Raw genomic sequence first — 144179 nt, forward strand, 5'->3', positions numbered from 1 at the left:
CCAGTTATTTCTATTTTCATTATGTTGATTACAATATGATCCAGTTTAAAAAGAACATTTTACATTTCTTTTCTCCCTGAAGAAAATGCATGTCTAATCAATCTTTCAACTGCTCACAAAGTTCTTTCAAACCAGAGAGCTCAGTAAACTTCTAACAGGGATGCAATATGATAAACTCCAGCCATTTTATGCTGATAATTCACGTATGCAACAAAGTTGAGTGTCTATCTGGTAAGAATCAATACTTTCCTTATTGCAGTTTCCACACTGCTGCATTTGTTAGCATTCTTTCATTACCAGCAATAGAAACCAATTATAGCTATTATTGATAAGGAAATAAAATATTAAAAGAAAATCAGAGTCTCTGTGAATCAGCATGACTCTGGGGAATGGGGCTTGGGGTCGGACCCTTCCCTGAACTCCAGATCTTAACACATCCAAGTGGACTGAAGCTGCCGTGTCAGGATCTATCTTCTCTTTCCCAGACATCTGTCCTGCTTAAAACCCTTCCTTGGCTCCCCGTTGCCTTCAGTCTAGTCCAGGACCCTCAGCAAATCCTGTCTGATCTTTGATGATCTCAAATATGCTGTCTGTGCTTTCCCACCACTTGCTCACCACCCAGCTCTTTTCAATCTACCCTTCTCAGCATCCTCTCAGTATTGCTCTCTCAATACTGTTAGGGCTTCCTAACTGGTTTGCCAAAGCCCAAAGTACTTCTGCAAATTAACTTCAAACATGCCAAGATACTGAGGCCCTTGGGATTACTGGAGGCACTGCTGGTCCATTGACTTTCATGTGCAATGAAATGAAAATTACCAGGAAGCACTGCTCTAGTCCAGTCATCTGATCTCCTTCCAATTCCTTAAGAGTACCAGCATCTCCCGAACTTTTAGCCATGACATTCCTGATGACCAGAATGCTGTTCTTCAACTTTTCACCCACTTTATCCTTTGATAAACTTCTGCACCAATTCTTCTAGGAGGACTTCCTTGACTTCTGCATTTGGTTAGCACACCCTATGAGTCACTCCTGCAGAGAGAGCTCTTTACTCTGCCTTTTGAAATATTTATGGCATTTAAGATCATTTTCATTGATACCTGACTCTCCCACTCCAGACCCAGTGGAGCATTTTGTCCAGTTCTCTATTAAATCCCCAGCAACGAGAATAATACTGGCCTATGATGGACATCCAATAAATGTTTGTGGCTGAGTGATTCTTGGCAATTGTGCTTCTTCAGAATTAAATAAAAATAATAGTAATTATTACATATGTGTGCTCTTTGAAACTTGTTCTGATAGTTCAAATTCTTTCGTATTTGGAAATAAAAGAAATCAGAAGCACTGAAAACAGAAACCAGCCACATGCCCAATGTGGCACAACACCCTGGTAGGAGACTGGTAATGAGAACTCTGGCTTCCTGCCTCTTCTCCCCCTTAATGAGAAGAGTTTGGGAAAACTTTGGGCACATGCATGACTTTTTCAGGCTGAAATCCTGTAGGGAAACTAGAATTGTATTTCAGAAACCTTGCATGACTGCCACAAAAACAGACTTAGGTAGTGTGATGTATCGGTTTGGCCCTTTACAGCACCTGCTCACGTGACTTCCCGCTGGTCTGTCTGAAATTTCAAGCACTAAGAGAGCTTGGTTATGAAAATTTTTGATTGTCTGTCATCTATTCATTTTGTGTTTTGATTTTTAAAATTTGCATCTAGAAAGATAAATGGAAGAGTTTGGAATGTGATGTTTAGCCAAAGGGTCCCCCCCCCACTTTTTTAACAAGTCTGTGAAATAACTAGCACTCTACCTGGAATTTTTTTTTTTTTTTAATGATTCCACACAAAGATTCACTAAAGAGAAGGAAAAAGCTTCTGGTAAGAAATATAAGGAGGAAAATGTAACCACCATGTGTAATTCTGATTTCTTCTCAATATATCATGTGACATTTCTGATTGTAAATTGATGGCAGACGAGCCTTGGTATGAAAAATTTACTATTATGTAATGCAGAACATGTTATTCATAACGACGTGCCAGATGGAAAATGTGAGCACTTTAACTGGAAAGTGAGTTATTTGTCTTTCTATTTTGTGTAAATCTTCAAGGCATAAATTAAAAGCAGAAGATGTATTGTATGGTTTCAAGATCTAGAAACCTCTACCAAACTCTACAAATCTTTCTGCAGAGTGAAGGACAGCATATTCAGCTGGCCAGACGAACACTCTTATCTTTTATCAAGTGCTGTTGTTCTACTCTGGGATGACTGGGTTAAAGAAAAATTTACCCTGAAATGAGTATTTCCAACACTAAATATTCGACATGAACCCCGAGGCCAGACAGGGTTTATTTTAGTTTCTATTTGCAATGCCCCGTGTGTCGCATCATGTTGAAAGTTTTCTCATTCAGAAAATATTTCAATCTTCCATGGTTTTGCAGTGGATATGTGAAAAAGAACTCACAGAGAAATGATCTCTATCTTAGATAGCCACTTGAAATAGATTTATTTTCTTTTTACATTGCCTGAATAATTTATGTGGTATATTTTGCTACTTACAGAGATGAAGAACTTAGAAGTCAATTTTTTAGTGCTAAGGAAGCTTTTTTCTCCCCATAAACATCAAGCAAGTACTCAGAATGTCCTTAGGAGCAATATAATAAAATAAAAGAGGAATATTTAACATATAAATAAAAATAAAAATTCACACTTACATTATTGCCATGCATCTCAATGAATAAAACACAAAGCATGAAACTGAAATATAAAGATGACAAAACCTTTAAAACATAAATATATCTATGGACCAAAAAATGTATAAATTATTTCTGCCCTCAAATAGCAGCATGGGAAACCATACAGCATATTTTAGATTTAGAAACTAGGAAACAATTTTAACACAGCTCATGTGACAATGGTATTATGGAATATTAAGTGCTTACCCTGCTTCTTCCTGCTTCAATCCATCCCACTTGTAATTGCCAGAATACCCTCAACAGTTCTGAACATGATGTCCCCCAGGTTAAAAATACTCCAAGGCTGGTTTCCTCTTATCTAGGACATAGTTTAAAACCCTCCAGGATCTTATCTTTTAGAGATATACACTAAGTTATTTGTAGATGAAATGATATTATAACCAAGACTTGCTCCAAAATAATTGGGGCTGGAATGGAGGGAGGAAGGGAGAGAGAAGACCGAGAGGGATGGAGAGAGGAAGGCATAGATGGGATATGGTACATTCATCAATGGGTGAGATGAGTGACGACAACATAGGATTGGTTATTGGATTTACTCTACTTCTGTGTGGTTTATAAAGCTATAAAACAACCCTTTAACATTTAAAGCCTCCTGTAATTTGGACCTATTAATTTTCCTTTTATGTTCACAAATTTGAAGTACCAAAGTCCAGATTTTGTCTGGGCTTTTCTATTCTCACATCAGTGCCTTTATTCTAGCTATTTTCCTTCCTGGAATGTTCTCTTAGCTTTGTGGACTCCACTGGATGCCATTTTCTGAGACAGTCTCCTCGTCTGTCAAACAATTGTTTGAACTAGATAACTTCCAAGATCTCTTTCAACCTATATTTACTGAGTAGACAAATGTCTCCTTAGGAGTAAAGTCTATGAAACAGAGGACTCAACTATCTATATTTGAGCTAGATCTAAAAGTACATTTAAAATCAAGTTGTTTGAGGAATTTTAATAAAATTAGGTCCCCCAACTTTTAAAAAAAATTTCACTATTCTCAACTTTGTGGAAATGTATCATTCCAAATGAAAGCTGGTATAAATAATGTGTAAGGTCCACTTAGCAGTACATTACTGTTTCCGTGAAACAAGTGTCCTGTAAGGAGAGAGAGATGTTAGAGACTGAGAACAAATCACAGGAGCTGGTTGTAGGAATTTGGCTAAAGAGTGTTAGACCATGAAGCACGTAAAGGAAAAATGTCTAAATGGGTTTTGGCTCTCCACATCTATCTGAGCACTATTTTTTTTTTTTTCAAATGACTTAGAGTAAACATTTTTGTTTCTTGGATTTCCAGAATTAAATGTTAACTGAAATTATATGAGGTACAAAAAACTCTTGGCAGTCACTGAATTTAATAAAACAGTAACACTTCTCTCTTTTTTAAATAAGTATTCTTATTCTCTGATTATGAAATCACACACATTTGAATCGAGTGACTTTTAGGAGGTACATCTGTCCCTCTTTGATGGCAACTCCACCTCCTCACCTACCCACCAAGGTAGGCCCCAACAACAGGCCTGTTTGTACTCCTTGAGCCTCTTTGATGATAAACACAATTGCTTGGACCAGGGGCAGACCGTCTCTCTATCAGTGTTCTACAGCTTGGTTAAAGTGGGGATATTAAGTCTGAGGCTCTGGGGACTGACTTTGTTAGAACTCTCTTTGTTAATAATGACAGTAATGCAAACTCAGTTGTGCTTAAACAAAATATTCCTTGGCTCTTCAGCTTGGAACCTTAGATGTTTCCAAAATGGCTGGGTCTAGTGCTCAAATTACATCTTCAGGACTGAGTGCCTCCATGTCTCAGTTCGTCTTTTGGGGGTTGTCTTCATTTTCAGGCAGGCTCTTCTCCTACACAGGAAAGTTACCCACCAGCAGCTTCCTACCTATATCACTTTATCAACCTGTCATGGTTTAGATATGAGGTATCCCCCAAAAGCTCATGTGTGAGACAATGCAAGAGAGTTTAGAGGTAAAATATTTGGGTTATGAGAGCCTTAACCTTAATCTGCTGATACATCTGAAACTGTGAGTCCCAAATAAACTTTTCCTCCTCCAAAACTGTTCTTGTCAGGTCTTTTGGTCACCGTGACTAAAACACAACCCCAAGTGGAAACTCAACTATTATTAATTCCAGAAAAGTCTCTGACAAGTTGTCCATTGACTTATTTGGACTGGGAACCCATCCACGATCCAATGACAAAGCCTATGGAACTGCCATGCTCTGCCTACCCCATCCAGGTCCCATCCCTGACATCAGCTCACCTAAAGATCATGTGTTGACGTGAAGATCATGAGTGAAGAATGAATGATTAATTGGGGTGTTCTAGTTAATCGCTAAGTCATTACATTAGGAAAAAAAATGGTGATAACTGATTGACTAACTATTTTTTAATTGATCTGATGATTGACTATCTAGAACCAGCCTTGGAGTATTCCTCCTTGAAGAGAAAATATATAAGCAGTGACTTGCTAGCAGAATGACTAGGGTGACAGACTCGGGCTTCTCTGCCTAAAGGATAGTGAATCTTGTCCCTTCACTGAACTGGAGGTGGAATTTTAATCATTAGTCTCAGTTCACTACAACTTGCATTATGCTGGGAGAGACTGATCAAGGCATTTGAGCCGATCACATAATGATAAAAAGCATATATAGGTCTCCTCCCTAGTCTACATGAATATTCAAAAAAACAACATTCTATCAAATTCCTGGGGTAAGTTCTCATGCATCAGGACAAACTGTTTATCTGCTTATCTAACACAGGACAGTGGCTTAATGCAGTGAGTCCTGTTTTACTTATTGTTGAAGAAAATAAAACTGTACAGGCCTGGTGTTTGTCAAAAGGCAGAATGCATGGATTGCCACTAGTCTCGTTCCCTGTCCAAATAAGCAGATAAAATCAATTTCTCATTTCTACCAAGTAAAAAACTTTCATTGGTAAATCTGATATAATTTAGAATGAAGACAGTCTTCTCTAACTCTAAAAAAATTCATTTCAAGCCCCAGCTCCTTCTGTCTTCACTCGGTCAATTTCCTTCTGTTGCCTTCTGGACACATCTTTCCTTTTCTCCAACAACCATGTGTGACTTACTGAACAATTACTATGAGCAGCCACTGTGCTAAATGTTTTTCATGAATTATCTTATTGAATCCACCTAGCAAGGTATCAATAAGGTATTAAAGATGATATTTGTTTTGCAGAATTACAGAGAGGCTAAGATACTTTGTCCAATGTCACATAATTAGTGATCAAGCATTATGTTGAAGCCAGACATATGATTCTAATCTTTTGGGGTGTGAGTGTGTTATTGGGGAGTAAAGCCAGTGGTACTTGATTACTGAGCTATATCTCCAGCCCTTCTTATCTTTTCTTTTGAGACAGGGTCTAAGTTGCCCAAGCTGGTCTCCATCTTGTGATCCTCCATGCCTGGCCCAGACAGTATAATCCCTGAGCCCAAGCCCTTAGCCACTTTAAATCACTGCCTCCTACAGTACTTTTGATTTAAATACATTACACAGCAAAAGGGATAGTGTGGATGCAAATAAGGTCACTAATCAATTGGCTTTGAGTTAATCAGAAAGCAACTAGATAGGTAGGGCTAATGTTATCATACAAATTCTTGAAAGGCAAAGTGCTTTCTAAGGCTAGGGACAAAGGAGAAGTCAGAGAGATTCAAAGCTCAAGGAATCAACAACATACCATTGCTGGCTTTTGGACAGAGGGGAACACATGTAAGGGCCAGAGAGTAGCTTCTGTTTTCTGAGAAAAACCCCTGGCAACAGCCGCAAGGAACTGAATTCTGCCAGCATTCTGAGTCTTGCAGCAGATTCTTCTTCAGATCTCTAGATAAGAGCCAGCCCTGCCTACATTTCAGTCTTGTGAGACCCTAAACCGGTCTCTGGGAACTGGTGGAGTCCACCCCAGACTTCTGACCTACTGAACTGTGAGATAAAAAAATGAGTGTTGTTTTAAGCTGCTAAAACTGTAGTAATTAATTACACGGCAACAGAAAACTAATGCAGCACAGAGTTTTGCTTGTTTTTTTTTTTTAATTAGGTTAAGCCATATTCAATTGCCAATATTAACTATTGTGACCTACAGAAATAATTAGATCATTTGGTTCAATCTAACATTATTTAAGGGGTGTTCAGGCTCATGTTATTTGGTTAATTGGTTTTTATAGACTTGACCTCTGAGGAAGACACCAAAAATTAATTGTTTAGGGTTTTGAGTGTTTTTCAGTGATAGAGCACTTACCCAGCATGCCTGAGTTCCTGGGTTCCATCCCGAGCACTGCAAAAAAAATAAAATAAAAATTAATTAATGTTTGTAGACTTTACTCACTCTCCTGTCCTTTAACTCTCCAAACTGTGCACACCAAAAAATATATTGACAGTCCATCAGTCCTACCACAAAAAATGTCCTCCACCTCATATCCTATTATTTCTAAGTGCTGTTGCTACCAATTGTGAATATATTGGTTTGAGGTCAGAAACCATATACTAGTTTTCAGTATAATGTTTTTATATTAATTAATAAATGAGCATTCAGTTTTATAATATTGGCCCTGTGAAATGAAAATATGTAATGATTCTGTTGTGCAGAAAGATATAGGGGATTTTCTATTAGCACACCACAAGAAAAGATGTTTTTCAGTTTAGACCAGAGATTGAGATTTTGAAACTCTTTATCTTCAAACTAAAAGATCAGTTGAAAATCTCCAAAAGTTCTCATGCACACAAACAGGACCCAAGGCTGATGACCGAGCTGAGAATTCAACAAGTCATCCTTTCAAAAGGGCCCACAAAATCCTCCGGAGAACAAAGAACAATGGCCGTTGTCATAAACTGTTCATTTTCCAAGCATCCAGCAACTGTATTTTCTTTACAGAACTAAAAAGACATATATTTTTCTTTAACCTTTACCTATGTAGACCAAAAGACACAAAAGATAACTCAATATAAGTAGGAGTGATGCTTTGATCCCTCCGAGATGGTTTTGAGGCAGAGTTGAGACCAAACAGCTCCTCCTGGTTGTCACTGAGGGTATGACATTTATTATCAAATCAGTGAACTGATTTCTGCTGGATCCCAACTTTGAGATGGAATAAACTAGTCGTGTACATATACCACATTTTCTTTGTCCATTCATCTGCTAACCTGAAACAGGGGAGGTTGGGGAGGAGAATAATAGAAATAGGTTGGACTGGATATAGGGTAATGGAGGGAGGGGAGGGGGAAGAGGAATAGGAAGGAGAGTCGAATTAATTGGTTATAACTTTCCTAGCCTAGTATTTATATACACAACCAGGGTAACTCCACAATATGTACAACAATAAGAGTGGGAACCTGATAGGGTAAGTTATACTTTATGCATAAATATATTCTGCCAAAATACATTCTACTGCATGTATAACTAAAAATAAAAATATTTATAATAAAAAATTTAAAAATGAAAGAAGCTAGTTGTGCCCTCTAATCTTTGTTGCTTCAAGGACTGTATATCAAGGCTGATCTTTCCTGCATGACAAGAGCCTGTGGTTAATTTGTAAACCATGGAGAGTTCACTACAATCCGTCTACTTAGCAAACCCTCAGGACCAGACTTCCAAACTAATACTGTCCATTCTTTGGGCAACATTTGTTCATGGATTTCCTCCCATAAGCTTTAGTGTCAGCCAAATAATTTTACCAATAGAATTTCAATTACGTACAATATTATTTAAGGAATAACACAGAAATCTTTTCATTCCTAGCAAAGGAGTACTAACAATATATTTAAAAGGATCTTTCTTTTCATATGTAGATAAAATAGGTATGTTTGTCAACACCTTCATTTTAAAAAAATTTCAAATGGATCTCTTCTTTCTTAACATTTTAAATGTTCTTGGGGTTATTTTATTTTCTGATATTATAAGCAGGCACATGTTGGGTAGTTTTAATCTATTTAAATAACTAATAAAAGATTGAGCTGGGCATGGTGGTATGCCTATAATCCCAGCTACTAGAGAAGCTAAGGTAGGAGGATCCCAAGTTTGAGGCCACCCTTAGCAACTTAGTAAGACCTTGTCTCAAAATAAAAATGAAAAATGGGTTGTGGATTTAGCTCAGTGGTAGAGTGCTCTTGGATTCAATCCCCAGTACTGTGAAAAAAAAAATAGAAAAGGTTCATAACATTACTTGAGTCAGTTGCTATTAAAGAATATTAGAATTGGAAGAGAACTTGGAAGTCATCCAGTATGAGACAAACATGAGTGAGTTCCTTTCAAGTACCATCACTGAATGATTTTATAGCCTTTGTTTAACCAAGCCCATTTCAGTCTGAATAGCTCTTACCATTAGGAAGTTCTTCCTCACATTAAAATAAAATATACCTTTCTGTAATTTCTATCTATTGTCATGAATGTCAAACTGTGCTTAGGATTGTGGCTGTTTTGTTCTTATCTTGCTAGTTATTATTTAATTATAGGTCTTTATCTAGTCACTGTGAAAATTCTAACGTTCTCATTCTGTCAAACGACATTCTGTGTTGTACATTGGTTTGTATTTCTTTAGAAGCAATTCCTACAAGTAGGATTTCACTTCCCAAATGGCATAATCTTAAACATGGTCTCAGAAGACTTCAAAGCCATTTCTGAAATTTCTCCTAAAACACAGGCACGGACTCAGATTGTGGAAATGAATTACAGTTCCTTTGAAGTGTTTCTTCTTAATTCCTCCAAATATAAATGCTACAACTAAAATGTCAAAGTAAGCAACAGTAATGTTAACACAGTTAATACCAAAGGTAAATGTTAAACACATGCATACAATTCTTTGCAAAGAGCATCTGCAAATGTAAAACCAGGAATGGTTTCATTATAGACAAATCCACTTGAATAGTTGCATTAAATTGCTTTATGTGACATATCTTGGCATTTTCTAATTATTTTTTTAATTTGCAAAAGTTCATTTCTAGAGAACATGGACAGTCGGGATTATGATTGCAGATTTAGAGGCAACACCTTTTCCTTGTTCCTGGTGATTTTCTGTAAGCACAGCCTTGGTGCTCTTTGCTCATTTTCTGATTTTGTGTCTCCTCTAGGAAAGTGAAGCAACTTACTAAATTTGTAGATTTGTAAAGAATAACTTGAAAAGCTTGCTCAATGCTGTCCTCCTTCTCCCTTGCTCAATGCTCCCTCCTTCTCTTTAGGTAGGGAGCCTGTTCACTGAGGTTTACATTGATTTTCTGCTTGTTCATACAGCCGGCCTGGCTGGAGCAATCACATGCATGTCCAGCAAAGATCACTCCTGCCGGGCAGATGAGCCGAAGTGACTCCCTAGGTCTGGGCACACCTCGCTGTCCTATTTCACTCTCCACTGAGTCATTTTTTCCACCTTGGTTCCCACCAGTTATTAGTTTAGAACTCAGCCTGGAAGGAGGTGCTGTTTTATGTGTTGCGCCAATACCTCTAGGGACTCCCAAAGTGGGAAATCATGGAGAGTCATAGTTTGGATATGAGGTCCTCTCCTCCCCCTGCAAAGCTCCTGGGTTAATGCAAGAGGTGAAATGATTAGATTATGAGAGCTGTAACCTGATTGGTCCATCCTAGTTTGAATGAACTAACTGGGTGGTAACTGCAGGCAGGTAGAAGGAAGGCTGGAGGGTGCAGATCATTCACAAGTGCTCTGGAAAGGTGAATCCTCCCTACACAGACCCTTCCTCCCCCTCTCTGCATCCTGGTTGCCAAGAATGGAGCAGCGCTCCTCCTTCATGTTCTCCTGACACAGCGGATTTTCGTTTTGGTTTTGTTTTTAGTACAGGTGGTTGAACTAAGGGAGCTTTACCACTGAATTACATCCCCAGTACTTTGTCTTATTTATTTATTTATTTTAATTTTGAGACAGGGTTTTGCTAAGTTGCTGACGCTGGCTTCGCACTTGAGATTCTCCTGCCTTAGCCTCCTGAGTTGCTGGGGTTATAGGCTTGTGCCACCTTGCTCTACCTGCCATGATATTCTGCATCAACTCAAACCAAGAGCAACGGAGTTTGCCCACCATTGACTGAACCTTTGAAACTGTGAGCCCAAAGTAAACTTTTCCTGCTTTAAATCAATCTTGTCAGATATTTTGGTCACAACAAAGAAAAGCTGACTAACACAAAAGAGTAAGAGATCTTTTACTTACACAAAGTCTTTTTTCTTACTAGAGGTAAAGTTTCAGTTCTTTACCTTTACTTAGAAACAAAAGTAAATTTAGGATAGAAACCATATTCCTTGCTAAGATGTATGTTCCAAAATTCTGAGTATATACAAAACATATATCTGAATGCTTAGCAAGTATAAAATATCATTACTATATATTTTAGCATGTTTTAAACTGAACTAAAAATTACAATGGACATTAACCTTTTAAAAAATCATGTAATTTTTTGAGTCCAAGGAATAAGAGATAATCTAGTTCAACACATTTGTGTTATAAAAACAGAATCTAAGTCACAAAGACTTAAACATAACCAATTAAACACAGACATATACCATTAGAGCAAGGACCAGAGTGCCGATTATATGAAAATATTAATTGACAAATATTATGAAACCCAAAGCCACAAGTGCCACTTTGCAGACTGTTCCTGTGCATCTTGGCAATATATTATTAATGTGGGTGGAGCAGATATATTTTATCCAGCTTTTACAAAAAGGGTGATTAAGTTATTTAAAAGTATGTTAACTATATTCATAAGGTAAATAAAAAATAAGGTTAATAAATGAGTTAATTGCTAAAGTACTTCCTACACCAGATCGCATACATTTAGTATTTGATTGTAATCATAAACCAAGATGTTACAAAATGTTGGGTGAATTTCCATCAAAAGTAATTTGCTCTTAGAAAAATATGGCAAATTACACTGAATTGCACTACTACACATCCTTCATCACACTTCTGGGTAGCTAAAAGGTTAAAGCAAGAACCACATAACATATATGTAATAATTGGCCTTAGGACAGTTCTTTTTTTTTCTGTTAATTTTAATGATGCAACTCAATTTTTAGGCAATCTGCAGCAAGCACTTCCATCCCACCCAACATTGAGCAAGCTTTTCACACTGTCTTCATTTTTGTCTCTAACAATAAATATTATCCCATTTTCATTCTCATTGTTTTATGCATTGTGAGTTCATGTGAACCTTACCATCTTCTTTTACATCAGCAATTCTGACAGGAAAGATTTCTTTGAATTTTGCTGCTTAGGCAAAAGTCTGATACTGAAGCTGATAGGCAAGGAAACATAAAAATGAATCATGAAAGCCAATGCATCCTTTGGGAGAATGGCAAAAATTATACAGTGTCTCAAACCAAAACAGACTGAGTCTGAAATCAGTGGTTGAGCATACCCTTCTATGTGTGTATTTTAGTCAACTTTGCATCTCAGTGACCAAAAGACCTGAAAAGAACAGTGTAGAGGAGGAAAAGTTAATTTTGGCTCATGGTTTCAGAGGTTCAGTCCATGGTTGGCCAACACCAAAGCTCTGGGTCTAAGCTGAGGCAGAACATCATGGTGGAAGGGTGTGGCAGAAGGAAGCAGCTCAGGACATGGCAGCCAGGAAGCAGGGAGCATTACACTCACCAGCAACAAAATATAAACCCCAAAGGCATGCCCCCAGTGACCTACTTCCTTGGTCACATCCTACATTCCTAAAGATATCACCCAGTTAATCGGTATCAGTCGATTAATACAGTGATTTGATTACAGCTCTCATAAGCTAATTATTTCACCTCTGAACCTTCTTGCATTGTCTCACACATGAGATTCTGGGGGAATAGCACACATCTAAAGGCTGGGAGCTGGCTCACCTCAGGAATTGTCATCTCTGGCTCATCAAAACTTCATCATCTAACCTCTCAAGAGATACCTACTGGATATTTATAATGTACTCCACACTTAGAAGAAGAATAAAAAAATAGAAGAATAATAGTTGGAGAGACACAATCAAACACTTAAAACAGCCAGACTATAATTGTAACATAAAATCTCTCAAACCCACCTAACACATTAACCCATGCTCTGCTTTCCCCCATTAAAACATATTGGAGGTGCCCATAGTATGCCCTAAGCATGCATGCCAATGCTCTTCTGCTCCTGGAGGTTGAGTTATATGTTTACTAGCATCAGTTACTGGGTACCAAAATGTTTATACCAGTTGTACTTATTTTTATAATCATATAATTTAGTTCAGAGTTTCTTGAGCCTTTGATATAAAAGTGTGAAAGGATCATTTTCATGAAAAACAATTTCAATTTCTTTGGAAAGACTCAATGAAACTAAGACATTTAAAATATTGCTGTTGAATAAAGTCTTGGCAAGACAACTATGAAAGATTGGGTAAAATATTAGAAGAATCTAGAAAGATATTCACCTTGATGTTCTGCCTTAGGGGTCAGCAAACTTTTCCTAAATGGATGTACATCAGATATTTTCAGTTTTGTGGGTAATATATCAATATGATCTTCTCAACTGGGCCACTGAAGCAGGAAAGCAGCCATAAGCAAGGCATTAAAAATGATCATGGCTATATTTTAAAAAACTTCATTGATGAATATTGAAATTGAATTTCATATAATATTCTCATCATAGGATATATTTTAATATTTTTTTTAATGATTTAAAATCTTAAAACCATTCTTAGCTCATAGGCTGCATAAAAGCAAAGGATAGACTAGATCTGGCTTCTATATTTGTCAGCCAATTAAGTTACGTGTCTTTAAGAATAGACAGAGAAATGGGGCATTACCATAATGAAAAGCAACTGCATGTTCTGTTAGCATTCATTTAATTTAACATATTAGTTTTCTTGTACTGTCTGTTAAAAATACCACTTGGTGGCTTAAACAATGGAAATTTATTTTCCCACAATTCTAGAGACTGGAAGTTCAAGACCAAATGGAGATGGAAGAGGAGGAGGGGCAGGAGGAGAAGGAAGAAGAGGAGGAGGAGGAAGAGGAATATACCTCTACCACCCTCCCCAACATTGAGTTTGGGGGTTTTCTGTAAAACTCCTGAATCCTACTTGAGCAATATTGGAGAGGGTGAAGTCAGTCCTGGACTGGGTGGACTAGGGGAAGGGCATGCATTTTTTGGCCTTTATTATTACTTTTCCATCTGCTTTCCTTATTCTAAAAGTTTATCAATATCTTATCCGCCTACATTCTTTATTCTTGTGGGTTTAGATAGTTTTCATCACCTGAACTATCATATCCATGTGGTTTCAGGAGAGTATAGAGGAAATGCATGTGTTCGGTCTACAATCTTTTAGGTGTATGCATTTTAATTACTGTCAAAATGTCAACATTGTGAAAAGATCTCACCAATTTACATTCCAAAACTTTGTATAACTTCTTCCAACTGGCGCACTTGCTAATATTGTATAAGTCAAACTTCTTCCCTACTAAGTTGTACTTTCTGTAAGTTTAGGACTTAACTCTTGACTCTCTTCATCTCTTATTTACAATGCTTGGCACAGAAACATCTGTAGGAAAGAGCATGTACCAAAAAACTCAGCCATCCCAGCCCTTCTGCTAGAAGTTCGCCTTTGGGCATATCATGCCCTGACTCCAGAGATCTGTTGGTCAGAATTCATTGCTAACACTCTTCTTGTCATAAATACTCTAAGCGTTGGATTGATTTGCTAGGCCTGCCATAACAATGTAACTGGGTGCCTTTAACAACAGAAATGCATTGTCCTACAGTTCTAAAGACTAGAGATCCAAGTTCAAGATGTCTGAGAGTCCTGAGACAGAATCGGTGCCTTGCTTCTCCTCTGGTGTCTGCTGGTTAGCTGGCAATCTTTGGTGTTCCATGGCTTGTAGATGCATCATCCTGATCTCTGTCTTCATCCTAACATAGCCTCCTCCCTTTATAAATGTCTGTCTTAAAATTTCCCCTTTTGGTAAGGACAGGAGTCATACTGAGTCAGAGCTTACCCTAATGAACTTGTTTCAACCTAATGTCTTCTTTAAAGGCCTTGTCTCCAAAACAGGCCAAATTGTGAGGTACTGAGGGTTAGGGCTTCAACATTTGAATGTGGGAGAAGAACTCTTCAACCCAAAACAGCACTCTTAGCAGATGCTCAAAGCTGCTGACTGGATGACCAGGATTTATAAATAAAATATCAGGGAATTTTAGCATAGAAGCTAAAATTCTGCATGCACATGCAAAGAGTCAAGAAAAAAGAGAAAACCCTGGTACAAAATTGCAAACTTCAGGGCCAAGCTAGTAAGCAAACCACATGCCTTCCCCAGGAGGGTATCTTGAACACTGGGCATCGAAGGAAGGGAGTGACAGGCAACTGTAAAAGTTGGGCTGCTGTAACAAAGGTGCCCAGCAGCCCAGACGCTCAGTGAAGAAAGGTGTTTTTCCATCCCATGCAACAATCCCAACGTGGATAGCCCAGGTCAGTGGTCAAGTTCCACATTTCATGGTGTTTAAGGTCTCAAGCTTTTCCAAGACACTTTCGTCATCTGCATGGTTAACAGCTAGGCGTCTTCATGGCTGCATTTTAGCTGGTGGGAATAAACAAAAGGAACTGGAGGAGGCACAGGGAAGAATTAGGTCTCCAATTATCAAGAATACAAGCAACATAAATGTTGACAATGATGTGGGGGAAAGGTACACTCATACATTGCTGATGGGACTGCAAATTGACACAGCCATTAGGGAAAACAGTATGGAGATTCCTCAGAACACTTGGAATGAAATCACCATTTGACCCATCTATCCCACTCCTTGGTTTATATACCCAAAGGACTTTAAATCAGCATACTATAAATTATCACTATTTGCAGATGATATGATCCTATACCTAGCAGACCCAAAAGGCTCTACAAAGAAACTATTAGAGCTAATAAATGAATTCAGCAAAGTGGCAGGATATAAAATCAACACGCATAAATCAAAGGCATTCCTGTATATCAGCGACAAATCCTCTGAAATGGAAATGAGGACAACCACTCCATTCAAAATATCTTCAAAAAAAATAAAATACTTGGGAATCAACCTAACAAAAGAGGTGAAAGACTTATACAATGAAAACTACAGAACCCTAAAGAGAGAAATAGAAGAAGATCTTAGAAGATGGAAAAATATACCCTGTTCATGGATAGGCAGAACTAACATCATCAAAATGGCGATATTACCAAAAGTTCTCTATAGGTTTAATGCAATGCCAATCAAAATCCCAACGGCATTTCTTGTAGAAATAGAGAAAGCAATCATGAAATTCATATGGAAAAATAAAAGACCCAGAATAGCAAAAACAATGCTAAGCAGGAAGTGTGAATCAGGCGGTATAGCGATACCAGACTTCAAACTATACTACAGAGCAATAGTAACAAAAACAGCATGGTACTGGTACCAAAACAGGCGGGTGGACCAATGGTACAGAATAGAGGACACAGAAACCAATCCACAAAACTACAACTATCTTATATTTGATAAAGGGGCTAAAAGCATGCAATGGAGGAAGGATAGCATCTTCAACAAATGGTGCTGGGAAAACTGGAAATCCATATGCAACAAAATGAAACTGAATCCCTTTCTCTAGCCATGCACAAAAGTGAATTCAAAATGGATCAAGGAGCTTGATATCAAATCAGAGACACGCCGTCTGATAGAAGAAAAAGTTGGCTACGATCTACATACTGTGGGGTCGGGCTCCAAATTCCTCAATAGGACACCCATAGCACAAAAGTTAATAACTAGAATCAACAAATGGGACTTACTCAAACTAAAAAGTTTTTTTCTCAGCAAAAGAAACAATAAGAGAGGTAAATAGGGAGCCTACACCCTGGGAACAAATCTTTACTCCTCACACTTCAGATAGAGCCCTAATATCCAGAGTATACAAAGAACTCAAAAAATTAGACAATAAGAGAACAAACAACCCAATCAACAAATGGGCCAAGGACCTGAACAGACACTTCTCAGAGGAGGACATACAGTCAATCAACAAGTACATGAAAAAATGCTCACCATCTCTAGCTGTCAGAGAAATGCAAATCAAAACCACCCTAAGATACCATCTCACTCCAGTAAGATTGGCAGCCATTATGAAGTCAAACAACAAGTGCTGGCGAGGATGTGGGGAAAAGGGTACACTTGTACATTGCTGGTGGGACTGCAGATTGGTGCAGCCAATTTGGAAAGCAGTATGGAGATTTCTTGGAAAGCTGGGAATGGAGCCACCATTTGACCCAGCTATTCCCCTTCTCGGTCTATTCCCTAAAGACCTAAAAAGAGCATGCTACAGGGACACTGCTACAACGATGTTCATAGCAGCACAATTCACAATAGCAAGACTGTGGAACCAACCTAGATGCCCTTCAATAGACGAATGGATAAAAAAAAAATGTGGCATTTATACACAATGGAGTATTACTCTGCATTAAAAAATGACAAAATCATAGAATTTGCAGGGAAATGGATGGCATTAGAGCAGACTATGCTAAGTGAAGCTAGCCAATCCCTAAAAAACAAATGCCAAATGTCTTCTTTGATATAAGGAGAGTAACTAAGAACAGAGTAGGGACGAAGAGCATGAGAAGAAGATTAACATTTAACAGGGATGAGAGATGGGAGGGAAAGGGAGAGAGAAGGGAAATTGCTTGGAAATGGAAGGAGACCCTCAGGGTTATACAGTGGAGGGGGTAGAGAGAGAGGAGGGGAGGGGAGGGAAGAGGTGGGGAGGGGGATGGTGGAGGATGGGAAAGGCAGCGGAGCACAACAGACACTAGTATGGCAATATGTAAATCAATGGATGTGTAACTGATGTGATTCTGCAATCTGTGTATGGGGTGAAGGTGGGAGTTCATAACCCACTTGAATCAAAGTGTGGAATATGATATGTCAAGAAATTTGTAATGTTTTGAACAACCAACAATAAAAAATTTAAAAAAAAGTAAAATAAATAAATCAGCATACTACAGTGATGCAGCCACGTCAATGTTTATAGCAGCTCAATCATAACAGCTAAACTATGAAACCAACCTAGGTGTCCTTCAACAGATGAATAGATAAAGAAAATTTGGTATATATAAACAATGGAATACTATTCAGCCTTAAAGAAGAATGAAATGATGCATTTGTTGGTAAATGGATGGAGCTGGAGAATATAATGCTAAGTGAAATAAGCCAGTCCCCCAAAAACCAAAGGCCGAATGTTCTTTCTGACATGCAGATGCAATTCACAATAATGGGGAGGGGCTAGGGAAGAACAGTTGTTTTGGATTAGGCAAAGGGAAATGAAGGGAAGGTAGGGGAAATGGGGGTAGGAAGGATAACAGAATGAATTGGACATTATTACCCTATATGCATATATAACTACATGACCAGTGTGATCCTACACCATGTACAACCAGAAGAATGAGAAGTTTTACTCCATTTATGTATGATGTGTCAAAGTGTATGCTACTGTCATGTATAATTAATTAGAACAAAATTTTTTGAAGATTTGATTTTTTAAAAAAAGAATTAGGTCTCCATTCATTTTTGAAACAATATGTCCCATAGTCCACTAATAAGAACTGTTTCTATGGCCTTACTTAACCCCAGTGGAGGCTGCAGAATGATCTAGTGGTTTACAATGGGACTAACCACAGAAGGAGAGAATGATTTGGGCAGAAAACTAGGTGTTTTCACTGTACTCCTTAAATAACCTCAGTGGAAGAGGGGGGGGGGCGCTCCTAGTAGGAATGAAGTCAGTGCCCTCCATCAGAATTCATACCACTGCTGGGGAGAAAAGAATTCACACAAAAATTTTAAAGAGCTATAATAACCTACTAGTGTACATGGAGAAAAGTGTAAGTATAATCAAAATGAGAAGAAAAATGACAGTCACCATCAGCAGCAACTTCACACAGAACATAATTTATATCACCTTATTTACATACTAATTGTATTAAATGATAATATATCCTGTAATTATCCACCAATTAGGTTAATAGCCATTTAATGCACCACCTCAGGAAGCCATGGTGCTAGCATAATTTTCTGTGCTCTTTTCCCCTATAGACTTTTTTTTTTTTTGCTTATTTTCTTTTTTTTTATAGTTCTATTTTAAATTTTACTTTTAGTTTTAGATGTACAGTGTTATTAGGCAGAGTGTTCTTGTGCATGCCATATCTAAGTTTCCACTGTTTTTAACATCTCACATTAGAATGCTACATTTGTCACAATTACTGAATTGGCAGTATATTACCCAATGAATTTTAACTAATGAGTCAATACTTTATATTTGTTCATTGTTATGGCTTGGATGTGAGGTGTCCCCCAAAAGCTCATGGGTGAGACAATGCAAGAAGGTTCAAAGGAGAAATGATTGAGTTATAAGAGTCTTAACCCAATCAGTGAATTAATCCCCTGACAAGGATTAACAGGTGGTAATGAAGTGGTGGGGTGGGGCTGGAGGAGGTGGGTCACTAAGGGTATGTATTTGGGGTATATATTTGTATCTAGCCACTAGAGTCTTTCTCTGCTTCCCAATCACCATGGGAGTGCTTCCCTCTGTCACACTCTTCCGCCATGATGTTCTGCTTCACCTCGAGCCCTGGGGAATGGAACCATTTGTCACAACACATGACTAAACCAGTCAGGGTCACTCCAAGTGAATTTTGGCAGACTAAATAAGACACAAACACAGAAAGTAACTTTTCTTTGAATTCAGTGACCGCTCCTCAGCTGCAGCACCCATAATGGGGGCAAGGCAGACAAGAAAGAGAAGCACACCTTGAACCTGGGTTTTATTGGGGAGAAGCCATTCAAATGTGGCAAGGGGTAGGGTTACAACAAACAAGTGGGTGTAATCCAACCCCATCGGGTGACACCCACTCCTGGAACTGCACCTCTTTATCCAAGCAGAGGTAAAGTCCAAATTGTATTGCAGTGTACAGTATCTATCCAGTACTTCTTTACTCAGGACTTAAAGATGTGTACATAGCTCCTCTCCAGAGTGGCTCCTGACAACCATCCTTCTTTGGACTAAGACCTTTGAAATTGTGAGCCCTCAAATAAACCTATCCTTCTCTACAATTGTGCTGGTCAGGTCCTTTAGTCACAGCAGCAAAAACAATGATTAAAATATTCATTTTTACCTTATGTTCATCTTCTTATTAGAATCCTATTAAGCCTTCCACATTCATAGAACAATCCTATTCTTTAGGCTCTTACTCACTGTTGCTTCTCAGATGAGACTTATTTTTGATAACCTTGACCATCTTAAGGAGTAATATATTTTGAGTGTATTTTGAACTTTTTTTTAGTGATTAAGCCAAAGTAAAATGTTTGGAGGAAGAAGACCCTAAAATAAAAATATTTTTTTTAAGAGTAAAGCAATATGGTGCCATTTCATTGATGATGTAATGGATCATTATTTTGGATATGACTATTCATTACTTATGTTCACATTGGTCTCTTGAATTGAGGTAGTGTTTCTCAGGTTTTGCAACTTCAAATTCACCATGGGATTTCATTTAAACTTTCCTTCAATTTCAGTCTTTGACATTTAGTTTTCATGTGAAACAATCATATTGTGTTGATAAGGATGTTGGTGAACCAGAATGCCATATATTCTTAGGGGGGTACAAAATGGTATAACAAAGTTAGAAAAAAAGGTGTTGCCTTAAAATGCTTAAAATTCTCCCACCATATGATTTGGTCTTCTCAGTCCTGGATGCTGACATAAGAAAAAAAGAATGTGTCTGTCCAAAGAATGATCTATTGATACAAGAATCAGAGATGAATCTCAAAATAGTAATACTGAGTGAAAGAGCCAGATACAAATGAGTATACAAAATTCTAGAAAATGCAAATCAATCCATAGTGAAAGAAAGAGGATTAGGGGCTGTCTGGGGATAAAAAAGGTAGGAGGGAAGGGTTACCAAGGAGCACAAGAAAACGTTTGGGGTAATGGACATGTCTACAATCTTAATTGTGGTGATCAATTCCCAAGTGTATTCATATGTCAAAACCTATCAAATTGCATGCCTTAAGTAGTGCATCTTTTGATATGCACTTATATCTGAAAAAGGCTGTTATAATATCAGGGGAGCATTTTAGAAAAAACAACATAGCCATTTTAAAAAAATCTTCTAATGCTCTAATCATGTTGCCTCTGAATGCATTACCCTGATTTGAGAATACCCAGAATAACAATCTGCTGAAATATTTGAGTTGGTTTATAAGTTGTAACTTTAGGCAATTTTAATTTGTCCATAAATAAAAACTGAATTTGAAAAAGAACAGATAACTTAAGAAAATTTTCCTTATTAGAAGATATATATATATATATATATATATATATATATATATATATATATATATATATATAAATTAGAATATGTATATTCTAATTAATCTTTAGTGTGCCTAAGTGAAAACTTCAGTTCATCAGAGAGAAAAAAATTCAGAACATAGTTGATATTCTAATTATAGCTCCATACTATATTTACTTTCTATTAATTTTCTAAACTGAAATTTTCTTTCTTTTCTTTTTTGGTACCAGGGATTGAACTCAGGGACACTCAACCACTGAGCCACATCCCCATCCCTAGTTTGTATTTTATTTAGTCTCACTTACTTAGTACCTCATTTTTGCTGAGGCTGGCTTTGAACTTGCAATCCTCTTGCCTCTGCCTCTAGAGCTGCTGGGATTGTAGGCATATACCATCATCCCCAGCCTGAAATGCGTTTATAACTTGGGTCCAAAGACATTTGTTTTATTTTGCTTCAAAACTTACTAGATACAGAAAATGGAATGATTAATTTAATGTGTAAGTTGGTAAATATTAGGCATCTTCCAGACTGTTATATAAACTGACCAAAATATGAATACTCTGTAATAGACAATAAACTATCAAATACTTTCAAATGACTGTAGAGAAATTACTGCTCCCACATAAATAACAAAGACATTACTTTTAAATTCCAATGCAACACCAAAATAAATGGGTTCTCTAGTTTTCAAAGGATGAGTAATGTAAGTTGAAATATCTCCAGAACACTCTCAGGAGTTTCAAAGTATTGCAAAAGTGATATTTGTGTTCTTGAATACCATATTGTGTTATAAGATTAAAGATATGACAGATGTTTGCTTTTGATGGAGAGTCTCTAAAAGGAATAAAATGGTGTTTGTCTATTGAATCTGCCCAAGAAGTATTTATATTTACATAAGGAATTCTCTACACTAAATATTGGCAATTCCTGGGAATTTGCAGCTTGCTGAAGTACAGTAGTTCTGAGTAAGCCTTCCCTGAGTTTACAAGCCCTCAGCTAAATTATTTCACTATCTCAAGTTAACTCAGAAGTAAACTTGCCTTTTTGTACATGCAAAAAGATACATAGAAATATTTTGTTTTTACATACATGGCATTGGTAGATTTATGAGGCACTCTTAAAGATAAACTCTGTTTCTGATGTAGTTGGGCTGCTGATCCCAACTTCTTTGCATGAACCAAATTACTTGGTAGACAAATCAAATCATTTTCAAGGGAGTTAAGAAGTTAAGACAAACACCATATACTTAAAAATAAAATACTGGTTTCTTTTCTGTAATTTTATGATCACCGGGTCATCATAGCATTTTACTCTGGGAAAGATGCAGTGTTGGAAAGGCACACTCAGCAGAGAGCAAAGAATCAGACCATTCAAGACTTGGGGAATGCATGGAGAAACCACTGCATAATACTAGTTGCTAACTTTGGAAAAAAAAAAATTCATGGATCTTAAATCTATTGTGCTAACATTGAAGACTTAAAACCATAGCGTCTGTAAGCTGCTCATGTCATGATCTGTTAGACTTTGGATCTTCAGGATTTCAGCAATAAACAAAATTCAAGTGATTTCCATGGGAAGACTTTGGGGAATGCACTGTTCGATAGGCCTCTGCCCAAAGAGAGGAAGGATGTTGAGGTTCCCAAAGACCAGCAAGGTAGGGAGTTTTGTCACTCCCATGGCTGCCATCAATGAGAGAGATTAACAACCAAAGAATAAGATTTTTATCCAGTAGGATAAAGATATTTTTAATCACTCCTCCATCTCCACCAAGAACCAACTTTCACCCACTTGGGGCAATATTGCCCCCACTGAGAATGCATGTTCTAGAGAGAGCAGCTGCCATCAGAACTGCATGTCGAAGCCCAGAGCAGGAAAGGAGTAGGAAAGAAGTTTCCTGGCCTCTTGTCTACCTGCCCTCCAGCAAGACAGAAGCCAGCTGAATAGTCCAAAGGATCAGGCCCTTGGCTCATGATCTGGATGAAGATAAAAGGTAACTACCAGAGAGTTTTCCTACACTTCTTATAACTTTTGTGCTGCAAAATTACTTTGGGGAAAATCGGGTGTGTCTTGGTTAAGAACATGAATTTTGTGTCAAGGACCTTGATTTAAATACCAGCTCTGTCCCTCTTTTACTGGATAAGCTGAAGGATCATCTTTAAACTCAGCTTCAAAGAGTAAAATGAAGCTATTAATATCCATTTCTGGAAGTTGCTATGAGGATAAAGTAAAATACCATATGCAAAGCATTTACTATGGTGCCTGGGCGGATTGTCACTACATGTGCATAGAGGATTTATCATCTGCCCTCTTTCCTTTCACTCACTCATTGACATCTGCCAAGCACTTACCCAGATGCACTGTGCCCAGTGCTGGGCATACAAAGGAAACAAGAGAAACTCTGCCTCCATCACACTTGCAGTCTAGTGGAGAGTCCCTGACACACATCTTCCACTTTTTTTTTTTTTTTTTTTTTGATACTGGGGATTGAACCACCCAGGGGAACTCTACTGTTGAGTTACATCCCAGCCTTTTTAAATTTTTTTTTACTTTGAGATGCAAATTGCCCAAGCTGGCCTCAAACTTGTGATCCTCCTGCCTCAGCCTCTCCATTAGCTGAGAACTATCTTCTACATAATGAGATGGCTCAGTTATAGAACATGTGCTTAGCATTGCAAGGCCCTGGCATCAATTCCAGCACCAAAAACATAAATTAAAAAGGAGTCAGGCTGCCTGAATAAAATTGGTCCACAAAAGAACAGTCCTAATACAACAGGTAGAAACTGACAAGGTACCAGTTAACAGGGTTATGTGTCTTTTAAATGAATTTAATCTCCTGTTTCAGAACCCATCCCCAAAACCCATACAAGGCCGGTGACTTGGCAAACTTCATTCTTGCAATTTTTCTAAGCCACGTGTCTTCATCTGTAAGGATGAGAAGATGATAATACTTAAGTGCAAAAGCTGTTGATGAGGCTGGAGATGTAGTTCAACAGTAGAGCACTTGCTCAGCATGTACACAGCCTCAGGTTTGATTCCCAGCTCTGCAGATAAGGAATTGTTATTGATTGAATTTAAAAAATTGCATCTAAAGTACTTAGTGTACTCCATCTGATTCAGATCAGTGCTTCATAAAATCTAGCGATTTAATTATTTCTCTTCCAGAACTGTAATTGTTGTGATTCTGCAATTTATGATTCTTGTGTTTGTGAACTGTGCCTTTGTTTTCCATGTTTAAGATAGTAATGACTGTCAATGTCCATTCCACCTCAGTAAAACTTTCATAGCTAATAAAAGAATATGCCAAATTTATCTAGACAATGATTCAGTATATAATTTAGGGTTAACTCTATATCTATGCTTTCATTTTTGTAATTAAATTCAGCATTCCTTAATTTATTATAATTAATTAGAAAAAGGGATTATTAATCACCTATATCACAAGTTAATTTTTAGCATAAAAGTTTATTTTAAACATTATGTTTTGTTTTAAGCATTTACTTCAACTTGCATGACTAGCTGTATGTGAATGTTTAACATATGTGAATGTAAAAAGGATAGAAAATAATTAAAATATTGAAAAATGCAGCCTTTCAAGACAAAGTACCACAAAAACAGTGCAAAACTGGAAAAATGAACAATAAAACACAAAAAATTAAAACTCCCCAAGAAAGCGCCACCTATCTTGGGGAGTAGAAATGTCCTATAACACAATCTTGGTGGTGTGTTCCAGCTACACAGTAGTTTATTTCTATTTTACTGGATGAATTAGATTCCTTTACAAAGCCTTTTGGGAGTTACATCACTCTAATGAGAAAAAAGTACTCCTGTTAAGAAGCAAAAGATGTAGATTAAGGATTTTAAAAGTGCTGATTAAAAAAAATAAAGTCACTTAAAATATAAACAAAATGCTTGCTAAGTGAAAACAAGGTAGCTTTCATGGCACAGTTTAAAGCACTTATCAGGTATTTTCTGCCTGGTTGCAGGTGCCCTGTCAGTTCTAGACAAACTACTCAGACATTCTACTCATGTGGGCCACCCATGGGGCACTTTCTTTTCTTTCTCACCACCTGTGCTTAATGAGTAGCATTTTTGCAAACTTGGCCCATTTCAAGGGAAGAAGGGAAGAATTTCATGCCAAAATAATTAAATCAAGATAAGAAATAAACACTACTGTAATTTACCTCCATCCAACTTACCTAGAAAAAAAAAAAACAAAAACCATGAAATGTATAAGTACACCACAGGATTTTAAGACTGAAAGTTCCAGAGATCACCTACTCAATGGCCTGTCCCTTGCAGTTCAGGGATTAAGAGCAGAGCAAATGCCAAAGGTTTTCAGGAAAAATGGTCCATTGTCATCTAATTGTAACCCTTGGGGTCAAGAAGTATTGCTTATCAGGGAAAAAGTTTTTCTCCCAATAGGGAAGGGATTTAATAGGAAAAATATTGTCCTAATTGTGCTTATCAGTCTTAAAGAAAAGCTGATTTTTTTGGCTTGGAAAAAAAATTACCTTTTAAAATTCATCCCTGAATTTTTCAATTTTTCTAAGTTGGTGGATCTGATAAATTATTTTGTTGCTTAACCAAATGTCTCCGTTGCCAATCTTCCACTTGAATGAAGCCAGTTCAACTCAGATTTCCATAACTGCTCATGCTCCTCATTAACCCTTTCCAATAACAAATCATTCAAATAATACCCCTTCCACCCCACCCACACACACATATATGTGTCCCTTCTTGTTACAGAAGTTGTTTGTAGTGCTGGGAAAAATTCTATCAACTGAGGCAATTCCAAGAAGAAACAAGACACAGTCCTCAATCACAATCTGTTCTGTCTCTGCCACGATGAACCAACCATCACTCAAAGACTAGGTTTTATAAGATACCACTGGTGCATAAGAAAATCTCCTGTAGTCAAGGCAAACTTTCTCTTAGAAAAATGAGAAATAAAGGCACCTTGGGTATGTTGTTATCGCTCGGGAGCAAGTCTTGAAAACAAAATCAGGAGATGTCAAAAATACAACAGAATTTTTTAAAATGCAGTTTTAAAATCAAAATTTTTAAAAAAACTCTATTAACGTATAATTTACATTAGAACATCCATTTTAAGTGCACAACTCTTGTGATTTTTAGGAACTACCTAACAGGGCAGTTACCCCCACAATCTAGTTTTAGAACACTTATTTCCATCACCCCAGTAAAATTCTTTTGTGGGTATTAAAATAGTTAATTCCCATTCCCAGCTCCAGATACTCACCAATGCACTTTCTGTTGCTATGGATTATTCGTTTTTTTTGTTTGTTTGTTTTTGTTTTTTGTTTTTTTGTTTTTTTGTAATGGCTGCTTCTCCATTACAAAAAATGGAGTTTTTGTTTGTTTGCTTGTTTATTTATTATTTAATGAGAGAAACCCAAGGGTGTTTCCTACAAGTAAAAGGCCACTATTCACTGAAGAAGAACCTACCCTGTCAAACTATTCAGAGTTCTTAAGGAAATCTTGGGCACTAGAGACTTCAGTTGCCTTAGTGTGGTCTTTAAGATTTAATTATCTCCCAGTTAGAGATAACAGACTTACAGAGCTACAAGGGATTTGGGTAATGAAAGAATGCTGTAGAGCCCTGTTATCTTAACCAAGAAAATGTTTCAATCTCCAAAGTTAGAAAACAAAACAACAATAAAAAACAACTTTAAAATAAAGAAAAAACAACTTTTAAGTAAAAGGGTAAACTCCCAAGATTTCTTTAAAATTCAGACAAATATTATGCTTTTGCTTGTGAGACATTAGAAATTTTAAAGATTCTTAAATTATATTTCTATGAGATTGAAATATAAAAAATTTCTGCAAAGTACAGTGGGCTTTTCTCCACTCCCAAGCCCTCATAGGTATATTATTCTAATGTATTTTGAGTAGAATAAATATAACAAACCCTCATGTTTTTGGTTGACAAAATACTTTTCAGACCACTTATTTCCTTCCTCCAGAATCTGTGTATTTTAAAACCACTTTAGCTTCAGGTTTATCTTGCTTACATCCTGATTTCCAGGTATCCTTTCCTCTGGAAGGAACACTGGGCTTCCCAGAAATTTACTAAGTGTTTTACAAGGAGCCCTTTTATATTTGAAAGAGAAAACTTTTTGTCTAGTGGTGATGAGAAAAAGAAAAAAAAAACCTCTAACCCAGACGATTCTAAATTTGGGGAAATCTATGGCGCTCTTTCAACTTGGAGTATTGGTCACAAAGATTCCTCAAGAATTATTTTACACCACTTGCAGGAAACTGATGTTTGCTGTGGTTTTTTGTTTTTAATTCCTTACATCAACAAAAACAAATGTTAGTTTTGTGTCTTTAAGTGTGTTAGGGATTTTTCAGACGGTGGAGTTCAAATTACCCCTATGGAAGTTCTGAAGGAGGAACTTTTGGAGAGAACACGTACCTTGCAGAAAAAAACATATTTTGCTAGTAACTTTAATATGTTCTCAAAGCAAAGGGGACCTCTGCACTTCTATCCTAAGGAGAAAACAGAGCTTTGAGTGTAGATCTCTCAGGGGCTACTGTGAAAACTGTGGGCTTCTCCTTTTGAAAACCTTTAAAAATCAAGTAAACTTGTGTTTGCCTAGAGGAAAGGAAAAAAAAAAAAGGACCAATGTCATGAGTTGCTAAATGCTGGAGACTTCTCAGGTTCCCTTTCCACCACCCGAGTTTAGAAGGAAAGACAAAGGAAGTCTTAAATGGGAACTTTCCACATTCTTGGAGAAAATAACAATTGAAACATAAAAATCTGGCGGCGGGGACTCGAGTGGGTGGGGTGGGGAATTATTTGATGAAACTGATTTCTGCAAAAAAAGAAAATGCCAGGCAAACTCAAGCTGGGGGCTGTAGGAAGGCAAGACTGTAGAAGTTCACCACCACTACCACCCCAGCTTTTAGTGATTCTAGCAAAATCTCTGCTGTGTGAGTAAAGGGCAATGAACTTGGCAAGGACAGGGATCTTTTTGTCCGTCCACAACCGGTCAGACTTTTCAGTTCTCAGCTTGTTCACTACTGATGATTCTTCCAGTAGAAACGGGCCTCCCATTCCCAGGGAAGAAAGATCTATATTCTTTTTACATTTTATATTCTTGCAATATATAAAAAGGAAACTGTTGTTTTGTCTTTTCAAACAAAACCCCTCTTCGTTCTCTCAATTTTTTCCCAAATCTGCAAAGCACCCCCAAGAACTCCTGGAACTTAATAGAAACTCATTAAAGGCTTACTTTCCCCTTCGCCAACCATTCCCCGGCTGGCCCTTTCTCCTATCCAGGTAGGTACAGCGTAGAGGAAAGAAGTCTGAACAGGACGCCCGTGAAGTCAAAGAAAGGATGTCCCAACCCAGGACACATTAGACCAAAGAAAGGCAACAGAAAAAAAAGCCAGCCCCGCCCTGGGACTGCAAAGTCTGGATTCCTACAGCTGGAAGGTGGTGGCTACTTTATGGTTTTTCCTCCCCCACAAAATGCACTCCTGTGAATACAGACTTTTTCCCCCTAGAGGTGACGCAATGTCCTCAAACACCACCACCACCCCCAATTTAAAAAGAAAGAAAAGGGAAGAGGGGGCAGCCTTGCAAGCCGGTCGCTTCCCCCAACTCCAGCCCCTCCCTCTCCTCCCAGTCTACTCCTTTACAGTCGCTTCCCATCCCTCCCCCCGATCGCCCAAAAAGTTTGACGACCGCAAAGGAAACCAAAAATAAAAAGTTCTCTTGCCCCAATCCTGGCGGGCGATCAGCATCTCTTTTGTTCGGGGCGAACCCACAGTCCCCCGTGACGTCACCAGGAGCCCGGGCCAATCGTTGCGCGGTCGGCCGCCGCGGCGGCGGCAGAGGCGGCGGTGGGAGGGCGTGGGGAGAGCCGCAGAGCCCTCCTCTCCTGCGCCCCGGGCCTCGCAGGGGGCGGAGGGGACCGTCCCATATAAGCCGGGGCGTCCCGGGCTCTGTCGCTCGCGCTGTACAGGGGGAGGAGGAGGAACCCCTGGCGCGAGCGGTGGAGAAGGGACCTGCAGCTACAACTTCTCCCGCCCTGTCCACCTCTTCTGTCCTTCCACGGGTTCCCTTCCCCATCCTCTGGCCCCCACCGTCTTAAAAGCGTTGGGAAGGAATTTTCCCGCAGGTTGCGAAGGGAACCCAACTTGTTGCCCACTTGCCTTCTGGTGAGGACGGCTTCCCCCCCCCACCCACTCAAGATGCTCAGGGGTCCTGGGCCCCGGCTGCTGCTGCTGGCGGTCCTGTGCCTGGGGACAGCGGTGCCCTCCACTGGGGCCTCGAAGAGCAAGAGGCAGGCTCAGCAAATCGTGCAACCCCAATCCCCCGTGACTGTCGCTCAAAGTAAGCGTAAGTACTGACCGCGGACTGAAAACAGGCGGTCGCCGGGATGGCACCTTAACGCTAAGTAAAGTTGTGGCTGAAGTTTTGCGCGCGTGCGTGTGTGTGTGTGTGTGTGTGTGTGTGAGTGCGCGCTTTTTTGAGAGAAACCAGCTGTGGACACAAAAGGCTCTTGGTTTGAGCAAGAGGATTCTGGGGGCCTTAAGAGGAGATAATGCATTGGAGGACAGGGGCTCTGCAGTGTCCTCCACTGTTGTAATCAATTCTACACGTCCAGAGTGACCTTCTATGAATTAATCAAAACTTGCTTTTAAAGAGAAAGATCATGTGTGCCTATCAATTTTCCATCTGCTCCTTATTTTCTTTGTTACTAAATAACTTGTTAAATATTTTCCAAGTGGAGGTGAGAAGATAATAACTTGTTTCTTACTAACTTGAAAGATCCGTAATTGGTTCAGATTGCTCTGAGGCCCCTTGGGATTCTTCACCAAGAAGAGATTGGAATTCCTCTTCCAGTTTTTCAAAGACACACCCTCCCTTTGCCTTAGGGAAAGGAAACTTTAAAGTTGCCTTTCTTGACTTCTTTTTCCAAAAGGATATTGAAGTTCCTTGCATATTTCAAAATGTTAATTTCAATTATCCACCTTTTAGAATTGTTCCATTTCTTTGATGTAGACCCTTGGCCAGATGGAAATGACATTGCATAACATTTTAGCTAAGTTAAAAGAAAAATAAATTCAAATATCCACCTATACAAATTGTGGTTAACTCCTTGAATAACTAGTTTCTACGTCTATATTTTAGTAGAATATTATTTTTAATTATCCTGGCATTCTGGTGATTAAGTTCTTTTTCTGTTTGGTGCCCAGACTTATTAATTTGATTGTGTGTAAAGAAAAAAAAATCCATAATTTGAACAAAAGGAGGAATGGAAGTTTAATGACTTTTTCCTTCAATTATTTACAGCTGGTTGTTTTGACAATGGAAAACACTATCAGATAAACCAACAGTGGGAGCGCACCTACCTAGGCAATGCCTTGGTCTGTACCTGTTATGGAGGGAGTCGAGGTTTCAACTGCGAGAGCAAACCTGAGCGTAAGTGTTGTGTGGGGAGCAGGGATGTCACTAGAGTCTTTTAATAAATGAGTGAGTCTTGTTACTCAAATTTAGCACTAAATAAAAATACACGCACCATTTTTCTAATAGAATTGCCTATTATTTCTTCTTTCTAAGCTGGTTATGTGGGCTTTTCATATTCCACTTTTACCTTTAAACAATATATTCCAAATTTGTTTCCAGAGTCGTCTTTTTCTTTTACTCTCCCAAAGTTTTTAATGAGAAAAATGAAAGATTCTGTGAGTCCTCCTTCAAAACAAAACTTATAAAAGTTTATTAGAAAGTAATCTCAGATCTTGAACTATAAGATTATGGGCCAGAAAACACTTTAGGGTACTATATTGTAAAGTGATTTGTCAGCTGTGGTTCAATGCAAAACCACTAACCACTTCAAAGTGTTCATACCTTCAGAGCATTGATGTATTTCTTGTAAATTATAGCAATGCCTTCAGAGAAGCACCAGTGAGGCTTAAATGGAAATACTTAGTAGAATTAACAAGGGTCGATGCCTAGAGGGAGGTGGGGGTCTTCAAACTGCTTTTTATATGGCCCTGATTCAGAGATTGGAATCTGAATCCCTTTCTTCAGTCTAGCCTGTTGTAAGCTACTACTCTGTATGAATTTTTTTTCCCCTGAGAATTCTTTCTGATAGAAATATTTACAGAAAATTTGAGAACTTGTCAGTGGTCAAAAACTGTGACCTTTTTTGTGCCAAGGGTAGAATCTGTAACTCTGCACTTCATTTTAAAACTTGCAGTAGCTGTTCAAACAGAAAAGCGCATTTTCCTCTGGATGGATTAGTGGGGCAGAAAGGCTTGCACATATGTGAGGCTCACACGGGCTTCTTCTCTCCTCAGCTGAAGAGACTTGTTTTGACAAGTATACTGGGAACACTTACCGAGTGGGTGACACTTATGAGCGCCCTAAAGATTCCATGATCTGGGATTGTACCTGCATCGGGGCCGGGAGAGGGAGAATAAGCTGCACGATTGCAAGTAAGGAAGACGTTCTATAAAATGATGATAGACTGTCATAAATGTGAATTTCTCTATTAATGCCACTGTTATTCTCTGTTACCCATGATGGACTATTCTTCCCTTTGGGATTTGCCCCTGGTGACCAGGTGCTTTTGTATGGCCACCCAACTGGTTCTGTGCTTCTAGAAGATGGTTCTAAGCACTGGTGGAAAGAGTATTTAATGTGTATGAATTTATAAGTGTGTGTTTATGTCCCTGTGTGCGTGCGTGTATATACATGGTTAATCAAATTGCTCTCTTGAGTTCCATTTCAGTAGGATGTGCTTAGGGGAGTCAGTATTTTAAATTACCTGGGCATCTTCAAGCCCAGTGATTGGAAAGATGTTCATGAAGAGTGAGTCAGTCATAGCTTATCTGCTTTTCTTGTTTGCAATGCAGAGACCTCTTGCATATCAGAAATGGTCTGTTTATTTGTGACCGATAGGTTAATCCAGGAAGCAGATCTCTGAGATAGTAATTCCCAGAGATAATACGAAATGATTAACCCAGTAGCACGCCCAAGGAATACTGGGGACTGGGCTGATTCTCATCAGCTCTAGCGAAGCTAAGGCAATCATTCTAGTATGATTCATTGAGTTACCAGTATTTTCTATTAATAGGATTTTTAAATCATTTATATTAAAGTTTCCATCCAAAAGAACAAATTAGCTTCTTGTGAATAAACAAAATCAACTTTCCCCACACTTAAGCTAGAGTTTATGAAACTTCATAGGCAGATCTCAAGATCAGTGGTCTACAGTGTTTACTATCTAGTGAACAATTTAGCCTTTGGATTTGCTATTGGATTTAATATCCTAGAGAAGCATCAGGATTCCCACACTTTATATGCATGTATCCATTTGCTTTCCACCAAAATTACATACCTATCCTAGGGTAAATTATAGGCTTTCTATACACCTGCAAATGGGAATGCTCTACCAAATGTGGCCTTTGCATTGAGTGGTCTCAGGCTCAACCAGTTGTGCATGGGTGGAGGCCAAGCCTCCCCACCTTTCTTTTCTGTTAGGACCCAATTTTCGGTGATCTCTCTGGGGAATCAGGATTTATCGCCTTTTCTTTGATATTCAGATTTCTCTGTGGTTTCCTTTGAACTTTAGGCACAAAGACATTTAATTGAATTGACCCAGAGTGACCAGCTCTGTTAACTTTTCTGTGTCTCTAGTAGGACACAGAAACTGTTCTCTGTGTCTCACTTTAGATTATATAAGTGCCTGTTCTAGGTAGAACACAAGACTTTTTTCCTCCTTAATTCTCTGTCCCACTCTATCAACCCTTGCCTTCTTTCTTAAACAGACCGCTGCCACGAAGGGGGTCAGTCCTACAAGATCGGTGACACCTGGAGGAGACCTCATGAGACTGGTGGTTACATGTTGGAGTGTGTGTGTCTTGGCAATGGGAAAGGAGAGTGGACCTGCAAGCCTATAGGTGTGTGGCTTTTGCGGATTAATAGGGGCACCAAGCAGAGCTATAATGTTGAGTTGAACCCAAATCACATGTACATGAACTGGAAATCTGAATTCCAATTTCAAAAATAGTGAAATGGGAATTTTATTTTAACTAATGAAATGTTACATGATCTGCAATCTTCTTAAGGAAATCAGATTATAAAGTACTAACCATATACAGAAGTCTTCATTTTGTTTCAAAATCACAAGGTAGAGTTGAAAGATTTAGGATGAAGGCCCTTCTTTTGTTAATAAAGGACTATAGCTCTATGGGGCTTAGTGGTGCAGTGCTTGCCTAGCATGTATGAGGCCCTGGATTCGGTCCCCAGCACTGCAAAATCAAATCAAAACAAAAACAAAAACAAAATATACATTTGATCTCAGATCCACCTTGGTTAAGATATAAATTATTCAAAAGAAAAAAAATGACACTTTTGTCACATTTCATTGAAATGCACTGGACTGGAACGTACAATGGCATGTGCTGTTTGTTGCACATTGGCAATTTATTTTCACAATAAAAATTTGTGAGCTTTTCTTAGTCTCAATCCTCACCTGAACTCATATATATATAAGTCCAAAAGTTTTTTGGTTCCCTTTGCTTATTGTTCTCTAATTTGGGGGTTTTTATGTTGTTTTTACAGAAATCCAAATTTGAAAGAGGTCTTTTGTTGTCTTATTCAGGCCATTCATAATTCATAATTAAGTTTGGAATTTTCCCACAGACTAGATACATACATACTTTTCACACCAAGCGCTGGTGGGAAGCTTGAGACTGGCTGAAAACGTGCAGTCCATGTGCTAATCATTAGTAGAAGAGAAGCTCTTCCTGCCAGTTTGACTGGAGCTTCTTTTGCTTTGGCTGCTTACTCTGTGCTTAGGTTCAGGGCGTGCCTTTCTTTCCGAAGAGAGTGCCACTTAAAAAAATGTGGCTGGATTTTTTTTGCTAACACACTACACTTTAAATTACAGGGAGACTGTACAATTCAAAATAACCTTCTCTCTCTCTCTCTCTCTCTCTCTCTCTCTCTCTCTCTCTCTCTCTCTCTCTCTTCCAAATTGTTCTACAGCTGAGAAATGTTTTGATAATGCTGCTGGGACTTCCTATGTTGTTGGGGAAACCTGGGAAAAGCCCTATCAAGGCTGGATGATGGTGGATTGTACTTGCCTGGGAGAAGGCAGCGGACGCATCACTTGCACCTCTAGAAGTATGTGTTAGGTCTTTGTGTTGACGATGAGGCCAGCTACTGTTTTCTGGAATTCCTAGAGAGAATTATAATATGATGTCTCTTAGAACACATCCAATACAATAACAACCCTGCAGAGTTTAGGATGTCAGGAAAAGTTCTATAGCCACTGTGTTCTGTATCTGAGAAGACTAAATAAGTAGAAAACAACAATCTTTGTTCAAGAGGTCTTATGCTATGGCTACTAAGAAAAAAAATCTTCATATTTATTCAGATGCTAAATGTGTCATAGATTTAAAGATTAGTTCTATGCATGATCTAAATTGTCACTGAGATTTTTTCAAGTATCTCAAAAAGAGCAAAGATTATTAAAAATAGCACACCAATATATCTTGTGGCATGGGATGCATTTGACATGGAAATGAACCAAGCTCCAAAGGTTTAGGTTTCCTTTTAGGTTTAAAAGATTTATGAGCAAAATTGATGAAAATAAAAAGTATTTATCCCATAGGTTAAAGTTGTCAACTCTGGCATCAAAGATAGTGTCTCTTACCCAACTTCTTAGTGCTATTGAAAATTTGGCCTTGGGAATCTTTAATGATCCTTTTTAAATTGTTTGAAATATAAATTGTTGCCATTGTTTTCAGGGCCCCTTTTGTAGAATTTCAAACTAACAGCAGCTATATAATATGTTGATGCAAAACAGCCATTAACTATTGATGATATAGATTATAACTGAATTTAAAATCAAATCTAAATATCTTGCACCTATTTTACTAATTTAGCTTAAAACACTTAATTATCTTAAAAGACTCCTTCAAATTCAAATTCTTTGCTAACAACAACAACAACAACAAAAAATAAGTCTCATATAAAATGACAATGATTCTGACCAAATATTTCTCAGAAACTTACTAGTTCATTAGATTTTTTGTACTTAAAATGTTCTGATTCTCAGTCTTTAAGGCCATTGTGGCAATATTTTAGCTTAAGACAAATTCAAAATCTAACTCGAATTCTTATCTATTATTTAAAACTTTTCTAATAGGAAGTTGGCAAAAGTTTCTTAAAGATTATTTATTCCATGAGATTTCATAAGTACATACTTTGTAAAAGGTGGTAGAAGAAGGAGGTAAATATAAATTGAACATTAGCCAAGCTTTCTGAGAGCACTTAGTAGGTCAGGGAGATGAGAAAGGATTATATGTACTTACCACCTACATAACCCAATGTTAGGAGTTTGACCCCAAGATACTGAAAACAGAATTGTGGGGGTCAGGGAATGACTTTTGATTGGGGTTTGGAGGAAAGTTCTAACCAGCAATACCTTTGTTCAACCTCCATTCTCTTGGCAGATCCCATGGTGGATTTGTGTGTGCCTACACCAGCTATCTAATTATTATTTTTTCCAACCCAACAGTTGTAGTAGTATCTGATTCACAAACAGATCCTCTATATTCACATTGTAGCATATGGATGAAGCTGGATTATAATTTAAAAGATCTATCTGCCAGATAACTAAGCACATAGACTAATGGTAATTTAGTTACCAATTACTATTTTACATGAATAATCCCACTTTTCCTTTAGAGTGGTAATAGTGAACAATTCAAAAGAGGTTATTTAGTTAGTGAATTTTAAATAGGTATTTGGGGGGAGAGTAAGAGAACATTTTAGTCATAGATTGTTCCTCTGCTGAATATTTTTACATAACAAATGGATAAAGTGATCCTACTGTCTTTTTATAGCTTCCTTGGGGCAATTGGTAGAGACCCAGGAGACCCTCAGGGCTTCCTGTCTGGTGTTCTAAAGAAAGTTCTATTGAAAGGCAGCCCATATTTATTACTAAGAGAAGGCCCAGGAGAGCCTGAGAAGGAAAAATACAGAATAGTACAATACCTGAGAATGATATAATACAATATCTGAGAATGATTTTGGTTAAAAGAACAGCGTGAAAGCTATTTTAAAAGATTAATGCTGCCAGGGGGTGGTGGCACACGTCTGTAATCCCAGCGTCTCAGGAGGCTGAGGCAGAAGGATCTTCAGTTCAAAGCCTGCCTCAGCAAAAGTGAGGTGCTAAGCAACTCAGTGAGACCCTGTCTCTAAATAAAGTACAAAATAGGGCTGGGATGTGGCTAAGTGGCAGAGTGTTCCTGAGTTCAATCCTGGATACTCCCCATGCCCCCCCCCCAAAAAAAAAATTAATAGAATATGATGAACAAGTTTTGGCAAACAGAAAGGTGGAATTAGGTGGAACAACATAGCTCTACTTATCCACTTAGCAAATGCAGTCTTATCTTGTAGAAATTTAATATCTACAGCACCAGAGCTGAATATAAACCTTACAGAAATGTGGGCTACCAAACGTTAAACTGTATTCCTTTGTTAGGTTCGAATTGATCCCTTGCCAATCTCGATCTGATTTATGTACTTACATGCTTCTTTTCTGAAACAGACAGATGCAACGATCAGGACACAAGGTCATCCTATAAAATTGGAGATACCTGGAGCAAGAAGGATAATCGAGGAAACCTGCTGCAGTGCATCTGCACAGGCAATGGCAGAGGGGAGTGGAAGTGCGAAAGGCACACATCTCTGCAGGCCACGTCCTCTGGTGAGACACAGGATGACTAGGGCCAAGAATGGGGAAGTGGCTCAAGAAATATTTCTGCAAACCCACCTTTCCCTTGACATGCCATTTGAGGATTTGCAGAGTTTCAACTAATAAGCTGAGATCATTTACAGATTATTAGTTGTTAAAAACTTTTTTTACTAACAGGCTTTAAATTTTGGAGGAAAATTAAGAGGAAGTGAAAACAGACCTTAGTGGGGGGAAATATCATATTTAAAAACATGATAGGAGGTAGGGTGTAGCTCAGGAGCAGAGTGCATGTTTTAGCCTTGTAGAGGCCCCGGGTGCAATTCCCAGCAGGAAAACAACTAACAATAACTTTAATATTTTTAAAAAGAAATTTCAGTAACTTCTGGTATGAGAAAAGATTTTTTTGCATCACAGATGTTTTGTAAGAGTCTGAAGAAAGAAATATAGTTATCAAGGGTGTACCCTTGCTCTGCTATTATTCTCAGTACATTTTTGTTAATGTGCCAGCATTGTTACTTAGCTTCTTAGCTATCAGTCTTTTAGCTAAAAATATTAATGGATTGGATTTTTTTCCTTTTGATGAGGTTTTATTTTGATCTAACACTTATAAAAATGAGCAAAACAAGACTTGATGGTATCTTTGAGTTATTTGGTTACCGTCAATAAAGTTGTTGCTGAACAAAAAAGAAAAAAAAAAAAATAATCACAGTTGCCTACTAAAATAGAGTAAAGGAGTCATTGGAAATTAACTGGGGGTAAAGACTCGTTGAATATTAACTATTTTTATTAATTACTAATTCTATGCTAAAAAGGTTTCCCTGTTCAAAACAGTTTGAGGAATACTGAGCTGAACAAAATGAAACCTGCTGCACAGATCCTTTATGTCCCTTTGCCTCCTGATTCTCAGTGTGGGGTGTACGAGACAGGGCCATCTTCCCAGTCTTTGACCTAGGCTCCTTTCTCTGTGAAGTATCTCTGGGCTCTAGTGTACGGAGTTCAGTCTACCAGTCATTCTAGCCTCGGTTCTGACTCTGCTATGAACCCTGGCCTTCAGGAGAACATATTTCCCAAAGTTGCAAGAAAAAATAAGCACATTCTGTTGTGTTAATCCAGAAGGAAACTCGTCTAAGGAGGATTAATTAATTTTAGAAAAACAAATAACAAAAGCACAAGTAATCCTGTGGAAGAGCAAGATGCAGAAAGTAAGGGCAGCTTGTAAGGAATCCAGTACGGCTGCCCAGGGTACCCACCAGTGAGTGCAGTTACAGGATGGCAAGAGGTCTGCTGTACAGTGGCAGAGGCCCCTAAAATCAGTGTCAGAAGAAACAATGCCCAAGTGCATGGACTTATGGTGGCTGCTAAGAGAGGAAGGGTGAGGCAGATCATGTAAGGTGAGGGGAATGCATGAGGAAAAGGTCAGCACGTGATTCTAGGTATACTGGGGATGAACAGCTCAGTGGTCTAAGGCATAGAGCAGAGAAGAAAGTGACCAGAAGTGAGGCTGGCAGGAAGTTAGCCAAATGCAGGATTGTGAAACTCATGGACTATGAGTTTCCTGGCCTGAGTGAGTATTTGTTTAAAGTATCTGCTCGGTGAAATGGCAGAATGATGTCTGTCATTTAAAAATATAATCCCAGTAGCACAGATGAACTGGAAGATGGAGACCATTTGGTAAAGTTTTGTGGATAATTTCTTGGACTGAATGCAAAAGCTACAATGCAGAATGGAAGGGACATTTCTTTTCCAGACCAGTGACACGTGGAAGTCAGAGTGATCTCTGTGAGATCCTAAGGATTCTGACTCCAAGAATTCGTTCACTGTCTTCTCTTATCCAGTTTTGTGACTTTCATTTCTTGTGCCCTTAGGCTCTGGCTCCATCACAGATGTCCGGAAAGCCATTTACCAGCCCCCGACTCACCCCCAGCCTGTTCCCTATGGTCACTGTGTCACAGACAGTGGTGTGATCTACTCTGTGGGGATGCAATGGCTGAAGACACAAGGAAACAAGCAAATGCTTTGCACTTGCTTGGGCAATGGCATCAGCTGTCAGGAGACAGGTATGCATTATCATTTCAGAAAAACAGTTCAGGGGGCTGGGGTTGTGGCTCAGCAGTAGAGCACTCGCCTAGCATGTGTGAGGCCCTGGGTTCAATCCTCAGCACCACATAGAAATAAATAAAAGTATTGTGTCCAATTACAACTAAAAATTAAATATTAAAAAAAACAGTACAGATGACTTTGTTACTTATTTTTTGCAATACCTTCATTTACAAAATATGTAATGCAATAAAATGAGAAAAATCTTATAATCTTACTCCTCTGTGAAGACAATTGGGGTAACATTTCATGTGTTTTCTTCCAATGTTTTTTTTTAATTTATGTATTTCCTTCCTATTGTGGGGCTCAAACTGCTATGCATTATCTTTATTTGCCCAAAATATTGTTACAAGAGGGTTGCTTTCAGAATAACTAAGCATCCAAATTTTATACTCTGCGTCTCAAATTTCATCAGCTTTGTGATGTAAACATTGTTCAGTAACCTAATGCATCTCTTCTGGGCTACAAATATGGCAACAACTATAGTAATAATAAATTGGTGCCCTTTTCAAAAGAAATTGCCTTAAAATAGCCTCAAGTGTTATTTCTTATGGCAAAGACATAGTCATACATATTCCCTCAGCATCTTTGAGCCACATCTTTAATTAACTTGTATAAATATAGCTTTATAAATAGAGAAACCAAGGCATGGTCGCAGAAGAGGTAACAAAGGATATGAGCAGAGAACTCAGATCCTTGGTTCTATCCATAGCAGGCATGGTTTTCTTAATAATGCATTTTAACTGAAATTAACCAGATGATCATCCGTCCTCCCAGCTTTTTTCTTTGTGGGCAGAAGCTCAATCTCTCATTTAAGCTATAAATAAGCTGCCATTGGTGAGAGAGCTCTATTAACTGAAATTCTTTCTGTTATGCTAATAGCGGTAACCCAGACTTTTGGTGGCAATTCAAACGGGGAGCCGTGCGTCTTACCATTCGTCTACAATGGCAGGACTTTCTACTCCTGCACCACAGAAGGGCGACAGGATGGGCATCTTTGGTGCAGCACGACTTGGAATTATGAACAGGATCAGAAATACTCTTTCTGTACAGACCATACTGGTGAGTGTTCCAGGAGAAACCACAGAAGTGAGAAAAACCCATCTTATTTGCCAACAGTCTAACCATGAATTGTGAGGTTGCACCAGAACCATTGCTTTTGATCTTCTTCGACCAAAAGATATGGTGACTTAGCATCTGGGTATCTCCCCATGTTTCCCAGTGCTGCTTAGAGAAAAGCCCTCTAGGTCATTTATACTGATACATAGAGATTATGATGTGATTAAAGATACATCTTGAAATCAGTAGATGATCCCACTGAGCTGAAAAATACTCTGGATGGCTATCTGAATGCCTTTCCTTATCTTCTGGTTAAAAATATGTTTTATTCAAAGCTATTATTTATATTTTTTTCCGGGAAAATGAGTGACAATGGGATTTAACTCTGATTTGAAGGTGAAGGTGAATACACTAAGAAATTGAGTGTATTTAAATTATCAGACTTTTTTATTCTGAGAGACTGTTTGGGAATTAATGCAGAAACCTGGATCTCTCAGAACGACCCCGTAGTGATTCCCCTGTGTACCTGGGAAAGCTCAGTTGTAATCTCCTTTCTATTTGTGTGTTGGGCAGTTTTGGTTCAAACTCGAGGTGGAAATTCCAATGGTGCCTTGTGCCACTTCCCCTTCCTGTACAACAACCGCAATTACACCGATTGTACTTCTGAGGGCAGGAGAGACAACATGAAATGGTGCGGAACCACACAGAACTATGATGCTGACCAGAAGTTTGGATTCTGCCCCATGGCTGGTAAGAGGAAGCCCTCTGGGCTGCCCTTGTGGACAGCCATTCAGAGAGTAGAGACAGATGGGTGTCCTGTTTACTCCTACTTCACCCAATAAGACAATTTGGAGAAGAAAAATCTATGTGATATATGTGTATACATGTTACATCATATACATTCGAATTGAAAAAAATATGATTTATATAATTATCTGAATCCTTTTAAAATCTCATTGACGTGTTTTAATGTCCAAAATACACAAAGACAATTAAAAATGTTTTTTTTTAGAAATCTGAAAATATAAAGTTGCAAAGGTTTGACGTTTGTCAAGATCACACTTTGCTATGCTTGAGTCACTTAAAACAACTTGACTGCTGTAGTCACAGAGCTATAGTATTGACACGTGACTGTTTGGCTGGCATTAGCTCTAACGCTTATTAAATACCAAAGTGATAGAGACAAATCTGAAAATTTGTTTTCTGACAATAGGGAATTTTTTTTTAAATCTCCAGTTTATATGGAGAAAGGGGAACCAGTATCTTTTATTTGTTTTCAAATTTCAAGAGTTCCAAACTGTACATTTGATTTTTCTGGTTGTAGAACCAAGAACTTGTATACTCTGCAGCGTCAACCCATGAACAAGACTCAAGGAAACCACCCATGCATTTATTGCTTTCTTTGCAACAAAAGATCATATTGAGTTTAAAAGGAAAACTCACTTTTGCTTACAATTCAACACCCAAACACAGTTTTCCTTTGAACTAGAATAAACTGGAAATAGGAAAATTAAAAGCAGTACTCAATCCAGGCTTCTACCTAAAGCCTGGTAGATGAGTGAACGTTCAGGTATCACCTTAATTTAACAACCCCCACCAAGAGACCAAATTGTATTCCGTGCATGTATGAATATGGTATCATGAATCCCACTATTATATATATTTTAATACACCAACAATAATAAATTAAAAATTAAAAAAACAAGCGAACAAAAAACCACACTTTCCCTTTGGATGATGCTTCCTCTCTCCAGAGCTCAGAACACTCTGCCTCTGCCTTACAGCTGTAGGTATTTTTGAGGCACACAAGTCTTTCCAAGTGAGAATTCTTGGGAAGACTAGACTGGACTGATAATGGTGTTTGCACACCTGCCTTGACCCTGTGATTGTTTATCAAATGCATTGCTTCTCCATTTCAAAACAGCCCATGAGGAAATCTGCACAACCAACGAAGGAGTCATGTATCGCATTGGAGACCAGTGGGATAAGCAACATGATATGGGCCACATGATGAGGTGCACGTGTATTGGGAATGGCCGTGGAGAATGGACATGTGTCGCCTACTCCAAACTCCGAGGTATATTGCCTTATTAACTAAAGCATTTGAGAGAACAAAGGGTACACAGAGAGACTTTAATGTGAAAACTTGTACTTTACCTATAGCAGAAGAAGAAGCCCCCAATGCCACTCCATTAGTCAGTCTGCTATGCTGAAGAAGTTCATTTTGGGGGGCAGCCAGTTAGGAAAAGCTGGTATGATGATTCTTTTCTTTTCTCAAAGAGATTTCCATTTATTACATTTGATGGGACATTATCACAGTGAAAAGATTTTAGGAAGATTTTGGAAAAACTTTATAGAAACCTATGATCTTTGTGATTTTTCCATTTTTACTATTTCTCTTTCTTTGTCTCAGTAACAATGAGAAAAAGCACAGTAAAGTGGAATGTCTGTGAACATTTGCCCTGTGGCATTGAAGGACAGAGGAGGGGAAAATTGATTCTATTTTGTGGAGGGGATACCAGGGATTGAACTCAGGGTCACTCAACCACTGAGCCACATCCCCAGCCCTATTTTGTATTTTATTTAGAGACAGGTTCTCACTGACTTTCTTAACACCTCAATTTTGCTGAGGCTAGCTTTGAACATGTGATCCTCCTGTCTCAGCCTCCTGAGCTTCTAGGATTATAGGTGTGCACCATGTACCCGGCCAAAAATTGATTCTCGAAAGAGGTACAATGGGTAATATCAGCTCAGAATAGAGGACATGCACCAACTCTCTAGACCTCCCCCAAGAAGATAAAACCCAGTAGAGTCAGACTGGGCTTGGGCCTGGCTCTAACTTTGAAATCAAAATGCCTGTGTGGTTCATGAACTGGTAAGATCTGGCAGAGTAATTCTAAGGCTTTGAAGCATTCCAAGGATGGAAGAACTTAGGCTGAGCCAAAAGGGTAGCTTCAAAAGCAAGAACACATTTGATCCTCCGAGCTTTACATGATACCACAGCATTTGTGTCTAAAAGAGATTGAATTATTTCTACAAAGAACAAACACTGCCATTCTAAAATCAGACTCTTGTAGATTTGAATTTAAGAAGAATTTAAGAATACGTGGAGTGATTCATTTCCTTTGTTCAGATTACTTTCCCCCCTTTGAACCCAAAGATTCAATATGAGGAGGTGTTGATTCATTCAGACTTTCAGTTTTCCACTTCTTTGATTTGAAAAGTAATATTTGGGTAGAACTCTGAGCTAATAAATAGTCATAATAGTAGCTAGTGAGTAGATATTGGCTTGAGCTTATTCCTTTTGTGGTGTTGAATGGATACACAATCCAGGAATAATAGTAATTGCACATGATATGGCAGAGCCAAAAGGAGCCTTACTTACTTAGTATGGTGTGCAAACCAAGTCCTCCTTTTACAAATGCAGATGCTGAGACCCAAAGAAGCAAAGTGATTTTCTCAGGATTAAGTGATTTTTCTCAGGATCTCTCACGGAGTGAGACACAGAGTTGATTTAATTTAACTTTACAAAGATGCATTGATGTAATTTTATTTCCCTAATCCAATGTCTCCTCCCTTCTCCCCATTCCAGAGACCAGATCACAACACTGTGCTGTGTACTATATATTATGTTAAATCATCTTCTTATGGCAAGCAGAGATTTAAAGAAAATTATCACCTAAGCAAGTTTCTTTTCAGAAACTAAGACATGTATATGTTTAAAAATTGGCTTTAGTTGTATATGCTGTAAACTTGAACATTTATGTCTATAAGAGAAAATTGGGGGGGGGGGCAAAAATTGTAATACTGACTAAGCTTTGAAAAAAAGTTAGAATATTCTATACCAGTAGAAAATTCTTCTCACGCAATCTGTTAATAATCAAGACGGGGGAATATGCTTTGAAAAGTTTAATTCATTTTATTTTGTCAGTGAGATTTTGAAAGTTCCTCACCCATCTAACTCTTCTCTAAACAGATCAGTGCATTGTTGATGACATCACTTACAACGTGAATGACACATTCCACAAGCGACACGAAGAGGGACACATGCTGAACTGTACCTGCTTTGGTCAGGGCCGAGGCCGATGGCAGTGTGATCCCATTGGTGAGTACCCCTTTTCCTGGGATGGTTTTGGGTATGAAGCATGGCCAGTCAGTTTTAGATAAGGAAAGATATTCAATGCTACATGACGGAAGTTGATCCAGAGTTTGCTCAGCTGTTTACAGAGCTTTGCAAAGTTTTTTCTGTCTCAATAGTGGTAGCCATCTGTTTTAATTCAATAAATTTAGTTCTTTAGTTCTGACTCATGTTAGGAAAAGGCACTTTTATTTGCTGAATGTGCATTAATATGGGCAAAGAAGTGTGCCAGCGCTACCTCCTTCTAGAACACTCCATTTTTTGGCTTCCCTTTAAAGTAGCACTGAGCAAAGAGGAAAGGTTGGATCTTAAAAGAGCTGTGTTCCTAGTGCTCCAAAGTTTAGGGTAATTCATTAATACTTCTTTACTGAAAGAAGCAAGTTGCTCACCACAAAAGCAAACTAAGATTGACCAAGCTGGGAAGGATCCTTGAAGGTTTTCTTAGAAGCTGCTCAGTGGGTACTCGTAGTTAAAATCTAGTTCCCCCAGATTTTAAGGAAGTATATAAAGTGAAATTATTGCAAATTTTTCCTAGCTATTCAAATGGCAAGCCAGTTACACTAATATCATTAAAATAAAATATGTAATTTTTGAAAAATTAATGCACAGACTAATATTGATCTTATCTTTTCATTTTTACTCAGAAACATATCCGTTTTTAGAAAACTAAATATTCCTTCCAATGGATATTTTTTAAACGAATCATCCTGTAAGGCAAAGAATGTGAACAAAGTGTTTTTTTTTAACTGCATATAATTATAAGGAGCGTTGGACATTTTTATTCAACTTTCCAAGAATGCATGCTCTAGCACCCTGAAATTTACTTGGTAGACTTAAATCTTCAAGGCTATTTATCTTTTCCTTGCATATATTCTAGATCAGTGCCAGGATTCAGAAACTCGGACATTTTATCAAATTGGAGACTCATGGGAGAAACATGTGCATGGTATCAGGTACCAGTGCTACTGCTATGGCCGTGGCATTGGGGAGTGGCACTGCCAGCCCTTGCAGGCCTATCCAGGTAAGCAGCTCTGTAACTGTCAGTGGGAACTGTCAGTAGTTGTAACCGCAGGCAGCATTAGTGCTCATCATACTCTGAGGCCCAAGGTGCGGGCTTCTCTCTTTTCCATCCATTTCTCGTATCATTGTCTAAAACTGGATTAAATTTTTGAATAAAATGATTTTCCTTTCTCCCCCACCCAATCTATCCAGTGAAAGGTACGAAGGCTCTGAACAGGCATATATATGTTATTTTCTGTTTTATATAGTAGAATGTTCCTCTAGGTTATAACACTGACTCATTTTATCTTCACACCCATACATGGAAACAGAAACCATGGAGTGAGTGGTGCTGGGGGCTTGGGGCTTTCTATCCTGGTTCTTGACAGAGAAGTTGCCTAGAGACGGGATGAAGTGCAGTACGGGGCATGTGTTCGCTCCCCATGTCACCTAGGCCCTCTTGGTGTAAAGCTTTCATTTGTTTGATCAGTTAGAATGTAGAACAAAGTATCCTGGGCCAAGAGTTGAGTAACTTGGTCATCTTTGCCTACACAGTTCAAACACCCTCAAATGCTGTTGCTGGTTTTTTTCAGGACACAAAGACATGATGCCTAGCTGTAGGTGTTATGAATTCATTTGGGGGAAATTTAAAATTTTTTAAATTTGCTGAGTGATTATAATAAAACATTAAATTATGAAAGTCTACTTATTCAGCATCAGTTTTGTGAGCAACTACTTAGGTATAAAAATCTCCTAAATCTCTATTAATTTTAGAGAGAATATGGCCCACAATCAGAAAGAAAAATATTTTAGGGGTGTCAGAATCTGTATATGACAGAAATTAAAATTAAATTAATTTCCTTTCTGTGGAATGTGATAACAGAGTCTCTCTCACAGGGAATGAGCTGTGGGAGCCATTTGGCCAAAGGCAGCATTAGCCAAACCTTGGGTCTAAACCCTATGTGTTGCCAAAGGGATAGCAGTCAAGCTTCTGTTCTCCATTTCCTCATCTGTAAACTGGGGGGATTGTAGCTAATTACCTTCAAAATTCCTTCCACACTAATAATCTGACAGTTTGTGATCCTAAATAGCAGTCGCCATTGCATCCTTTCTATGACCCTGGGAGATTTAGCTCTTGCCAATCCTCAGACATTATCAGATCTGGAGAAGGTGACTGCATATGCTCAGGGCACAGACCCACCTGCCCTTTAAGTTGTGTTTCTTGGTAGATTTAGGCTAAAGAATCACCTTAATTTTTTTTTTTTTTTTAATTTAGCTAGGCACTGTGGCACACATCTGTAATCCCAGTGGATCAGGAGGCTGAGGCAGGAGGATTTCAAATTCAAAGCAGCCTCAGCAATTTAGTGAGACCTTGTTTCAAACTAAAAAATAAAAAAGGGATGGGGATATGACCCTGTGGTTAAGAACCTCTTGGTTCAATCCCTGATATCAAAAAAAAAAAAAAAATTTAATATAGTTTTACATCTGATTACAAAAGCACTATAGGTTCAGAAAATATGCATTGGGTTTGTTTTAAATGATGCAACCAGAGGATAGAACCTTGTAAAGAAATATTCCTGTTTTTATGTTTACGATTATTGAAATTGATGTGGCAATTGTTGGAAACTATTTTCTCCTGAGTGATTTACAGAAATCTTTCCTCTATTTTTTTTTTTTTTTTTTTTTGAAATAAACCTGTCCACACAGCTGCTTGCTTGCATTTAGGTGGATCTGTTAGAAATATAATCGGGGTGGGAAGGAGTCTTTTGGTTGTAGTTTTACCTGATGCCTTTGTTCCTGTTATCTGAAAAAGAGGAGGGCCAGGTATCCATTGCGCAGGGGAGACCTTGGGGAGAGGGGCTCAGCCTCATTCTTAGGTGTTTATCTCTTTGCTCAATGGCTCATGTGAAGCATATGGTGCTTTAAGAGTGTGGAAAGAATAAAGGGACAACAGATTACCAACAGATAGTCTCTGAGCCCTGTTCTGTTTGTTCCTCCTACAGAGGACTTGTTAGAGTTGTTCAAACTAGCAAAAGATACATGGCTTTTGGTTTGTTAATAAGCAACTAGGAGAACACAGAGCTTAGCAAATTAAACAGAGGGAAAAGTGACTGAGTCTAAAAATCATGAATGTTTAACTTCTACAGGATCACCGTTACTGGAAATTATTCATTTTGACCTTATTTTAAGCTGTTTTTATAGGGGTAGACCTGGTGTCTATCTTAACTACTTTATTGTTTGTTTAATCATACTAAAGAAGAAAGAGAGTAAAGATTTTGGTGGTGAATTATTGGTAGTATATTGCTACTGTATGCCAGAGAGGTTGATTGAAGAATTTCTACCAACCAGCCAATATTAAAAGAATGAGCATATCCAGCTTGGCTATGCACACGGTAATCCTAGCTACTGTAAAGGGTGAGGCAGGAGAATCTCAAGTTCAAGGCCAGTCTGGGCAATTTTGTGAGACCTTGTTTCAAAATAAAATTTAAAAAGGGCTGGTGATGTAGCTCATTGGTAGAGAGCTTGCTTATTAGCACATGGGAGTCCCTGGATTCAATCCAGCATCACCAAAAAAATAAAAAATGAATAAATAAAGGTCAAAAATGTAAATATTGTCAGTGGTGTCTGAATTGTATGTAGTATAAAGTAGAGTGTGGTGATTAAAGTCCCCATTTGTTATTCAGTGCAGTTCCATTAAAGGTGTGCCACGGCATAAGCCTCAACATTAAAACCTAGAATTTCAGAACAGCGAAGGAAAGGGGGTGACTCCTGTGTGTTTCTCTTTGGCTAGGGTCAAACCATCGTGGTAACCTTTTCCCATATCCCTTCATTCCCCTTTGTCATCCTCCTCCTAGTGTCCTCATGGACATGGCAGTATAATTATTCTTAAAGGTGACTTGTATTGTCTTTTTAAAACTATCTTCATAGACGTTCATTCTTCATACACTTCCCCCCCCACCTCAAAGTCATGATTGACACCCTAAATAAAGTGTACACCAGGTGTCTCTTTCTCTGAAGAGTTTGTAGTAGGATTTCTTTCAAGGATCAATATTTATACAACCTAATGCCAATGATCATAAATAACTTAAGGATCTGATATTCCTCTATTTACTGACTTATATGAAAGTACTTTAGATAGTCACATCTCTAAAACTTTTCTTAAATATTTATCTTGAAAAACATATTCATATTTGTGAGAATCTCCATGAACAGAGGGATGTTTCAAAGAGGGTCATGTAACTTTTGCCAATTGATTAAAACAAACATCCTGCATGTTCTGTGAAATATGTATCACTTTCGAATGGAAAACTGTGAATTTTATATATGAACTTTGATAGCCATGTGGCCTGGAAATATGTACCCTCAATGAAATTAAGATTCAAAGAATATTTGGATCTCCAACCAACTTTGAATTTTTACCTGCATGAGAGTCAGTGTATTATTCTAGGACTTTTAAGTATACCTAGATTTACCTCTGCTAGAGAAGACTTTGTTTTCAAAGATAATTTAATGGCTAAGATACTAAATATATATATAAATAAGTTTCTATATATTCGAAAATAAATATACTTTTCCCTGAGACCTTTCAGGAAAGTTAAATCTGTTAATAATCTGGTGAAGTGCTTTATTAAACATACAAAATTCTTGGAAAGGTTATTTATTACAAAGAACTTTTTTATTTCTAGAAAATTGAACATTGGCTGACATTATAGAGAATACAGAGTTTAAGAGAAAGATAGTTTTCTGTTCTATAAACCTAAATATTTCAGGACTGTTTTGTTTTATCCTAAGTGGAGTCTATTGTATTAATAAATTGATTCTCTTTCCTTATTTTTCCTTTTCCTTAAACAAAAGAACCAAGTCCGTAACAGTCACACATACCAAGATGTGGAAACATTGAATTTATTATGTACTTCATAATGTCATTTTAGTTGTTAACTCCTTTTGAAAAAAATTTTTGATCTTTTAATAATTTGACCAGTGGTGTGATTTTAGAGTATACTTTTTGAATAGAAATAAAGCTAGATTTCTTTTTCCAAACTGGCAGAATGCTTAGGCTGATGAGAAATAAAACTGGGTTTTTAATTATTACCTTTGTCTATTTGCCTAAGATTCGGCACCATTTAGAAATGTGTTTGTTTTACATCATGTCATATGGCCTTTGGAATGTTGTTTTCTTCTCAGATAGCAGAGTCATTGGTAATGAAACTTTCACAAATTAGAATTTTCTTTAAAGGAAACAATATAATCAGTAAATGAAGTTTGTATTCTGAATTACATTGTCTGTGTTAAAGCAATTTCACAACTGTTTCACAATTTTCCTTTGAAAATAAAGAAGAAAACAGATTAAGGAGATTAAAAAAAAACAATAGTTTTATTTGTTATAAACATTTGTGTTTCTCATTTGAAGAACAATAATAATCATCTAAGAAAGAATTTGTTGCATTGATTTCCAGTGTCAGGAGGTAAAAGGCTTAACCAAGCCCAGATCATTTTTATTATAGTAATATTAATTGATAAGCAATCCGTTTTTAATGATGACATCCATGAACATTAAATTTTAAATTGGAGTGAATACTCTATATAACTCTATATAACCAAATCTCATCTTTTAAAATGTTTAGGTACATCTGGTCCTGTCCAAGTAATTATCACTGAGACCCCCAGTCAGCCCAACTCTCACCCCATCCATTGGAATGCACCAGAACCATCTCACATCACCAAGTACATTCTCAGGTGGAGACCTGTGAGTATCCATCCAGAAACCCTGAACATTGAGTATCCCGATCTCACCAAATTCTGATATGTTTCTTTTGTTAACTGTCAGTATGTTTTCTTAGTGAGAATATGTGGTCAATCAAATTGACTGGGTTTTTTTTTTTTTTTTTTTTTTTTTTTTTGTATTTAGAATTTAGAAATTTATGTTACAAATGATCTTTGCAAGGAATTAGAAATGATAGCATAAACTTAATCTTGCCCAATGTGGGAAGATAATCTAATTTTTTTGCATGTCTTTCCAGTCTATTAAAGGAAGAACTTATTGGGATCTGTCCTGTAAATTAATTCCTTTCTTTTTTGATTCACTTTTTAAACCATATTTTGGTTTTTGTTTTGTTTTGTGTGTGGTACTGAGGATCAAACCCCAGGTATCCTGCATGCCAGGCAAGTGCTCTACCACTGAGCCACATCTCCAGCCTAAGGTTCATTGTTTCAAGCATTAATTTTATCTCCTGAGATTATTTAGATAGAAGAGAAAGAGATGATGAGAGGAAGGTGAAGATGAGGGATGATAGTTGGTTTATTTAAAGAATGAGTCCTGTGATTTTCTAAACGTCTAGAAACTGAAGAAACCATACCAAGGAAGATAATGTCCATTAAGCTTTAGTTTTTCTTACCCTCTCAAACCTACCCCAATACAACTTCTAAGTTCATAACATGATTTGAAGAACAGTACTTTAAATACAGGAGAAAATGTCTATTAAAATGAAAACTTTTCGATTGTTTCCTTATGAGTATATTTTCTAATCTTTCTTCTGATAGCTAATTTTAAAAGCTCACATTGAATACAAGTTTACTACCAATTTGGAGCTAATTTTAATGACTAATTTCAAAATTTTTCACAGTGTATTTGAGTTAAAATTTAAGTTCAAAGGATATTAGGATCACTTTCATTTATCCCCAAAATATAAATGGGCATTTGAGCATTTGAATTAAATCTATGAACTGGTTGATTGGGCAATTAAAAAGAAAAATCACTGGGGATACAAAATGTATTTTGATACTCATACTACTTTGAATATTTATACTTAAAAGGATTTCATCTTGTTTGAAGTTAGGGTGTTTCTTTTCCACACATTCTATTGCAGTGAGCTTTGTGATCTATGACATATTAATGAAGTTGAACAGGATGTGAAAATGTAAACCAGGAGCAAAAGATTAAATAAACTGAAATTACATTCTTCTATAGTCTTGCCCAAAGTTGGCTGACCACTTTTGATGGGATAGTTTGTATCCAAGAATGAGTCACAAAACCAGACCAGTTGAATCTTGTTTGTGCTGTCCCCAGAATCTGAATCGCAAAAACAGTATGGTGCCTTTGGACACTTCCGCAGGGCAAGAAACTTGAATTATATCCCACCAACTTAAAAGATGATAGAACATATTTCCCATTTTAGAAAGGAAACTATCTCTGCTTATTGTAAAAGTGGAAAAAAAAAGTGGGCAACATGAAAATTTAGGATATCATAATTGTATTCACCAATATTAAGTAATTGCTCTGGCCAAAGCAAAGGTGTTCAGCACTTGCAAATTCATAACCTCCAGCATGTCACATAACTCTTGGTTTTTCCACCTGTAAAATGAGAGCAATGATACCCACACTACTGAGTAGGATGCAGGGAGGTGAAGATCAGTGGGAGAAAGCAAGCAAAACAGCACAGAGCTATAAACTCTCAATAAATAATACTTACAATACAATTATTAACACCAACAAACTTTACTACTAGCCCCTGTTCTGAATTCAGTTTTCCACGATTGTCCTCCAGAGTGGAGCTGAAAATCTTCTCATTTGTCTTTGAAGATTGCTCACCCTCATCTCTGAATGTGCATCCTTGCAAACTCTTGTGTGATTTTTTCTTTTTTTAAATTTCATTTAAATTTTCAGAAAAATTCTGTGGGCCGTTGGAAAGACGCTACCATTCCTGGTCACTTAAACTCCTACGTCATCAAAGGCCTGACCCCAGGAGTGATATATGAGGGGCAGCTCATCAGTATTCAGCAGTATGGCCACAGAGAAGTGACACGCTTTGACTTCACCACCACCAGCAGCAGCACCCCCAAAGGGACCAGTACGTACCTAGCATCCTTGTGTCTACACCTGGGTATCCCAGACTTGGGCTCCCTGCAGGACCTGCTTCATTCTCAGTTCAATTCCTTCCGTGAATGGCACCTACATTTTTTAAATTACAGTATTCTTCAGACAAGAAGGGTGAACATTCTAGAAAACTCAAGGACTGCTCTCCCCCTTTCTGTGGCATTCTAGGCAACACCGTGACAGGAGAGACGACACCTTTGTCACCGGTAGTGGCCACGTCTGAATCTGTGACTGAAATCACTGCCAGCAGCTTTGTGGTCTCATGGGTCTCAGCTTCCGATACTGTGTCTGGATTCCGGGTGGAGTATGAACTGAGTGAGGAGGGAGATGAGCCACGGTACCTGGGTAAGCTAAACACGTTGTCTCAGGACAGGTTTGGAGGGGTGATGGGTAGACCCCCTGGGGACAGGGCATCATACGTGGTCTGAACACTCTCCCCTCTGATAAAAGTCAGGGAGGGGCTGATCCTTTACAGAACTGGCTGGGTTCCTGTGAGCAACGACACTTTGTCCTGGTCCCTGATGTGAGCTTCACTGAGCACCAAGCATTTGCCTGGACATAGGTTTGCACAACAGAAGCTATTTTCTCATGGCAGTGATTGTATATGAGGACTACCTCTGATGATGGTAGCTTTGAAGAGCGCTCAGGTCCTTTGCTTATGCTTTTCAGATTCCCCTGGTTAGAGATCTTTTACAAAGTTTGTTGAACTCATTCATGGGACCAGCATCCAGGTCAAGAAAAAGAATATCCCTCCCACCCCGACCCCCATCACTTTCTGCCCGTTGCTGCTACTATGACTTATAACCACACAGAGCTATTTTCAAAAATTTGGGGGTGGATTATTAAAACTATGCATCTTTAGGAGAAGATTTTGGAAAAATGAAAGAAGAAATATCCCATAGTACATTAATAATCACTGATTATCTTTTACTACATCTCCTTCTAGTCTTTTCCCCCCTGTGATACGTAGTTCTTCTTATATCAGCTGTGGAGGCATTGGTTTGCTTTGATCAGTGACTTTTCCTTTTTTATTCCAAAGAACTCCCGAGCACAGCCACTTCTGTGAGCATCCCTGACCTGCTTCCTGGCCGAAAGTACATTGTAAATGTCTATCAGATAGCCGAAGACGGGGAGCAAAGTTTGATCCTGTCTACCTCACAGACAACAGGTACCTGTGTGCTACATGGTGTTAAAGGAATCCTTTTGTAAAAGCAGGGCTATAGCAAAGTTGCCCAGCTGCCTCACTTCCTCCTTCCTTTCTTTGTTAGCTCCTGATGCCCCTCCTGACCCTACTGTGGGCCAAGTTGATGACACCTCCATTGTTGTTCGCTGGAGCAGACCCCAGGCACCAATCACAGGTGGGCTTAGCCTTGTTCTTTGGCTTCTTTGTTAATCTTTATGGCATAAGTGTGGCAAGAGCAGATTCATACTGTGGATCAGTGTAACATTCCATTTTACCAACTCCTTACACACTCACACACATACCCCTGTAAAGGCAGCTCATTGGCCATTACAGCAAGCATTTCCAGGGCTGCAGAGGTGTGGCATTTCTGAAAACCTTACACTAAGGCTTACTCTTAAAGAAGAGCTAAGTTGCCTATTCAGCCTCATAATAGAGGTTCCTCAAAGACACAGACAAGGCTTGAGAGCTCTGTGTTCAGGCTGGTTCATTAATTGCTTCCATAATCCAGAGCTCAAAGAAGAGAAATCAGCCTAGCATGAATATTTACACCTACTGGCTTTTCTAATTGACAGTTATTAAGTATCTCATGTCTTCAAGGATGATATTTATTATTAAAAAGGTTTGTATGGCTCTTCTTATTTTATCTTTGTGCTGAATAGTCATTAGAAGTGGTAGCATTGAAAGAATCAAAAAGAATCTTGCTGATTCTTAGCTAATCAAGCAAGGTGTAAGGGTGACTAGAGAGGGGAGGATTTATGATTTTCTTAGCCTCTGTTTTATAAAACAGCACTTCATACTTTTCTCCTGACCCTGCAGGGTACAGAATAGTCTATGCACCATCAGAAGAGGGCGGTAGCACCGAGCTCAACCTCCCTGAGACTGCCAACTCTGTCACCCTCAGTGACTTGCAGCCTGGAGTTCAGTACAACATCACCATCTATGCGGTGGAAGAAAACCAGGAGAGTACTCCTGTCTTCATCCAGCAAGAAACCACAGGCACCCCACGGTCAGGTAATGCTCCCCTTGATGTCTTCTCCCCTGGGGCAGCTAGATAACAGGTAGACCTCCTGGGATCCAGTTCATTCCATTAGCCTCCTGGGGAGAACTGGAGTACAAAGACAAAGGGTTGATTGTCCCTGAGAGAGGGTTGTTTTCTCTCTGTCAGTAGTTCCTACATTCAAATCATCTTAAACTAAGGATATTCAGCTGAAGTGTACACAATATAAGTAAGGGAGCTTATCAAAGACAGCTGTTGGCACTTCTAGTCAAAAAACAATTTTACCATCAATTTTTCTTATTTTTTTTTCCTCAGAAGCCTAGGGTCATTTTATCTGTTACTCTTAATTATTATAAAATAGTTCAGTAAAATAAGACCATCTTATCTTTTGGGCAGTTACCTTAAACTGTATTTTTTTATGTTTAACTTCTCTCTCCAAATTGATACCTCTTATGCTGTAAACTCATACATTTACCTATGTATTTTAGACACAAAACTTCAAATTTTATAATGTAAGCAGTATGACTGAACCGTGAAAATCTATGCAAAAAAGCCAATTATCTGGCTAAGAGACAAAATTTAGCAGTGCTCTGGGAGGGTAGCCAATGAAGTGCCTAACATGTCCAGGAAAATGGCCTTAAAGACACTTTTCAGCTGGCCATGGTGGTGCACATCTGTAATCCCAGCAACCTGAGAGACTGAGGCAGGATTTCAAGTTCAAGGCCAGCCTCAGCAACTTATCCAGGCCCTAAGCCACATAGTGAGACCCTGTCTCAAAATAAAAAATTAAAAGGGCTGGGGATGTGGCTTAATGGTAAAGTTTCCCTGGCTTAAATTCCCAGTACACACACACACACACAAAAGTTGGAATTGTGAATGACTTGCTGTTTCTTGTCTGTTAGATAAAGTTCCCCCTCCTAAAGACCTGCAGTTTGTGGAAGTGACAGACGTGAAGGTCACCATCATGTGGACACCCCCTGACAGTGCAGTGACCGGCTATCGTGTGGATGTGATCCCTGTCAACTTGCCTGGGGAGCATGGGCAGAGGCTGCCCATTAACAGGAACACTTTTGCAGAAGTCATGGGGTTGTCCCCCGGGGCCACCTATTACTTCAAGGTCTTTGCTGTGAACCAGGGGAGGGAGAGCAAGCCTCTGACTGCACAACAGACAACCAGTATGTACTCTTCCTACCTGTGTCTGCCCCACCTCCAGCTTCTCCACCCTCACATCTGACCTATGTGGAAGTGCAACCTTGCTGTTCTATTAACCTCCTGGGTTTACAGTTTAGCAGTAGAAAAACGCCCAACAGGGAGACTGTGTATTGAGTGTAAAGCTCACTAAACTTGGAATGAAAATTCAGATAAGCTCTGTGGATGGTAAATGGTAATCCATTTCCAATACTCAGGGGGATGGCACTAAGAGAACCTAATTTCCTTTGCTAATGGAAACATGGTTAAGTAATTTGAGTGCATTTTGTATTTAATAAACATATCTAGATCTAAGTTAAAATGTAAACTACTAACATTTTTATAGTAGAATTTAAGAATTGTAGTTGCTGGGCTAGGGATGTAGCTCAGTGGTGGAGCACTTACCTAATATGTTCAATTCCCAACACTGCAAAAAAAAAAAAATGTGGAAATGAATAAGTGTCTACTATTTTGAACACTGAGTTGTCTGCTCAGTTCTAGCAAAGCACTCTACTCATATTTAATCTTCATTTTAATCTTATAAAGGAAAATATTATTATCTTTACTGGATTCAGAAAGAAACTTAAACATTTTTGAAGTTCTGCAAGTTGTAAGGTCATAGAGCTAAGAAGAGATAGAACTGGCTCTAAAACCTGACTTTTTGATTCTGGACTCCCTGTTTTCAATTATACCCAGCCACCTCCTAAAGATTTCTTGTATCTGAAATGTGTTCTAGAATTCTGAGGGGAAACTGCTAGTTGTCATACTCAAGAAGAAAACCCACAATGGATGTTTCCATTCCAATGGATGTACTATTCTTTCAGATAGTACAAAGTTACCCATGCCTACTGAGAATCTGAGGTTCTGAGCCTGTTCTAATGACTATAATTATTGTCTACTCAGAACCATGCGAAAATAACATTTATTTCTCCAGCAAAGGACTATTCATTTAATAAATGCATAGACTCTTCCTTTGATCCATAGGGAACTTCCATCTTGCTGTCCTTTCTATTGAGTTTATCTCTCTTCCCATAACCTTTCTGGCTCTGAGAAAATTGTGGGGTTCACAAGTATTTGTTTTGCTTTTTTAAGAAAATGCCATCGCTTTAATGTAATTGTAATTTCTGAGTGTGATGGGAGATCTTGCTGAAAATGAGACTGTCCAAAGGATAACCCTCAAGGGGAAAAGGTCAAGGATTTCTCATGGCTGACACAGTGTTTAGGCAAAGTTGTACAAAGTGCTCTGTCTCTTAAAGGCTCATTTTCTCCAGAGTTTTGACTTTTCCTTTAGTTTCTACCTTGAGTAGAAGAAATGCAACACTGTTTAGTCAAGCTTTAAGATTTCAATGAGATAATTACTGATCTAAATATTTCTTGACATGTTTCATCTTTTTTTCTAGAACTGGATGCTCCCACTAACCTCCAATTTGTCAATGAAAGTGACACAACTGTCCTGGTAACTTGGACCCCACCTCGGGCCCGGATCTCAGGGTACCGACTGACGGTGGGCCTGACCCGAGGAGGCCGGCCCAAGCAGTACAACGTGGGGCCCTCTGTCTCCAAGTACCCCCTGAGGAACCTGCAGCCTGGGTCTGAGTACACTGTCACCCTCGTAGGTATCAAAGGCGACCAAGAGAGCCCCAAAGCCACTGGAGTCTTCACTACATGTAAGCCAAAATTTAGTTGTTTTTTTTTTGTTTGTTTGTTTGTTTGTTTTAATGGTACTGGGGATTGAACCTAAGGCCTTGTGCATGTAAGGCAAGCACTCTACCAACTGAGCTGTATCCGCAGCCCTATCATAGGTTCCTTACTGTATTTTTGCAGTCTCTGTTCTTCCATTTTTAAAGGTTAACTTTAAAAACTTAGTACATCATTTAAAGCAATGCTACTAATAATGTGCTCTACGGATTGGCTGCTGGGCCATAAATTGTTTATTATTCATCTGCTACAAGACAAGGAGCTTGTGCCAGAATGAAATTCAAAAGCATGCTATTTCATTTAGCTGATAAAATTTTTGAAGAAAGGTCTTCTCTATGAGGTTTGGTGATGTAAAACACGTGCCTAGCATGCCCAAAGCCCTGGGTTTGATCTATAGTGGCTCAAAAAAAGGAAAAAAAAAATTTTTTTTTTTGCATACATTGCCAAGTTCCTTATTTCCTCCTAGGCTAGCACTTTGAGTAGCATAATGACCCTGCAATTAGAAAAATTGAATTCTATCAGACAAAATAAATTTACCAAATGGTTAAGACAAACTAAATCAGCATCTCTACCTATAGTTTATTTCATTGGGCATCAAATGATAGCCATACAAGCAGAATAAAAAATATCTAGGGACTGAGTGGAAACCAACCAATAGAGCAAGAAGCTGAGGAAATTATTTCTCCCAAGTGTTGTTGACTGCAAAGCATTAAGTACTTCTATAGGACACAAAAACGAACTTTCTTTTCTTTCTTTTTTTCTTTTCCTTAAAAAACTCTTGAAGTTCCACAGAAGGTGAAAATTCTAACAATAATTTTTGGTCATGTTTCTACTTTTGCTCAACATTTTAAAGGAAATGGTCTTAAATCTTCTATATGTACACATCACAATAAAGGCCTCTATTCACAAACTGATTTCCACTAAGTACATTCCATTTACATTACAAAGAATTATGAGACTCTTTATTGCTAGCCAAATATTATTTGTTATTTTCAACTTGACATTTTGAATTATGAAAACATCTAACATAAGCACTTTTTTCAGCATATATTGCAACCATGTACTAGTTTTCAATTTCCCAAAAGCTTTCCACAAATCTTCCTCTTTTACTAATTTAAAAATATAGACATTCAAAAGCAGTCAAAAAAAAGTCAAGACAACCCTTAGTTTGTACATAACTCTGGAATTTATTCCCCAAAGAAATCTCTCTATAAATGTTTACCCATAAGAATCCATACTTCACCAAAAACTTATTTCTGTTTAAATTTGGTGTCTGGCCAATGAAGGCTTTTTCCTAAATGATTGTTAGTCACAGGCAAATGAAATTTGCTTTTAATTTGAAAGAAAGTTCACCTTAAAATTTCACTCTTTTATGTCATCTGGTTCTGAGAGAGCCTAAAATCTACTCTCATGAAATTGTCTTTGTATTTCTTAAGAAAGGCCTTCACTGAGTTAGAATGGAAAGTCCTGTGCCTGTTTCCTTTCAGCAGAGAGCCTTTTTTACTGAAATGTAGAATTATATAGTTGTCTTTTTCATTAGCATGAGACATATTTTATGTACTTTTCTTTTTTTGCTGAATAGAGTGCCTATGAAATGAAAGAGAATTTTTAGTGAAGATAACAATAATTAAGTGGAGTGAGGGGATCAGTACAGGAACTTTTTTTTTTGGGGGGGGAGCTTTGATACACTTATTGGAAATGCAATTTTTTTGCTCTCTTGAATATGTTATATATATATATTTACTTAAAATATAATTACATTTGAATTAAAATGCTAATAGCAAAATTAATTTTTATTATGTAAAGGTTAACTTAGTACATTGCAGAGTATACTTTCAAAAAACATTTGTTGAAGAGATGATTAATTGAGAAAGAAATGATAATGAGAACCACTCAGGCCTGCTTATATTTAAATAAACCAACGTAAACAAGGAGTTATACAACTTCATTTGAACCTCAAATACTCCTGTGGCTGTAAACATCCGCAGAGCTTGCTGTTTTTGAAATTACTTGTAACTTTCTGTAGCTTTTTTACTGTCTTACTAAGCTGAATTCTGGGAATAACTTTCTTGAGTTTTATAACTTGTGCTGAATTCTTAAGAGCAAATATGAGGAAAGTGGGAAGAAGCAGCCATTTCTGGGGAAAATATGGCTCACTCCTTTATTGATAGGGCATATTTTATTTCTTTAACAGCCAGGCAGTTCTTCACCTAACAAGACCTTCCAGAATCTGTAACTCATACTTAACAGTCACATCCTTTGTTTGACATCAGTTTGTGGGGTTGTGGTTTGGTGATTTTCCTGTAATGGTCTTACCAGACAGAGAGGATCATCTTAAACTTGGGAAGATTTTCCCTGTCTAGCTCAAGCAATAGAAAATACCCAGTTCTAAAGTCCAGGACTGTTGGAGAGAATGTAATTTGTGAAAAAGTTGTGGCTTTCACAGATGTTCAATAAAAGAAATTGACTGTTCCCTAAATTGTTTCTTGTGGGCCATTAAAAATGGTGACCCCCGGCTGGCCCTGGTATTTTGGCAAAGTGAGCCACAGCCACGTAATGTATGATTTCAGAGGTGCTGGAGAGCACCAAGGATCACCCACCCCCGTTTCCCCAAATGCCACCAGAATAATATATTTAACAAAATAGCTCACTAAACCTTAGTTCAGTTCAGCCATTATAGCAGTCTGCAAAATGGCCCACACAGATATTTGACTTTTTCCCACACAGTATTTTAAAAATAAAAATAAGAAGTAAGACATTAAAATCCAGACTGAGGGGGAAAAAAAGGAAGAATTGCAGTGTTGAGTCTAAATTCCCACATGGCATAGAAAGAAAAAAAAAAAAAAAACATTTGATTGGAGCTACATAGACCAGAGTCTGAAGACTTTTTAATCTCTGTTGGTGTAATTCTGGAGGATAACTCTTTGTATCACTAGCCATTCATGATTTAGAATAAATGCTTTCAGTAGTTATTTTTCCCAGTGAGAACAGAGTTTGATTGGGACATAAAATGGAAGGAGTTGTGAAGGCATAACCCAGGGCTACTAATGTGCTCCAAACCCTTGAACTTAATTCACCCAACTCAAACTTCTTGGCTTCCAAAGCCTCATCTTTCTAAGTTTATAACAAGAATTTGCAAGGCTGTTGGGAGTGCCTGCCTTAACTGTGTACACATGCTCTTTCTCCTCCTCGCTTTTTTGAAGACATTTTAAAAATTTGTCCTTTTTAGATATACATGATATAGAGTGTATTTTGACATATACATATGGAGTATAACTTATTCTAATTCGATTCCGGTTTTTGAGGTTGTACAGGATATGGAGTTTCACTGGTGGTATTCATATATGAACATAGAAAAGTTATGTCCAATTCATTCTGCTGTCTTTTCTATTCCCATCCCCACTCCCTTCCCTTAATTCCCCTTTGTCTAATCCCTTGCTTTAAGGAATATTTTTCACTAAGAGAAATAACTGGTGCTAGGATGCTAGAAGATGCAAAATAAACCTTTGTTATGATTTCTAATTCTAGTGGTAGGATACTAAACTTCTATAGAATTCTTATGAATGAACAATCATATATTAAAAGGATGAATTTTTACAATTAAAATACATCCATGATTTCAGAATTTTTTAACTTTTATATGGCATCACTTACCGCAACCAAAAATATTGGTCACCATTGTGGAAAATTCAGCAAAAAGCTATTTTTAGATCACATCTGTAATTTTACCATTGCTCTTAATGTTTAAGAAACCAAATGATCATCTGTTTGCAGAGACCAGTTACATATTTTATAAGGGACTTTATTCTGTTATAAGAAAATTTATTGTCACCAAACTCAAATCCCAACAATGATGAAAAGCCACAAATCACAGAATCTAAGGAGTTGAAAGGGTTGTCTAGCCACCTGTTATACTCAAGTGTGATTCACAGACCAGAGTTGGCATCATTGGCCAGTTTGAAAAGCTAGCTCCTCAACCCTGTGCTGGACCTCCAGAATCAGCACCTGGATTTTCACCAGGTTATTTGTGTGGCACATTGATCATTGAGAAGCACTGCTCTTTTCACCTGATGAAGTAACTCCATCTCCATCTACTGGTTCATTAAACTCAAGTTCTAGATAAAGATACTTGTTTTTTACATTTTCTACCATCATTTATGAGTTGAAGGTGTTGAACACATGTGTTGGTTCATTTCATAGTGCAGCCATCGAGCTCCATTCCACCTTTCAACACAGAGGTCACTGAGACCACCATTGTGATCACATGGATCCCTGTTCCAAGGATTGGGTTTAAGGTAAACTGCAAATGTTCCTAAATTCTTGTGATGCAGGCTTGATAGAGCCGTCCTGTTTTTGCATGCAGTAGATAGAAGCTGTTCAGGAGAGGAGACCTGGGTGTTGTCACCTGCCTCTGTTCACACCTGGAGGATCCCCTTGCTTACCTTGTTCAGTTGCTGCAAGGATGGACTGAGGCTGGGCGAGTGCTTTGCAAAGGAGAAAACAGTAGCACAGACCTGTTAGTTGTTGCTGTTTTTATTTTCTCTATCCTTTCCCCCAGGGAACTACATTTAAGAAAAATGTAGGAGAACTCCATTTGATGTATTGTTCTAAATGGGTGCCAAGCAGTTCACAGAAGCCAATTTGGGGAGAACAATTAAACTCAGAGTCATTTAAAAATCACACTTTTATCCAATCAGTTTCCTTTTGACTTGTTCAAAGCCCCATGGGTAAATCTCTTTAATAGAGGTTAAGATTGAGGTCTCCCCTGTAGATATCTGGATTCATGTTCTTTAAAGTAATGATATTAGGGAAATGATGAATACAAATGAATATGCTTGAAAGAATTACTTTTGTTGTTTATGTAGAGAATGGAGGAAGAAATAATTCATCAAGACTGGAAATTAAGACTAAACCCCCAGGATTGTTTTAAAAATAAGCCAGAGGTCATTTCCTTTTTGAGTATGTAATGGCCATATTGATGATTAGGCCACTTATTGAGACTCCTTTTTGAAGTGTGCCAATGTACCTTGTGGATTTCCTTTAATGGCATCAATCTAACCTTCAGATGCTGCGTAGCATATGAAGGATTTTTCTGAGGTCTAACACCATTTCATAACACAGTGTTACCTGGGTTTTTGAAATAGAAATTTGAAAGGATTTAAAACTATGGGCACATTTATTTTAATTCTTCTTTTGTAACATATCCTGCAGCTGAAACTATGAACATAATGTCTTCAACAGGAGGGTTTTGTGTGTGTGTGTGTGTGTGTGTGTGTGTGTGTTTTAATAAGAGGTGCTACAGAGGCTGGTGCCCTGAAATGGCAACTGAAAAGTGCACTAGATGTAAATAACTCATTTAATAGAGTGTCTAGGGAGTTTCCTCTCATACAAAAGAAAATAGAAGTGAACTATATCATGTGGCCCAAAGCCCCCTGTTTATACCAGAAGGTCCTTTATCAAGCAAATCAGCATTTTTAATAGAAGGTTCCAGGCATTTCTCTAGAACCTTCCATCACAAACTACCTTAGTGCCATTTGGATGATACCTTAGTGCCATTTGGATGATACCTCTTCTACCCTGGCTCCAATCTAGGGAATTTCTAGCTGAGGTTGGAAATAGAGCTACGGCACGTCCCCAGTGCCTCCCCAGTGAAAGTACATTGTGTGTTTCTGAGGAGCCATGATATGTAAAGTCTAACCACAACCTCTCAACACGTATCTAGTTTATAATTTAACTATTATTTAACCAGAAATGCTTGTCCTTTGTGTTTATGTGCTCTCCTCCCTCTAGCTGGGTGTGCGACCAAGCCAGGGAGGTGAGGCCCCACGAGAAGTGACTTCAGACTCAGGAAGCATTGTCGTGTCTGGCTTGACTCCAGGAGTAGAATATGATTACAGTGTCCAAGTCCTGAGAGATGGGAAAGAAATCGAACAGCCGATTGTCAACAGAGTGGTGACACGTAGGGAGAGTTCTTGTGTATTTTTTTCTTTTCTTTTAGCTTTTCAAACTGTTCTACTTTTTAAAATCTGTCAATAGCACTAGTTATAAAAATAGTATGGGGGAAAAATCTTATCCCGACTTACTATTTAGAAATTTGGGAGAGCGGATCCAACTCATGCCAGGTATTTTGGGGCATAAGATATGTTCTTTCCATGGTCAAGAGTATTTGCAAACTGGAAAGATGGAAATAATTCCATTAGTAGTACAAAATAATCGTGCACCATGTTTTCATACTTTAACTTCTATAATTTCACCAATTCTGGAAGGAAGGGAGGGAGGGATGAAGGGAAAAGAAAGAAGGGGAAGAAACATTCCTCTGGCCAAAGTACTTTGTGTGAGCTCTCATTTTTAATTTAACATTTTCTTTTTGCATAGCACTGTCTCCACCGACAAACTTGCACCTGGAGGCCAACCCTGATACTGGAGAGCTTACTGTGTCCTGGGAAAGGAGCACCACCCCAGGTAGGCCTGGGACCAGTCCGAGGGTGTATACCTTTCCAAAACCAAGATTTTATACTAAACAAAACTTTCAGCTCATGTTGGTTGCATCCATACCTGCTATACTTAACTTGAGGAATATATCTAGTTTATTACTTAACTCGTTCTTATTTTACTGTTAAAATTTTTGTAAGAAGTAGCTGGGTACAGTGGCACATGCCTGCAATCCCAGTGGCTTAGGAGGCTGAGGCAGGAGGATTGTGAGTTCAAAGCCAGCTTCAGCAACTTAGTGAGGCCCTTAGCAATTCAATAAGACCCTGTCTCTAAAATAAAATGTAATATTAAAAACAAAATAAAGAGGATGGGATATAGCTCAATTGGTAGAGTGCTTGCCTCACATGCATAAGACCCTGGGTTCAATCCCCAGGACCACAAAGAAAAAAATAAAACAAAGGCTGCGGATGTGGCTCACGGGTAAATTGCCCCTAATTGCCCCTAGGTCAATCCCTGGTACAAAAATAAAAACCTGTAAGAAGTATTTCTTGCACACCTCTACTGCTATGTGGGTATAAAACTGAGGTAATTATCTCTAAGTCTGATCAGTCTATACAATCACACAAAGTAAAAGTAGCTCAAAATGTCCTTTCTAATCTCCCTCTGAAGTCTAGAATGATTTTGGTGAAGTTTGTTGTTGTTGTTTGTTTTTAAATATATGAACACATAGTTTAAGCCAAAGCTACCCAGTTTCCAACTGAGTTACTCTGGTTTTGAAACTTTCTGCTGGGGAGTTTCATGCTGGCTGGCAGCTAGTCATTAATCTCCAGTCTCAATGGCCTCATCAGATGATCACAAGCAAATGCAATGACCTAATTTTTTTTTTTTTTCCCATCCAGCTGGATTTCCTTGTATAACACTTTAGTGTTCACCTTGTTCCTAATGATAAAATAGACCCTTGTTTCCTTGTCCTTTGGAAAGTTCAACATCATCGCTCTTCCACCTCTTATCTTTGGGTCCTGAAGATCTCTAGTTGTCACCACCTACTTGAATCTTTCCCTTCTCTCCCTCAATCCTTTTACTGCCCAATTTCCATGATTCCTGAAGTCTTCAATAATTTATAGACTTTTTCTAGAATGAGCGGCATCACCTTGGCTTCTCTTCCTGAAAATCCCATAGGTCGAGAGTGTTTCGTACCATGCAGGTAAAATGGGATGGCCCTCAACAGTCCTACCGAGACTTGATCATTAAGAGAAAGCAGGGGAAAGTGGTAGGAGGAGAGGAATTTGGTCATCATTTCCCCCTTTTCCAAGATTTCCTTTCTTTTCTGTTGTTGCTGAAACATAGCATTATTTTTTGTAGTTGACACACAAAATTTGTACATATTTTGGGTATACAGTAAAATAATTGAATTCATAGAAACAGTGTGTAATGATCAAATAAGCATCTCCATTTCCTCAAATACTTATTATTTCTCTGTGTTGGGCATCTTCAGACTCTTCTAGTTAGTTCAAAATATATTATAGATCATTATAGACTATAGTCACCCTGCTGGGCTGTAGAACACTAAAACGAATCCCTCCTATCTACCTGTATTCTGGTACCATTTTCTTACCTACCTACCTTTCTTTTTCTTTTTCTTCCTTCCCTCCTTGCTTATTCCTTCCTGCCTTCTTTCTTTCTGTTTTTTGGTAACAGGAATTAAGCCCAGGGGTGCTTAACCACTGAGCCACATCGTCAGCCCCCTTTTTAAAAAAATTTTATCTTGAGACAGGGTCTCACTAAGCTGCTTAGGGCCTCATTTAATTGCTGAGGCTGGCCTCAAACTTAAGATCCTCCTGCTTCAGCCTCCCAAACTGGCTGTCACTGTGCCCGACCCATTATCTAACCTTTCTGTATCTCCCTTCCTTGCTACTCTTCCTAGTCTCTAGTGATCTCCATTCTACTCTCTTCTTCTATAAGATCAACATTATAATTTCCACAAATGAACGAGAATACACAGTTTTGTCTTTCTGTCCCGAGCTTATTTTATTTAACACAAGATTTTCTTGACCGTACTCAGACTCTTGGTCAACCTCAAAGGGTTGAATAATAGTAGAATCCTTAATAAACATTCAATCTCCTTCGTCAGTCCACCATGGAGTCTTGTTTAATCCTCTGTGGGTCATCAATGCTCTGTGGTAACTTCCTCCTTTCTGTTCTCCAGGTATCACTGGCTATAGAATCACCACCACCCCTACAAGCGGACAGCAGGGTAATGCTTTGGAAGAAATGGTTCGTGCGGATCAGAGTTCTTGCACTTTTGAAAATCTGAGTCCCGGCCTGGAATACAATGTCAGTGTTTACACTGTCAAAGATGACAAGGAAAGTGTCCCTATCTCTGATACCATCATCCCAGGTAATAGAAAAATAAGCTGTTATCCTCAGAGTGGCAGTTTCAATAAGAAGGGATTAGAATCTTAATCCCCAGATGGCTGAGTGTGTCAAGTGTGTTTGGGATTTAATGCCAACCTCCCAACTGCACTTTCCAAAACTACGCAGTCAAAATGACTGTTTGGACAAAGGCTTGCTGATAACACTGCTTCACTGTCTGTGCTTCACTGGGATGCTCTTTGTTGCGATGGGTATATAATGGAGTGGCAACCGTGGCATGAACTCTCTACTGTTTGCTCACGTGGAAATTACTAAAACGTCATGTGTCTGTACTCAGTGCTGACGGTCTAAAAGTAATATGGTAAATGCATCCCATCGGGACATCTGTGCCTGATTTTACAGTCAGTTCTGCTTTTAGCAGCTATCTATAAAATATTTTTTTGTCTCCATGTGTGAGCACTGATATAGTGTGTGGTTGACAATATCCAATTCCTTATCTTGCAACTTCAAAGTCTTTTTTAAAATTGGAGGAGGGAAAAGAGAATGAAGAAGGAAATAAAGGCCACGCCCACAGGGCATTCCTTCTTATGAATTGAAAGCAAAGACCTATCTAGGGATACATTCATTGTTTGTCCAAAATTGGATGATGACAGAATGAAATTACAGCACAGATTGTGTCCCCTTTGGCACTGTTTGGTATGTGTTTACTAATGCTAATTAAATAACTTTGATTATGAATTAAAAGATTGGCAGTAGCCTTGGACTCAAGCCTGTCCTTGGCCTGAATGTGCTTTTTTGGAAAGGCATATTTCACACCATACATCCATAATGCATTAGTATTATCACCATGATGTTGACATGAGTTTTGTATGGAGCAAAAAACAATTCATTTTAAAACCTTCATGCAAGCTTTGATTTTCCTACTGAAACAGTTTGAGATTTTTTTAAAAAAATCATTGCTGATACTTAATGTGGATATTGTGTCTGGGTTCATGGTTTTGACATCCTAAATTGGCTTATGATTTTTAGGAATCTGAGAAGTCAAACTGTACTGTTTAGGGACATTTTCAAAATGCAAGAAAATCCCTAAAAGAATATTGTAACCTGTTTTATTTTCCCAGGAAAGCAAACTATTCATGATACTTAGGACATCTTTTCAGATCATTTGAAATAGATTGCATATTACCATCATTGCTTTACCATTCTACCAATTTGACTACAGATAACCTGATATACACTGCTTTATTTTTTCCTCTTTTTTTTTTGCTTCTGTTTTCCTGTTGCCCCCTCTTTGCTTTGTAACTAAATAGAGGTGCCCCAACTCACTGACCTAAGCTTTGTTGATATAACCGATTCAAGCATCGGCCTGAGGTGGACCCCGCTAAACTCTTCCACCATTATTGGGTACCGCATCACAGTAGTTGCAGCAGGAGAAGGGATCCCTATTTTTGAAGATTTTGTGGACTCCTCAGTAGGATACTACACAGTTACAGGGCTGGAACCCGGCATTGACTATGACATCAGCGTTATCACTCTCATTAATGGCGGAGAGAGTGCCCCTACTACACTGACACAGCAAACGGGTGAATTTTAAAATCTTCTGTGTTTGACACATGGATGGTGTTGCATGCTGCCAACAGCCACTCTGGTTAAATATGGATGTTTCAAGGGAGAAGCCAGCAATTGGCCACATAGATGAAGGGATTGAGGGATTGAGCCTAAGGAATCTAAAGCATATGTCTGACTAATTGAAGTCGTATGCAAAGAGTCTTAAGTGCACTTTCATTTAAACTGCAAGTATGCATAAAACTAGAGGAATCTAAGATGTCGGATCTAGTAAATACAAAGCAGCAGAGGTGAGTTAAATTTGTAGACCTAGCATTTTTAAAAAAATACCTAACATGAATACCAAATTTTAGGATGAACACGAGTTCATGATGAAAGGTACTTCCAGAATATGCCATTACACTCTTCCTTCTACCCCTGGATAAACTCCACCATTTTCCTTCTTTGTAGCTGACTAAATAGCCATCAAAATTTACAGTAGAATGGAAGGGGTTGTTTTGATGTACAAGAAAAATAAACTTCAGCATATGCTAGATTTTGTTGCTATCATAAGGTAAAGGAACTCCTCTTTAACCACAGTCTGGGGACCAGCATGCAACATCTTAAAGGTTCTCTGCCCTGCATGGGAAGAAACATGCTGAGAACCAATTTGCATGAACCCTTCTCACTTGTAAGTAGAATTCACGGAATGGAATTGTGGCTATGCCATTAGATCATAGATATTTCATGTTTGGGGGGACATTTAGGACCTTCTTGTCTTTTGTCTGTGTGCATGTGTGTTTGTTTTTTTTTTGGAACGTACCCGCTATGTTTCTTTTTGCTGTGTGGCAACTTAAGCCTCTTTGGCCTGGGATAAAAGAATCTTAAGTGGTATTCATCATGTATTGTAAAAATCAGCCTATTTAAAAGTAGATTAAAATGATTCTTTAGAACACATTGATGATGGCAGAAAGGTTAAAGGGGCCTAACAGTACTGAATGTAGTGTTTGATTTTTTAACAGTAGTCTACCATGACTTAGATTAGATTTAGATTAGACTATTTGCATGATTATGACTCTGTTTCCTTTATGCATGAAATATTGATTTTTTTATCTTTTCAGTGGATTTGTGAGCTTTGACTTTAAAAATCATATTAATATAATCTTCCTTTTTATTTGAAACCAGCTGTCCCTCCTCCCACGGACCTGAGATTCACCAATGTTGGTCCAGACACTATGCGTGTCACCTGGGCGCCCCCTTCATCTATTGAGCTGAGCAACCTGTTGGTGCGCTACTCACCTGTGAAAAACGAGGACGATGTTGCAGAGTTGTCGATTTCTCCATCCGACAACGCAGTGGTCTTAACAAGTAAGCAGTCGGGTGCATCTGTTGAATAAACACTAGCCTGGAGCAGATGTATTAATTCTCAAAGAGAATTAACGCAGAAGAAAAGCTGCAGGCGAGCTCCAAACTAAAATTCCAAGTGCACTTCTGTAAATTCTGGAAGACGCAATGCTTATTGCTATCTCCATATACTGTTGATATCTACAACTTTAGTGGAAAACCCTAAAAGTAATGTTCCAAGACTTCAAACACATTCTGCTTTCAACTAAACACAAAAAATAAGTGAATTTCAAGAGAAATTATTTGACTAAATCTAAGTGTTTAGAAGAGAAAAAAAATGAGGATTGAAAACAGTGTCCCCATATATGTTGTGTTGTCATTTTTTCTTGTTAAAGTATCAGCAGATGATCGATTTAACATTTGAAAACTTAAAAACAGTGACTGATTGCTTGGGATAGATCAGGATATTGTGAAGACAGAAGTTTAATTTGTACTTCAAAAAGCATCTGTTGGCAGGATTTCTCAGAAGGCTGAGGTCTTAGAAAACAACTGACATTAAACAAGTTATGGAATTGTCTCTTTCTAGTCCCTGCTATTTTGAAACAGAATATTTTTTAAAGAAAATAAGAGTAGACTGCAATGTGGTGCTGTGTTTCACATAAATATTTCTTATTATATTTCACTATTGTGGTATAATGTGTGAGGACAGCCAAAGATTCCACATAAGTAGAAATGGCTTACATTTAGGGACATTCCTAAATGATGGTCTGAAAACATCCTCTTCCTTTCCAACATGTTCTAGAAAGCAAAACACAAAGAAAGGCAGCTATGTGTGACTATGATCTTGATTTCTTACTTGCTGGCTGGTGACAGACAGCATCCTTATATTTGCATGATAGCGTCCACAGCACTATTTTTGTTGTAGAGCATTCTGAAACCAGTGGTAACCTCATCACCTGATACACACTAAACCCTGCATTGCATGTTGGTTCCTGCTCAACCAATACCTGTTACATGTTATGTGTTCTAAGACCTTCTGGTCCTAATGCTATGACCTCAAGGTAGCCATTTCCCCCTTAGAGAATTATTATTATCCTGTTTTAAAGATGAAACAACTGAGGTCCCCAGTTATTAAGTTACATTGCCTCTGGCCAACTAGGAAGGAAGATGTGAAGTTCCAGCCCTCCTTTCTGGTCCTTTTCCAAACCTTGCAGGACCCTCTGCATAAAGACTGAAGAGTCAACAGTATATAGGGGAATGAGGGTCTAGTGAGCAGAAGTTCAGAGGTTGGAAAGCTTCCTCTGTACCCTTTGGCTATATCAAAATGGGAGAAAGGGTCACTCACGGATGTAGGCTAAATTATTAAAATATATCAATATGGCTCAATTGATTGCTATCCCTTTATCATGTGACCCTTTTCCAATAAAGCTTCATTATTAAGACTATTGGTCCTGACCTGGGTCAACCACTGAATGAACTTGGGCAAGTCATTTAAAAATGATAATTTCTGTTTGCCTCAGCTTTTTTCTTTGTAAAATGGGGGCGGTTGTCACCAACCAAACGTCCAGAGGTACTGGTTATATTTTTTTATGTTGAATGTAGTGAAGGTTCCGTAAGTTAAATATATGTCAAAACTTGTCAAACTGCACATATTAAATTTGCAGTATATTGTATCATTATAAAACTGCTTTAGAAAATAGTGAACCACCATGTAGAGTCTTGGGGAGGGGTCAGTGATCATCCACAATGCCATAGCAGTTGTCTCCTGTGCTCCCAGTGGTCACACTGTCAGGTCCAGATGGAACTAAGTCATACAGAGGAAGAGCTTAGGATAGGGCTTAGAGAGGACTCTGGGCAAGGTGACCCTTCATCATCACCTGCTTACAGACCATCTCCAGGTATCCATGTTCACGTAGGTGTAAGTAGGCTGCAGGACTGAATGCTAATATATGGTATCAGTTGAAATAGTCCCAGGAATACTCTGGTTTTTCCTGCCTTCAAGCACAAGTGTAAAATGAGTCTCACTTGCCTCCTCAGACCTCCTGCCTGGGACCGAATATTTAGTCAGTGTTTCCAGTGTCTACGAACACCACGAGAGCACACCTCTTAAAGGAAGACAGAAAACACGTGAGTCTTGGAGCAACATGCTTATCAAGTAGCTCTTGCCTACCAATTTTAAAAAACAAAATGAAACACTACTTCTAAACATACACCTTGTCTTTTGTGGTGATGATGGTGTGGGCAGCCTTGTCATTACTTTTTGTTCAGTGGTCTTGAAAATTAAAAGACATCTCACTCAACAATTAGTAATTTATAATTAGCAGTTCAGTCAGTAACATTCTACTCCTGCTTCCACAGTGGACTGAAATTAGTTCAGAAACTTTGCTGTCTATGCTTTAAAAAACAGAAAAACAAAAACAAAACAACAAAATGAAACTCCCAAGAAGAATATCTCATAATCTCTATTATTTTAGAGTTGCTGGACATTTCTTTTCATTAGACATTATGCTCTTTCTCCTGAATGCTTTTAATTTTTTTCCCTTAAAAAGGCCTATTTTAGTGTGTTTATTACTTCATAGTCCAAAAAGGACTTCCCAAAAGGAAGTTGATATATCACAATTTTGTTTGAGTATATTATTAAATAGAATTAGTGAATATTTCAATTCAAACAAAAATTTGCTGGAAGTCCCAGAAGGGTTAAATAATTTGAATCTGAGATTAACACTGAATTCTTATTAATTTTCAAAAGTTCTCAATTCATAAAGGATTACCTGCATTAGATCTGTCCAGGATAATGTCTTCAGTTTTAGAAAGTTTTATGTCCAGCATCATCACCAATAACTCTGTTGATATATTAGTCTCTTCCTGGGCACAGAAAGCTTCTTTGGTATCTTCTTTAACTTGACAGTGGGCAGATCTTGTCTTACTTTGAGAGATACAGGATGGAACTGGACTGTTTGAACACTGAAACACTTGAAAATATTACTTCCCACAGTGTCTTAAACACTGGTCTTCAAATGTGATACAGAGACTACTGTAATGATGTGTATACATCACAGGGATTGCTTAGAAAAAGAAAAAAATGCCTGAATTGGCTATTTTGAACTGCGAATATATGATTTTGAAATTCATCTGTGGCTTGGAATCAGTGCCTCATAACCTGAGGTTCAGGGCACTTCACTACATTGATGAGAAATGATAGAAAGTTGGATGGATGTAACTCCCCCCCCACCTTCCTCACATGTTAAGCTCATGGTATCTTGTCTTTTTTCTTCCCCTCTTCCTCTCATGGGTGGAAAATATAGGTCTTGATTCCCCATCTGGCATTGACTTCTCTGACATCACTCCCAACTCTTTCACCGTCCACTGGATTGCGCCTCGAGCTGCCATCACTGGCTACTGGATTCGCCATCATCCTGAGCATAGTGCCGGGAGACCCCGAGAAGATAGAGTGCCCCCCTCTCGGAATTCCATCACCCTCACCAACCTCAGTCCAGGCACAGAATATGTGGTCAGCATTGTTGCTCTTTATGGCAGAGAGGAGAGTTCCCCCTTGATTGGCCAACAGTCAACAGGTAACTTATAGTCTGTTCTTCAGAGAAACCCAGACTTTCCTGTACAGTCAGTACAGTCTTTGAAATAACTTAGCTTTATGTCAGCAGAGTCATCCTCTCCCCCCAAAATAGATCATGGTTAGAGACACAGAGAAGCCAGTGAGAGAATGTGTGGAGGAAAATCTCCCTCTTAGAATATAGTGAAGAAAATAATTTCTTTATCCCAAGAAATTTCTCACCTGATTTAGATATTTATATGTTTGTAATTACTAAAGTTTTATTTAAAATACAGAAAACCATTTCAAAGTTCTCTTAAAAATATAATTTTAGTATAATAGTGCCATTATTCTTGGAAGATAGATGCTGAAGCACTTAGGGGAGAAGTGTCATCTTGATGTCTCTATCTTAGTCTGAAACGATGTTAATCATTTTAGGTTATTAATGTTAAGGGAGAAGCAAATGTTGCAAATGTTTCCAAACAGTACACACTTAAGAGGAGGACAGGTGGCTATTCATTGTTATTATTTTTGTGACTTTTCTATGGTCTTACTAAAATAAAAAGTGGAGGGAACAAAATCCTTCAATAAATTTGAAACAATCATTTTATCACAAATTGAATAGTCTCTTAACCACTTTCCTTAAATTGTTCATAACTTTTAGTTCTACTAATTTCATACAGTATTTACATTTTTGTATGAAAGAAACCTAAAAACGATGTCCTGGAAGATGAGCAAAGAGAATCCAATTATCATTTGAAAGTTATGGATGTGAAGATTTGTCCCTCATATTTTCTAGTTTCTGATGTCCCAAGGGACCTGGAAGTCATTGCCTCCACTCCCACCAGCGTATTGATCAGCTGGGAAGCCCCTGCTGTCACAGTGAGATATTATAGGATCACCTATGGAGAAACAGGTATGTTGGTTACTGGATGCTTCACATTCTTAAGCAGACCAAAATCTGCTGTGAAGAACCCAAAAGCTCAAAATGGACATAAAATTAAAGTAATTTTGGCAGCGCACTTGCAGACACTTGTTTATTCCAAGAATACCTGGACTCTGCATATGATATAGTTGGTTATAAAATCAAGAGAAAAAGTTGTTTATACAATACAACTAGAGGAGGAATAGCAGAACTGAGGAAAAAAAGATTGTCAGTTCACAAATATATTATCACTGGTAAAATGTGATTTTTAACTTTTTCTTCATTTTACTTTTCTGTATTCTCTAATTTTTAGCATAAAAACATTCCATGAAAAAATTTTAAAAGGATGAAGGACATGCGATCCTAGTTTGAGGGCTTACCTCTCCTCCCTTTTAATATTAATCTACAGCTTAGTAACATTTCAAAGTTAGAATGTTAAAATAACATTAATTGCAATTTTCTCCCTATTTTATATACTTATCAAGGTTTAGTATGTGTATAAATACACCTTCCTGTCCAGGATTTATTAATAACACTCTTTAAAGGGGAATAAGTAATAAAATGTGATTTACATACTGCTTTCAATATGTTAATTAATCAGTAATGCCTAAGTAACTCCAAGCCCCTCACATTATGGACTAATCCCTTTTCACACAGGAGGAACGAGCCCTGTTCAGGAGTTCACTGTCCCTGGGAGCAAATCCACAGCTACCATCAGCGACCTTAAACCTGGAGTAGATTACACCATCACAGTGTATGCTGTCACTGGCCGTGGGGACAGCCCAGCCAGCAGCAAGCCAATTTCCATTGACTATCGAACAGGTACAAAGTTCTTTTCTGGAACAACACAGGATTATTTATTCAGATAACTTTTACAATGTTCTCCCAATATATTTTCCTCACCGTGAGCTTGATTTCCTTTCTTTCTTCTCCTCCTTTTTTTTTTTTTCTATTCTTTTTTGCTGGGGATCAAAGTCAGTACCTTGTACATGCTAAAAAAGCACCCTACTACTGAGCTATAATCCCCAGCCCTGGTCTTTCTTTTTAATAAGACAAAATCTTTAGTTAACATTATAAGGCCAATATACAAGGAACGACTTCAAGAGCACAGATTTTTTAAAATGTGTTGTTAATTGATATATCTCATGTGCCTCCTGCAAGAAATAGGCAGAAAGAGAATATTCAACAAATGTTTGTTGAGAAAGAAATGAATGTATTGATAAGATAGGAAGACAAACACCTACCTGGGGTGTAGCTTCTTTGTGAATGAAGCCATCATCTTGAAAACGTTTGTAATGCACACCCCACCCCTCAAAGCTATCTCTTTATTCTTACAAAAGAAACACCTGGGAAAGGTTAATAGGAATAAGAGATCTTTGAATATGTACCAGAACCAAAGATAAGGACTCCTCTAGTCTTGTCCCCCAGGACTGGGCCTGCACTGGTTTCTTTTTACTTTTATTTGTAGAAATTGACAAGCCATCCCAGATGCAAGTGACTGATGTTAAGGATAACAGCATTAGTGTCAGGTGGCTGCCTTCAAGTTCTCCAATTACTGGTTACAGAGTGACCACCGTTCCGAAAACGGGTAAAGGACCATCACAAACTAGAACTGCAGGTCCAGGTAAGAATAACCCTCTTGTCACATACAGCAGGATCAACAGAGTAGGACAACATGATTTTCCTTCTTTACTAGATGGCCACCTTGTCACGGGGACCATACATTTCATGCCATATGTCATGGTTTCCCATTCATGAGCTCAGGACTCAAGATCATTTCCAACTCACTTCACAGTAGCAGTTTTAGGATGCACACATTTCTGGTTTTACATGCATGGTTCTGTTTAGTGACATGGGCCTCTTAAATTACCAGATCCGTCTTTGTGGTTTTGTTGGTATGCACACCAAGAAGAATAACTGACTTTTTCAGATTCTTGTAGATCTGTTGTTTTTATTTTTATATAAAATATTTGTGAAAATAGGATCTCAAAGCAACCTCAAAACCAAGTTAATTTTCTTTCTTCCTTTTTCCAAGAGCACCATCATTCATTGTTGAGGGCATCGTATTAAGTTTTTGACCTTCTCCTTGAATGTGATTTTATTCCAACATGGAAAATTGTATTAGCAATAAACAGGTGTGTCCAAGAAGAAATTGATATCTAACTCCTTGATATTTTCATGACAATTCTGCAAATATAAATTCGAGACCACACATGCTTACTATCAAACTCCAGAAGTCGCTTGGATGGCTTTATAGTACATAGATGCTACATTTGCTTTTCACTCCCCTTGCAGATCAAACAGAAATGACCATTGAAGGCTTGCAGCCCACAGTGGAGTATGTGGTTAGTGTTTATGCTCAGAATGGAAAAGGAGAAAGCCAGCCTCTGGTTCAAACTGCAGTAACCAGTACGTAACAAATGTGTGGTTTCCTTTTCTAAAGTCAAACTTTATTCTTGGGTCTGAATGCCCTCTGCATGTCTTTTACTATTTTATACAGAGGTAGAACCAGCTTATTGTTTAGTTTGTATCTTGAGCTGAGTCCTTGACAAACATTTTTCTTTCTTCCTGCCAAGTAGTGAACTTAGAGAAAAGAAGTTGCAGAACTACCATAGTGAATTGCTGTGCTTTGAATTTCTTTTGCTCCAGTGGCCTCAGCAAAATCTTATTTGCCTATAGCAAATCTACAAAATATTTTGCTAGGACCTTCTTTTCTATGACTGGATGGTAAAGTTGAATAAAGTATATATCATGAAGTTACCATTTTTGGAGGACTATGGCTGGAAAAACATTTCATATGAATACTTAATAAGAAAAAAAGAAAGAGTTTAAGAAAGCCTATAGCGATCTGAATGTAACATTGAAAATCAACGTTACCACTTCCAAGGCATAGAAAATCCAGGTCTATGAGACTAACATCACATTGCAAAACAAATCTCAGTGGAATATCTTTAAATCAATGCAAGTATATCCCCAACGTGGGGACATTTGCAGAGTGCCTACGCATCTCATGTACATCTATTTTGATAAGTTATGCAACATCAAATATTTTCTAAACCAAAACAATTTTAGGCAAGTGTCAAGTAATTTTCCATTGACTAGTGGGTTAATTGCAGTGTAATTCATCAAAGAAAATGGTATCTGCAAAACTGCTTTGCATGTTATAAAAATGCTTATTTCACAACTTGCTTTTCACATGACCTCTTACCATTAATTTGCCTAACAGACATTGATCGCCCTAAAGGACTGGCATTCACTGATGTGGATGTCGATTCCATCAAAATTGCTTGGGAAAGCCCACAGGGGCAAGTTTCCAGGTACAGGGTGACCTACTCAAGCCCTGAGGATGGAATCCATGAGCTATTCCCTGCACCTGATGGTGAAGAAGACACTGCAGAGCTGCAAGGCCTCAGGCCGGGTTCTGAGTACACAGTCAGTGTGGTTGCCTTGCACGATGATATGGAGAGCCAGCCCCTGATTGGAACCCAGTCCACAGGTATCTTGGTAATTGCACCACCAGGGTGCTCATGGGAGCAGTGGCTTTAAGCCTTGCTGAAAGTCTACTTTATCGGGCTATTCATTCCCATGTAAGGGGTAAATAAATAAATAAAATAAACAACCCTCTTTAGAAAAGACCCTCTTTAAAGAGGAAAGAGGAAAAACAATCAATTTTAGGTGGTATTAGGTAAATAAATCTGATGAAAAGAAATATTGGAGTAGCTTGGCTTATACATAAGGCCATGAAACCAGACATCTAAAGATGATACTAAAATTATGGATATTTCCTAAGCTATGACTCCCTGTGGTTACTCTCACACTATGTACAAAGGAAAGCAGTTTGGCATCCTAGAGTTTCCTCTAAGAAAAGATCCCAACTAGGACGTTTTATAGCAGCATGATTCTGAGAGCACATGGGTAAGACCTTTCTCCCCTGGCAAGATAGCTTATGCTTGTGTATAATTTGCTTAAAGGATTCTGATTCAGACACACAGGAAACAGTCATTAAGGCAAATTCTTTCCACAATTCTTTATCCTCTTGTGCTTTATTGCTGAATCAGAGTGGAATGCTAAAAATTTGTCCTGGTGATGGTATAAACCTTAGTGGTAACAATCTGATTACTGCTCTTTGCTTCTCTTTTCTGCTTCTATTATGATCTAATTTTCTTCTTATGTCGCACCACAGAAATACTTTAAATTTAGCAGTTATATCTGCCTTGGGGTCCGAATAAAAAGAGACAATAAAAACATAATTCTATCTTTTTTTGGATGGAATACTGTGAATGGTTTTCCATACGAACATAATTTATATAGAAAAAGGGCCATTGTTCTTTTCATACAAATGGAAAATCAATTGTAATGACTAATAAGCCAATTTGAGTCTTTTGTTTTTTAAGGAAAAACAAATAACTTTGAAAACCCAAAGTTTCCTAGAGCTCAAGTATTTAAAGTGTTTTCAGGATTTGAGAATTGGCAGATATAGAACACACATTTCAGCAAACTTTCTTCCTTTTGTATCCCTTCTTGTTACGCTCTCCTACTGAATCTCTTCTGGACCAGGGAATCCTCTAATCCAACAAGAACTATCCCTTCTACCTCCTGGAATTCACTTTATGTTCCCTTCACCCCACTTCTTGTAAGATAACCTTTGACCAATGACCATCCCAACAGCCATCCCTGCTCCAACCAACCTGAGGTTCACTCAGATTACACCAACAAGCTTTAGTGCCCAGTGGACACCACCCAATGTCCAGCTCACTGGATATCGAGTACGAGTTACCCCCAAAGACAAGAAGACTGGACCAATGAAGGAAATCAACCTTGCTCCTGACAGCACCTCTGTGGTTGTATCAGGACTCATGGTAAGAAGTGACTTCTGTCATTGGAATAAAATAGAGCCTCTCTTACATAGTTTATTAGGTGGTAGAAACATAATCTCATGCTCGATCCAACTGATCTTTTCCTCTCCTATCAAATAATTTTATTGAGAATTGCTTTTTGTTGACCTAAGCTTTTCCAGATGACTATTGGAACAGAATTTTATAAATAGCTTTGGATTTTGTGCAGCTCTTTTGGAAGTATTCTATATATATGTGGGGGGCAATTTGCATATTGATAGGCTGAGTACATAAATTCATTTAGTTATACATTTTTTGAACAATGTCATCTTGGCAAGAAATGTTCTCCAGATTGTACCAACCAACTTGACCCTACCCTCATTAAAAAATTTTTAAATCCTTCTAGACTTGTATATGGAAAACTAGCTAGAATACCAGAGAATTAATGTATATCTTAAGACCAGTTTCAGGGAAACTACAGAAAGGGGTTTCAAAGACAGAAAAGAAAATTATCTTTATCTATGACCATAAAAATTCATGATTTACATCTGTCATATCATAAAAGAAAAAAAAAAAACAGGCTCTTACCCATTTTTCTTATTTTTTCATCACCAGTTTTACATGAAAATGTGAGTTATAGCTTACTTGGGCATAGGCCCATAAGAGCATTTTAAAATTCATTTAATTTCAGTCTGTTGCTGGTCATCTGTAGTGTAGAGATGAAATTAACCTAGGAATTGACAGTGTTGTGAGATTTGTTAGTTTATTTCTTTTTTACTAATAACCACTGAATTATCTAAGCCATGGTGAAACTCCTGGGGCTTCTTGCAATGACACTGCTAAAGCTCACCATGCCCTTATTTCTAGGTGGCTACCAAATATGAAGTGAGTGTCTATGCTCTTAAGGACACACTGACCAGCAGACCAGCTCAGGGGATCATTACCACTCTCGAGAGTAAGTAATCCAATTTTCTAGTCTCAAAATTTTCTGTATAAACAAAGAATGATAAATGATCTCTCTGGTCACTAAGTTAAAAGTGGAATGAGTCCCAATCTGGAAATTGGTGGGATTCCCTATCTTTTTGAATGTTACCTTTTTTGCCCCTTCAGAAAGTATTCCACTAATACCTAAAATGAAATCCTTTCATAATGGCATAACATTGGTGTTATAGATTAGGACTAACAGCTACTTTATGCTCCACTTGTTAGAATTTGTTTTCCTGGAGTTAGGTCTGGGGAGGACATGTTGACTTCTGCTGTATCTTAACAGCACCATAAGTATGGGATCAAATTTGGCCCAGATTTTAGTTTCTGCTCCATCAATAACTTGCTGAGCACTCTTTCAGCCGTCATATAAAGTGTCAAAAGTTCCATCGTCTATAAAATAAAGATAAAATAGGAATCTTTTCTGTTGAGAGAAAAGATATGAAACCCTATAAAAACGACGAAATACTAGCAATAATACTGGCTATATATACATATAATTGCTAGCTGGCCATGCTATTATAATTCCTACCACACACTTTTACAGTACAGTAAATTAATCATTTTAATACTTACTGAAGTATTTGTAGGTACTATAAAGTCAGACCTAGGAACCACTGGTAGTATTTATAAAGCTTTTCAGTTCTTCAAAGAAAAAGGCACCCAATGTAACTATTTCCATATTTCCTAATTACTGTTGAACGTTCTTTGAATGCCAAGGGAGATAATCTACAAATTATTTAATCAATGTATTTTCTGAAGAGGATGTATTTTTAAAACATAAAGAAATTTTTTAAAAGATCGAAATCTCACCTATATGAGCCAGGCAGGCACTAATCTCTAGCTATAATCCCATGCAGATGTCAGCCCTCCCAGAAGGGCTCGTGTGACAGATGCTACTGAGACCACCATCACCATTAACTGGCGAACCAAGACCGAGACGATCACTGGTTTCCAAGTTGATGCCGTCCCAGCCAATGGCCAGACCCCAGTTCAGAGAACCATCGGCCCAGATGTCAGAAGCTATACCATCACAGGTGAGGGTACCCACCACCATCACCACAAGTGACAATCAATCAACATTCGCAATGTAAACCAGCTTCTTAGTTATTCTATGACTTACATGATTCAATTTATTTCCAATATTTTATGATAACACAGCTTGAAACAGTTATTCTCATAATCAAAAATAGATTTGTCCTTTGAATCTCTGATTTTGGTCTAGTGTGTGGTCTCAGAGAAATGGCCTTTTATCAGATTTGTTCTTTCATCCCTATGCCCTTTCTTATTTAAAAAAAAAAAAAAAAAGCAAAATAATGTAAAACCAAAAGAAATAGGGTCTGAGGATGCGGTTCAATGGTAAAGCACTTGGTGAAGCTCTGGCTTCCATCCCCAGAAGCACAAAAAAATGAAAATAGAAAAGAAAAAAATGAAATGGTGGTGTATAGTTCTTAGCATTAATATAGATTTTAAAAAGACATAATTAATAAAGACAAACAACATTACTTAATAAAGGTCAAAGTTCAGAGGGAATTTGATAAAATAGATCAATTTAGGTCTTTTGGGGCTGTACAATTCTGATTCCGGGTACCACCTAATTATCCTATAGAGAAAGTACACTCAGTGGGCCACCCCTCATTTTCCAAGAGGACTGCTTCTAAAATAGCGTTTTTGCATTTGAAAATTTATTTTAGTCGGTGTCCTTCTCTGCATTAGTGATTTGCTTTAAGTATGCTCCACAATAACAGTTAATATCCACACCATGTTCTACTTTATTGTTCAAAGGTAGACCACTCCCGTGGTCTGCATAAACATGGGTGGGTAGATGAGCCAAGAAAATTGCAGGTGTGAGCTTGAAAACTTTCCTAGTAAAGAAGAACACATAAAAACCATCTCCTCTCACATCCCAGGTTTGCAACCCGGCACGGACTACAAGATCTACCTGTATACCCTGAACGACAATGCCCACAGCTCCCCCGTGGTCATCGATGCCTCCACTGGTAACTGCTTTGTGCTGAGGGACACCACTGGCTTGTAGTATAATCAGACACATGAACTTAAGAAACAAATGAAGGGTCTTTGTAATATGACTCCCTGTGAACCATGTGAAGAGCTTACAGAATTTCACTCTCTTAAGTCTGATTAAAAGGGCTGGGGGAGGGGAATATGGGAGCATTTTCTTGGCTTTTATTTTCTGAAACTTAGTTTTGCTTTCTTTTAGCCATTGATGCACCATCCAACCTGCGCTTCCTGACCACCACCCCCAACTCCTTGCTGGTAGCATGGCAGCCGCCCCGTGCCAAGATCACTGGCTACATCATTAAATATGAGAAGCCTGGGTCCCCTCCCAGAGAAGTGGTCCCTCGGCCCCAACCTGGTGTCACAGAGGCCACTATTACTGGTATTATGCTCCCTTTCCTCTTTACTCCCTCCAACAGTCTAAGTCTTGAAACTCCATTTGTATCTTTGATGCTATATCATGAGAAAGGGAAGCCCTGCACTTCAAAAGGCATTCTCCACATAGTACCAGGAGAACTCAATACATCTCAAAAGACACTAGTTCATGAAAATGCAAGTTTTAATATTGTTAGTGGCATAACTAGATTTTGGGTTTTTTGTTTGTTTGTTTGTTTATGTTTTGTTTTGTTTTGCTGTAAGCTTATCTGTCAGTTCAGTGCTAGAAAAAGATGTTTTTCAAAGTAAACTAAGTGTGATCCTGCCATCACATTCAGCTCCCTATAGCTCTGGTATCTTGCAGGACTTGCCTAACTGCTGTGTACCACAGAGTAGGTCTGGAGGCAGAGCCACCCCAACCACCCACATTGGAGAGAATGCCTGGAATGGGGCATAAGTACTAGTTTTACCATTTAAGAGGTCAAGGGCTGGCTAGCAAGGGATGCTTGTTCCCCAGGAGCCTCAGCTGCTGAGACTGACTCCTGCATGAGTGGCTGAGCCCTCCATATGACATGACGTTCTATTCTACCCATCAGGCCTAGAACCAGGAACCGAGTACACCATCTACATCATTGCCCTGAAGAACAACCAGAAGAGTGAGCCCCTGATTGGGAGGAAAAAGACAGGTAAAAAACACTTTCCGGGTAATGAGAGGAACGTTAAGACCAAACTAATGAATGATGGATTTTGCATTGTGAAAAGGGTCTCCATGTTTTGATGTGTATCTCATGGATGCTTTTCTAATGGCCCAATGTATATTTTGTACTCTCTAACAGGAGGAATAACTGAACATCCTCTGTAGAGTTCCATTTTATTTATTTTTATTTATTAAAAGGCCAGTCGATATAAAACCTTGTTATTACCTTTCAAAAATTCAAATCCGATATGAAATATAAAATCACGTTGTTATTGCTATTCTTCTATACTTTGTGTTGACTATTTTTTTAAAAAAAAAAGGAGGGATAGAAACCCCTTCCATTGTCTTATTATTTGATTTCTGAAACTTGGAACTAAATAATGTTTTACTTTGTCATTTGGTTTTAGTTGAATTTGGAGAAAATGCTGTACATATGGCAATAGGAAAGCTTTCAAAACAAATATGTGTTCTTACCTATTTTTACCATTTCCAACCATGAAAACTATTGATTTAAACCTCTGTAATTCTCATACTTCTGATACTGACATGATTGCTGTGGGTTCTAGTTCCTATAATTTGTTTCTCAGGTTTAAAGAGAGAAGAGAATGGGGTGGGCAGGCACTACACATTGCAGTTTCATTAGGCTTAATTTGAACAGAGGCAGCTTCTATGGTGCTCAGTGGTTCAAAGCTTTGTGTCTCTAATAAATTCATGCTAACACTTTTTTTCTTTCTAAACTATAAAGAAACCTTTGAGAAAAATCATAAAGTTTTCTTTCTGGGAAAAAGTGTTTTTTGTAATCTGAGAACTGCTGGTTTTCCAGGGGCTTTGATCAGGTTGATAAACAATCTTCATTGCCTGAATTGATAATGGTTGCTACTTACTGAAACTTAACGCGCTTTGCTTTTTTTGCTCTAACCTCTCTTGGCTAGATGAGCTTCCCCAACTGGTAACCCTTCCTCACCCCAATCTTCAAGGACCAGAGATCTTGGATGTTCCCTCCACAGTTCCAAAGACCCCATTCATCACCAGCCCTGGGGTTGACAATGGAAACGGTATTCAGCTTCCTGGCACAAGCCATCGGCAGCCCAGTTTTGGGCAACAAATGGTCATTGAGGAACATGGTTTTAGGAGGACCACACCACCCACAGCGGTCACCCCCGTAAGGCATAGGCCAAGACCATACTCGCCGACTATAGATGAGATTCATGTCCCCAGGGGAGAAGTAGACTACCACCTCTACCCTCACATTACGGAGCTCAATCCAAATGCCTCTACAGGACAAGAAGTTCTCTCTCAGACAACCATCTCTTGGACCCCGTTCCAGGACAGTTCTGAGTATATCATTTCATGTCAGCCCATTGGCACGACAGAAGAACCCTTACAGGTAATCAGCTCCCTCCCTGCCTGTGGCTGGGAAGCTCAGAAAGGAATAAATTAGAGGAAAGAAGTGACAAAGTTTTCCTTCTGGGAAAGTGTTTTGTAATCTGAGAATTGCAGATTTCCCCAGGGGCTTTGATCAGGTTGATAAACAGTCTATATTGCCTGAATTGATAATGGTTATCAATTGGTAATGGTTATCAATTCCCATGGGCTTCTTACTAGTAGGATTAAGAGGCTCTGATGTAAAATGTCTACTTCTAGGACTTTTAGAGAGATGGCACACTTAAGCACTGATCATTTATTAAAAGTCCATATGGCTCTACTTGGGAGGATGTACCAGAGAGCATCATTAGCTTTTATTCAGTAGAGAATGAAATCATTTGTATTATCCTCACACATTGGAGGCTCCAAGTAAGATGAACAAAGAGATGATCTTAGAAAAGAAGAAAGATATTCCACTGAATTTACATTTGTGCACCATTCTTAGTTTGTCCTTGAAGAATCACATTATCTATAGTACATACAAGGAAAAAGAATGTAGGAGGAGCTGTGCATGTCCGCTGTTAGAAGTAATTGATTCTCTCACTAAAACCCCATCCTTTAATTTGTCCCACTGGCACAGTTTTTAAAAATGACTATGTTGTGGGAGATTCCTGAGCTTAGAAACCTGAGTTTGAGGATGTGCCATTGTTTTAAGGACTCTGTATTGTGTTGTGGTCTACTGCCCACTGTGCATGGCCTGCCTGTCTCCACAGAGAGCAGTGTCTGTGCTTGATGTGAAAGGATCATGCAGGGCTTCCATGGGCTTCTACAGAGCCACATCTAGTAGGATTAAGAGGCGGCTAGTCCCGTCGAGGGCTCCTGCTAACTATGGAGCACATAGGCAGACTTTGGGTAGGAAAATCTGAGAGACGTGACTGTTCCTTGCTCATTCCATTTCTCTCCTTGGCCAGTTGGGACTCCTATATACCCCTGGTCTTTATTAGTTTCCCTTTGATTTGTTTAAACAGTGAGGGTTAATGATAAGGGACCAAGGGAGCCCGCATCTGTTCTTTACTATAATGCTCTCTCCCCATTTTGGCTGTACCAATAATTGCAGTTCCGAGTTCCTGGAACTTCCACCAGTGCCACTCTGACAGGCCTTACCCGAGGGGCCACCTACACCATCCTAGTGGAGGCAATGAAAAACCTGAAGAGGCACAAGGTTCTGGAGGAGGTTGTGACTGTGGGCAACCCTGGTATGTAAATTCACATGTGGTTTAGGCACATGCTCCTTGTTGGACTGCACCAGAGAAGGCTTTTCCTAGTGACTGTTCCTTTGTTGCTTGTTGCCTTGCAACTGTGGGAAGTATGCCTACCATCAATATGAAGTAAATGAACAACCTTAAGTTCATTTAACTTTAAGTGTCCTCACCAACACACTTGCAGTGTTAGGATAACAGGCCTGGGAAGGGCTTCAGTTATTTAGCCCAAAAGTGTTGAATCCTTCCCAGTGTCTTGAGTTGATATGAGGCACTGGTTTCCTGGTATACTTTCCCATATCCCTTCCTTCCCACCATGCTGTGGTCCCCTAGAGTGATTCTTAGTACCAAAACTAATGGGAAGTTCTCCTCTGCAACCCATCTTTATCCAAAGAGCTTCCTTATTCTAAAGTTATTTCACTTTTTTTCTCCTGATGATATAGGTGTAAAACCTTCATAAAGGTTAAATGATCATTGACTTTATTGTGGGGTGGGGACAGGTATTGGGGATTGAACCCAGGGGTGCGTAACTACTGAGTTACATCCCCAGCCCTTTTTATTTTTTATTTTGAGATAGGAGCTTGCTCAGTTGCTTAGGGCCTTGCTAAATTGCTGAAGCTGGCCTACCTTAGCCTCCCAAGTAGCTTGAGTTTCCAGGCATGTGCCACTGTGCCCAGCAACCACTGACTCTTCTTTGTAGCACCTTGCAAGTCCTTTCAAGCCAGTAGCATGCCACCTGCCTTTTACTTTGCAGCAGCTGATGATATTCACCCAGGAACATGAGATAGGATATAATCAAAATCATGAATCCTGAATCTTCCCACTGGAAGGGTCTCCTCTCCACATCAACAAGGAGTGGTAACTCCTGTCTATGCCATGTGACAGAATTTCATCCTAGGGTCCAGTTATGTAATTTCAGCCACCTTCTTCATCTGACAGAAGACTACTATTTTACATGTGTAAACTTTGGAGAATTATAGCAGCTAACTGCTGGCAGGCTGGGGAGAGGTTCTTTTGTGTTTGTTGTTAGGTATTGCATTTTGTGATTTTAATGGCAAAATTGTTGTGTGAAAGGAATTTTTGAGAACATAAAGGTTTTTGTGCTTTTCCACATCTTTTTTTTTTCTTTAAAAGATTCCATCTCCATAACATTAGTTACGGTGGAATTTCAACTCCTGAATATTTTTGGAATAATGAATCCCCATTTAACAGTCTTAAGTTCTTCCTGTTTTTCTTTCCTACTCCTTATTCCTGGCAGTGGTGTTCTTCATGATAGCCAGGGTCTCTTGACTTTGAAACATTTCAGACTTTTTAGCTCTCTAAAATATATTTCCTTCTAGAGTGATGCCTTTTGAAATATTAGGCACTTCCAATATCTACTGGATTTGATTTTACACTGTTAAAAAAAATACAGTGAGATTTAAAGTCACAGTAAGTTTTTAGAGAATAACTTGAGGCATGCTTTATTTTCAGATTGTTTATCTATCTATCTATCTATCTATCTATCTATCTATCTATCTATCTATCTGTATCAGGGACTGAACTCAGGGGCATTCAACCACTGAGCCACATCCCCAGCCCTTTTTATTTTTTATTTTGAGACCGGGCTTTGCTATTTTGCTGAGGCTAGCCATAAATTTTCAATCCTTCTACTTAGCCTCTTGAGTTGCTGGGATTACAGGCATGTACCCAGCATGCCTGGCTTACACAAATTATTTAAAACAAGTTTTTCTAAAACATAAAGAGACAAGATCTTAGGTCACATGATGAGACTATTGCTTATTCCTAACTCATGTACTTCCCATTTGATTTCTCCTATATGAAATAGTTGGTTTTATTAATAAAATCAGTTTTACTATCATAATAACTATTTTGCAAAATCTAGGATTTCCAAACTATTATGCAAAAAATGCAATAATAAAAGTGAAGACTGTATTATAACAGTATAAAAATGCTAAGACCTTTGCATTATAAGCAGAAGGTAGCCTCTAATAATATTTCTTAGTTTAGTGAGCACTTTCTACAGGTTGGCAAAGGGACAATGTGTTGGCTTCTTGGTCTTGTGAGAGAGATGCTAAATAATTAGCTCAAGGTCACTCAGGTCCTGATGGAGAGGCATTGCTACCCTTGTTCTTACCTAGCTTAAATTGCCTCAAGGTCCATTCCATGTTCTATAAAGTAGATTTACCAGAAATGATAATTTTTACAATTGAAGACAAAAGTGAAAGATGGGCTCCTTTTCAGATGCTGGTGGCAAGTGTCCATTGGCTACACCTTTACATCATTTATGAGACTGGCTGATGCATCCATAGAGCAGATGGAATTTTAGAGCTACCGGAATTTTTCTGTTAGATTAAGTCATTGTATATAATGTTCTGGTTTCTTCTTCTTCTTCCAAACCACCAATAATATGTCTCTTTTGCTTTTTCTTCCTTTTGCTCATAGGCCCAAACCAACCTATTGATGACACCTGCTTTGACCCCTACTCGGCTTCCCATTATGACATTGGAGACGAATGGGAGCGAATATCTGAAACTGGTTTTAAACTCACGTGCCAGTGCTTGGGCTTTGGCAGTGGGCATTTCAGATGCGATTCATCTAGTGAGTAGCTTGCTCTGATCATCCACTCTTCCTCCATCTCCTCCAGTTCCATACATTCGCATTAACGTACCAAGGAGTCATGTTTGGTAGACACAAGGTCTTCCAAACATTTGAGAAAACTGTTGGACTCAAAGTAACATTTTGCATCATTGAAAAATGATGGGAAATTTTACTTGTTGAATATTGCTTCATTTCAAGTCATATGCTAATACAACTACTGATTAAAGCAAGTTGTTGGTGATGCTTTTGAAATTTTCTGTTAAGTCAAACTCAGTGGAGTCAGTTCTCATTGAGAGTACCAGTCAGAGAAACCCCAATTCTCTTTTAATCTTTCGTGTTGAATGTGGTTCAAGGTGATGATTCATACTCATACTCATTTAGCACAGATCAAACATACACATGTACTACACACACACTCTCACATTATACACACACATCACAAATATACACATTGAATATGTGCACACATACACACACACACACACACACACACACACACACCAGCCACATAGTTTGAATATTGCTAGTAATGTAAAGGAAAATGTACAGATATTCTACTTGTCCGTAATTTAAAAGCCACTTCACCAAAAAATATTTGATTTTCAAATTATAGAGATTTTAAAATTTCAAATTACAGTGATCCTAGGATTTATCTATTGTGCTTTGAGAGTTAGTATTAGAATTTATAACCTTTCACTTATCCTTTGATTTTAGGAGATATAATCATTATTGACCATCGGTTCATTTTTACAGGTGTTAACCATTATACCATTTTATAAACAAGCCTTTTATCGACTTTTACAGAAATTATATTCATGGAAGTAAAACAGAACAGATTTTTAAAGATTTCTTAAAAGTGTTTTAGTTGACTTGTATACATGAAATGGCTTAATCCAGATTGAAATTTAAAAGCCAACTGATTTTTACAGTGTAGACTTCTGTGTTTGGCCACCTGAAAATGGTATATAAAATTGGAGAGGCTGAGCAGAAGTATGGGCGTGCGCTGCAGTAGAGTTGGGTATGCTAACATTTGGCAGCAATGAGGTGATTGGTTTTTAACTTCTGAAAATGAACTACTTTTTAACAGTTTGCCTATTTTTTGCCTGTGTAAGTATAAGGTGCAATTGTGGGAGCAGAACTCTAAGGTTGTTTATGAGAGTCTTTAGATCAACTTACATATTCTTTGCTTGAATGTCATAATTGTTTAATGCCTTTTCTTCCAATTTGAGGAAGACTGAATTGTTGATTTTATAAATTAGAAGAAAAAATGCATTCTGATGTAAACTTCCTAAGTGTGTTCTATTTAGTATAAATCTCAGAGACTAAAAGTCATCTTTTACATATGGTAAAGGGATAGGACTTGTGGATCCTCTTCAGCACCAGGTCTCTATTTGTAGGGATGATAGCCAGGGTTTATCATTGTTTTGTCATCTATGTTTATTCTTTCTTTCAACTTACATGCAAGAGGTGATGTCAGAAAGAAAATGCTGATCTGTTTCATTGCACTTCTTTGTATCTAAGGTCTCTGCAAATCCAAAACTGATTTTTTAAAATATATATATATATATATATATATATATATATATATATATATATATATACATATATATATACATACATATATATATATATATTCATATTCCTAAAGACTACTCTGATCCTGCTTTCGTTCACCACAATTTTAAACCTTAATGAAAATTCAAATGGAAATCATTGACCAAGTGCTATGACATGATTACTGCGGAGTGCCTTAAAATGGCCTAGAAAATAATAAATAGTAGAAACTATATTTTTAAGTACAACTGAAGAATCAGTTCACAGTAGGGATTGTGACCTTTAACTTGTTATTCTTTCCAGATGTGTGGATTTTAAAATCCTGTATCCCAGTGTGCTTTTCTCTTGAGAGTCAGAACACAAATAACTCTGCCTGTGATTTTCCCACCCACACAGAATGGTGCTACGACAATGGTGTGAACTACAGGATTGGGGAGAAGTGGACTCGCAGGGCAGACAACGGCGAGATGCTGAGCTGCACGTGCCTGGGCAATGGGAAAGGAGAATTCAAGTGCGATCCCGGTATGTCATTGAGAATGGTTTCTGGAGCTCTACTGGCACACCCACTTCCATTATGGGCTGTAACTCCCATTCACAGGATGGACTGGAGACTTTAGGTCCCCTTGAGGTTTGAACAGAGGCTTTGTTCATCTTTTGATTTAGAAAAGTGGAGGTGAGCCTCAAAAAGGAGTCATGATGGAATGTTATTACAAGCCACTTTAGCACTTTTCTGAGTATTTTGATCATTATCTGCAGTGAAAATGGTGGAAGAAGTCTCTATTGGTCTGTCAATTCAACTTTTAAAATATGATTTTCATTAAACCTATTAGATCTAGTTTGTGGAAATGCTGCCTTAAGATCTGAGGAGTAGTACCTCTCTTATGATGAATTATATAAATTTGTGTAATTTGGTCTTTGATGATACAAATTTAGGATAAAATAGAACCCACCCTTGTATCAAGCTGAGTCTGCGTTGCTGTTCTTGGTCTTACATGTGCTTCTGATTTGTGCCTACATGTAGATGGGACAACATGCTACGATGATGGGAAGGTTTACCAGGTGGGAGAACGGTGGCAGAAGGAATTTTTAGGTGCCATTTGTTCCTGTACATGCTTTGGAGGCCAGCAGGTAAGATGGGATGTGCCAGGTTCCCTGCAATTTAGATATGACACAGAGGAGACTCCTGTATTTACATGCTGTGTGCAAGGTGCCTCCGTGCCTCTTATGAAGAGTTGATAAGACTCTGGAGCATCCTCCCTGAGGATGGCAGACAGCCCCTCCCCATGCCTGCTCTTCTCAGGCTGTTCTGTTCTTCAGCACTGGAAGTGTTACCTGCTATGGAGCACTGAGTAGCCAGCTCTATGCTGATGGACAATTTCCCTGTGGCCTTGTTGTGAAATATTTCAGATAATACTTTGGGTCTAAGAAAATTCCACTTTGTGCCCTCTCTTAGTCCAAAAATATATCCTTGTACTAAGCTTTACTAATATGCTAAGTAAATGGGACAAACAGGAAATGAGAAGTGGTCATGACTCTTACTTAATGATATAGTCAGAAATTAAATTAGTATGTATTTAAAATCAAGCTAATTAAGGAAGGTTTTTGAGTTGAGTCTGACAAATACAGTTTTGGCTAGACTGGAGTCAGCAAGAAAGGGTTTATGGAAAAGAGAAGCATAAACTGGCTGGACTTGGGATGTCTCAGATTTGGTTGAGGGAGCAGAAAGACAGTAAGCACACCCCCAGGGATAGGATGAACTGGCCCAGGTGGGCTCCAGTGAACCAAACCTCTGCCTAAGTGTCTTGTTGTCAGAAATTAGATGGCAAAAACATCCACTATTTAAGCCAGTACTCCTCAGCTATTTCTAATATATGCCCTCCTTCATTGTAACAACAGAATGCTGTGCCTTTCCCAAATAAGTGAAATTTCAAAGGGAAATGACTCTTGTAACTGGAAAGTAATGGAAGGTTATAGTCCTTCATTTTCAATGGAGACATGCCTTTCCTAACAGCGCTCCAAATTCTGATCCATGGGAAGGAAACATGCTTCCGCCCCAGGCGAGGTCCACAGCATGATATATTTGGCATTAACCAGTTACAGATGCACAAGAAGAAAATGAGCGTGATGGAAAATGTACTTTGGGGAGATTCATCTGGCAGCAGGGAAGCTTCTTCAGGGTTCTCTCTGCATCACCTTACCAAGGGACACAGCCCAAGGAAACTGATCTTATTCCATCCCTAGTGTGTGAAGGTGGTCTCTTTCTTTCAACTCCCCCTCTTTCTCTCATAAAGACTGATCATAGAACTCAGTCACGTGGTATAAAAATGTGTAAAGGAGAATTTATTGGGAAGTAGACATTGGTCACACTTCAGTCTCTTTGTTACTTAATGAACGTGAAACCTTTCCTCTATGACCCCTATTCTGTTCCAAAGTGCTCAATGAACCACTTATGACAGGAGTAGGAACATTCCTGATTCTGTAGGTAGGCATTGACCTGTATTATGTTAGGTGTTATGGGAAGTAGGCTACAAAATGGAAAATGTCTAGAATATATAAAAGATATGAAAGAATGTATAAAATATATAAAAAAATAAGAAAGAATATATTAGTGTTCTTTGGGTTGCAAGAGGAAAGTCCTGTTCAAGTTAAGTGGGCAAAAATGTCTCCCATAATTGAAAAGTTCTGTATCTACCAGCTTGAGGGGCAGCTCCCACCATGGCATCTGGAGTCTGTTGCTCTTGGGCTACCTTTTCTTTTCTAGTAGATTCCCTGCTTATGGTGACATCCATGACCAGCTTCAATTTTACCGTCTCCCAATTTAGGAACAGAGAAAGAGAACTCTCATTTCCTCACACTTCAGGCAAAAATCTGAGAGAGCTTTACTGGTGTAGCGTGGTCTGTTCCTATGCTCCACTCCGTTGCTGGCCAGAGGCAAGACTTCCATGTTACTGGCCAGGGTGGTTTAGGAAGGGAGTAGCCATACGATGCTGGAAAGACCTTGGCTAGAGTCAGCCCAACTCCATGGTGGCAGCCCCAAACCATGCCCATTGTGTGACTTCCCTCTCCCTCCCAGCAAGCCACTCCTCTCCTTTGGATCTCTATTTCCTTTGCTGTATAATGAAGGTATGTGTCCATGTGGTCTCAAGTCTCTTTTAAAAGCTCTAGGATTCTTTGAAACAATGTCTTCCATCATCTAGTATATATATATAAAAAAAACCCAAAACATTGCTGAGGATGTTGGGACCGCAATCAGACTTAGCAGACTGAGTGGGATTTAGATAGGAAGAGAAGAGAGGAAATTCCAAGAGAAAGACAGTGTATGCAGAGACTAGTGTGAGCTTTGGTGATAAACCAAAATGTATTCCAAGAGTTGCAAATGCATGAGATTCTCATCAGTGCTTCTTTAGTGATTAACTGCTTTCATTTGACCAACACACAAGAGCTGAAATTCTTAACTCAAGCACTAATTATGATGCCCTTGGGTTGTCTGTCATAAGCTCCATTTGTTTCATCTCTCTCCTGCAGGGCTGGCTCTGTGACAACTGTTACAGACCAGGTGGTTCAACTGTTCCTGAAGGCCCCTCCTCAGGTCACTCCCCCAACCAGTATACACCGAGATATCATCAGAGAACAAACACTGTAAGTCCATTTGCCCCTGAAGACTCTCCCTAAATGTAATTGGGTGCATGACAGGGAATCTCTTTCTGCAGATTCCTTTCTTCTGAATGAACCAAATATTTGTTGTTGTTGTTGTTGTTTGTTTGTTTTTTCAAGATCTCTTAAGTGACTTGTGTGGAATACCGTATCCTAAAGCATCCTTGAATTTTTGAACATCTCTCATTGCTCAGTATATGGCTGGGCTCTTCAAACTAGAAAGTTTCCTTTCTATGAACAGTTATCACAAGTCTCCCCTTCCCACCCACACCCCCCTATACTTTAGAGTATCTGCTACTGATTCTCTTCTTCTTCCATTAACAGAATGTTGATTGCCCAATCGAGTGTTTCATGCCTTTAGATGTGCAGGCTGACAAAGAAGATTCCAGAGAGTAATATTTGCAACCCAATGGAACAAGCATCTATGTCTGCCATGGTCTATCCGAAGTCGAGTGATGTTATCAGATCACATCTTTGAATGTTTGTTTCTTTCTTAGCCTTTTGCTCTGGAGACTCCAGCTTCAGCTCAACTCACGGCTTCTCCAAGCATCACCCTGGGAAGTGTTTTGAGACTTTTCTCATAAATGAGGGCAGTATGTTGCCTGTTCTGCTTCAGAATAGTCAATACTGCTCAGTATTTTAAATGAAATGATTCTCGGTGTGATTTGGTTTGAATAATGTATTGAATAATGTTACCAAAATTTTAAATAGGAAAGTTGCCCAAACACTTCTGCTTTCATTTAATTGTCTGGCCCACAATACTATAGGAATGGCGTGTCCTTGCTACTGTGATATTTAAAATATCCACAGTATTCACTTCTTCCAAATGATTCTAACAGTTGCTTAGAAGTGTCTTTCTCTTACCTGTTATTTATCAATTTTTCTCAGTATTTTTATACAGAAAAAAATTGTATTGAAGACACTTGGTATGCGGTTGATAAGAGAAATTTGGTATAATTATGGTTGGTGATTATTTTTTATACTGTATGTGCCAAAGCTTTACTACTGTGGAAAGACAACTGTTTTAATAAAAGATTTACATTCCACAACTTGGAGGCCACTTCTTTTTATGTCAGGTATTTGGGGAGGAAATAATAATCACCATGAATGTTCTTTTTCTTTTCAATTCATCAAACATTTAGATAGCTCTGACATGCAAGGCTCTTTAATTCTTGGGTTACTTCTGTACAAGGCTTTCTGCTTTTTGCTGCAAAAACAGATTCACTTTTGTCATTTCTCCACTCTTCAAGAGCAGAGAGATTTATGTTTTTTCCCTTAACAGATTTAAGTAGCCTCTCATCTTTATGAAACATGCCAGCTAGCACTTCAGAAGCATAATTGAAACAACCTTTAGTTGCTTTTTTCTAAGCATTATTATTCTTCCCTCCCTCCCTCCCTCCTCCTCCTTTCCTTCCTTCATTGAATAAACATCTTTTCAAATAGATTACTTGTGAGGAAAATAAAAGGATAGCTGAGCTGTTAGTACTTCCCTGTACTATACTATTCAAGTAGCTTTGTCTTAGGGAATCCCCACGGTATAATAACCTCATCCAATCTGTCTTAATTCATGTCGACTGACACTTTAGCATGACTTGATAAACTACCATCTCAACAGTTTCCTTACTCATGGTCTGCAAAGATCATTTCCTTTTCAATTTCACCTTGGGGAAGCAACAAAACTCTGAGATTAAATATGACATTTAGGGGTGGGGGTATAGCTCAGCGGCAGAATGCTTGCCTAGACTGCATGAGGCCCTGAGTTTGATCCTTAGTACCATGAAAAAAAAAAGAAAGAAAGAAAAGAAGCTGGGCATGTTGGCGCATGCCTTCAATCCCAGTGGCTTCAGAATCTGAGGCACAAAGATCAAGTTCAAGTCCAGCCTCAGCAATTTAGTGAGATTCTCTCTCAAAACAAAAGTACTAGGTGCTAGGGATGTAAGCTCCGTGGTAAAGCACCTCTGGGTTAAATCTCCAGGAGAGAAAGAGGGAGGGAAGGAGGGAGGGAGGGAAGGAGGGAGGGAGGGAGAGAGGGAGGGAAGGAGGGAGGGAGAGAGGGAGGGAAGGAGGGAGGGAGAGAGGGAGGGAGGAAAGGAGGGAGAGAGGGAGGGAAGGAGGGAGGGACGGAGAGAGGGAGGGAAGGAGGGAGGGACGGAGAGAGGGAGGGAAGGAGAAACCCTTTAAAAATCTCACTTTCAGAATAGTAAATCATGGCATAGGAAATAGTTGATTAATAATTAATAAAAATTCAGGAAGCATGTTTTTATATACACATTTGAATTGATTTAGTTTATAAAATGCTTTGACATTTAGTATCTCATTTTGGGGAGATTTTATAGACTACAGGTCAGATGAGTTTTCCTTAGCAATATACAGACCCAGACTCCAGATATTTAATATCACTAATCTTTCAGCTTTACCAGTCTATCAGTTACAGCCTAGCTGTTCCATGTCTATTAAAACAACACAAAAAACACAGATCAAAATGATATTAAATGCCTCTCATACATAAGTGGGGTCACCCCTGCTCATGGAAGAGAAGACTAGGACCTAGGACCAACCTACACAGTGTACAGTAGGTAATTCTATCAAAGACGCCTGCCCAAGAGAAAGCAAACCCTCATAGGTGAGGGACCAAGCAGCACCTCGGCTTAAGCTTAAAAGGTATTTATATCTGAAAACAAAGTCTACTGGATTTTCTCTGACATAACTTTCCTATGTTCACATATAAATATACCATCAGTGAAACTCCACATCACATACAACCACAAGAATGGGATCCTAATTAAAACAAGTTATACTCCATGTATGTATAATATGTCAAAATACACTCTACTGTCATGTATCTAAAAAGAATAAACAAATATTAATTATTTTAAAGAACAATCTACTGGATTTTCAAAAGCAGTATAGTAAACTTATGAATTAAACTCAGAACAAATCAAGTAAATATAAATGCTCTTTTCTGTCTGGGCATTACAATGCAAGTCATGTATAATAGTCTTTTTTTATTAACCATTTCTCGGCAAAATCATTCAAAATAAAAACTAAGTATTTCCAAAGATCTATTACAGTTTTTAATTGACTCATGTGACTGTTCCCACTGAGAATTCTCTAAGCAAGGCAGATCAAAAAGACGTAATTAAAAGACCAATCTGGATTTAGGCAACAAATGGGAAGAAAAACCAGGTGAAAGTAATAAATATTATCAGGCTTTAAAAAGAAAAATAAAGGTTTTTAAGTTTTACTGTGCCTTGCTGTGCTTGATTTGTAGTAAAATTTGTTGTGTATTAATATTGTTTTCAGATCTAATGACCTAAAAGAATTATGCAAATTACTTATAATATCACTATGTATGTAAGGCACACTTTCTAGGGAGGTGAATAGAGAAATAATCAGGTGGATATTACAAGTTTAGGAAATGACTTTTTCTATTTAATTATATTTCCATTGAAAATTCTATTCCATTTCTAGTTGTATGAAACTCATTAAAGTGATTAAGAAACATCACATCAGCACATTTAAGTGCTGAAATTGCTTCCTATTCAGTAAGTTCCCATTACTGTGGTAGGGAAAGTGGCAGGCTACAATTTTGAAAGTCTCATTTTCAGGGAATACAATGCTGTTGTTTTTTTTTTTTTTTTTTTTTTAAATAGTTTCCTGTTGGGACTCCTCATGTTTGGGGATATTTTAAGATTGTCACAAGGACGGCAAAGCAGAAGCACGTACAGATGACCTTAGACTAAGAAAGTTCTTTTCAAGAGTGATGGCACTTAGATTTGCAATGCGAATTGTTTTCATGATCACATTGTCCCATTCCATAATCTCATTAAAATAAGATTCAATTTGAATTGCAAACAAAATCTATATAAATTACAAATAAGGAAAAGAAAATGCCATGTGTAATAAAAAAGCAAGAGAAATGGTGCTTCAGAAGCTAAAAGCCCCAAATGGAAAATTCCTTTTTTAACATTCCTCAGTAGAGCCAGATATAGATATTAAAGTGTGTTTTACATTACCTTGAATTCTTTTTTTACTTACTCTTTAGAGACATACGGATTTTAACAATTCTAGAAGCTAAGTTTATCTCTAAAACTTTTTTTATGTGGAGTCTCCCAAAGGCTTTGAAATTAGCATTGGTTGGGGATGGCAGGAAGTCACAGGAAGCACTCTGCACTCCAGGGTTGGAGTCACCCGTCCTGTGTGCTGTGCACCACAGTGGGCTCCCTTAGGTCAAACAAATTGAAGATCAGGAATTCTTCCAAGGAGCTTGTTGTATGAGAGTACTTTGGAAATGGCCATTTCCTTCCAGAAAGGAGGCACTACCTTTGCCAGGTGACCACTAGTCAGGACTTTAAATGTAAACTGCCAGTCTTTGTCTCAGCGTTGGTTGCAAAATGCTCAACAACCAAATACTGTGTTATGGCTTGGCTAGGCGGTGTCCACCAAGAGCTCCTGTATCAATGCAGGGATTGTCAGATAAAATGATTATAGACTGTGAGAGCTGAAACCTAATCAGTGGATTAATCCATCTGACAGATTAGTAATTTGAAAGGAATACTGTCTTGGGTGGTAACTGTGGGCAGGTGGGACATGGCGGAGAGGTGGATCTCTGTGGTGTGCCTTTGAAGACTTTATCTTCTCTGTGGCCCCTTACCTCTTCTCCCTCTGCTTCTTGGCTGCCATGAACCAAGCAGGGCTGTTCTACCGCACCCTTCCACCATGCCTCACCTTGGGCCCAGAGAAATAGAGTCAGCCCTGGATGGACTGAATTCTTTTGAAACCATGAACCAAAATAAACTCTTCCTCCCCTAAATCATTCTTGTTAGATATTTGATCACATCAATGAAAAACTGACTAACACACACTGAAAAGCTATTTTGACTCAAAAGCATCCTGCTCTGGTGGAGGAACTGAAACCCTCCTACATTGTTGGTAGAAAGGAAAATGGTGCTGCTGCTCTGGAAAACAGTCTGGTGGCATCTCAAAACGCTAAATATAGACTTACCATATGATCTTGCATTTCCACTCCAAATACCCAAGAGAAATGAAAATATAAGTTCGGATCAAAACTTGTACACAAATGTTCACAGTGACATCATTCATATCAGCCAAAAAGTAGAAACAACCCAAATGTCTATCAACTGAATGGATAAACAAAATGTGGTGTATCCGTGTGATGGGATATTTGTCTATGAAAAGGAATAAAGTACTGGTACACTCTGCAACTCAAAGTTTCAAAACATTATGCAAAGTGAAAGCTAGATGCAAAAACATTATGCTAAGTGACCCCATTTGAAAATGTCCAGCATAGGTCAAACCCATAGAAACAGAAAACAGATAAGTGGTGGCCTAAGGTTGGGGGAAAGAGAGAATGGGAGAGCATGAGTAATAGAAACAAAGCTTCTTTTTAGGACAGAGAAAATATTATGGGACTAGATAGTGGTGATGGCTGCACAGCTTTGTGAATACACTTAAAACCACTGAATTGTATGCTTCAAAATGGTTAAAATGGTAAACTTCATGTGATTTTATCTTGATAAAGAAAAATATACTTAACAGAAAGTATCTTTTATATCCCTGTGCTTATTCTAAGAAGTAAAAAACAGAATAGATGAAGGTTGAAAGAACGCAGGAGCTTTCTGGTTACCAATCTGAAATGTAAGTAAAAATATCCAAAAATACACACTATTTTTGATAGTAATACCCATAAATTAATATCATCTCCCACTACTCCCCATGCCTCCATATACACAAAAACAATATGAAAAACAGCTTTTATCATGTCCCAGGTGATGTTCCAAGTGTCCTTAGTATTTTTTTTTTTTTTTTATTCCCTCTTTGGAGCAACCCTATAAAGTGAATATTGTAGTTACCATCATCCTATAAGTAGAAAGTAGGAAAGGCTAAATGAATTGCCTAAGGTCCCCATGGCTTGTGAGTCAGAGCTGGGACTCCAAGCTGATAGATTAGCTCCAGGGCACATGCTTTTAACCAGAAGCTCTTCAGTCTCTGCAAGGAGTGAATCTATCTCCATTGTACAAAAGCAGCAAACTCCAAGAGGCTAAGGCACCCACCCATGATTACCCAGCTGCTGAGTGGAAAACAAGGTGGCATTTATCCTAAAAGACACACAGCTGATTTTCTGGAAGAAGAGGTGTGATCAAGAACAAAAATGTGCAGGGCTGCTGGCAAAGTTCTATTTCATGACCTCACTGATGATGAATGGATGTTTAAAAGGTACTCTTTACAGATTTTTCATGCACTTTTTCCATGTTCACTTACAATTTGTTTTGTTTTGCTTTGTCTTAGATAAATTTGTGCCTTGCAATGTTCAGCAACAATAAGGTTTAAGAATATCTAAATAGGAAAGGTAGTAGAATGAACTGGACCTAACTTTCCCGTGGATACATGACCACATTACTTTTAATCCCAAAAAATGGGAAATTATACTCCGTGTATATATGATATGTCAAAATACAGTCTACTCTCATGTATAACTAAAAAAAATTAGATTTTTAAAAAGAATATCTAAGAATGGAAGTCACTGGGGAGCTTAGAGCCCTTCAGGTTTTTGTGCTCTGAGGAAGGGACACTGATTAGGCTTAAAAAAGAAGGTGCTCCTGGTGTCATAGGACCAGGCAACAGACTGAGTGAAGAGCGGCTCCAATGGATGATACAAAAAATAAGGGGTGCTTCTCCCTGTGCCCCAGTACTCCCCCAATTTAAAGTTTATTGATCCAGGTTTATTTTATGGGTCTTCTGCCCCTCTTTACCACTGAAATAACAGGCATGAGGTCCTTAAGCTTTTCATTTAAACATCAGTCTTGAGGGGTTTGTTTTTATTCATCCCCTCTCCCATGCTGCGGAATTCAACCCAGAGGTATCCCCAGCCATTTTATTTTGGGACAGGCCTGACTAGGTTGCCCAGGCTGGCCTTGAATGTGTAATCCACCATCCTCAGGTTCCTGAGTCATTGGAATTACATGCTTGCACCACCATAATTGGCCAGTCTTGAGGTTTTGTTTGTTTGGGTTGTTGTTGTTGTTTTTAGACCAGGGATTGAACCCAGAGGCACTTAACCACTGAGCCACATTCCCAGCCCATTTTTGTTTCTATTTTTAGATAGGTTTTAGCTAAGTTGCTGAGGCTGGCTTTAAACTTGCAACCCTCTTACCTCAGACTCCCAAATTGCTGGATTACAGAGATGTGTTCAAGGTTTTTAATGTTTGAATAGCAGTAGAAAGACTAGGCTAATGGGTTCGGTTTCTTCACCAGGTGCACCCAACCCTCAGTCCCCTTCCTGAACTCTTGCTGACCAGGATGAGGAAGCACCAGTCACCCTGTCTCAAGCTCCAGCCAGAGCAGCCAGCACCATGGGGCAATATGAGTGCAGGGACCAACACACCAAGACCTTTTAGGATAAAGTGGCTATGCAAAATAACAGTAGATTACAGATTCACAGAAATATTCATAGATGTGAAAAACGTAAATCTGGAAATGAACAGCTCCATAGATGAGACAAACAGCATATTTAAAAAGAAAGTAATGAAATGGAAGATCGTGTATTGAGGGTGCAGCTGCTTCTCAGTGTACGGTGAAGTCACATCCCAGTAAACCCATTCTAAGTTGAAACTATCACACATTGAAGATGCACTTCATATACCTACTGAACACCACAGCTTACCAGCACAATACGCTGCAGAGGTCAGTAGTTTGGAGCCAAGATAAATGGCTGGAAGCTACAGATTGCTGTTGTTTCCCAGCTTGAGTATTGAAGTGCGTATGGTTCCTACTGAATTCATCTTTTTTGCAACATTGCAGAATTTTAAAATTATGACTTGTCTTTTAATACTTTTTGAATATTTATTGCCTAACCATGCTTACACAAATATTCTTAAAATAGTACTACAAAACACAAACTCTGTTGTATAACTCTTCCAAGTTAATCCATTTCTCCTTGCTATTTTACATTTGCAGAAAAGAGGACTGTGTAAGAACTGAAATTCCATCATTACCATTCATATTACTTCCTAGGCTGGAGGCACAATACATAATTTTTAAACTCAAAATAGTAATGGTTGGTGGAATCACATGTGTAAGCATGATTAGGCAATATAGTGTTAAATAGAGCAAAAACTGTTTGAATAAAAATATACTTAATAATTTATATGCCCAAATCTATTAGCTATTTATTGCTATATAGCATATTATTCCAAAACTTCATGACTTCCAACAGGTATCTCTCTATTAGTTAGCAGGAACTGTGGCTCAGGCATCTCAAGAGGTAGAAGCCAGGTGTTGCCAGAACCTGGAGCTGGAAACTCTCCTTTCGGGGTGGCTCCTTCACAGCTGGCAGCCAGTGGAAGCAAGAAAGTTTCTCTCCTCAAGCAGGTTGCTGACACCTCCTTACAACAAGGCCTGGGCCCATCCCATAGTGGCAGGCCATCCAAGACACTAAGGCCGAGGCTGCAATGTCTTATGACCTACCTGCTGAAGTTATGTATTTTTTCTGCAATACTCTTAGCCTGTGTCAATGGAGCAGAGTACTACTAACGGTTGGAAGGTGAGTTAATATATAAATGACTCAAAAAGATGACCTTGAAGAATATTTAAAAAGTTCTAAGGGAATAGATTAAAGACATGAGAAATGGGTAGGATTTATCTATAGAGGGGAACAATGCCAAAAGATTTTAGAAGACCAGATGTATGATGTAAGCAAGCAGTGATGACCACTTGCAGGACACTTGCACACACCATCCTACCTGCTTCAGGGAGGCACTGCCCTCTCATAGCCCTAACCTTTAGTACAAAAGTAGAATGTTGGGTCTATCTGGGAACCAAAATATGGACTACGTGGAGAGTTTATTATTGATGCTAGGGATTGAAGCCAGGGTCTCATGTATACTAAGAATACACTCTACCACTGAGCCACACTCTCAGACCTTTATTTTTCATTTTTTTTGTGGGGGAGGAGGGGACTAACGATTGAGCTCAGGGACACTGGACCACTGAGCCACATCCCCAGATCTATTTTTTGTATTTTATTTAGAGGTAGGGTTTCACTGCGTTGCTTAGCACCTCACTTTTGCTGAGGCTGGCTTTGAACTCGTCATCCTCCTGCCTGGGCCTCCTAAGCTGCCGGGATTACAGGCTTGCATCACTCAGCCCAGCTCTCTTTTGTTTTCTATGTCGGTCCAAAGGACAGAGGCCGCTAGGCACAGAAATGCACACCAGCAACCCCAGTGACTCCAGAGGCTGAGTAAGGAGGATCGTAAGTTCAAGGCCAGCCTCAGCAACTTAGCAAGGACCGAAGAAATTTAGCAAGATCCTGTCTCAAAGTAAAAATAAAAAGGGCTAGGGATGTGACTTAGTAGTCAAGAAGCCTTGGCTTCAATCCCTAGCACCAAAAAACAAAAACAAACAAACAAACAAACAAAAAAAAAAAACACACAAAACAAAGCAAAAAACACCAAAAAGAGGAGATCTTGGGCTCCTAAAATTATGGTCATCCTACATAACAGAAAAGTATGCACTAGCATTATCCACAAAGAGAGTCAACATAACTTAGTAATGAATTCCCTCTAAGGGTCCAGTTCTTCGGGGATAATTTGCTGATTATTTAGGAAGTAGAACACCATGCGACCTAGAAGCATGATAAAAAAACCATGTCTGAGGACTGGGGTTGTGGCTCAGTGGTAGAGCGCTCACCTAGTATGTGTGAGACCCTTGGTTCCATCCTCGGCACCACATAATAAAAAAATAAAGGTATTGTGTCCAACTACAACTAAAAAATAAGCATTAAAACAACAACAACAACAAAAAACCGTGCCTGAGAGGAACCCCCCAGGGAAGCTTGAGGAGCAAGGATGGTGTCATCTGCTCACATGCTCAGCCTCTGTGGCTCACTGGCAGATTTGTTTCATTCAGGGAACCTTGTGGATGAGCCAAGCTCCAAAGGTAGGGATGCTCCTGTGCTCTGCACAAAAACCCCCATGCATAAAGTGCCAGTGTAAGAGTAGATTTAAGATAAATAAAACCCAACCATCTAAAACCATGGATCTAATCATTAAAATGTTTTATTTTCTAAAAAGGTATTTTCAAAGTTTCACACAATTATTCCCTTACGCACGAGCACACCACTGAGGTGTGACACAATCAGTGATGGAAGAGTCGAAGATCCGTATGAGCCAAGAGGATTCCCAGTTCATCGCAAGCCTCAATCACAACCTTGTCAGCAGCAGAACCAGAAGGGGCTGCAATGTACGCCACACCACTCTGAAGGAAAAATTGGTATTGATTTTCAAAACCAGTTTATGCAAAAAACAAAATCCCCCTCCACAAAGTGTAAGCCAATGAAACCTCATTCATACAGGCCAAAGAACAGCGTTTGGATGATCCACACATCAAATGGAGAAGTCCAATAATCCTCTCAGTAGTACTGGTTTATATCACATAGCCACAACTTTGATATGTAACTCCAAGAAATTTAAAAATCAGAAGCAGGACTTTGGAAATCGTTTCTACATGATGCTCAATCCTATGCAAATGCACAATTCCTACTTACCCTTTTAGCTCTGTCAACATTATCCCTGAAAGGGAAAAAGGCATCGGAGCTGAGCGAAACCTCACTTAGTTTGTCCACCCACTCCTTCTTCTCTGCCTCGGTTAGTAACTCAGGGACTTCCTCGAACAGCGCCTGCCACTTCAGCAAATCTTCACCCTGGTGGGAGTGAGGACAAGTTAGGCCAACACCATCTTTAGTTCTAACTGAAGAAGAGCAAAGCAACAAGGCCAGAAACGCAGTTGGGCGTTTTAATGACACAACTAGACATATTTTAAGAATTTCTTTGATGTTTTTTAAAACATTTTCATTAAGGAAGAAAAGTGATTCTAAGTTTACCAAATATAGACTATGTCATTTTTACTTTCTAAATCAGTTTATTCCAAATATTTGCTCTCAAATCTCTTAAGTTAAATCCATTACTTTTTATCCCTGTACTAAAGCAAACAGAAATCCATTCGCAATCTAGGAAACAGATAGCAGTCTAGCACTACATTTCCACACAATTTTAGACTCAGGTATAAAGTCAGATATAGACAAATCAAAACACCATTCATGTTGCTTAAATGTTTGTATAAACCCCAAATTTATTAGTCCCCAATACAGTGGTACTAAGAAGTGGGACCATGATGCCATGAAGGCTGTCATGAATTAGTACCTGTGAAATGGCTTCAGGGGGCAAGTCCACCTCTTTCGTCTGTGAGGACACAGAATCTGTCCCACCACTGCCAGCGATGCACCAAAAGGTGTCATCACTGAAGCACAGATTAGCCCTCACAAGACACCAAGTCTGTCAGCAATTTAACCTTAGAATTCTCAACGCCCAAAATTATAAGAAGTTTCTATGGTATAAATTAGCCAGTCTGTGATAACGTTGTAGCAGCACAGACAAGACAGTTATTCAAATTTTAAAGGGTACTTCCGTTTTGACTTTAGCATATTTTTATTCTTATTCATACATAAAGATTCTTCCAAGACTGTTAGTAGGTGTTTGCTGGGTAATAGCAAACTGAAAATTCCAAGTAACAAAGTGAAAAAGAAGAGTGTTTTCAGTACTTGGGGCACAGTGTGCAACCTCTCTCCAATGACACTTGAATTGCTTCCTGGTCCTGATCGGACATTTTAGCATAGTCAATTCACCCATTCAAAAGAACACCTGGTTTTTGATTACCAGATCCATTTTCCATCCGATATTTTGTTAAGCACTTGCTGTGTCCAGAAACTCGGCTAAAATCCTTTCCTCTGGCAGGCTACCTGATGTTTGCAATTTAAAACCTCCCACATGCCTTCTTCAAAACAGAAGGCATTTAAAAACAGGAAAGACAACAAAACTATATGGAGCTGTTAATGCTGCTTGTTAGAAAGGTGCTGGGACAAGAAGAAAGCCACTAGTTACCTGCTATCAGGTAATTGTATTTATTGCTGGATACACACCTATCATGCAGGAAGCCTCATGCTCAGCACCTTGAGATCGATAAAAAACAATCCTAGTCATGAAAAGCTTGTAATCCACAGAGGAAGTACAATCATCCAGAGTTAAACCAGTGGTTATAACTTTAAAAAAAAAAAAAAAAAAAACAGTAGCTCTGGGGTTTCAAAAAAGGATAAAAAACAATGAAGTGAGCCAAGAACAGCACGCCTGCAATCCCAGCACCTCTGGAAGCTGAGACAGGAGACACTTAGTGAGACCCTGTCTCAAAATAAAAAACAAAAGGGACTGGTGTGAGGGGAGGGGGGATAAAACAGGTAAGAGGGGGGTGCAAAAAATCGGTAAATAGCTTCAGTTGTAAACAATACAGAATTTCAAGAAAAATGTCTTCTCTCTAGTGATGAAATTGAAGTCTATTACACATAAAAGGGTAAACAACAGTCTGATCAGAACCCAATGACAATCCTTTTACCTCGCCAATAGTGCCAGTCACATACTGATCTATGGCATTGGAGATTTCTGCTCTCTTCATGCCTGTTTTAAATTTCATTGAGAGCACTTGTGGATGGTGTCTAAGCCACCAATAGTTCGCTTTATCCCCTGCCAGGCGTGTACAGTGTATCCGAGACTGCTGTCCTGCTCCAATGCCGACAACCTGGGAAGACAGACATTAAAATGAGCACCTAGTGAAACAAACCTTTCTTCTCAAAGGATGTCAGCAGTGAAGCAATCATTCTGCATGGCCTTACTGGATTTTATCAGAATCTGAGTCCAAGACATCAAGAGCCACACCTTCCAAAATTGTTATCAGAGATTGGCAATCTTAATCTCTGGCAACCACTAAAGGATCTTTTAGGTCACATGCTAAGTAATATTCTCTTGCTCCTACCCTCCCTTGAATTTATGGGCCAAATAATTTAACAAATGTCAAGAGCCAAGCTGAAGACACTCTAAAAAGAAAGGGCTCCCCATAGAGCTGAAGCTACAGAAAAATCAAGTTCACCCTTGAGTTAGGAGAGACCTTAATGAAAAACCAGTTCAATCTTGTATTCTGTGGTTTGGATGCAGGGAAGTTATTTTAATAGTAAGAAATGTTCTCCTACTCAGGTAGGCTTGAACTGTGTTTCCTATTATGATTATCTAGCCCTAAGTAACAGATCTTCCCTACACAGAGGTTATGCCAATAGAAAAGTATTTTACAAAAGTCAGAGGGCATTATATATCTTAACTACTATTATAAGGGTATCTATGACATTATAAAAACTGTTACATTTACACTCCTGATAACTCTGATGATGTAACTAATATCATTAAAGATTCACATTCACAAATAGAGGCTGTGTCCTCACTGGCCTTGTTATGGGAACAGCTTCTTAGCCCTTGCACCTCCTGTTGAGAGATTATTGGTTTCTGTGGTCATCATGATATTCACTGACATGTTCTGGATGCTCCAACATTTATTATGTATCCATCTCTTTCAAGCATTCATGTGTTTTTGTTTCTCTCAGAGAAGCACCCACCTCCCAGATAACTTTACAACCTGTTGCTTCCAAACCGGACTTTCACCAGGGACCCCCTGACTCCCCCAAAACATTCCTAAAAGGGAAACTCAGACTGCTTGCCCATGTTGCCCCCTCTCAGCCCCAAGCAGCCAGAGTGGTCATGGTCCACTTCCCCTTGTAGCAGTAAAGCGTTCCCTAACCAGAAGGGGACTGTGGTAGTTGGGGAGTGGGGGGCAAAAGGACAGTCAGCTTTGGTAATGAATGATTGAGTCAGGAAAATGAGGGCTGATTCAGAAGGAGATAATACCTCCAGAGCACTTTCCCTTCCCCCAACCTGTTGACAAGGTTATCTGCCACTAGGGAACTGTTCCTCCCTTCAAGGAGATGTTAATGAGCAGCCCCTAGAGGGCTTCATTCAGGTCCTCAGATCACTCCACATTTTGGGTCATTTAGGCAGGATGGGAAGACAGGGCATGAGAACAAAGCAAATCTAAAGTCTATAAAGGGCAGGACATCCCCACTCCCTCGGGCAGCAACTTGGCCTCCCTCCTCTGTAGAAGAGTCTGTCTCCCTCTCTGTTCTATCCTTTAAAAATAAATAAATAAGAAATGTTCAACATAGATGCTCTTCAACTTATAGTGAGCTTATATCCCAATAAACCCACAGGAAGCTGAAAAGATCTTAAGTCAAAAATGCAGAGGCTGAGGCAGAAGGATTCCAAGTTTGAGAACAGTTTCAGCAACTTAGCAAGACTCTCTCTCAGAAATAAAAATTAAAAAGAAACTGGGGGTATAAAGTGGTTAAGCAGCCCTGGGTTCATGTCCCTGTACCAAAACAACAACAACAAAAACAAGAACAAAGAAAGCCACTAAGTACACCTACCCTACTGAAAACCATGGCGCAGCATGGCTACCTACCTCACACATGCTCAGAAGACTTACATTAGCTATAATGGGTAACATCATGTACCTGAAGCCTATTCTATACTGAAGTACTGAATATCTTAGTTTGTACAGAGTGAAAAACAGAAGGTAATCTGGGCATGCTTAACACCCTCATCATCAAACTCCCAAATCCTAAATGCAATTGCTGAATGTCTGGGACCATCTGCATCTTGACTAGGGCAGTGGTCACACAATGGTACACCTTGGGAAAACTGGTCTAACTACATTTTAAAAGGATTGAGTTTTACTGTGTACAGACCACGCCCCAATAGACCTGAATTTAAAAGCGTGGATGAACTCCTCTCTAAAAGTGTTTCTATACAACAGATTTTTGGGAAGATATTATAAAAGGCTGAGGATGTCGCTCAGTGGCAGAGCGCTTGCCTTGTACATGTAAGACCCTGGGTTTCGTCCCCATTGCTGCAAAAACAAACAAAAAAAGAAAATAGGAATGTGAAAATACCCAGAAAGCTGCAAAAATAGAGCCTGCATGGTGCCCAGACCATTCCTTCCTTCCTCTCCACTGGAAATACTACAGTGGGGGAAGGGAAGTGAAGGAACCAGATTTTCAACAGCTCACTGATCCCACACATTCTAGGCGAGAAGCACCACAACTAATTTTAGTACTTGGTTCCAAAACTCCTTCTTAATCATCATTAGTTTTAACAGTCTACACCAAGGCGCGGAGTAAATACTGACAAATCCAGAAGAAAAAAAACCTGGCAAGCGTTCCCTTTCAAGCTGTCCAGTACCAGAGGCAGATGGATATTTGAATATCATTTTGTAAAACAACAGTTCCCCTGAGGTGGATCTGATAGCCTGGTTACCTGCCCGTTCTTGGCATAGCACACGGAGTTAGACTGAGTGTACTTGACAGCAACGGTGGCCACGATGAGGTCTCTGAGGGCAGACTCCGGCACCTGAGACAAACACAGGATGGAAAAGTCACATCAGGCTTTTAAAACTTACCTTTAAGCTTCTTCCATGCCAGTTAAAGTAACAGACCTTTAATGTAGTTATGCCACTCAAATGGCAGAGTGAAATTAAATGTCCTGGCTATCCACTACCATGTTTTACTAAAAGGATCAACTATTTAACATATTCATGGCAGAACTTGGCACAAGCCCAAGGTGTCACAGATGTAAACTAATGCCATTTTGCGGCAACTCTGGATTAAGCTCATGTACATCATGTGAGATATGAAATACTGTACTCCCAAACTGATGAATGATATCTTCTTGACAAGAATACCTTTCACTCTCTGGAGACATGGTAAAATTTATGTTGAGGAATATGGTTGAGATTAATTTTCACAGCTATTATAGACCTTTGTGGTGCAACAGCCAAAGCTGTTCCAGGAAAATCAAATAGGATCCTTTTCTGCTTTGCTGAGAATATTGTGAGCAGAACTATCCACCCTAATGCAACAATATGTACCACAGTCAAAAATGCCACCATCTTTAATAGAAAGAGTTAACAAGAAGTGAAAAAAAGGACAGCAATCCACACTGGTAGGCTAAGTGGACACAAGATATGGCTGCAGCTTACTGAAATATTAGTGACTGAAAAATGGAGAGTTTGATTTCATCAAAGTCACAGATTCTCTTTTGCAAAAGACCATTAAAAGGATGAAAACAAAAACTAAAAACTCAGAGAAAGTACCTGCAAACTATACAACTGGTTAAGAACTGTAAAATATTAAAAAATTTTTCAAAGCTCAGTAACAAAACAACAAGCCAATTTGATTAGAAAATGGGCAAATGATACAAAAGACATTTCGCCAAAAAGGTATACAGATGGAAAATGAGCACATTAAAAAAATGTCTAACATCATGAGTTATCAGGAAATGTACATTAAACTTAAAGTCAGTGGTAAAAAGTGACACCAAAAGTTGGTAGAAACTGAATCATTCATCTGTTGTGGGTAGGAAGGTGAAATGGTATAGTCACTCTGGGAAACGCTTGGCCTGTTTTTAAAAACTAAACCTACAATTACCATGCCACAAAGCAATTAACCAACAAAATGAAAATTAAGTGTACGGGAAACCCAGCACACGAACGTACAATGAATGAAAATTATACAAAGGGAAAACAGATTAGCAGTTCTCCAAGGTTAAGGAGGGGTGGACACAGCACGAAAGTGAGTCTGGCTTATAGAGGAGCAGAAGGAGGGACCCTGGTGGTAATGGCAATGTTCTGTATCTCAACTTTATGGCTATAGGTCTGGACTACATGTAGTTCTGCAAAAAGTTATCACTAGGACAAAGGGGACACAGGAACTCTTTCAACCATGTGTGGACCTACAATTTTGTTTTTAAATCTCAAAATTAAAAATTTGATTAAAAACATTTTTAGAATTTATGAAAGATTTATTATTCTAAGATTACTAATGTTATATGACCTTTCTTATCTCTACCTGCTGTCTGAGTCACCAACTACAAATTTGATTCTTTAGGTTCCAGGAAAGATTAATAATGAGAGCCAGCCACCGAGGTGTCTACCTTCAAATATAACCCTGCTTTTCTGAGTTAAGAGTCAGGAATATGAGAAAATGAGAAAAAGTCATGGGAGTGAGGGAATCTAACAAACTGAAGCACTTCAAGAAAAAATGGGAAAAGAGAAAATAATTCAAACATGTTCAATATTAATACACACTCGTTCCACTGTCCAGCTCTTGCAGGACTGAACCTGTTCCAGACCTAGTAGTAAAGACTAATGATTCTGAAGCAGAAATGTTAACAAAATTTGCTGTAAAATAAGGGGGACAGAGAATGCAGAATATAAAGAAAAATAAAACTATCACTATTATCCTTAAGTTTCCAAATTGCTACTAAGAATACTTAGGAAAAAGAAAAAAAAATTGGCTAAGAAATTAAGAGCATACCCTCCACCCTTGTAAAAAATACTCAGACACAAAACCTATCAAAAATTGCTGAATTATTAATCAGTCCAATACCTCTAGACCTACAAAAAAAAAAAAAAAAACTTGAAAAAGTGACACTCTCAACAGGAACAACTGCCAACATAACTACCATGGAATCTAGGTCCATACCCTCTCAATGTTTTAAAAAATACATTGGATTAGGATACAAGCACTTGCCTAGCTTGCAAGACGCCCTGGGTTCCATGCCCAGCACTGCAAAATAAATAAATTTCTTCAAAAAAATTAACCAACCAGGTCAATAAAGTGATTCAAAATTTAAAAAAAAAAATGTGAGCCTCTAATGCTAATGCAAAACACTGTTTCTATGTGGAAATTGCAGAACCTAACAGACCTGATAAAGAATGAACTCCCAAGGGCTCAAAGATATCCCTATGTACAATGTCTACATGTTTCTTTGCATTGAAGCAATGCTAATTTAAAAAAAAAAAAAAAAAGAAAAAATATACATTAAATCAATAAAGAAAAACAAGAAAGATATCTTATTCACCCCATGCTTAATAGATAAAACTATCCTGATAAACACTTTAAAGCTTATTTTCATTCTAGGTGCAACCTCATGAATGAGAACTTCTTCTTCTGCCTTAGTAAACAGCTTGCAAAAAGACCAGTCCTTTTCCAGGAATGACAAAAAGATGGACCCAGAGCTCAGAAATAGCAAATACTGACAGGCAAAGATTCTATAGAGATTGGAGCAGGAAAAAATAAGCCTGACAACCTATGCTTTCCCCTCAAGGCACTTTCCAATAAGCTGGGCATAGATGCTGCCAGCTTTAGAGCTAAGGACACACTTGGAGTCCAGAGGAGAGGATTCTAATGGATGCCCATGGCTTCTGCAGAGCAGAGCTGACCCATCAACAGACCAGTCCTCACAAACTGAAGTCCACATTCCAATCAGCTCAACTCCTGACGGACATCTTTTACCTGCCTGCCAGAAGTATAAATTGGCCTTCTGGAGCAAAATGAGACCATCGAGATCCTCAAAATCTCTCTCCAGTTTTTCATACCAAACCAAACCAGAAAACAAAGCAGTGATACCTTTAAAGCACTAGAAAAGCCAGGCACTGTGGTACACACATGCTTAGGATCCCAGTAACTCAGGAGGCTGAGGCACAAGGACCCCCAAGTTCTAGGCTTGCCTCAGCAATTTAGTGAGACCTTCTCTAAAAGTAAAAAGATAATATAAAAAGGCCTGGGAATCTAACTCAGTCGCAAATCATCCCTACGTTCATTCCTTAGTAACACAAAAATAAATAAAGTAAGCAAATCACTGGAAAAAAACAGTACACACAATTTTAGATACAGAAAAATATCCTTCCAAATTGAAAGCCCAATAAAGATTTTTTAGTGTCCGGGGGGTACGGTTCTGGGTTCAATTCCTATCACCAAAAAAAGAAAAAAAGTTATTTCATGGGCTAGGGTTGTGGCTCAGTGATAGAGTGCTCACCTAGCATGCATGAGGCCCTGGGTTTGATCCTCAGCACCACATAAAAATAAAATAAAGATATTGTGTCCACCTAAAACTAAAAATTTAATATTTAAAAAGAAGTTATTTCAGAAAATAAATAATAGTTCATCCACTTTCCTAATATGTACGCTGGGCAATTTTTTTTTTGGTGGGGGGTACTAGAGATTGAACTCGGGCAATTCCACTGAGCTACATCTGTAGTCCTCATTAAGTTAATGATGTTGTCTCTGAACTTGTGATCCTCCCACCTCAGCCTTCCAAGTTGCTAGAATTACAGGTGCATGTCACTGTGCATGCTCACTTGAGCACATTTTAAAACTGAACCTAATGTCACAATTATGTGATATTTACAAGAGATGACAGACATTGCCCCTAGTGCCCTGAGATTAAATGAGATAAAATACATAAGCCTCCCCAAATCACCATTATCCTAACACATTCCTCCTACAAAGAGTCAAGCAGTACAAGTATAAAAACCATCTACACAATGACACTGATCACAGCACTGAGAACAAGCACTGAGAAGCAACCTAAATATCCATCGCAGTACAAAGATTATATCCATTTGCATACAGTTGCAGATATGGCCCTTAATGTTAATTTATAAATGCTAAAAACAGACCTACTAAAGTTACTAGCATTCAGTTGAGATATTTTCAAACTTACCTCTTTATTCTTGGTAACAACATTGCTAAATAATGATTTGTCGATGACACCATTATTTCTCTTCTGGCTTAAACGAAGACCAAAGAGAGTTCGAACTTCATTCTCATCTGGTTTGTAAGACTGGTCCATCTAAGACACAAATTTAAAAAGTTAAAAATATTAGATCCACATCTTTAAATTTTTGCATTTAATTTGTGTTTAAAAGATTTCATCCTACATAAAATTACATTCATTTTCCTAATGCAAACATGAGATTGTTTTAATATAGATATAATACTACACCCAGGCATCAATATTTTGCTCCAAAATGTTTAGGTATTAAGTTACAACTTATATACAACATATGAAAAGCGATTATTCCAAAATGGAAGGGAGACCAGTAGAATAGAGAAAGGGCACAGGGAGAGGGAAAAGGGGAGTGGGAGGGGGAAAGGAGAGGTACTAGGGAACAAAACTGACCAAATTATATTGTTATATCATGTGCACATACAAATGTTAATGAAATCATTATTTTGCATAACTGTAGAGCACCAATTAAAAAAGTGTGGGGAATGTATAAATAAGAAAAAAAAATAAAATAAAATCAATTATTCCAGGAAGCGTGTGTTCTCAGTTACATTAACTACTGTAGCAAAAATATTACATTCTAAGCCAGGCATGGTGGCACATGCCTGTAATCCCAATGGCTCAGGAGGCTGAGGCACAACCAACTCAGTCAGACCCTGTATCTGAATAAAATACAAAATAGGGCTGGGGATGTGGGTCAGTGGTCGAGTACCCTTGAGTTAAATCCCCGGTAACCAATAAAAAAAAAAATTACATTCTAGTTTTTCTGTCTTTCTAAAAATCTATTACAAAATACCTAGCTAACATTGGAATTAGAAGTTAAGTTGGAGAAAATAGAACTGGCATTCTGTGCCTTTGCTCTCTGGAAGGGATCTTGTCATTTACTGTGATCTTCTCAAATTTTGAACCCTTTGTAAATGGAGTTGAGCATCCTTGAACTTTGGTATCTGATTCCTGAAACCAATCCCCCTAAGATACTCAGGAACAATAAATTGTACACTTAGCAACTTCCAGCATATAAAGTTGGGATTCTATAGTTTTTCTAATAAGACCTTGTGGGAAATTGTATTATGAGTTTTTACTTTCATAGGCTGATCGTACTGATACAGAAGAATTCATAAAAATCAGTAAGGAAAGACCTCAAGAACCTCATAGAAAAACAGATACAGAAAATGAATAGTTCATTCAAAAAAAAAAAGTAAAAATACTCTTAAATATGAAGATGGTCACTCCAAACATAATGAGAAATTAAAACTGCAATGAGATGCTACATTCACCTATCTGTGAAGATTAAAAAGTTAAAAACATACAGTGTTGTCAATATACTGAGAAAACAGGCACTCTTACAATGCCCATTAGCACATTAAATTGGTTATACAGCCAAGTGTGGTGGCACACGCCTGTAATCCCGACAGCTCAAAAGGCTGAGGCAGGAGGATTGCAAGTTCAAAGCCAGCCTCAGCAACTTAGCAAAGCTTTAAGGACTGTAGTGAGACTATCTCAAAATAAAAAACAAAAAGGGCTGCAGATATGGCTTAGTGGTAAGCACCCCTGGGTTCAATCAAAAAAAAATAAACATATGAATTGGTTGTGTGACCTCTAAGAGGGGTAGGATCTATCAGAATCATCAATATATACAACCTGTGATTCAGTCCTATTTCAGCTTCTAGGACTTTTTCAAGTTATTCACTGAAGAGGTGTGTGCAGAGGTGACTGGTGACTGGCTAGTAAGTTAAGATGTACAGAATGGGAAAAACTCCTAACTCAGAAGCAGGGTATACCTGTCTCAGTAAGAAAACAAAAAAAGAAATGCAAGTGCTATTGTTTGATGAATATGTATATGCTATTTCAAGAAAGATAAGCAAGAAAGTTACTTCTAAAAAAGGAAATACAGTAGCAAAAAAGGATGAGGAGATTTTCTCATCCAACAACACACCCTTTGAACAGGAAACCACATCAAATTCTTAAAAAAAAAATCATGAATAGAAAGGAAGTTATATCCTTACCTTAAACCCCAAAATTAATAAGAAACTGCAGGATTAAGGATAAAGATGTTACAGTGGAGAAGAATAAATTAAGGTGTCTGCATAAAGGAAAGTTAAACAAGGGGAAAGAGAAACACAAAATAAGAGCAAATAAATGTTTCCAATTAATTTCACTAACCTGGAGAACACAGTAGTTTCCATTTTTCTTTTTACAAAGTATTTTCAAGGCTTCTTCTTCGTATCCTGGGGCAACAATACCATCAGACACCTAGAAGTACATTAAATGTTAGTTTCTATGTTTTAAAAAAATGACTGAAAAATCTAGCAAAAATTATTTGTCTTAAATATTATAGCATTTACAAGTTTCTACCAACAGATAATGCTGATACTAAAATTCTTTAAACTTTATTTTAAAAGAATTATTTTCTACAACTGACCCTATCTCCTTGCTTTTCTTGTAATTTTGTTGTTGTTGTTGTTGGCTAGTTTTCTTCAGTTTTAACTACATGAGGGTTTGCTCTACTACATGTACCACAGGAAGAAAACTCAATTCTTACTATTCTTTTCACAAGGTGATGTTCTACACTAGGTGCAGCATCTAGCCCAGGCTCTGTCAGGACCTGGTTCAAGAGCATCGGGTAAAGCCTGCTCTTCCACAGCAAGATACACAGACCAGATGCAACCAGAGATATAACTTTTTCCTTTTCTGTTTCCCCAACACCAATGGCAACAGCACCTTTATGGAATGTTTGTTAGGTATTCAAAGCAATTTATATTTTTTTCCCATTATGGTCTCTTTCAGGATCTACAAAGGTATTTCATTATTTCATTAGCAACCAAGATGGCCCGGCTCTTCAGAAACAGCAACTTTGGCAATAATACTCACTAGAGAACTTAAAAGAATTACATAAATAAAGAAAAACTACCCAAACATCAGATATCCATTTAAAATCAATTTACTACATCTCAAAATTAGAAAAATAAGCATTCATGCACTACATAAAATATATGAACATTCTACATGATATACTTCGCTAATTTATAGCATGTACAAATATAAATACTATATAGGTTATAGCTTCAAAAAACACTATGAATGAATAATTCTTTACTCAGTTACACACAGATCAAAATACATGAATGTCCACTTACTTCTCTGGAGATAATTTTCGCAGTTGGGACATCACAAACATCAGATAATGCAACAAAATCACCAAAAGAAGACATCCTATCAGCCCCTGTAAATAAAAATTAAAATAAGGTATTCACTCAAACTCACACAGAAAATGACATTTAAAACATGCCTATATGATCATATATAAATCCATTTTTCTTATTGTTTACGTAAGACAAATAACAGATCCATCAATGTCATTTAATTGAAGCAATCAGCAAGCTTTCATCAATTTTACCTTCTAGAATGGCACTGAACAATTTTTCTGTGAAGGACCAGACAGTAAACATTCTTTAAGCTTTGCATTTAGTGGTCTCTATTGCAACTACTCAGATCTGCAGCTGGAGTTCAAAATCAGCCACTAAAAATACACAAAAATGCATGTGGCCGGGATCTAATCAAACATTATAAATATAGGAAACAGGCTGGATTCAGTCTGAAGGTTATAGTTTGTTGACTCTGCTATAGATGATAAACTACAATAGGTTTCTCAATAATCTTTTATACAATTACAATAAAATCCATGTTAATAAACTCAAGAATTAGATATTTCTGATGTATATAAAACAATATAATTTTATAGTTAAAGTAATATATAGTTTTATCATATAATAATCAAAATGCATTCAATGTCAAATTATATATACAAAATTCCATTTATCACATTAAAATCTAACATAATTTTATGAACAAGTTTGTTCCAAGGTACTCATACTCATTCTTAAGTATTAAAAAAACAAATATAACTTGAAATTTTATACTGAAACAACAACATGACTATTTTATTCTGTTTAGGATAAAATATTGCTTTTTCTCCCCCCAAAATAAAAATCCTATTAGTCTCACCTCTTGCTCTTGCATATGCAGTTGATATGGGTGTAAGGGTTTTATACATGTCATAGACCATGCAGACTTTGGCCTCATCTTCACTGAGTGGAATTCCAACTGCAGCTCCTATAGCGAAAACCACAAAATAATCAATAAACTTAAAGCCTCAAGTTGCTAGTAGTCAACTCCTAAATCAAGACTTTTTTAAACGTCTAGTCTATGCAGCACATTTTTTACCACCTGTGCCAAATAAAATTCTACTTATCCACAAAATTAAACACCAAAAATAGAGTTGCTGGGGGAGCCAAGGCAGCAGGAGGGTAGGGTTGGGGCTTTAATCTCCTCTCTAGCCTCTGCAAACAGAGCCACTGAAACTTGATAGCACCCAGTGTGTAGGAAGCTGGGCTACTTCCTTATTGACTCTTTCTGTTTTGCTTGGTAACACACACTAATTATTTCTTCCCTGCTCCTATTGCTTTAACAAGTAATAAATACTGAGAAATAATTATATGTTGCACTGTCAGCAAAGCTGGTGATATGTGTGTGTATCCATATGTATATTCTTAATTCTATAACATATATATATACACACACAGAATGTGTGTGTGTATGTGTGTATGTATGAATTAGGGTTTAAATTCAGAAGCAAAAAGGTATCTCATACAATGGCTATAAAAAGTTGTAGTAGTGCAGGCCTGTAATCCCAGCAATTTGTGAGACTAAGGCAGTAGGACTGCAAGTTCCAGGACAGCCTTAGCATCTTAGTGAGACTCTGTCTCAAAATAACATTTAAGCAAAAGGGTTGGGGATGTAACCCAATGGTAGAGTGCCCCTGGGTTCAATCCCCAGTATTGGGGCAGGGAGGCGGGCGGAGCTACAGATAAAGTGTCATAAGAACAACTTCTTCATGTTTTATTAAGATTCATTTTTAAACATGGAAAAACATTTGATTGATACAATCATGCTTACACAGCAAAAAAGGCCTGATTTTCCTATCTCATAATACTGTCAAATAATTATATGTGTTATTTTATGATATTATTATATTGATACTATTATCACTAGACTCACTGAAACCTTCACAGAACACCTAGATTCACATTAGAGCATGTGAAGTGTACAAAAGCATATAAAAGGATTTTAAAAGAAACACATTGAGAGCAGCTCCAGAGCATTCAGGAACACAGTGCTTTACCTGCTGGGCTAACGTGTTTGAAAGAGGCCGCGGCTGGAATGTCTAAAGCTTCTCTGAGTTCCTTCACCAGCTGCCATGCATTCAAAGCATCACACAGGTTTATGAATCCAGGCGCTCCGTTGAGAACTGTATACAAACACACATACACTTTACAGTCCTTAAAAAATAAAACTTATCAAGTCTACACAAATGTTTCAAGTAAAGTACAATTAAGAGCAAAGAGACACTAACATATAGGAACTTGACAAAGAAAAACAAAGCAGCTGAACCTGAGCTCATACACCGGTGCTAGGCACACACACTGCTGGAGGACCAGATCCAGCCAGACTAGACATCAATCAACAACAGAGTTTCAGGTATAGAAGGAATCGGGACAAGACTGGAAATCAGTCAGAGATCCATGTAAATTCAGAATTGAGATAATTGTTGTAATTATAGATAAAGAGTACATATTGACAATTTTACAATTTGTCAATTGAAAAAATTATACTACAAGCTAAAGCAAGAGGTGCAGGTGGGAGGAAAGGAGAAGGAAAGAAGAAATTCTTTTGCAGCAGAAGCAGTAGATGGCCTAAAGCTAAATTGCAGTTAGGAAGAGCCTGCAACTTCAGAGTCTAGCATTAACTATTTTCCTACCTTTGGCATGAGCTAGTATCTCTCATGAATAAACATAAGATGTGCACATAAGCAAACAGTGAGCCAGCACTAACTAAAAACAAAGCTGCATGATTTTCATTTCCCTCATGTTATCTTGAATAGTAGAGACTTTTTTGAAAAAAGTAAAAACCTTGCACAAAATGTTTGCTAACTGCCTACCACATTAGTGGCTGCTCAGGCACTTGGGATACATCAGTGAATAAAGGACCCCTTCTTACCTCTCCCCCATATCATTGTCTTCAGTAAGCTTATGAGGGAAGCAAACAAACTAAGCAATGAAAGGAAACAAGCTATTAAGCCATGAAAAGACGTGGATGAACTTAAATGCCCATGGCTGAGGGAGGTATTGGGGTTTAAAGCCAAGGGTCCTCCACCACTGAGTTACATCCTCAGCACTTTGAATTTTGAGACTGAGTCTTGGTAAGTTGCCAAGGCTGGCCTTGAAGTTGACATCCTCCTGCCTCAGCCTCCTGAGTAGCTGACATTACAGGTGTGTACCACCTGTGTTTTATCTCAGATACTTCCTCCCTGTAATTTATAGTCCTCATTTAGGTTCTGAGGCAAAAAATATCTTCATGTACTTTCAGTTCTCGTACTTTCCATTATCAAAAGCATTTTCACTAGTACGATATAAAAGTCTTGATTTATTGTTCCCTTATTTTAGTGTGTGGGGGTATGAATGTTTTTTTTTTTTTCTTCTTCTTATGTTTTATGGTAAATATGGCAGAGGTGGCTCTGGGCAAATAAACAATGATTTACTGTAAGAGACTCATTGAATTTCTCCCAAACATATGCTTATTTTCACAACAGAGGGGGCATTTTGCTTTATCATATGGTTTGAATGTTTTTGACAGTGATTTAATTACAAGGTATATGCTTGTTTGTGTGTCTGGAAACAAAACTGAAGCAAGAGTAAAGATGGAATTGTGTGTATGATTGTAATGACTAGTTTTTTACGACTAGAAATGAGACGATTTCTATTTACGTAGCTATTTACTAGATTCAGAACTTCTCTGCAGAACTTTCTGTCTGACCAATTATTAGTGTCTTTAAATATTTGATATTTGAAGGGTAACTGGTACTCAAATCTTGAGATGTTTCAAAAACCAATTATTCTCTCACTCGTGACACAGCTACTTTGTCTATGAAGCAAGGGAGATGAGGAGCTATACACAGGGTGCCTCACTTTATTATGAATCATTGTATGTCTTGTGAAATATTTTACTTTTTCAATTCATTATTGTCTAGTTTGTTTCTTCTATGTCACTCACCTAAGTTCAAAGAGTACTATATATATAAATGTATACTGTTTATATATAATATATTAATATGTAAACATACAAATACATATATATAGAATAAATATACATGAATATATAAATATGTATTCATTTATTATATATTTGTAATATATAAAATACATATTTATATACATATATTTACTATATATACTTATTGTATATGTAAGTATATATATATATATATCTTTTGGGGGAGGGAGGCTGGGGAGACTTTTTAAGTATTTTTTAGGGAGCGGGGTGAGGGCGCTGCAGAGGAAATAGATCTGGGCAGGTGCTTGAAGAGGGAAGGCTGAAAGGGGTTTCAAGCAGGTGTGACATCATCTGCTGCACATTTTTAAGATTCTCTGTTGTTGAAACAAGAAGGCCAAGAGAGAAAGCAGAGATCAGTTAAGACAGTCGTGTCTGTTATGGAGTGAATGGGGACATGAGTATTGTTAGACACAAAATGTACCTGAGGTAGAATAAAAACAGATAGTGAAAGAATGTGAAGGGTAAGGAAAAGAGCATTTTAAGTTATCCTGCTCCCTTCCACCTCTCCCCAAGCTGTTGAGACCAACAAAGAAAGCTGACACGAAGGCCTGCTTCTTCCCACCAGCAAAGATGCCAGCCTGTGGGCTCTGGGCGTGCCCTTGTATTGTGAGCAAGGCTGCTTTTGCTCTATCAGTGCTTGGTCTCTGAAGCTGCCACACCTATAATTCTCTCTGCCTATTTTCCACTCTCCCTAATCAAGGACTTGTTCCAACAGCCCACATCAGGAACATACTGAAAACCCTCTTTTCACTCTAGAAACCAATGGAAATCCTAATTTGTTTGAAGAATTATGTATCATTATTATTTCCGAACCTCAAATTTATGTTCTGGCCCACTTCAAATGGATTCTAAAGCTATCATTCCAAGGACACTGCTCCTTGAATCACTCCCCAAAAGTCCTTCCTCTATTCTAAAGCATTCCACCTCATCGAAATGTGTAGGTTTTCCTCCACTGGTCCCTCCACTGCTTTGCCACCAAGTGGAGAAGCACCCCAAGGCTTGTCTTTATCCTCCCCTGTGAAACCCAGGCATCCCATCCTATCCCGCATCTTTACAAATATCCATCCACATAGGAAGGACATTCCAATCTGCATCTCTAACTTGACCTCTTTGCCACCCCAGATTTCTTCGACATTTCACAAGTCCAACTGGTATCCCAATTTTGGATAGTTGCAAGAAGTATTATGTAATTTATCTTATTTTCTAAATGTGACTCATATCAGGTACAATGCAGAGAAAGCCACACAATTATCCAGACACAGCACAGTCACACAACACTAGGCTTTACCTGTGATGGGAAGCCGGGGTTTCAGTGTGTAGAGCTGGGCAGGAGTCTGATGAGGGTTCATTCCATACCTCAAGGGCATCTGAGACACTCCTTTACTGTACTGCTTCCTGAAGTAATCTGAAATTGCTTCATCATATTGTGCTGTGTGAGTAAATGCCTACAAAAGGTGTAAGCTTTGTGAGACACTAGCAGCAGGGATAAGAGAGTTTTAGGCACACAGCAAACTGCATACCTGGTTCCTGTGCATGAGACAAACATGACACAAACAACGAATAACTCTACAAATGATCCCTTCCTGTTGTCTTTCATTCTTTTTGGTAGATTCTATTTTTAACAAAAGGATAGCAGTTCCAAACAAAGCCTTGTTAGGTAATATATCTAAGCAAGAACTGAATACATTTGGTTTGGCAAACACTGCACTCGATAAACATCACTTTTTTGGAGGTATCAGACATTGAACCAAGGGGTCTTAACCACTGAGTCACATCCTTAGCCCTGTTTATTTTCCATTTTGAGACAGGGTCTCACTAAGTTGCTTAGGGCCTCATTAAATTATTGAGGCTACCCTGAAACTTGCGATCAATCCTCCTGATTTTAGCCTCCCAAGTCACTGGGATCACAGGCTTGCAACACCATGCCTGGCTCAGATGTAACTTTAGTGCATCCCCCACCTTCAAGGCCAACTGGCGTCTCGTCTCCAAGGAGGTGTCCTTACTATCAGAGCTCTGCATCTCTGTGGACACTGCCACATAGTCCTCTGGTTCACACACAACTGTCACTCGGGCATGATTTTTGGCTGCGGCCCTCAGTAAGGTCACTCCACCTTTCAAGAACAACAACAAAAAAATATCTTTATAGTCACTGTACACAAAGTTCTCTTTAATTCTTGACTTAAAAAGGAAAACAAATAAGGAAAAAAATACCTAAATAAAACTCCATACCACAAATAGATAATAAAATAGATAAGTTATAATTATCCCAGAAGATAATCTTGGAGAAGTAACTATCTTTGTTTCATTAATAATGAAAAGAAAATCTCATTAGAATTCAAATAATCCCCTCCTCAGTCAGTCCTCCAAATGGTTTCTCTAACTTACCAATATCAATTTGCTCAACAGCCTCCTCAACAGTTACATCTGGAGAAGCCACTGTCTTCACAAAGGGATACAGATTACAGGCAACAACTCTAGAAAGGAGAGAAGCGAGCGTCACCGAAGACTCAGCTTATGTGGTTTACAGCTTATCTAGGAAGAAGTCAGTACTAGAAACGTGATCAAAGCCAAAAAGATCCAAATTACAAACTGTGAGCCTGACATTCAGAGTTCTAAAAAGTTCTAAAAAGTTGTGCTAAAAGGTCTACTTGTCCAGCTGGTATAGTCAGCTGCAGCTCTGATCTGGTCACACACTGGTCCCTCCAAGGACCAGTGTCCTGCTTGGGTAATCTCATCAGGCTATCAGAAACTTAAAACACTTCAACAGAAATGGAAAACACCAAATTACAAATAACACCCTCATTTTAGACTGTGATCACTTTTATCTAGGATGTTCAAATTTAGATTCACTTACCAATGGACTGTGCACGGTGATGAAAAACAATAGAACATTCTAAAGGTGAAATACTTGTTTTGCCTTCAGAGCGGTCACAAAAATGATGTTAACAGGAAGGCCAAAAGAATAACTTAAAATGCAGAAATAATTTAAAAATGACTAATGAAGTAGACTTCCACTCTCTGGACTTCAAATTCCTGTGGGCAGGCTCCTGAGCCAAACATGTTTAAGTAGTAAAAATGATCAAAAACTCCGGGAAAATAGGAGATTGAACCCCCCAGTTCATTCTATTGTCTATTCCCTGATACCAAACCAGATAAACGTGTCCTAAGAAAACTACAGACCACTACCTCTTATGTATGTTGACACAAAAAAATCCTAACAAACTGAATCCACAAAAATAGAAAAAAAATTATACATCATGGCAAGTTGAGTTTAATCCCAATAATGTGGAGTTGGGGTAAGTATCAAAAAAAAAAAAAAAAAAGAGTTAAGGGCTGGCGCTGTAGCTCAGTGGTAGAGCGTTTGCCTTACACTGTGAGGTACTGGGTTTGATCTTCAGCATCACATAAAAATAAATAAAGATATTGTGTCCAGCTACAACTAAAAAATATTCTTAAAACAGAAAAAATAGTTAATGTAATGCTAACAGAATAAAGAACAAAAAAATATCTGATCATCTCAATAGATGCACAAAAAAGCACCTGACAAGCCAGGAGCGGTGGCACATACCTGTAATCCCAGCAGCTCAGGAGGCTGAGGCAGGAGAATTTAGAGTTCAAAGCCAATCTCAACAACTTAGCCAGAACTGTCTCAAAATAAAAAAAATGACAAGGGGATGTGGCTCATTGGTTAAGTGCTCCTGAGCTCGAGCCCCAATACTTAAAAAGAAAAGCCTTTCTTATCACTAATATTCAACATTGTGCTAGAGGTTTCCGTCAGGAAAACTCACCAAAAAATAAAAGGCATCCTCAGGATTAGTGTTAGAGTCTGTAAACAAGTCAGGATGGCGCCTGGCATTTTGCCAGAGAAATGTTAGAGTCTGTAAACAAGACTGGATGGTGCCTGGCAAAATGCCAGAGGGAGTGGTTTGTGAAGTAACACCAGCGAGCCATTAAGTGTGGAGATTCCTTATTGGTTGACTGATGTATCTAGTTTATGCTAATTAGATAAGCTGTGTGGAATGTATAAATACTGCTCCTGTCCTGCAATAAACGGCTCCCTCTCCTGCTGTATCAACGTACACAAGTTGTTCGCCACCCCCCCACCCCCCCCACCCCCGGTTATTTTGCTGCAGCCGGACTGCGGCAGATTAGAAAAAAAAAAACAAAAACTGAAGTTACCTCCACACACAGATGCCATGATGTTTTATATATACAGAAAATCCCAAGAAACTCACAAGAAAACCTAGTAGCACCAATAAAAAAAAATGCATGGAGGTTGCAGGATATATGATTAAGAGACAAAAAGCAACTGCATACATTAGCAAGGACCAATCAGAAACTGAAATTCAAAAAACAAAACTACTTACAATAGCATCAAAAAGAATAAAAATATTTAAGAATAAATTTAACAAACATATAAAACTTGTATACTGAAAAGTACAAAATAATGATGGAACAAAGTGAAGAAAAACTGAAATGAATGAAAAGACAATCCCATGTTCATGGGTTGGAAGACTTAATACTCCTGAAATGGCAACATTTCCCAAATCACCTATTGATTGAACACAATCCCATTACAACTACCTTTTTTTGTAGAAATGGACAAATATTCCTCAAAACTATGTGGAAATGCAAGTGTCCCTGAATGGGCAATCATTTTTTTCTTTCTAGAACTGGGGATTGAACCTGCAAGTGTTCTAAACTGTATCTCTAGCCTGGTTTTATTTATTTATTTATTTATTTGAGACAGGAACTGGCTAAATTGCCCAAAGCTGGAGTGGAACTTGCAATCCTCTTCCCTTAACATCTTGAGTCTCTGGGATTACAGGCGTGGGCCACTACACCGAGCCCAAAATAATCTTGAGTAAGAAAAACAAAGTTGGAAAACTCAGCTGCTGATTTCAAAACATAAGACAGAGCTACAGTAGTGAAGTAGTGTTGGCATAATGGAACATAGAAACACAGCAGACCAAGCCCACCCAATGACAATTTAAACAATCTATTCAACAAATAATGCAGGACAACTGGACAGTCACATGCAAAAGAGTAAAGCTGAACCCCTACCTCACACCTATATATAAAAATTAATCTAAAATGAATCAAAGACCTATACCTAAACTAAAAACCCTGTAAAGAAAATATACAGGGGCTGAAATATGAAAAGTCAAAGGTTGAATAAAGGGTTGTTTTCTCTCATATGTGGAAGGTAAAGAGGAAAAAGAAAAAGAAAGGTGAGGGGATCTCAGGAAAACTGAAGAGATATTAGTAGAGGAAAGGAACCAGGGGAAGAGAGGAGGGGAGAGAAAGATGGACTCTGCAAGGGCTTACAGTGAAGGGAAAAAAAAGTGGGTGAAGAACATCAGGTTGAGCATATTCTTTGTCTTTGTTCCTTGATGTGTTAAAAGTTCAACTTCGGATTTTTACCTTATAAGATTAAAATCAAGTCTGGCCATGTCAGCATTATCTTCTGGGATATTACGAGCCAGGATTCCTAATTTAACAAAGTTAAAGAAAGATTAAGTTCAGAAAACAAGAAGGTACTTATTTTAATGTAGTCCCATCAATCAAGTTAAATCCTTTAATGCTCTTAATTATATGAATACAAAATGCAGTTTAAGAGTTATTGAGCAAAAATAATAGTGAGTATATTTAAAAATCTCTTGGATCAGTACCTAATATACTGTTCTTGAGTAACAAAATGTAAAAGCTGTAAAACAAATTTTTATACCAATTGTGTCAAATCCATCACAGTTCAGGTGTTCCCTAAGTCAACGGATTTTCTGATGATCATTAGCCTTCCAGTTTTTGTTTGCCCAATTTTACTGCAACTAACAAGGTAGCAATATACTATTTATTACCATTTTTGTTTATTTGCAATTAACTGTGTCAGGCAAATGAATAAAGCACTCCAAAAAATATCCTTTAAAAATCAGGTATTTGGGGGGCTGGGGTTGTAGCTCAGTGGTACAGCATTTGCCTAGCATGTGTGAAGCACTGGGTTCTATCCTCAACACCCCATAAGAATAAATAAATAAAATAAAGATCCATCTACAACTAAAAAAATATTTTTTTAAAAAATCAGGTATCTTCTGATCTTAAAAGTCTATACTTTATACTATAAAAACTAAATATTTTCAGTAACTCCAATAGGAAATACAACACTCTAAATTAGTAGTTATTAAGACAAGAGTAAGAACAAGCAAAAGTAAACAATCTGAATTAATCATGTAATAAGGTAAGGCAGATTTTAAACAGGTTCTAATGCAGTGTGAAATTTGACAGCTGATGTGACAAAACCAATATAACCTAATAAGCAGTAATTTTTTTTCAGCTTGCGACTTGCTTTCTTTCTCCTTTGTTCTATAAAGTTTTAAAATATTCTTGTAAACCATTGATTGTTTTAAACTGAAAATATCACTTACCCGCATGGACTGCAGGATGCAAGGTTTTCACGCGCCCCCCTAACATTTCAGGAAATCCAGTTATCTCAGAGACATCTCTGAAACAGATAAACAGAATATTAGGACTATTTCTGAACTGTCAATAATCCAAACAGCTCCCATCAAGTCTATCGTTCTCATTTCAAGAGATTTTTTTTCACAGCCTGAATTGAACAAAAAAAAATTATTCCAGTGTCCTAAGTTTCTCACAATATTCGACTTCTTATTTTTTGGTACCAAGGATTGATTCCAGAGGTGCTTAACCACTGAGCCATATTCCTAGTCCTCCCCGAACTTTTTAAAATTTTTAGACAGAGTCTCACTAATCTACTTAGGGTTTTGCTAAATTGCTGAGGCTGGCTTTGAACCTCTGATTCTCCTGCCTCAACCTCTGGAGTCACTGGGATTCCAGGAGTGCACCACCTTGGCCAGGTACATTTCATTTCTTACATAAAATTCTATTAACTTTCCAAACAAATGTTATTCTATTTTTTAACTGAAGTATGTTTGGGGAAAACCAGTATACTAAAGCACTAATTTTACATTTTTTTTCAGGAATTCAGAAATTGAATCATAAACCATACTAATTAAATATTAAGAAATAGATTCAACCTGAGAAGCAATTTGGCAGTATCTAATAAGAAGCATTAAAAATATTCTTATCTCAGAAATTAACCAAGTAGAAATAAGAATTGAGTTTTATGATTAAAAAAGCATAAAAGTGGCATATCAAACAAGTGGAAAAAGAAGCCTGTTCTGAAAAGTGAGGTAAGGCCTGATGTGGCAAGACATGCCCCAAATCCCAGCTACTCTGGAAACTGACACAAGAGGATCGCAAAGTCAAGGCCAGCCTCAGCAACTTATAGAGGTTCTCAGCAACTTAGTGAGACCCTGTCTCAAAAAAAATTAAAATATGATAGGACTGGAATGAAGCTCAGGAATAGTGTACCTCTGGGTTCAACTCCTCATACCATAAAAAAAGGGGGAAAAGAAGCAGTGTGGGTGTTATACAAAACGTCATTAAATACTATGTAAATGTTAAAACTACATAGAAAAACGATAACAGGGATCACAAAATATAAAGGGCAATTTTAAAATATTAACCCACATCAGTCAAGCTGACCTCCAGAAAGCTACACACATAAACATCCTCTGGCAAAATTATAAGTTGTAATGATGTGGGAAAAGGCCCATAATATATATAAGCAAGGGGAAAAAAAGCAAGAAGCAAAACTGTATCTTCTGTGTAAGCTATGAAGTAAAGTAAATGCTTATAAAAACACTGGAAGAAAGACATTAACATGTTGAGAATTATAAGCCTTTTTACTATCTTCTTTATAGATTTTCACACTTTAAAAAATTTTCTGCAATCAACATATACGGCATTTATAGGAAGAAAATAATAAAATTTTAGAACAGCAAATTCTGAAAATAGGATACAGATTTCCTGAGTACACTACACAGGAATAAATTCAGTAAATAAAATTCAGTTCTTCCAACTAAAGATTATCACTTAAGACAGAGATAGCAGATTTATTCCTAGAAATAAACATGTGGGGTTAAAAAGCTTGTTATTCCTTTGTACTCAAGAATTTGTCTGTAACACATGTAGTCTTCAGAAACAATTCTCTATTTACTATTGTATACTCTGAAACCTCACCAGTTGACCACACAAGACAACAGTTACCTTTCTGGGAAAGATCCTGGCCTCTTTGCATGCTACATAAACACTCTATCACTGACTTACACACCCAACCCCCCTACAGATTTCTTTGTAACTCAGTTTTCTTAATTGCCTAATAGGGACAATATTACCCACACCAAAAATGTTACTGGGAGGACTATATGAGTTAATATACATAAAACAGCCCTCAGGTAGGGCATGGTGGCACATTCCTGTAATCCCAGTGGCTTGGAGGCAGAGGAAGGAGAACTACAAATTCAAAGCCAGCCTCAGCAATTTAGAGAGGCCCTAAGCAACTAAGTGAGACTCTAGAGCCCAAAATAAAAAATAAAAAGGGTTGGGGATGTGGCTGGGTAGCTAAGCACCCCTGGGTTCAATCCCTCATACCAAAAAAACAAATAACAAAAAAACACCCCTCTCACTTGTCTTACTCCATTCAATGAAGTTTATTGTGCTGGGCTCTATGTAAACCATTCATGGAGAACATTCTCACCCTTTAATCGGATAGAAACATATCTATCTTCTCAATTAAAAAAAAAAAAGAAAGAAAAGCTATCATCATAATGGGGGTAAGTGAGGAGTAGGTAGAGACAGAAATAACAATAACACTGGAAAGTTGATAACTATTTAAACTCGATAGCACACACATAGAGGTTATTAATTTACACGTTATACTCATTTTGCCTGGAATGTTTCCATAATACAAGGTTTGAAGGAGAAAAAGGTGGGGGCAGATGAGAACTGACCCCAACTCAGCCCAATGGAAAGAAGACATATGGACTCCATAGTCTCATCCTGCTGCTCTTCAGAAGAATCGACCTGCCAGCTTTCTGTGATTCTCACAGACCTCACATAAGAGAGGAAATGCTTATAAAAACACTGGAAGGAATACATCAACATGTTGAGAATCAGAAGCCACTTTTACTACCTCAGTGTTAAGATGTAAAAAGGCTTTGAGAAACAGCAGGGTGCAGAGGTACACATCTGTAATCCCAGTTACTTGGGAAGCTGAGGCAGGATGATTCCAAGTTTGAGGCCAGCCTGGGAAACCTTAGTGAGACTTTGTCTCAAATTTTTTTTTGTAAAAAGTGTGTGTGGTGGGGTAGGAGGCAGTAGGGAGCTGGGAAAGTAGCTCAGTGGTAGAACACCCTTGATTCAATTCCCAGTACTGGAAAAGGACAAAAAAAATTTGAGAGAAAGCATTTATTTAATAAAGCTTTCTCTTGGCATCTGAACTTGTACATCTAGGGAGGCTCTGCTCATGCACCACAGAATTACATGAAGAAAAAGGTGGATAATCCACATCGACATGGTCTGGAGGGCCAGAAGTGAACTTTCCACACAGCAACAAAGGCAGTTTTCATCCCTTTTCTAAAATCTCTCTCAGAGGTTGATATGGCCTTCCTCTGAACTCTCACTACAGTTATTATATCTGTCCTTTTCACTTTCTGCCTTTCAGTGGCCTTCCCTCCTCTCCAGCCATAATGCAAGCTCCTTGAGGTCTGGAATGGCCTCCTGCTTTATCTCCTGGGCATCTCCTTCCACTGCCTAGTAAGGTAATAAATGAGCCAATGAATGACTTGTTCTCTCTTTCATCCCCTTAGGGGAGGTGCCAAGGGGAAGTAAATGTGATTCTTCAAAACATGTAAACAGCTTTATTAAACAGTTAATCACGTGAACAGAGGGAATTATAACTTTTGAGTTCATCGTGCATAATAGATGACCCACCTAAATTAATGTGGGGTTCTGAAACTACCTGGGTTCCAATCATACACCTTACTTGACCCTAGATCTGTTAAGTTACTAAACTTCTGAGGCTCATTTTCCTCTTTCATGAAGTGGGTGAGGAGTGCACCAACCTTGCAGGGTTACTCAGTATAAGGAGTTTTATTCATGGTTCCTGGATTACATTCTTTTCTGGATGGATCACTTTCTGCCTGGACTTACCTTAAAAACTAAATTGTCCCTTACCTGACTGCCAGGCCAGCATCTCTGAGAGCTTTTGCAGTTCCTCCGGAAGCGACCAGATTCAAACCAAGAGACGTTAGATTTCTGGCAAATTCCACAAGGCCAGTTTTGTCAGAGACACTGAACAAGGCTGAAAGAGAAGGCATTTTTTGCTCACTACTTGCAGTACGTTACACTGCTTCTCCAAGGCCTGGGGGAGGAAACTCACGCGTGACAAGGCCAGCGTCTGGGCCTACGACAGGCAGGCCCTGCCCCGAAGCCACCTGGGTCGCAAGCTGGCGAGCCCGGGGAAGGAGACGCTGCGCGGGGACAGGCGGGCTCTGGGCACCGATCGCAGCCCACAGAGGGGTCCGCAGCCCAGCCCAGCCCGGCCCGCGGTGGCCGCCCGGCCACAGCCATGGAGGGACACCGAGCTGCGAAGCAAGCTCGCAGATGGCGCGGCTCCGCGAGGGCCTCACCGAGGTGGCCAGGAGCCATGGCTGCAGCGCCTAGTCCGGGAGAGCGCGGCGGCTGCGGGGACACCACGTGCGAAGGAGGAGGCGCGGCCGGGACGGTCCGGTGCAGGAAGCGGGAGGGCGGGACGGACACGGTCCTGTCACATGACATAAGCCCCGCCCGGGTCCCGCCCAACCTCGGAAGTGCAATTGGAGCCTCGGGCTGAGACCCGAGCAGGGTGGGGCTCCGGGTGGCGCCTCAAGACCCGGAATTTGAACTGGAAAGGTTCCCGCCTCGGATCCCAAAATACCGGCCAGCGACACGATCTGCCAGTGTCCCCGAGAGTGCGGCCACTCCACTGCCTCTGGAGCAAGCTCCTGGTGCCCACGGTAGCCTGTCTCCGGAGGCTGGAACGTAGATCAAAGTGACAACGCACGATGCTGAACACAAGTGAAGGAACCTCAAGGGACAGTTCTTCAGAGTGGAAAAGGATTTTGGCAATCATCTAACAACGCTCCTGTTTCAATAGGTTTGAAAAATGAAATCGAGGTCTACTTATTAAGTGACTGACTGGAGAGTGCCCAGATCAGAGCCAAAAAGAAGTGAAACTGACATCCATTTGAGTATTGGCTTATTTCACTTATAAAATTGCCCGAAATCTGCATAAATAAAGATGCTGTGTTTCTTGCAAATCTGTAAATGTTGTTTTGCCCCAAGCCTAGAGGAGAGGAATGATACTGGTTAAATGGGGAGGGAAAAGACCTTAATTCATTTAAAACAGGAAAATTGAACACATTTCGTTTTTTGTTTTTTGTTTTCTTTTTGAAATAACACATTTGCTTAAAATAAATACACAAGATAGGCCGTCCACACAAGCCTATTTTAGTATTCTTCTTTAGAATTGTATTAAAAATAGTAGCATGCCCTTTTGGGGAGTGGGGAAAAGTGTACTGGCGATTGAATCCAGGGAGATTTACCTCTGAGCAACATACCCAGCCCCCACTCTTTTTTCTTTTCTTTCTTTCTTTTTTTTTTTTAATTTGAGGCAGGTGCTCGCTAAATTGTCCAGGTTAGCCTGGAATTTGCCATCCTGATTCTTCAAAATATAAACTATAATTTATTATATCTGTCCTTTTCACTTTCTGCCTTTCCTCCTACCTCCACCTCCCCTATCACTGGAATTACAAGTGCATGACACTTCACCTGGAGCCTTTTATTCTTAGCCCTGAGGCTCACATTAGGTGGAAAGGAGTCTATTTCTTTCCGTTTTTTCTCTTCCTCTAATGCTTCTGGCTGCTGCTTTTAATTCCCCAAATAAATACTTATTGGCTAGAATAAAGGTTTATTTATTTATTTAGCACTGGGGATTGAACTCAGGGACTTTTTACCACTGACCTATATCCCCATCCCCAGTCCTTTATTTCATTTTTTAAATTTCTGAGGCTGGCCATGAATTTGTGATCCTCTTGCCTGAGCTTCCTAAGTCCCTGGGATTACATGCCTGCCTCACCATACCTAGCAAGAATTCTATTTTCCACCTCTAAATTTGTTTGACTCCTTATTCTGAATTTTCCAAACATTTCAAAGAGAAATCTTTTAAGATTACTGCAGTACCTTCAGAGTGTCTCAGAGTGTGGTATTTTTCCCCTTTCTTTTTGGTTTTTGTGTGCCAATTTTGAAATTTAAAAGACGAGATTTGTCACCAAGGAATAGAACTATAGACCAATATTCCTGATGAACTGAGATGCAAAAATACTTAATAAAATATTAGCAGATCGTGTTTGGCAACATATTAAGAAGATTATACACCATGAGCAAATTGGTTTATTCCAGAGGTGCAAGGATTGTTTAATATATGCAAATCAATAAATATAATCCATTAAGTAAATAAAATTAAGAACAAAAATCACTTAGTTATCTCAATAGATCAGAGAAGGTCTTTGACAAAATATAGTACCCATTTATTATAAATAACACTGAAAAAACTAGGGATAGAAGGAACCTATCTCAACATCATAAAAGCTATAAATAAAAATCCCAAACCAAACTCAGGGTAAATGAGGAAAAACTGAAAGCATTTTCTTTAAAATCTGGGACAAAAAAAGGACAGCTACTCTCACCACTCCTGTTTAATAATATAGTGATAGAAATACTAGCCAGAGCAATTAGGTAAGAGAAGGAAATAAAAGGGATAGAAATAGGAAGGGTAGAAGTCAAATTATCACTGTTTACATATGATATGATCCTACACCTAGAAGATCCAAAGAACTCCACTAAAAGACTACTAGAGCTAATATACAAATTTGGCAAAGTAGCAGGTTACAAAATCAACATAAAAAAATCAATAACTTCCCTATACACCAACAATGAATCTGCTGAGAAAAATATCATGAAAACAATTCCATTCCATTCACAGTAGCCTGGGGGAGGCAGGGGAACAACTAGAAATAAATCTAACCGAGGAGTTGAAAGACCTCTACAATGAAAAATATAGAACACGAAGAAAGAAATTGAAGAAGCCCTCAGAAGATGGAAAGATCTCCCATGTTCATGGATAAGCAGAATTAATATTGCTAAAATGGCCACACTACCAAAAGCAATACACAGATTCAATACAATTCCCATCAAAATACCCATGACTCTCTTCACAGAACAAGAAAAAAAGAGTCCTAAAATTCATTTGGAAGAATAAAAGACCCATAATAGCCAAAGCAATTCTATGCCAAAAAAGCAATGCTGGCCATCACAGTAGCTGACTTTAAATTATACTACAGAGTTACAGTAACAAAAATTGCATGGTAGTGGCATAAAAACAAGATACATACACCAGTGGTACAGAATAGAAGACACAGATACAAACCCACACAGATATAGTCACTGATCCTTGACAAAAGTGCCAAAAGCATACACTGGAGAAAAGACAGCCATTTAATAAATGGTGCTGGGACAACTGGTTATCCATATGTAGAAGAATGAAACTAGACTTTAGCTCTCACCTTGCACAAAAATCAACTCAAAATCGATCAGACATAGGAATTAGATCAGAAACTATACAACTCCTAGAAGAAAATATAGGGTCAACATTCTAGCATATAGGCACAGGAAATGACTTTCTCAATAGAACTCCTAAAGCTCAGGAAATAATGCCAAGAGTTAGTAAATGGGACGACATCAAATTAGAAAGCTTATGCATAGCAAAAGAAACAAGAATGTGAAGGGAAACCTACAGAATGGAAGAAAATCTTTGTTAGCCTATTCTACTGACAGAGGATTAAGATACAGAATATATAAAGAACCAAAAAACTTTACACCAAAAAAAAAATCAAATAACCCAATTAATAAGTGGGCAAATGAATTAAACAGACACTTCTCAAAAGAAGAAATACAAATGGCCAACAAAGATATTAAAAAATGTTCAACATCATTAGCAATTAGGGAAATCCAAATCAAAACTATACTGAGATTTCATCTCACACCAGTCAGAATGGCAGTCATCAACAATACAAATAATAGAAAATGCAGGAGAGGATGTGGAAAAAAAGGAACACTTTTACACTCTTGTGGCATGTTAGATTGTACAACCAATATGAAAACCAGTATGGAGTTTCCTTAAAAAGTTAGGCATGGAACCACCATATCACCCAGCTATACCACTCCTCAGTATTTATCCTGAAGAACTGACGTCATCATGCTACAGTGATGTATGCATACCCAAGTTAATAGCAGCACAATTCACAATAGCCAAACTATGGAAGCAGCCTAGGTGTCCATCAACAGATGAATGGATAAAGAAATGTGGTATGTATACACAATAGTGTTTTATTCAGCCATAAAGAAAAATGAAATTATGTCATTTGCAGGAAAATTATTGGAACTAGAGACCACAATGTTAAACAGAAGAAGGCAAATTCAGAAGGTTAAGGGTCATATGTTTTCTCTCATATGAGGAAGCTTGAGAGGAAAAGAAAAAGAAAGATGGAGACAGATCTCATGAAAATCAAAGGGGGATCAGTAGAGGTAAAGAACTAGGTGTGGAGGGTGAAAGTGCTAGAAGTGATATTGGTCAATTATATTTTATATTTCATATTGTGTGCATATATGGATATGTAACAACAATTCCATTTGTATGTACAACTATAATGCACCAGCAAAAAAATGTGGGGAAAAATATATATCAAATTTTTTAAAAGGGAAGATTTATAGCCAATAATAAAGGAAATTTCCCTGGTCAGTCACCATTAGGTTTCTATAGGAAATAAAAAGTGGAGGAAGGAGAAAACAATGCTGAGATCTACTGATAAGAAGAAATAAACAAGCCAGGACATTGGCCCATACCTATAATCCTAGTGGCTCAGGAGGCTGAGGCAGAAGGATCACAAGTTCAAAGCCAGCCTCAGCAACTTAGCGAGACCCTACACAATTTAGTGAGATCCTGTTTCAGAATAAAAAAATAAAAAGGGTTGGCGATGTGGCTCAGTGATTAACCACTGTGAGTTCAATCCCTGGTACCAAAAAAGAAAAAAGAAAGAAAACAAAAAGAAACAGTGCTTGGATTCTAGGCATTTTCCCTTTATGTAAATTACAAATTACTATTCAGTTCAATAAATATTTATGAAACCCTTTCTGCCCTAGTGACAGAAATACAGTGTCAAGAAGACTGAAACACCAAATTGCTATCTTAAAGGAGCTCTGGGTACAATCAAAGTGAGGACTTATAGCTAGATACCACTAGAAAGTACTAGTGGAAAGAAGAAAGAAGGCATTAAACTGGCTTTATAGAGGTCCTTTGTTACAGAGCAAGACACATTTCTTTCATTTAAAGACATTTCTATGATTGCCAGGCCTGGTGGTGCATTCCTGTTATCCAGGATCCTTCAAGGCTGAGGTAGGAAGATCGAAAGTTATAGTCCAGCCTGGGGAATTTAGTAACACCCTCAGCAACTTGGTAAGACCCTGTCTCAAAATAAAAAGGGCTGGGGATATAGCTCAGTAGTTCTCAGTACAAAACAAACAAACAAAAACTCTTTTTGGTGCCAGGGATTGAATCCCAGCCCTTTTTATTTTTATTTTGAGACAAGCTCTCAGTAAATTTCTAAGGGCCTCACTAAGTTGCTGAAGCCGGCCTTGAACTTGCAATCCTCCTGGCTTAGCCTGCTGAATCACTGGGATTACAGGCATCACGTCTGGCTCAAAACAATGTTTTTAAAATAAAGAATAAATAAATAAATGATACATTTCTAAAAATAAAGCATGTTTCAATATCTATGATTAATTCTCCCATCGTTTTAGAATCCAAACTTGACAGTTTCTCCATAATGGAAAGAAGAGTAAATAAGTTTTTTACTAGCTCTGTGATCCCAGACAAGTCTCTGAGTGTTTAGAGGCCCTTATTGCCTTACTTGAAAATATGGACATAATATTTGCTCTGTATTCCTCACCATAGTGTAAGAACTAATTTAATTAATCTTTTGAAAAACAAACAGTAAAGTGACTAATAAAAATAATGCAGAAGTGTAATTTCCAGTCAGGTGCTGTGACGTGTGCCTATAATCTCAGTAATTTGGGAGGCTAAGGCAGGAGGAATACAATTTTTTTTTTAATTTAAAAAAATAAACAGGGCTGGGGATGTAGGTCAGTGATAAAGCACCTCTGGGATCAATCCCCAGCCCAAAACCCCCAAAACCAAAAAAGGTATAATTTCCTTCTTGGTTCATTCTCTTGATGCAGTTAACTAATTGGGTATCTTTTCAAGCTTCAGAACATGTCCTTAAAGATGCCAGACATAACTGGGCCCAGGCCTACAATCCCAGCTACTTGGGAGGCTGAGGCACGGGGATTGCAAGTTCGAGGTGAGCCAGAAAAAATTAGTGAGACCCTGTCTCAAAATAAAATTAAAAAGGGGATGGGAATGTAACCCAATGGTAGGATGCTAACCCAGCATACGCAAGACCTCGGGGTTCTATCCTCAGCACCACCGAAAAAAAAAAAAAATGCTGGTCACAAGCAAGCATTCCCATGAAGACACGGGTTCATCATCCACCACCAGCATTGCTGTTTCAGACAGGAAAAAAAAAAAGTATATGCACTATAATGATTATGTATCTATTTTTTTTCTTACATACCCCTCCCAAAGAAAGGGTGTGGAGTTATAGTACTGTGCTTAAAATTTATATATATAAGTTCCTTGAATGTGGTATAATCTGTTTTTGCTTCCATGTCATTAGGTTCCTTGTATAAATTTACCCTTCTTCCAAAATGTGTCTATGTCACTCCCAAATCTGGGATCACCTGCTAGACTCTAAAGACTAATAAAGCTGCTCTGTCTTGGGTCGACATGCTTCAGGAATGTGTCACTCAAATGGATGTCACAAGAAATAACTCCCAGGAGCCTGGAGTATTGGATGGTTACTATAGTAAGTATCTCCTATAAAATCCTTCTCTATTCAAGAATGTTAACATATTAAGAAACTTGAGTATTTCCTCAAAGGTCCTGAAGATGTTTGGAAACACAAAGTTGGGAACAGTATAAAGAATGAATTAGAATAGCTGGAACTAGATAAACCAGGGAGGAAGGTTTTGTATGAACCCGCTGTGAAGCTGAAGTTTTATGAAGAAGGCATGTTAGGTATCATGTTTTCAATTCTTCGAATATTTCAGTGCAGTCAACACAGGGGTATTAAAATAGGTTGGAAATTACAATCTAAAGTTTCTATTTATTGTATTATTAATAATTATTAATTATATCATGTTATGCTTATATAATCATTTTATAAAATTTTATTATATTGTATAATTATATAAAGAATAATTATAAAACTATAATGTTGTATGTAACAAATAATAATATAACTATATAACATGATTATAATATAATCATGTTATATATTATATATTATATTCAAGTTTTCATAGGTGTTCCTTATCTGGGACAATTGTACAAAATGGATCAAAGAGCCTGCAAATTATTGGACTTTGAGTAGAAGATGGTGATTGCAGAAAGATAGAATGTTGTGTGTTTACAGCCAAAATTATAGTGGACTGTATTAAGCCCTTTAGAAAAATAACCATTTACTTTTAACCTTTGTATCTGACCTAGCATTCTGTGATGAGGGAGTAAACCTCTTGGGATGTATAATATTAAGCCTAGCAGGACACTGGCCTTCATTAAATCTAAAACTAAGAATGCTATAAAACAGCCTAATGTGGTGGTACATGCCTGTGATTCCAGCTATTTCTGAGGCAGAAGCAGGAATATCTCAATTTAGAGGCTGGCCTCAGCAATTTAGCAAGATCCTGTCTGAAAATTTATAAAGGGTTGGGTTGTTCCTGAAAGGCAGGATGCCCCTGGGTTCAATTGCTAATGCAAATTAAAAAACAAAACAAACAAACAAACAAAAAAGCCAACAAAACTGTGATATCTCTGTGTTTTGCCTATAAAATTCATGTAACCTCTTTTTCTCTTTCACTATCTTTTATTGCTCTATTTTTTCTTTTCTTTTTTTTTTAAAGCAGAGTTGCTATTTTATATTGACTCCACATGTAGTCTTTTTTTTTTTTTTTTTTTGGACTGAGGATTAACCACTGGGCCACATTCCCAGCCCTTTTAATTTTTTTTATTTTGAGACAGAGTCTCCTAAATTGCTTAGAGCCTGCTAAATTGATGAAGCTGGCCTTAAACTTGTGACCTTGCTGCCTCAGCCTTCTGACTTGCTGGGATTATAGACATGTACCACACATACTCTTAACTAAAGATCTGAGAACATGGAAAAGAAGAAATCGATATGAGATAAAAACCAGGTAAAATCAATATGACATGGGTATTGACTGGATATGAGAAATATTGACAAAAAAATAAAGATACATTCATCATTTCTAGCTTGCTCAGATGAGTAGCTGGTAGGGCAAATAACCAATTGAATTTCTACCTATTGATTTGGAAGTTTAGATAATGGATGGACACAGTTAAAAATCATATAGCAAGTCAATGAAATTACAAATGCAAATTGGTAATGGAAGTGAGACTCAAGGTAAATAAATTTGGAAAGTTAATGACACTGAAGCAGTAGGTGAAGCCTGGAAGAAGATAAGCTTGCTTCATTAGGTCTAGCAAATAGACTGAACCAAAAAGGAAATTTGTTCAAAAGTATTTAATGTGGTGAGTATGTATGTGTATTTTAACCAGTAAGACTTCATATAATCAACGTGAGGTGTGATGGCACATTGAGCTACTTGGAAGTTGGAGGCAATAGGATCACACATTCAAAAGGCAACTTAGTGAGATACTGTCTCAAAATAAAATTAAAAGGAGAGGGCTGGGAATGTAGCTCAATAGTAAAGGCTTACCTGGCATGCCTGAGGCCCTGGGTGCAATATCCAATATTTCATATAATTCATCTGGGGGTTGGAGTAATAAAAATGATATTCTGGCAGGTGTTTATATAATGATTATTTTTTTTTGAGAACATCACACATTCATTCACTTATGGATTAATTTTTTTTTAAAAAAATTATTCTTAGCAAGGCCTTTAGCACTTTAAATGAGACCCTGCCACAAAATAAAATAAAAAAGCGTTAGTATTACCAGCAGGAGCCACAATCAGGTCTGAGTTCCACAGAGTTGAAGAATGAACACCACTAATGCCAAGGTAAGCAAGAAGCACTTTTATTAAAATGAACGTGAGCCTAGTGCCGTGGCAAATGCCTGTAATCCCAGCAGATGGGGAGGCTGAAGCAGGAGGATCACAAGTTCAAAGTCAGCCTCAGCAATTTAATGAGGCCCTAAGAAATTTAGCAGGACCCTGTCCCAAGATGAAAAAAAAGCAGGGGTGTGTGTGGCTCAGTGGTTAAGCACCCCTAGGTTCAATCCCCAGTACCAAAAAAAAAGAAAGAAAGAAAAAGTGGGGGAGGAGGGGGCTCAGAACTCCTGGTGCCGAGAGCCCATGTGGGAGAGGCAAGAGTGCTGTTCAGTCTTACAGTATTCTTTCTTTTAAAAAGGAAGTTAAAGGCTGCTCCTGATTGGCTCCTTACTGTTGCTAGGGCTGTGTGCTTTACTGATTGGTCCCTGATATTGCAACTCTTCTACTGCTTTCTGAGAAATTGAAACTTTTCTACAACATAGTCACAGTGTGTTAAGATGGCTGTTCTCTTGCTTTGTTGTCCTCTTGTTAACCTCTCTTTGCCCTTTCCCTAGTCTCAACTACCTTTTTCTATCTCACTAAGGATGTAGCTTGGTAGAGTGTCACTGGATTCAATCCCCAGTACCAGGGAAAAGGAAAAAAGAAAAAAAAATATTGATGGCCTGCTATGGTCCATGGCAACATGGATCAAATCAAAATCCCTGCCCTCAGGGCATCTATAGTCAGGAGGAGACAGAGGGTAGTCCAAAGAAATGCATAAAATAAAGCAGAGAACAGGGTCAGGGCAGAAGGCAGCTACGATTTTAATTAGGCTTTCCAGTAGGAATTTCTGTTAATAAGGTACTTTTGAGTAAGAACTGACAGTTGAGGGGAGTGGGGAAAGTAGCAAGCCACAAGGGTATTTGGAAGAGAATGTTCCAGCAGAGACTACCAAGAGCAAATCCCTACTTAGGCCATATCTAAATGCAGAATGGCTGTAACACAGAGCAAGACTAGGGAAGGGGAAGTGAACGTGGGCAGTAGGATTGGACTGGGCCTTAAGGGCCAGTTGTAATGACTGGTTACTCTGAATGAGAAAGGAAGCCTTTGGAGAACTGAACCCCGAAGCCCACCTGGCCCCAGGTGCTAGGGATAGAACCTGAATCTTTGTGCTTCCTAAGCACAAAGATTGTGCCGCAGTCTGGCTGGGCACAATTCAGGAGCCACTTGTCAAAAGAAACGAACTTTATTTTTAGAACCACACATGCCAAACAAAACCGCTCCTCAGGAAAAACCCTCAGAGCCCAACTGCCACCACCGGCTTCCCACAAGCCTCTCTTGCTTCAGGCGTTAACATTCGGGGTGAATTTGGATCTGATGGACCTTTTAGGATGTCAAATAAAGGTCCCAACTCTCCTGTTGGTATACCTAGATAAGGCCTTATCCAATTTATGTCTGCTAATAACTTTTGAAAGTCATTAAGTGATTTGAGTTGATCTACTCGTATTTGAATTTTTGGTGGACGGACCATGGTTGAGGATAATAGAACTCCTAAATAATTAATTGGAAAATTTAATTGTACTTTATCTATTGCTATCTCTAGATTATAATTTTTTAATAAGTTTGTAAGTGTGGCATAACACTCTAGCAATGTGGTTTTAGCTTTGTGTGCTAATAAATAATACATCATCCATATAGTGAAATATTTGTAGTTCAGGATTTTGATTTCTAAGTGGCTGGATTACTTTGTTAACATAAATTTGACACATAGTTGGGCTGTTAGCCATCCCTTGAGGGAGTACTTTCCATTCATATCTCTGATCAGTACCTTCATGATTCAGTGCAGGGATAGTAAATGCAAAACGTGGACTATCCTCAGGATGAATTGGAATTGAAAAAAAAAAAACAATCTTTAATATCTATAACTAAAACATACCAAGTTTTTGGCAAAGCAGACAATTGAGGAATCCCCGATTGAACAGGTCCCATAATAACCATCTCATTATTAATGGCTCTTAAATCTTGCAATAATCTCCATTTACCAGATTTCTTTTTGATGACAAAAATGGGAGTATTATGGGGAGATACAGAAGGTTGTATATGTCCTTCCGCTAATTGTTGTTTGACCAGGTCATGGGCTGCTTGTATCTTTTCTTTAGTCAGGGGCCACTGAGGCTAAGCCAGTGTTATCACTGAGCTATGGCCCAAGCCCTTCCATCAGAAGTTATGAGAGGTAAATGAATTCCAGATATATTTTGAGGGAGAGCCAACAAGGTTTACTGATAAATTGGAAGTGAAGTGTGAGAGGAAGAGAGGAAGAAAGGATAACTGGTTGCAAAACCAGAAGAGTAGACATCAGCTAGAATTGGGAAGGACGCACATGTAGCAGTCATGGAAAAGGTTAGAACATTAGACGCCTATTAGCCTTGGTGTCAAGTGCTGCTGAAAAATGAATTATGAGGAGAACTGAGAGCCATCATTAGATGTTGGAATGCCCTTTCCAGGATTTAGGGAAGTAGTAGGGACAAGGGTCTAGTTGGAATGGGAGAGAAGGAAGGAATCAGAAATGTGGAATCAAGAAAACTCAAGATTTGTCAGCCTCAGCTCTATTGACATTTTTAAACCAATAATTCTTTTATGTGGATCCTGTCATGCATTTTGAGATGTTTCACAAGACTAAACCAGAGCTTCAGTCCAGCATGGTGGTGCATGTCGGTAATCCCAGCAACTCTGTAGGTGAGGCAGGAGGACCAAAAGTTCAAGGCCAGCCTCAGACACTTAGCGAGATCTTGTCTCAAAAAATATAAAAAGGGATGAGGAGGTAGGACAGGGGAAGAGCCTGTGTAGGATCCTCAGTACAAACACAAACAAACCAACAAACCAGGGCTTCTACCTACTAGAAGTCAGTAGTATCTCTTCTCCGTTGGTGACAACCAGAAAGCTCTCCAGACATTGCCAAATGTCTCCTGGGGAGCAAAATGTTCCCCAGTTGAGGATCAATTCTCTAAAAGGAGCAGTAGGGACATAGGACAGAAGCTATTGATAGGAGCAGGTTCAGAGAGGTTACTGATGATCTGTTTTATTTTAATCAGGTAGAATAAATAATCATATCAGTATGTGGATGGCACTGATTCAGTAAAGAAGAGGAACTCTAACAATAAAGACAGAATAAAGTTTATCATAGAGGAACCTATCTAGACAGTGTGGGTGAGGTGGGGCAAACTTGTTGAAGGAAGTAATTTTTGAACTGATAACTTTCAAAACAGCAACACGTGGGAGTGAAGAGACTATTTTAGAAACTGAAATCAATATGTGCAGAGGCCAAAAGGAAGAATACAGTGAATGGAAGAGCTAAGAGCAGCCTTGTGTATCCCAAGTGTAGAAAGTGAGAGAAGCAACGTAACTAGGGTATTGGAAGGAGGCTATTCAAATAGGGCCCCCGAGGATTTCAGTCTTAATTCTAAGAGCATGGTAAACCCGTAAGGAGTTTTAAGCATGTGATTAACAACAGATTTGCTTTAAAAACAAAGTGGAAAAAATCCTTTCTGTGCTTGGAAGGAAGCAGAGTGGATATAGGAAAGGATTGCAAGAGAAAATGGTGGTATTTGGGGTTAGGGTGGTGATCATAGTGCTAGAGAAAAGTAGAAGGATTCCAGTAAATGGTTTAGAAGCAGAATCTACAGGATCAGTGAATGACAGGATATGGTGAGTGTGGGAGAAGGAAGAGTCATAGCTAATACCATTTTTCTCTTTTGAGTAATTGCCATTCACTATGATAGAAACCTGGAAAAGGGGTAGGTAAAGGATAGTGGGAGATAAAGACTTCCCTTTGGGCACTTTAAATCAGAGGTATCTGTGAAACTCATTAGGGGTGATGACTCAGCTACATATTATCCTGGACCAATATTGTCCTCTCGTTCCACTGGTCGTAGCAGAAATCTCCTTGATTGAGGTGACATGGGCAAGTAGTTTACAGAGGGAGAGGTGAGTTTAAGGCCACATCCCAGGAGTAGCTCAGGATATCACGAATGCCAAAGGCAGAGGGTAAAAATGCAGGCAAATTTTTTGGTATTGTTTGGAGGCAATACCACACCCAAAGAGTGATCACTGTAGTTAACAATGTTGTCATCATCAAGGTCATTGGTGGCACCACTAAGACCAGCTTGAGTGGAGTGGTAGCGGCAGAAGCCAAACTAGAGGAAGATTGCCAGGCAGTCTTTAGACCCATCTGAGGTTGTTGGTGATGAGGTGGAATTGTCCTCCGGAGGCTCAGTGGTCCTGGTACAGACACACAAAAGCAGATGGCTCTATTCATTCAGGATTAGGGTTCTGCATGAGACGGAGGGGAAAAGAGAGCCAAGGGATTTCAGGATTTGAGCAAGTGTGATTGACTTGATGGGCTACGAGAACTAAGCAAGAGAGGGAGGAAGTAAAAAGCAAGAGGTGAGATGTCAGCCTGGAGGATGAAGAGAAATTATGAATTATGGCAAACTGAGAAGATGGTTGCTGTTTTAGAGAGAGGGTGCTTTAAGGGTAGAGCAGTCTGATCACCGGAGTGGGAAGCTGAGGTGGAGTGCATGGAGGTTATGGGTGTGCCCTGGACACTGTCACGGTTCGTTTCCTGTCCCAGGGTACTTGTTAACAGGACCAAATTCTACTTTCCAACGGGTTCTTATTTGAACAATAACTTACATAGTTCAAATGGAGTTTTGTTGATAATAATAATTTCATGAATAAAATATAACTCGGTATGAAATACTAATTCTAGGAATATATTAAGTAGGCATTTCTCAAAAACAATTCTAATGTATTATGTCCAGATGTTGGTATCAAATTTAAGATTTTGAAGTATGTTTTTAATTTTGGTATTACTCTAGTTTCCCCCAGGCATTTAAAGAACTTAAAGTCAAATTATCAGTATTTAATGACCTTCACTATAATACTTGATTAATTTTGTTATTATTATGATGTTGGTGTTGGGGATTGAACCCAGGGCTTCACGTATGCCAAGAATACTTGATAATTGAAGCTTCAGCTACTGTGTTGTGTCTGTATAATGTACATTCTGGACAAAGACTTTTTCTCTCTCCCTCTTCTTTATTTTATTTTATTTTTTTCTGGTATTAGGGATTGAACCTGGGGTACATAACCACAAAGCCACATCTCCATCCCTTTTTAATTTTTCTTTTGAGGCAGGGTCTTGCTAAGTTGCTTAGGTCCTTGCTAAATTGCTGAGACTGGCCTTGAACTCTTGATCCTCCTATCTCAACCTCACTCAGATTTACAGGTGTGCACCACCATGCTCAGTCTGGGCAAAGACTTTTTTTAAAAAAAAGTCTTCAACTTTGCTTTCTAATCTGAAGTTCTTTTGCCAACCTTGCACCAAGTAGGCCTGGGACCAGGGCCCTGCTTTTCCCTCTGTCGCTCTCCCTATTTCATTCTTCCCTGACATAAACTGCCTGGATTTTCAGATATTTGCTAATGCCAACATCTCCCTGGCCAGCCCCACTAAACTGTGGGATCTTCTGCCACTTATCTTTTGTCAACCCTTTGTCACAGGTGTGGTTAGAGGTTACTACTTAACTCTAGCTTCTATCGTGTTTCACACCTGGCTGAAGAGCCACTATCAATATTAATAGTTGGTTTTTCTTCCTCAGCTCCCAGACCCCTGCTGCCTGGGTTTCTACAAATCAAATACCAGAACGGACTGATCCCAACATAAACAAACAGTTCTTATGTTGTCTTTCCATCTAAAGGCT

At 38.4% G+C, this 144179-nt stretch overlaps 2 protein-coding genes across 11 annotated transcripts; one reads left to right on the forward strand and one right to left on the reverse strand.

The window, feature by feature from the left end:
- Positions 1-28926: 28926 nt before the first annotated feature.
- On the forward strand, positions 28927-93580 carry Fn1 (fibronectin 1). Of its 10 annotated transcripts, none has more exons than XM_071619647.1 (46): positions 28929-29408; positions 30366-30494; positions 31373-31510; positions 32846-32977; positions 34068-34205; positions 36640-36798; positions 38652-38843; positions 39766-39945; positions 40516-40692; positions 41867-42019; positions 43919-44047; positions 44958-45101; positions 49705-49826; positions 51744-51927; positions 52122-52298; positions 52993-53121; positions 53222-53311; positions 53953-54147; positions 55036-55308; positions 56722-56988; positions 61220-61314; positions 62810-62978; positions 63395-63481; positions 65658-65849; positions 67135-67407; positions 68555-68737; positions 70751-70840; positions 72019-72288; positions 73063-73179; positions 73846-74010; positions 74657-74812; positions 75484-75597; positions 76415-76684; positions 77857-78047; positions 78891-78978; positions 79868-80044; positions 80918-81007; positions 81229-81408; positions 81998-82087; positions 83031-83485; positions 84581-84719; positions 87168-87323; positions 89274-89399; positions 89899-90005; positions 92403-92516; positions 92856-93580. In XM_071619647.1, the coding sequence occupies exons 1-46, from the start codon at positions 29261-29263 to the stop codon at positions 92925-92927; spliced, it is 7422 nt and encodes a 2473-aa protein (XP_071475748.1). In that variant the 5' UTR covers positions 28929-29260; the 3' UTR covers positions 92928-93580. The 10 variants fall into 10 exon arrangements, with proteins under 10 accessions (XP_071475753.1, XP_071475748.1, XP_071475751.1 ...); XM_071619650.1 differs by having other exon boundaries at positions 83379-83485; XM_071619648.1 differs by having other exon boundaries at positions 28929-29402.
- Positions 93581-102589: 9009 nt separating this feature from the next.
- On the reverse strand, positions 102590-129937 carry Atic (5-aminoimidazole-4-carboxamide ribonucleotide formyltransferase/IMP cyclohydrolase). The gene is made up of 16 exons (XM_027941872.2): positions 129829-129937; positions 129374-129500; positions 125701-125777; positions 124703-124769; positions 121664-121752; positions 121238-121389; positions 120567-120723; positions 117291-117416; positions 116114-116221; positions 115246-115331; positions 114272-114361; positions 112043-112171; positions 107795-107887; positions 104994-105176; positions 103096-103251; positions 102590-102806 (listed from the first exon to the last, which is right to left on the reverse strand). The coding sequence occupies exons 1-16, from the start codon at positions 129845-129847 to the stop codon at positions 102687-102689; spliced, it is 1779 nt and encodes a 592-aa protein (XP_027797673.2). The 5' UTR covers positions 129848-129937; the 3' UTR covers positions 102590-102686.
- Between the last annotated feature and the right edge of the window lie 14242 nt (positions 129938-144179).

Source organism: Marmota flaviventris, chromosome 11, assembly GCF_047511675.1.
Source record: "Marmota flaviventris isolate mMarFla1 chromosome 11, mMarFla1.hap1, whole genome shotgun sequence".
In the NCBI taxonomy this organism is placed as follows: domain Eukaryota; kingdom Metazoa; phylum Chordata; class Mammalia; order Rodentia; family Sciuridae; genus Marmota; species Marmota flaviventris.

What these genes read in the sequence shown, in the direction of transcription:
- Fn1 (XM_071619647.1), top strand. Translation starts at nt 29,261, where the DNA reads ATGCTCAGGGGTCCTGGGCCCCGGCTGCTGCTGCTGGCGGTCCTGTGC. An exon ending in ATGGCAGTGTGATCCCATTG is followed by an intron (nt 44,048 to 44,957) that starts GTGAGTACCCCT and finishes CATATATTCTAG; the next exon opens with ATCAGTGCCAGGATTCAGAA. An exon ending in GTCTACCTCACAGACAACAG is followed by an intron (nt 53,122 to 53,221) that starts GTACCTGTGTGC and finishes TTTCTTTGTTAG; the next exon opens with CTCCTGATGCCCCTCCTGAC.
- Atic (XM_027941872.2), bottom strand. An exon ending in TGTTGAGCAAATTGATATTG is followed by an intron (nt 121,390 to 121,663) that starts GTAAGTTAGAGA and finishes TGTTCTTGAAAG; the next exon opens with GTGGAGTGACCTTACTGAGG. An exon ending in GACGCCAGTTGGCCTTGAAG is followed by an intron (nt 120,724 to 121,237) that starts GTGGGGGATGCA and finishes CACCTTTTGTAG; the next exon opens with GCATTTACTCACACAGCACA.